Here is a 113,615-nt window from a genome sequence, read left to right as displayed (position 1 = left end):
GGTTGTGTCATGCATCACTTTTAGAAATGCGATAGACTATATGTGTAGGAAGAGAGTATTAACAGTGTTCCACTTGGAAGAGAAGATAACCCTATGAGAATAGAGGCATTATTTCCTTGGCCGCAGCAACGCGCGGGTCACATACTAGTAGATATGATAGAGACAAGATCAAGGACTCCATTCCAAGACATAACATAAGAGAGGAGAAAGGAAAAAAGGCACATAGAATCTACACACATTGGCCTCAATCTAGCTCCCCAAGATGCCGACACACTTTGCCTCTTGGACTGATTACTCGTTTATTCGAGAAATAAGTTGTGCCAATTTCAAGCCTTCCTTTTGACAACCACCATTGCATGCTCTTTCATAGACACTATATTTAGTCTAATTTCCCAGGATAAGGGATTTACAAGTGCATCCTATCTTCTTGTATCGATTTTCAAATATTAAACAAAGTAAGTAAGTAAGTAAGTAAGCAAGCAAGCCACTAACTTATAATTTCTTTTTACAACAATCAAGTATGTCATAATAATCAATATCTAATTCTCCTAAATGATTTTCTCATATTAAACTGATCATTTAATGTGGGGAAGTGCCAAGGGAGAAAAAGCTAGAATATTGGTTAAGTTAGCAGACCGGCCACAGTAGGGATCCAAAGGAGGGAAAATAGGGATCCAAAGGGGGGGCCATCTGCAAAAGAGCCATGTGAAACAATGGGCCAAAAAGACCCTAAGGTTCAGCCCATTAAGACTTCCAAAATGCTAAGGTTCCAAAATTCAAAGGTTGTGTCCAAAGGTCAACCCTAGGGAAAATTGGATGCTTAGTGTGTGCCCTAAAAGTCTTGGCATATCCCTACATGGGAGGGGGCGAGCCCCAAAGCTAGGGGATGAGAGAGAAAGCCACACACACACACACACACACAGGCTCCCTTTACACAAAGGGAATGAGGGACACATGTCAGCTCCCTAGGCCAGATGCCCACAAGGTGTGCCCAATTCCTATTGGAAGACCCTTGAAGTGGACCAATGAGAATTAAGCTAGAGTAAATCTAGTTTAATTAATTTAAAAACATTTAATAAAAGAAACCAATAAGAATTAAGTGTCCTAGAAGACTATTGGGCAGTCTCCCAAGGGGTCCAATGAGCATTCAGGAGCCCCATGGCTTGCCTGATTCCTATTGGCCAGGAGGCAAAGGGGTCCAATGAGAGTTTAGTTTAATTATTTAATTACCTAAAGCTCTCACAAAAGGGGAAAGGGGGACACATGTCAGAAGGCTATCACTTATGCTGCTTAATCCCTATTGGCTTGACCTGGGGAGGTCCAATGAGGCAAAAGCCAGACTTATTTAGCAGCTAGGGCTCGCCCAAGAGAGGGGGGGGGCTGATTTTTGCTTGGCATTGACACACACACTCTCACACTTGACCATGTGTGAAGGGAAAATACTCTATCTCCTCCCAAGCTTTAATGGAGAGCTCATCACCTACTCCAAGCTTGTGAGATAGAAGCCTACATCAACACTCTCTTGGCATGTGGATGCAAATCCAACCAAGAGCCAAGCTTCAATGCATGCTCATCTCCTCTACCAAGCTAATTACTAAGCTAAGCTATGCTAATATGAGTGATTATGTGAGGAGATGTACTTCTTTCTCGTAAGATACTTCTTTTTCCTCTCAATCTACTCTCATACCCTGCTAGCTCTCACCATCTTCGAAGGTGTGTGAGGTCTTGGGTCTGAGAACGGGGATAATTCAAGTTGTGTTTGATTAAGTGTTTTGCTTGGTGTATGAAGCTTCCATCTTCATTGCACTAGCTAGTCTTGAAGGAACACAAAGAATTGTATTGTACAATGTCTCTCTTGATGGGAGAAACCATAATACAAAGCCTTTTGGAGGGGGGACCGGCTCCATGCAAATCCGGTCCTCAACTGTTGTCAATAGCTTAATTGCTCTCTCTTTTGAAAGTATTGTCGATGCTATCTAACTAGGTGTTATGCTTTTTGTTTCTCTCTCCACCCAAGCACTCTTGTAAATCTCATTAGGAATCAACTCTAATGAAATGCCCACTATGTTCATGCTAAATTCCGCTACACAAAAGATTATAGGCCATTAAAAGTTACATTGGTATCAGAGCTCAAGGTTTCTCTTTTCTTGCTCAAGAAGGGAGGTCCTCAAGCTAGCTACAAATGGTTGGTATTATTAATTGCCTGTGAGTAAGTAGAATAGGGATTTTTCAGCCTTGCAGTGCGCCTGCCTTTGTGCAGTTAACGGGGCATCACCGTCGAGAGCTATGGTCTTAATAGTGGAGTCCTACGGGGCTTGCCTACGGCTTAACCACTATTGAGCTATTAGAAGCTTGACAGGAGCCAGTGCTGTTTTGGTGTCGAAAGACCCTCTCTTCTATTCCTTGCAATTAATGGTATTCGAGCCGCGGGTACAGTAGCTTGAGTGCTTTTTCTAAAGGGGTAAAGAGGAGTAGCAACTAGGGCTTGAAGTGCCAAAGTACACCTAAAAAGTTTACACCTAAAAGTTGTTAGAATGGCTGACAATATTAAAGAGAGTGAAATTAATGTTGATAACTTTGATTTTGCTCATGAGCAAGCTACTAATGATGCTTCAATGCTTGTTAATTATCTTGTTTCTAGGCTTCAACAAGCCATGGGCAATCCATCTCTCCAAAGTGAAGTGCAACGGCAGCTCCGTGCTCACGGGATTCTCCAAGCTGATCACCATGACGAGAGAACACCTAGGAAGTCTCCTTGTGAGACTACCAAAAGAGGTCTCTCTCCGATTCGGGAAGAAGAAGAGAATCCATATGAAGGGCTCAAGAACTTACTTCTTGATGATGCATCTCCTTCCCAAAGGAGAACTCAAGAGCCTCCACCGAAGGAACGAGAAAGAAGCGAGTCTCCCGCCACCTCGGCGGAGATGGCTCCACGAAGACGGCGGGCTAAACGCTCTCCATCACCACCAAAGCGGAGAAGACCATCACACTCTTCTCCACGCCATAATTCAAAGAGGGATGATAAAAAGCAAGAGAAGAAAAAGGCGAGAAAGAGGACACCCTCTTCTCCATCTTCTTCATCCTCTTCCTCTTATGAAAGCTATGGTGAAGACGACAAAGATCAAGACAAGAAAAAGGCGAGAAAGAGGTCACCCTCTTCTCCACCTTCTTCAAATTCTTCATCTTCTGAAGAAAGTGATGGTGCAACTTTTGAACCATCAAAAAGAAGAGTCCATAGAAAATCCTATGCCGCATGGAAGAGGTCGTCCAAGCTGAAGAAATTCAAAGAGGGAGGGAAGAGCATCTCTTTCCTTACCTATGATGGCACCTTCGGTGCTACAGACAAAGTTTTGGCCTTTATCCAGCAATTCGATGCGGCGTTTGGAGATGAGGGCTTCACGGAGTCCTCTAAGCTACGCCATGTAGCTATGCACTTTGAAAAGTCCGCCAGACAATGGTGGTCTAGCCTACGAGCCAACGGTGAAGCTCCACGAACATGGAAGGCTTTAAGAGCTTCCATTATGAAGCAGTTTTTGGCCACCGATGCCAAAGACAAAGTACTCACCGAATGGCGAAGCTTAAAGCTCTCTCCCAATGAATCCATCCACAAATATGTAGACAAGTTTTGGGACCTACAACTCAAAGCCACTGTCTTCAAAAAGTTGGATTTTGGAGAGCAAAAGCAACAATTTTGTGCGGGCTTAACCGAAGAAATGGCGGAGTATGTCAACTCCCAAAGGCCACGTACCATATCGGCTGTAATACACCATACTATGGTGGCCTCGCGAATCAATTTCCAAACGGGGGGTAAAAGAAATAATAAGCCCCCGGAAAACAAGGGTTCCAATGAGCCTAAGGGGAAGGACAATGTCCAAAAGTCTCCTAAGGGCAATTCCAACAAAGCTAAAGAGAAGGGAGTTTACAAAGGAAAGAATAAACTCTCTCCTGAAGAGCTTGAGCGTTATCGTAAAGATAACCGGTGTTTCAAGTGCGGCGAACAAGGGCATGCGTACCGCGCTTGTCCCCAAAAGAACAACCGCCAAGATCCTCCTAGAGCTTCTTTGGTTGAAATCCAAGAGGAGGAGATTCACCAAACTCATCTCAAAGGATCTCCTCTATGCCATGCTTGGGGAAAGGTAAGAGAACATGATGCTTTTATTCTCTTTGACCCTGGTTCTACTCACAATTTTATATCTATGGAGTTAGCCACCAAGCTAGGCATACAATCCTACGAGATGGGAGATATCCTACCCGCAGACAGTGCCTTCAAGGGGCAAGAAGCTTCAGTCACTCCCTTAATCGGGAAATTGAGGCTTCATGTCCAAGGCTATGTGGACAAAGAGGACTTCTTTATCTCTCCTCTCAAGCATGAGCATGTAATCCTAGGGGCACCATGGTTTGACCGTCTGGCTGCCCATGTTAAATTTCCTGAAAGGAGAATCTCCTTTAAGTTCAGGGAAAAGGACATGTATATAGATGCTAGGGAGATGGGTAACACCATCCCCATTGTACATACACCAGCTTTCAACAAGTCAATAAAGAGCTCTATTTCCGTGTACATGATTTTTGTTAAAGATTCTCAAAATGAACCTAATGCTTTAGCAAAAGAAAATAAAAGCAACCAAAAGGAATTAGAGTTATCCAATTTTCTCAAGGGGTTTCAAGATGTCTTTATTGACGACATCCCTTGTGAGCTACCTCCTAAACGAGGTAATGACGACCATGCAATTGAACTTCTTCCAGGAAGTTCACCGCCTAACAAACCTCCTTATAGAGTTTCTCAAGCTCAACAAGAGGAGATTATGCGGCAAGTGCATGACTTAATTGAGAAGGGCATGGTTAGGCCTAGCTCATCTCCATTTTGCTCACCTGTGCTATTAGTGCAAAAGAAAGACGGCACATATCGTATGTGTGTCGACTATAGAGCACTAAATAGGATCACTATCAAGAATAGGTTTCCCGTTCCACGGGTAGAAGACCTATTTGATAAGCTACAAGGATCGACCTACTTCAGTAGGATTGACCTAAAAAGTGGCTATCATCAAATAAGGATAGTTGATCAAGACATTGTAAAGACCGCATTTCGTACTACATTTGGTCTTTACGAATACATTGTCATGCCTTTTGGCTTGACTAATGCACCAGCCACATTTAACCGCTTGATGGAGAAGCTGTTCAGACCTCATCGAACCTTCACTGGAGTGTTCTTTGATGATATTATCATCTACTCTAATTCATTAGAGGAACACAAGCAACACCTCCAGGTAATATTTCAAGTTTTAAGAGAGAATAAACTTTATGTTAATCGAAAGAAAAGTGAATTTTTCTTGCAAGAGATTCAATATTTAGGTCACATTATCTCTCAAGATGGAATCCAAATGGATCCATCCAAGTTAGAGGTAATAAAAGGATGGCCTAAACCAAGGAATCTTCATGAACTAAGAAGCTTTATAGGTATGTGTGCATACTATAGACGCTTCATAGAAAAGTTCTCACAAATTGCGGGACCATTACATGACCTAACAAAGAAAAATGTTAGGTATACGTGGTCTGCTAAGGAGAACAATGCTTTCGAAAAGCTTAAAGAAAAGCTTATCTCTCAACCTGTGCTTACACTACCGGATCTCTCAAAACCATTTGAGGTCCAATGTGATGCTTGTGGTGATTGCCTTGGGGCTGTTCTGCTCCAAGAAGGGCACGCCATAGGCTATGAGAGTCGAAGGCTCGACCCTGTTGAGCAAGCTCTAGGCATATACGAAAAAGAACTCCTTGCAGTTCTACATGCCTTAGACTCATGGAAGCACTATTTATTGGGGACTCCTTTCATTCTGCGAACGGATCACCAAAGTCTTAAGTACTTCATGACGCAGACCAAGCTCTCCGACAAACAAATGAGGTGGGCAAATTTCCTTTCGCAATTTCATTTTCATATTGCTCACATTGCTGGCAAGCATAATCAAGTAGCTGATGCACTCTCAAGACGACCGAGAGTGAATGCGGTTTCCATAGCAACTCACAATGATCTATCTTTAATGATAGATGAGTATGCTATTGATCCCGATTTTAGAGATGTGATTTCAGCCCTTGCATTAGGGAAGAAAGAAGAACCATTTACTTTACAAGATGGTTATCTTCTCTATGGCAATAGACTATGCGTTACTAACTCACTACGTGAGAAAGTAATGTATGAATCTCATGCTCCCCCATATGCGGGGCATAGAGGGATTCAGTCTACCCTAAAGGGAATTGAAACATATTTCTATTGGCCTACCATGAAAGTGAACATACATGAGTATGTTTCCAAATGTGTGGTATGTCAAAAGACAAAATTTGATAGAGGGAAGCAACTTGGATTGCTTCAACCCTTGCCAATCCCTAATTCACCGTGGGAGAGCATATCCATGGATTTTATCTTTGGATTGCCTAAGTCTATCCATGGGAATACGGGAATATGGACGATAGTAGACAGGTTCAGTAAACAAGCTCATTTTATACCTGTCAAAAAGACTATCAAAGCCCATCAAATGGCAACCCTCTTCATTTCACAAATTTTCAAGTACCATGGCTTGCCAATGTCCATAGTGTCGGATAGAGATCCTAGAATGACCAGTAATTTCTGGAAGGGTCTCTTTGAGAATTTAGGAACAAGGCTAAACTTCTCTTCGGCCTATCATCCACAAACTGATGGCCAAAGTGAAATAGCTAACCTAACTATTCTCGATCTACTAAAAGCCTATGTAACGGAAGTAGATCAAAGATCCCAATGGGAGAAGTACTTACCCTTAGTAGAGTATGCTTACAATAACACTGTACATACTTCTACAGGAAAAGCACCTTTCGAGGTAATTGAGGGAAGATCAAAAAGTCCCTTGCTACTTAAGGTACATGGGAAGATCTTCGCTGCAGATGAGTATAGCCGAGACCTACAAGAATCTTTCCAAAAGATTAAGGATGCTATCTCTATCTCACAGCAAAGGCAAAAGGCTGCTGCTGACAAGCACAGAAGAGCCCAAGCCTTTAAAGAAAACGATTGGGTCTTGTTAAAGTTTCCCAAGGCTCGATTAAGGCACACTACGGGCAAGAATCCTACGGGCCACCAAAAGTACTATGCTAAACTAGCAAAAAGGTACTATGGTCCCTTCCAGATTCTTAGGCCAATCAATGAGATGGCCTATCAACTTAAGTTGCCCAATCATTGGCTCATACACAATGCTTTTCATGTGAGCCTCTTAAAGCCTTACAAAGGAGAGCCACCTCAAGAACCAACTATTGAAGACCCACCGGAGATCGAGGACCACGAGGAGGTGCTGCAGCCCGAGTCCATTCTCCGACATGAAGACAAGGTATTAAGAGGCGGTAAGACTATCAGACGATATCTTATTAAGTTTAAGAATTATCCTTTTGAAGATGCTAGATGGATGCAAGGCATACAATTAAAGGATAACCTAAACCTTGTCAATGCTTACAATGCTTCCCAAGAGTAAGCAAATGTACAAAATATTAAAAATGAACAAAAATTTTTGTCTTATAAGACTCCCTCTTTTTCTTTATTTGTGCACAAAAATGAAGTAGTATGCATGCTTAGATCAAGTTTGCGGAGACGACGTCTCCCAAACACCAAGTAGAGCTTGTCACTCTACTATGGAAGACTGATAGGACTAATGTGCAGACATGCTTGCGGCAGCCTCAGGCTCTCAAGCGCCAAATGGACTAGTCATCCATTATGGAATGATGTCGTAGGGTAACATAGGGATCCTCTACCCGCTAAGAAAAGGACTCATGCATATGCTTTATCTTCTCTACACCATAGTCGAGGACGACTATGATTTCAAGAGAGAGGTAATGTCATAATAATCAATATCTAATTCTCCTAAATGATTTTCTCATATTAAACTGATCATTTAATGTGGGGAAGTGCCAAGGGAGAAAAAGCTAGAATATTGGTTAAGTTAGCAGACCGGCCACAGTAGGGATCCAAAGGAGGGAAAATAGGGATCCAAAGGGGGGGCCATCTGCAAAAGAGCCATGTGAAACAATGGGCCAAAAAGACCCTAAGGTTCAGCCCATTAAGACTTCCAAAATGCTAAGGTTCCAAAATTCAAAGGTTGTGTCCAAAGGTCAACCCTAGGGAAAATTGGATGCTTAGTGTGTGCCCTAAAAGTCTTGGCATATCCCTACATGGGAGGGGGCGAGCCCCAAAGCTAGGGGATGAGAGAGAAAGCCACACACACACACACAGGCTCCCTTTACACAAAGGGAATGAGGGACACATGTCAGCTCCCTAGGCCAGATGCCCACAAGGTGTGCCCAATTCCTATTGGAAGACCCTTGAAGTGGACCAATGAGAATTAAGCTAGAGTAAATCTAGTTTAATTAATTTAAAAACATTTAATAAAAGAAACCAATAAGAATTAAGTGTCCTAGAAGACTATTGGGCAGTCTCCCAAGGGGTCCAATGAGCATTCAGGAGCCCCATGGCTTGCCTGATTCCTATTGGCCAGGAGGCAAAGGGGTCCAATGAGAGTTTAGTTTAATTATTTAATTACCTAAAGCTCTCACAAAAGGGGAAAGGGGGACACATGTCAGAAGGCTATCACTTATGATGCTAAATCCCTATTGGCTTGACCTGGGGAGGTCCAATGAGGCAAAAGCCAGACTTATTTAGCAGCTAGGGCTCGCCCAAGAGAGGGGGGGGGCTGATTTTTGCTTGGCATTGACACACACACTCTCACACTTGACCATGTGTGAAGGGAAAATACTCTATCTCCTCCCAAGCTTTAATGGAGAGCTCATCACCTACTCCAAGCTTGTGAGATAGAAGCCTACATCAACACTCTCTTGGCATGTGGATGCAAATCCAACCAAGAGCCAATCTTCAATGCATGCTCATCTCCTCTACCAAGCTAATTACTAAGCTAAGCTATGCTAATATGAGTGATTATGTGAGGAGATGTACTTCTTTCTCGTAAGATACTTCTTTTTCCTCTCAATCTACTCTCATACCCTGCTAGCTCTCACCATCTTCGAAGGTGTGTGAGGTCTTGGGTCTGAGAACGGGGATAATTCAAGTTGTGTTTGATTAAGTGTTTTGCTTGGTGTATGAAGCTTCCATCTTCATTGCACTAGCTAGTCTTGAAGGAACACAAAGAATTGTATTGTACAATGTCTCTCTTGATGGGAGAAACCATAATACAAAGCCTTTTGGAGGGGGGACCGGCTCCATGCAAATCCGGTCCTCAACTGTTGTCAATAGCTTAATTGCTCTCTCTTTTGAAAGTATTGTCGATGCTATCTAACTAGGTGTTATGCTTTTTGTTGCTCTCTCCACCCAAGCACTCTTGTAAATCTCATTAGGAATCAACTCTAATGAAATGCCCAATATGTTCATGCTAAATTCCGCTACACAAAAGATTATAGGCCATTAAAAGTTACAAAGTATCACTATACAAGTCCAACTATTCCCTAATTGAATATAAGCGATCTAAGGTGTTGACCATTACCCATGGATCATACATGGTGGCTATCCAAGCATTGCCAAGATCACGAAGGGTGTACGAATATAGGAAGTCTTGCCTTCCTCGTCAGCACTCAAATCGTCAGATACTTCTTCTTACACAATGTATGGCAGACAAGGAACCGCCATGTGTTTGAAGGAGGTTTGGAGGTGGCAAGCTTCGCAAAAATTACTCAAGAAAGCAAAGTGCTAATATGGACGCTCGGGCGCAAGCAACACTCGGAGGATTGGTCTAGGACTACTTGTGCCTTGCTGTCAGCAGATGGAATGCCTAGGACGGGGGAAAATCTTGGCCATCGGTAAATAAAAGATTTCATAAGGACAAGTTTTTGGACCTTGTGTATCAAAGAGGAGGCGTCGGATTGGTGGGGGTGGTTGCCCTGATAGCCGATATAACTATAGTCCCTGGATGATGTCATGGCTCAACAAGAACATGACAAGACTTTGTAATTTTTTGGGCTGTTCAATATAATTCACTCACAATTGTGAGTTTTGCTATTTTTTAAAAAAAAAGAGATCACGAAGGGTGTATGAAAAATTTATTAACATGAGACTTTGACTCATTGAGCCTTCCTTTGCAATAATTCTAACTACAATTGTGGTATCCTTCTCCAAACTAATGATAATATTATTCATTACATCATTTTACGTTGGATGCTAACCACGCACCTTGCCTATTCAATGACAATAAAATCCATCCAATTAACTTCAAAGTGTTCTTTTGTGCCTCCAATTTTTGTGCTTGAGCCATCTGTAATCGCAAGACCACCGCTATCTACTTGAAACCCCCCCCCCCCCCCCCCAACACACACACACACCAAAAAAAAAAACAAAACTTTTGCTCAGTTATAACAATATGCATACAATAGCAAAGGTACTACCCATTAGAAAAATTCATTTCCATAGCACTTATACATCAAGACAACAAAGCATCCAAGCCATGTCGCTCACTTTTCACACATTCAAGAGTTCTAACACGTTAAGCTTGTATACATATCGTAAAAATTTGATGCGAATTTCCTCTGGTACATCGTGCATGACTTGTCAATGTAGTAGCTTAATTTTCTTGGATCAATGCATAAGATAATGCCTACAAATTCATAAATTGTGGGTGCCAACCAACATCTAAGGCCCCTCATAGACATATATGTACCTGCCTGACACACCCACCTCTACACATGCATTCCTCTACAAAACCCTGGCCGCTTAGATGCCCTCCAGGCTTCACATGGAGACCTTGTTGCATCCATGTGCTTTCCTCCTCCACGCCTTGCTCCTAGTGGGCCATTTACTCAAATAATTAAATTGAGGACAATAAACTCACAGTGCATCACTAGTCCAATGTGGTGGCACTCTCTATAGCTTGTGGCTCATGAGCTACTTTGTTATTGAGTCCTTGTGCTTGAGCCCTGTGATTAATCAATGGATTTAAGTTAGAACACACACACACACACACACACACACACACACACATGTTTACCTATACAGTACTTTGATTATATATAAAGAAACAAAAAAAACATGTATTTTTGTACACAAATCCCTTGTGGTAATACTTTTTGGAAAAGGAAGTAGTTAAAAAATGGGGGGTTAACCTTCTTCCTTCCAAACACAACATGGAAACCCACCCCTTGGAGGATGTTTTGAGGTAGCGGCTCTCATTACCTTAAACCTCACACCGTTGGCTCTATTTGTTTCACTTAACTACACTGCAACGCATATGATACCCCCTACACGAGGTCTCTCTCCCTCTCAACTCCCCGTATGTAAGCAGGACTGGCCACAAAGGCAGCTTCAAAAGCAATAGCTACTGAATACTTGATCATGGGCGTCTTCACCTTGAACTCGCCCGGAGGCTCTATATAAGGTGAGGGTGCTCTGGCCCCGCACTTAGTCTATAGGTTTATTTTCCTCTACGTGTGTTTTTCAAGAAGAGGTGTGAGGGCTTTTTTGATATAAGCAGATATGGAAGTTGTTGAGCTTCCATCTCAGTTGGTACTCACCTTGATACCTTGATGAGATATGTTAATTTCTTTTTTGCTAAAAACGAGCAGTCACCAACTAACAATACCTGGTTTTTTCCCTTGATTTTTTTTGCGACTGCATAACTAGGCAATTAAAGATGGCTTGAAATACGTTCATGATCATACTGATTACTGTTTGGTTTCTTGGCCATTATAGGGGAATTAGTTTCTGCCTTTTTTAGCTTGCACAACGCTTGTAAATCATTTTTTGATGAAGATGTTTGTTTAAACCATATAAATGGTGCTTGCTGTGGCAATATTTGGAAAAGGAAATGGGGGATCTTATACGAGATACTGTCGTATGACTAGCCTAGTGTCAGGGCTATTCGTCACTTTATCAGATATATGTAAATTTATGCATACTAATGTGCAGTGGGAAAGGGCTTGGTTTCTTTTGAGCAAAAGGTTGGGTTTTTTCTGCTTGAACAACACCTGTAACTCTTTTAAGATGGTATGATAACCAATGCACAACCAATATAGTGGTGCTTTATGTGGCACTACTCGGGCAGTAAAAAATGGGGGACCTTATACTTGATACTGTCATTTTTTTTGGCCTAGAGTCGGGGTTGTTAAGACTCTGTATCAGATACATGGTAATTTCTGCATACTATTGGATAGTGCGAAGGGGCTTGGTTTATTTTGAGCAAAAGGTTGGGGTTGTGTTTCTTCAGCTTGAACAACACATGTAACTCATTTTAGATGATATGGTAACCAATGCACAACCACTATAGTGGTGCTTTAAATGTGGCAATACTCGGACAATAAAAAATGGGGGATCTTCTACTTGATACTGTTGTTTTTCTGGCCTAGAGTCTGGGTTGTTTGAGACTCTGTATCAGATACATGGAAATTTTTGCATACTACTACGTAGTGTAAAGGGGTTTTTCTCCCTCGGGCCATGTTTGGGTTTGCTACACTTACAAAGGATCCCACGTAGTAAGTTATATCACATAAAGTTGACAGTACTGATAACATATTTGGATTTTTTCTCCTTACGAATCTTCTTAACTTGGGCTACACTTACAAAGGATAACTGGTAATATAAATGGGTTTTTTCTTCTTACTAATCTTTTTAACTTGGGCTCTTTTAGTGGGGTTTTTTTTCATAAAAACTATGGTAGGGTGACAATTGTAAATGAATATGAGATTGTTAAGTCGGCTTGACAAAAGCTGAAAGGTCTTTTTAAGGTATCTAGAGTTGGTATTGAGAAACACTTTATGGCTTCATGGTAATTAGTTATGCTAGTGAAATGGAGCCTGACAAAATTGGCAAAGATGTTCTGTTATTGGTACATGTCTCAAACTGATAATTAAGTTACTTTATGCTTTATGATACTTGGGAATTTGAGCCTCAAACAAATTGGCATAACAGTTTTCTAAAACAAACTAACCTATGGGTTAAAATAAGACACTTGGATCAAAAGGGGTAATGGCCTTTTGATCAAAATGATATATATGTTAGAAATCTATTTAAAGGTCTTTAAAAACATTGGGATATAAAGAAAACATACAATTACTGACGTTTGTTAATAAAAGAACTAAAAGACATGAACATTTTTTGACAGTAGTTTTAAGTTGTCCCACTCTTATATGTAGAAACTTGGCCTGGAATGCATCACATTCCAAGATTTCTAGGAAGGAATTCACACCACTTAAAGCTTCCCCATATAAAGTTACTTGTGATATTTCAACACATCTTGAAAGTATAGGATATTTTGATCAAAATACCAAACTTCATGTACTATTTCCAGGTACACAAACATAAGTTTAGGTGGATATCAGATGCCTTGAATAATATTTTTTTAATATTAGTAAAGATATTACCATTTGCCTTGATCTGAGTTTGAATTTGAAATTATATGTGCCTCTAAACAGAAAATCTGCTCTAACTTTCTTCAAATTCACTACAACCTTTTTTGGTTAATTAAAAAGATCACTAAGGTTAGTCTTAACCTACCAAAACAAATCTTTCATCTCTTTAAAGCTGGTATTACTAAATGCTATGAGAATATACCGGGATTTAGGATTGAAAGATGTTCTATCTCAAATGATTAAACTAGCCTTCAAAAATGCTAGGGAGAATGGCTACTCTTACATTTCACTTTCCAGACAACTTAGATGGATTAAAAAGACACAATCTTCTCATCCCCGTCACTTTGATTATATTAGACTATTCAATAACATATCTTGGGTACTTGATAACTGTACCATTCTCTTCGGAGGACAGTGTTTTAATCAAAGCCAGAGAATTCCTATGGGATTTTCATGCTCACCTGTAAAGTGTAATCTATACTTAGCCTTCTTTGAATACAAATGGTTTCTAAAAACCATGAGTGACAAAAGTAAATATCATATACTTGCACTTTTTAATCATACTTACAGATATATGGATGACTTATTAAGCCTCAACAATAGATTTTTCTCGAATGAGATTAATCTTGTTTATCCCAACTGCTTAAAGATCGAACCAACCTTTAAACATGGGTTTACTTCACTATCTGGTTTTTTTGCCACTACTGTCCAATTCCTTAACTTTTCTATTAAACTACATAGCCCTTGTGTAGTAGTCTACAACCAAAGGTTCTCTCGTAAAAGAGACCTGTTAGATATCCCACCTATTGAATTCTTAAAAAAGAACGATAACCGTCCACACAAAGCTGCTCTTGGTACGTGTATAAGCCTCATATACCTTAGAGTCTACTCCTTTTCCAAATCCTTCTTTGCTTGGGAAGATATTAAAATTCTTATTCATAAATTTTGCCTACTTCCATGAGCTAAGGTTCCAAAAATTAACTCATTTATCCAATGGCCAAAGCAAGAGGAAAATTAAATGGTCATGGGAAGACTTACATCCCTAGGAAGGAGGAGGCGAGCCCTTTTAGTAGGGGATGAGAGAGAAACACACACACTCCAAGGCTCCCCCTTTACACAAAGGGAATACTAGACACATGTCAAGCTCCTAGGTCAGTTGCCCCCAATCTCCCCTCAAATCCTATTGGATGGCCATAGAGGTGGACCAATGAGAATTAGGCTAGAGTAAAGTTAGTCTAATCAATTTAGAAATGTTTGATAAAAGAATCAATAGAAATTAAGCTCCCTAGAAGACTGGATAGTCTACCAAGGGGTCCAATGAGCATTCAACAGCTCAATGGCTTGCGTGATTCCTATTGGCTAGAAGATTAAGAGGTCCAATGAGAGTTTAATTGAATTATTTCATTACCTAAAGCTCTCACAAAAGGGAAAAGGGGGACACTTGTCAAAAGGCTATCAACTATGCTTCTAATTTGTGATTGGCTAAGCTTTATAGGAGCCAATGGGAGGCCAGCATGAGCAAATAGCAAGAGGGGTCGACCAAGATGAGAGAGAAGGCTGCATTTTACTCTAACTCATTGCCACACACACACAACTCATGTGTGCAAGGAGAACTCCATCTCCTTCTCCAAGCATTGAGAAGTAGAGGCCTACACCAACAACTCTTGGCTATGGAATGCAAATCCAACCAAGAGCCAAGCTTCAATGGCATGTTCATCTCCTCTACCATGCTAATTACTAAGCTAAGCTATGCTAATAGAGATTATGTGAGGAGAATACTTCTTTCTCGTAAGATACACCTTCCTCTCAATCTATCCTCATTCCCTGCTAGCTCTCACCATTTTTGAAGGTGTGTGAGGTCTTGGGTTTGAGGCTAGGGACACTAGGTGTGTTTTCCAACCATAAATCAAGACCCAATCATTTTATTGAAAGGCTAGGGCTCTTCTGTGCTTATCACAGCAGCAGCCTTTTGCCTTTGTTGAGAGATGGATATAGCATCCTTAATCTTTTGGAAAGATTCTTGTAGGTCTCGGCTATATTTATCTGCAGCGTAGATCTTCCCATGTACCTTGAGTAGCAGGGGACTTTTAAGTGTGTTTGTGTGTGTGTGTAATTAGAACTAACAATCATGGTCAGATTTTGTGACCAAGTGTGTGTGTGTGTGTGTGTGTGTGTGTGTGTGTGTGTGAGAGAGAGAGAGAGAGAGAGAGAGAGAGAGAGAGAGAGAGAGAGAGAGAGAGAGAGAGAGAGAGAGAGAGAGAGATCCTGAGCTCTAATACCAACCTGAGCTAGAGGGGAACGCACATGCCACTAACCACCCATCCTTGCATCTTTATATATGCCCCCTTGCATGCATGCCATACACATGGCAAGGCCACCTTACCCTAGGGTCCAAGCCCACATGACCTACTTACAGTTCAACCCTTGTCCTAAGACTACTCTCCCCCTTGAAGACTGGAATGTGAGATAGCGGGGAGACCGAGAAATTTGACATGTCTAGCCCACATATTGCCACTTCTCTCCATGATTTGGTAGTCCTTGCACATACACGAGACTTGTTCCTATGTGCATCCCATTTGCATCAATAATGACGGCATCCTCTGCAAGGCATTCTCACTTCCCCTCCTCCCCAACCCTCTATTAGATAGGTAAAGTCATGCTTTCAAACCATCCCCACAAAATTGAACACACACTATGAGAAAAAGGTACTTATTCGTTTGAGTTTTCTTCTCTTAAGCTTGGAATCGTTGTCTTTGTTGGATATGTGTGTGCATGTGTGAGTGTGTGTGTGTGTGTGTGTGTGTGTGTGTGTGTGTGTGTGTGTGTGTGTGTGAGAGAGAGAGAGAGAGAGAGAGAGAGAGAGAGAGAGAGAGAGAGAGAGATCATGCGCTCCCATACCAATGTGAGATAGAGGGGAGATTGGAATGTCATTAACTACCCATTCTTGCATCTTTATAGATGGCCCCCTAGATGGCCCTAGCATGCATGCCATCCATATGGCAAGGCCTTACCCTAGGGTCCGTACCCACATGCCATTTACAATATAACCCTTGTCCTAACAATAATCTCCCCTTGGAAACCAACAAATGGGAGACTAATATGACACTAACCACCCATCCTTGCATCCTTATAGATGCCCCCATAGCGTGCATGCCATCCACTTTTCATGCGTTCTAATCTCCTACAACTTTTCCAAAAGCAAAAAAATGTGTGTGTGTGTGTGTGTGTGTGTGTGTGTGTGTGTGTGTGTGTGTGTGTGTGTGTGTGTGTGTGTGTGTGTGAGAGAGAGAGAGAGAGAGAGAGAGAGAGAGAGAGAGAGAGAGACATCATGAGCTCTGATACCAATGTGAGATAGAGGGGAGACTTACATGCCACTAACCACCCAGCCTTGCATTTTAACATATGCCCTTGCATACATGCCATCCACATGGCAAGGCCTTACCCTAGGGTCCATACCCACATGGTCTACTTACGGTCTAACCCTTGTCCTCACACTACTCTCCCCTTGAATGTGAGACACAAGGGATACTGACATGCCACTAATTTCCCATCCGTGCATCTTTATAGATGCCCCTTAGCATGCATGGCATCCACTTTTCATGAGCTCCAATCTTCTACAAGTCCTTTTCCAAAAGCGAAAAAATGTGTGTGTTTCAATAATATTAATACATAGACACCAAAGAATTTGATCAAATTCAAAAGACACTAGAAACTATGTCAGGAAAGAGGGCTGTATAATTCCATTATCATGTCAAAAAATGGTCTTATACACAAGTGGGGAAATTTAAAAAGCTTCCCTAGTAAGGATGAAGAGATACAAGTCCTGCAAATCTCCAGACCAGCAAAAATTTGATAGCTTAGAGTTGAGAAGGTAACCCTCACCTGCATCCATAGAGACAATATAACATATAGTTAGTATTGGCACTGACTGCAGGTGATGCATAGGTATCCCACTTGTTATCGATGTCACTCAACTTTAAAATTGCTATCAATTAAAGTAAAGAGATGAAAACTTTTAACCAGTGCGATGGGAAAAAATGTTTTAGACTTATGTGTTTCACGATATCAAAGACCATACAACTCTATCAGTTTAACAATCATAAAAAACCAAGCTGTATGGGGACAAAATGTAGTTTTTTTTAATTAGCAGAATTCCTGATATCAAAACAGATTTGTCCAACCAAAACAAACTTAGATTTAGGAATTCTAAGTGGAGCTCTTTTTAATTTTACAAGCTCTAAAAAGGAAAGGTCGGAGGCGAGCTTTGGAGGCTATCTTTGCCCCGAAGTGGACTACGTATGCCCGACTCTCCACTTGGCAGAGTTTGGCATTTATTGCCGCAATTTTTTAGGTTTTGAAATTGTGCTCATGCGTGCTGTTAATGTATATTTTGGTGTTTCCTATAAATATACAAGTATTAGCTCCCAAGGTAAATAATAATAACTTGAATTAGTTACTACCTTTTATTCCTTGTGATCAAAAAAACATTTATCATTGGGATGAGAGGAAAAGGTATTAGTAACAAGTGTTTACATCATCCCATCTACAGGTCATCTTAGTCATATCCCAAAAAAAGTTGCTGCTATTAAAGTTTTAGCAGAAAGAAACTCTCAACAACCCAATAGCTAGGTTCATTCCGGTCTTCAGAGAGCAAAAGAGATGACACAAAGGTAAATATCAATACTCTTACTAGGTGACGGCCCTGCCAGAATTATCAATTACAAGAAACATATCACAAAGTTTCAAAAAAGAGCCATAAGAAGTATAAGCCCTCTTTTAGCATGTAAAAAGAGATGACACAGTCAGCTGGTACATGTAATAAGCTTTTAGAAAAACAAGCAAAGTGCAAAAACCAGTTACAGCCAAGTGGAGTTGGCCTAAAAAACATCTGTCTGAGATTTATAAGACTTAAAATACCAAGAAGACTCAGCTCAGTCCTGGTAGCATACTCCCGAGGAGATCCTACCAAGTTCCAAAGATCCCCAAAAAAAGGTCAGTAAACAGCAAATAAAAAGAGGGACCAGTCTGTCAAGAAACTGCAAATCAATCAAATATATAAAAAATGTGTTACAGAGCAGAGCTATTGTTAGAAAAAAAGATATTTAAAGTAATCAACCAAAGGAAAACCACTCCCAAGCTTTATTTAGGCTTTTAAACAGCAACCACCAAAGTGATGACAACTGCTAGATTTTTTTCAAAAACCAGGATCGTGTTTTTTAAGCATTGATCCAGTAGATCCCAGCTCAAAAAAGAAACAAAGGTATCCTCTTCCCCATCTTGGAGGTTCAAGGAAACCATAACATAAACACATAAGACCTAGTGTAACAGGTGTCAGCACTCATTATTTACAAGGGCAGCTCAGTACTGAGTAGAAACTAGTTATTACGGCAGTATATGGATGTTATCATCATCTACTAAGCCAAAGGTATTTACATAACCTGATGTACGGAAGAAAAGTAAGTTCTAACCGATAACCGTTAGCCAGCAGCCAGCTTATGAGCGCCATATTTGGTTATGGCTAAACATCCAAAATAAGCAAGACCCAGCCCAAAATCTAGTATAGAAAATCAATCAGCACCCAGTGAAAAAGGGCCATGAGATACCCTTTAATACAAAAAACCTGGATAACTTTTTAAGAAATTATTCTCAGAATTTTTCCAGATCAGCATGATCAAAGTTTTCCACTATAGCAACATTCCCAAAATCTCTGGCCAGTAAAAAACAAAACAACCCAATGAGATGCTTCTACCTATTTAACCATGGATAGAAAACTATAGCCAAGATACGAAACCATCATAGGCCACATGCTGTTGAAACATCCAGGCCTAAAGGACACAAACCAACTATATTGTGTGAAGTAAAAGAGCGACACAAAACCATTTAGACCGCTTCCAGATCCGCAAGCTATCTTGACAAAAAACCAAGAATCCGGTATCCGAATGTTGCCAAAGTTGTGTTCTTGGACACCATAGCAGCCAAAAAAAACACAAAAAGCTGTACAAGAATGATGCTCAATTCAAATGCAGGTATAAGCATTCAATCAACAAAGAGACAGCCAATACCACAAAATAGCATAGTTGCATTAAGTCACAAGCCAACTATATAGTTGCATAAGAAAAAAGTTCAGGTTAGTAACAAAACAAAAGAGACTGCAGCCATGATTAGCCACTCCATTATCCAACACATTGACCATATTTTCATAGAGTTATACTAATGCACCTCAGCCTCAAACAGAGAGGCGGCCTAGCTCCCAACCAGAGCTCCAAAACTCAAATATTCCCAAACCCATAGTCAACCTTAGTGGAGTTCCAGCATGCCAAGTTCTATCAAAACCATCGGCTATATCAAACAAGCCATAATGCTGTCATGAGATGTAGGAAAAAAGACCATAAGAACCAGTCCATAAGCCATATAAGTCCTATTAAAATAAAGAAGAGCAGCAACAACACATGAAGCTTAAAAAGGAAGGTATCCACCTCATAGTTGTATAGGTAAATTGATTGCAGAATATAATCGATACGGCTTTCCAAACAAATAAAGTTCATGCCAATAGTGCAAAAGTGAATTCAGTCACAATCAGTTGCCCCCTTAAGCAAAGCGGTGAAATGGCCAGACTTTCATGGAGCCATATAGATGTAGCTCAACCCCAAACAGAACAGTAACACATCTCCCAAACAGAGAACCATTCATATACCATAGGCAGACCTAGAGAAGCTCCACTAGGCCAAGTTCCACCAAAATCACCAGTCATAATATGTATGTTATATTGTTGTAATGCCACACATGGGCTATCAGAATGGAGAAGAGCAGCTACAAAACCACATGAAGCTGAACCTAAATAAAGCTCAATATAAATGCAGGCATAAGCATTCAATCAACCGAGTTCTACGAGTATCCTTAAGTCAGGCATGGTATTCACGCCAAAAGACCAAAATCCCACTACTTAGTTATAACCATAGAACATAAGTTGCTTGGCTAAGCACAAGAGCCCTTAAAAAACAGTCCGGTCTCCAAAGCAAGCAAGCCTAGACAGAAGTTCATAGAATAATCGACAAAATCTGGATATCCTTTACTAGTACAAAATAGAGACAGAACCTGGGTGATATTTTAACCTCATAATTTTCCAGATCAGAGTTTTCTCATTACAGCACCATCCCCAAAATCTTCGGCCAACAGAAAACAACCAATCCAATGAGATTTTCCTACTCATTTAGTCATGGGTAGATAACCAAAACAACGATATGAAAACATCGTAGGCAACTTACAGTCGGATTATAACGGAAACAACCAACTACATTGAGTTAAGTAAAGGAGAGAAAAAAACTATTTAGACTGCTTCCAAACCGCAAGCCAGCTTTTTACCACAAAAATTAAACAAGAGAACAAGTATTTGAAAGCCCATGTCCAACAGTAATACCTGTGTTTGAGTTGGAGCAGCCAGCTCCACAACTGCCAATTTATCTTTCCCTTTAACCATCACTCAAAGCTTTTCCCCAACAAGAGATAGTGCGACTACTAAGTGGTATTTGCAAACACACAACGAAATGAACAAGTGCACAACACTAAGTGAGCTCCAAGAGAGCTCACCTTTATATACAACTCGCGCAGCAGCTGGAGGAGTGGGAGAGATCCATACGGACGATCCCCGAGGTTAATGCCTTCGGTGGCGTTCTGAGTGAGCAGAGCAGAGCGTATAGGAACCCGTGCGACAGAGTGCAGGAGTGAGGGAATGAGTGCGCCGTGTAGAGTGGGGAGACAGAACAGAGATCGCAGGCAGGCTCGATTTGGGGGAGGGCATTAAGTGTAATGGCCATATGCCCCCCAATATTAGGAGATAATAAGTTTTATCATGTAAGGGTAGTGCCCCATGCAAGAGAGTTTAATAATCCAGTTTAAAGGTAGGTAGTATTAGAGTAAGTGTACGAGTGTGTAGGAATAAATGTCAAGAGTAATGTAGGTTTTTGAATAGCTAGCGGCCTTCATAGGTATTGTGTGTGTGTGTGTGTGTGTGTGTGTGTGTGTGTGTGTGCCCCATGCTAGGGGGTTTAGGAATCTAGTTTTAAGGTAGGTAGTGTAAGAGTAGGTGTAAAGGTCCCGGTAGCGGCCATAGCTAGAGAAAGTTAAGATAGATAGTGTGTGTGTGTGTGTGTGTGTGTGTGTGTGTGTGTGTGTGTGTGTGTGTGAGAGAGAGAGAGAGAGAGAGAGAGAGAGAGAGAGATCATGAGCTCTAATACCAATGTGAGATAGAGGGGAACTCACATGCCACTAACCACCCATCCTTGCATCTTTATAGATGCCCCCTTGCATGCATGTCATCCACATGGCAAGGCCACCTTACCCTAGGGTCCAAGCCCACATGGCCTACTTACGGTTCAACCCTTGTCCTAGCACTACTCTCCCCCTTGAAGACCGGAATGTGAGACAGAGGGGAGACCGGGAAATTAGACCCCCACATGTTGCCACTTCTTTCCATGAGTTTGGTAGTCCTTGCACATATACGAGACTTGTTCCTACGTGCATCCCATTTGCATCAATAATAACGGCATCCTCTGCAAGGCATTCTCACTTCCCCTCCTCCCCAACCCTCTACTAGGTAAGGTCATGCTTTCAAACCATCCCCACAAAATTGAAAACACACTATGAGAAAAGGGTACTCATTTGTTTGAGTTTTCTTCTCTTAAGCTTGGAATCGTTGTCTTTGTTGGATATGTGTGTGTGTGTGTGTGTGTGTGTGTGTGTGTGTGTGTGTGTGTGTGTGTGTGTGTGTGTGTGTGTGTGTGTGTGTGTGTGTGTGTGTGTGTGAGAGAGAGAGAGAGAGAGAGAGAGAGAGAGAGAGAGAGAGAGAGAGAGATCATGAGCTCCCATACCAATGTGAGATAGAGGGGAGATTGGCATGTCACTAACTACCCATTCTTGCATCTTTATAGATGGCCCCTAACATGCATGCCATCCACATGGCAAGGCATTACCCCTAGGGTCCGTACCCACATGCCATTTACAATATAACCCTTATCCTAACACTACTCTCCCCTTGGAAACTGACAAATGGGAGACTAACATGACACTAACCACCCATCCTTGAATCCTTATAGATGCCCCCATAGCGTGCACGCCATCCACTTTTCATGCGTTCCAATCTCCTACAACTTTTCCAAAAGCGAAAAAATAAGGGGGGGGGGGGGGGGGGGGGGGAGAGAGAGAGAGAGAGAGAGAGAGAGAGAGAGAGAGAGAGAGAGAGAGAGAGAGACGTCCTGAGCTTTGATATCAATGTGAGATAGAGGGGAGACTTACATGACACTAACCACCCAGCCTTGCATTTTTATATATGCCCCTTGCATATATGCCACCCACATGGCAAGGCCTTTTTCAAGTTCACTATCAAATCATAATCTTTTCCATGAATCACCCTAGGGTCCATAGCCACATGGTCTACTTACGGTCTAACCCTTGTCCTCACACAACTCTCCCCTTGAATGTGAGACACAAGGGAGACTCACATGCCACTAATTGCCCATCCTTGCATCTTTATAGATGCCCCTTAGCATGCATGCCATCCACTTTTCATGAGCTCCAATCCTCTACAAGTCCTTTTCCAAAAGCGAAATGTGTGTGTGTGTGTGTGTGTGTGTGTGTGTGTGTGTGTGTGTGTGTGTGTGTGTGTGTGTGAGAGAGAGAGAGAGAGAGAGAGAGAGAGAGAGAGAGAGAGAGAGAGAGAGAGAGAGAGAGAGAGAGAGCTCCAATCTTCTACAAGTCCTTTTCCAAAAGCGAAATGTATGTGTGTGTGTGTGTGTGTGTGTGTGTGTGTGTGTGTGTGTAAGAGAGAGAGAGAGAGAGAGAGAGAGAGAGAGATCCTGAACTCTAGTACCAATGTGAGATAGAGGGAAATTCACATGCCATTAACCACCCATCCTTGCATCTTTATAGATGCCCCCTTGGATGCATGCCATCCACATGGCAAGGCCACCTTACCCTAGGGTCCAAGCCCACATGGCCTACTTATGGTTCAACCCTTGTCCTAACACTACTCTCCCCCTTGAAGACCGGAATGTAAGACAAAGAGGAGACCGAGAAATTTGACATGTCTAGCCCACTTGTTGCCACTTCTTTCCATGATTTGGTAGTCCTTGCACATACACGAGACTTGTTCCTATGTGCATCCCATTTGCATCAATACTGGTGGCATCCTCTACAAGGCATTCTCACTTCCCGTGCTCCCCAACCCTCTACTAGGTAAGGTCATGCTTTCAAACCATCCCCACAGAATTGAACACACACTATGAGAAAAAGGTACTCATTTGTTTGAGTTTTCTTCTCCTAAGCTTGGAATTGTTGTCTTTGTTGGATGTGTGTGTGTGTGTGTGTGTGTGTGTGTGTGTGTGTGTGTGTGTGTGTGTGTGTGTGTGTGTGTGTGTGTGTGTGTGTGTGTGTGTGTGTGTGTAGCAGTTCTAATTATATATACATAAATATATACGCAAACGAACAATACAGTTCACAGAACAATAATTCTAGGAAAATACAATGGATTTGTAAAATAATTTATTTGTAGTTGAAAATAAATTTTGTACAAGGTAGTGAAGATAATAAACTAAAACATGGGAAGCAGTCATTCCAGATTCTGGAGTGATGTTGCTTCAAGGTAAGCGAACAACCACTAGTCATCTACAACATAGAACTGGATGCTTTTATCAAAGAAGGTAGCCCTCACCTACAGCCATAGCCACAAGAAAACAATTCGTTAGCACGTGACTGTACACAGGTGATGCTGAGCATCCCAGTTGTTATCGATGTCACAATGAAAAAACCCACAGTTCTTCTATATGTAATTTGTTGTTTGTTTTTTTTAAAATTTAAAAACAAAATCATAATAAGAATCCCCCTGTTTTTTTGGCAAATCAATCGAGGAGAGTGAGCTTCCCCTTAAAGCTAATATATGTTGAAGTAGTTCCAGAAATTTTTTAAAAACCTATCCATAGTTTCAAAAAAAACACAAAACTATATAGGGTTTTTTAAAAAAAGAAAACCGGCATTCAACTTATCCATTTCATATGTTGGGAAGTGTATAACCCATAGGTGCAAATCTGAGTAAGCATGAGTCAACTATTTTTATACTCGCCATTAGTTTGAAACGGAAAAAACCTTCTTGCAGAGATAAAGTAGCATCCGGTTTATGTTTGTGAAAAGTTCGGGCTTGAAATTTATCCCACTTATACCTCCTAAAAAGGACCTCTGTAGTATCTTAGCGAATGCAAAACAAATACACTTTAGATCAGCATAGTAATGAATAAGATTAGTAGAACAACCAGAGGAACAATTTTTGGATTTAACATATTATATTAATATCAGAATTAAAAATCCTTTTAGCCCTATTATCATATGAATCTCTACCAATGTCAAAGTCGACATATTCTTCCAAAAGCTAGTACAACACATAGTCGCAAATTTACTCATATTAGCCGATTACCACCAACAAATACCCAACCATAGCAGGTTTGTTCATTTTATGATGAAAAAACCAGAAAACGGACAGATAAACAATTTCTTTTTTTTGTTGCAGTATAGCCTTGCCATTCTACGAAGTCATGCTCACTAGGGAAGGTCTTTTCAAAGGCTACAACTAGCCCAGCCAGTACAACTAGAACAACCAGAGACCAGCCCCACTCTTTCCCGGAGTGTCCCACAACCAATGCTTTAATCACCAAGTATGGTCCAATCTCAGTCAGACTAGTCGGAAGGTCTACAAGCATAGGATAAAAAGGACCAACACATATTAGCGAGTACGAAATATATCGTCGGTAAGTCATTGAAGTCTACACATTATGCTGGAGACATAATTTCTATACTCTTCCACACATCATCATGCAAGTATGGAGTCACTCCCCTATGCACTGATAAAGTAAGTGAAGGTAAGTTTTTTTTAAAAAAAACCATGTTTAGGATTTTTTAAGGATGGTGACCCAACTCACTTAAAGGCAAGATGCATCCGAATTGAAATGTTACACACTTTGAGAGGTGATCCATCTGGCCATAAATATCAGCAAGCAAAACACCATTCTATTCGACACCCCAATATTCAGATGCTCATAAAAATTTCATCTAATTTTTCCTTATCTAGCTGTTACACATCGACCAAATGGTGAAATAGTTTCGAGATTTGGCATCTCTCAACATCGAGATTTTTTCAGATAGAACCACTTTATACGGATAAGAACAGCTTCAACAACCTCAGCAAATTTTATCCAACTTGGCTGTACCGTAATAATCAACCAGAGACACCACAATTTAGTCTCGAGCTCTGGCAGCAATTAGCCCCAGTCACGGTACCCCAATTTCATCAAGTATACTAGTCAACCCCACTTCTCATGCCATAGATTTAATTGAAGAAACAGTCAAGTTAACCAGTGTTTAAAAATACTGCCAATCGTCTTTTTGAAGCACCTTCTACAATTTAGCAAAGGCAGTCCAGATCACATCTTTTTAAAAAAATTCTAAGAGAACAACAGATCTAGATAACCTATAGACTTGATGAAGATGATCATAGCTTTCTCAATTTTTTTCGGCATGATGAAGTCACCACAGCAAAGCAGAATTGAACGCACAACAAAAGTCACAGAACACAATGCTAAGTGAGCATAGGTACTCACCTTATGAGGTATTTATAGGTGATGATGCTGCCATTCCTTAGCAGAAGGGCCCCGAAATCTACAAGGTACCCCCGCCATCGAGGGCAGCCTTCAAGACCCCCTTACCCAGGATTATACTCAGCACGAGATCCGGAAGCTAGAAGCCAACGCAAAGATCAAAACGCCCCAGCACTAGCATGCTAAAGCTCTTCTACTATGCAGAAGAAAGCGTGCGACAGGCACTAACAGAGAGAGCAATGCAAAGGAGTAATCAGACGCAACCTAATAGAAGTATTAGGGTGAACAAAAAGATCTTTTTTAGCTTATGTAAAAAGAAGATATTAAAAAATATCAAAGAAATATCAAAAAAACATATTATGAGCCACATGTGCTTAATTAAAAGTGGCAGTAGACAGCCAGGTTATTTTGCCTGCTTTCGAAAGGTCGATACTCGGTCCACATACAAACAATTGCTCCCAACAATGGGTGGATATAAACAGTCAGTAAAGCATAAAACTGATATATCACATGAGCCTATGGTCAAAAAAACAATCCACTTAGAAAAATTTCGAGAGTAGACATATGCCAATCCCTACTAGGTGAGGTAAAAGAAGTCACTTAGTTTGGGCTTTTTGACCACATAACCATTGGGTTCAGTTATCAATATAGGTCTATAAAAGACGGGCATATTTTTATCAAACCAATGCACAGTATCTATCTTGAGTAGCTATCGGAGAGTTTACAGCCAACATCTAACTTTGTCATCAAGTGTGTCCTATATATTTATTTGCAATGACTCATAATGGAGATCAGGTTTTAGCTATATCTATTGCACATCTTCGGTAGTAAATTGAGTCTACTAAGCGAGCCACACTACTCCGTTACGAACATCATTTATTTCCGCAATTAGGAACATCTGTTACTCAGACGAAGTGGTGGACATATCAGGACAGAGTGACGCGCTACCTTTGGGGTCGGGAGCATTTTAGGGAAAATATTCGTCTAGCGATGGTAATTGAAGCTATGGGCATAGGGCCACAATACTATTATGTAGAACAGTCAATGAAGCGAGGTTTTTCATAACGGTTATATCTGCTAGCGCAGTTTCTTCCACCACAAAAGATTTTTTTGTATCGCAGCTATGGGCAGCCACTCAGAGGATATTTTAACAGCACGCCACGCACCATCGAGTATGCTTAGCTACCCGTATCTTACCTTTGACCGAGCGTCCAAACACTTGTCATTACTGTGACAGCTGTTTGTGCGATCATGTAATGGATGGTTTACAAGAGATGTAAAGGTGAAGACTGGGAGGGTTTTTTTTTTAATTTAAAAAATCATTTTTTTCAGTCTAATTAAAGTGGTGAAGCATGAGTAAGGACTCATGTAATTTTGTGTGTGTGTGTGTGTGTGTGTGTGTGTGTGTGTGTGTGTGTGTGTGTGTGTGTGTGTGTGTGTGTGTGTGTGAGAGAGAGAGAGAGAGAGAGAGCTTCAACATGCGTGTTTAAACTTCACTAGAATGTGGGCTTCATCATGTTGCATTTGTGTTTGTTGAGGCATGTGTTTTGCGCCATGTGTGTCACACGTTCTTATAGATGGCTTTGATCACACGTTTTTTCCGAACATGTTATGTATGTATGTGCTAGATTAATGTCTATTTAGTCTTTTTGTTCAAGATAGGTATCATTTTTTCCTATAAAAAATGCATCAGTATGTTGGATTCTCAACTAGCAATAAGTAATTTTTAAATTGTCAATTTAGTGCTTTGAATATTTCTAAAAAACATGCTAACATGAATAATGATGTGCAATTAGGTGCCTCAATGAAGGGGCGATTCTACTATGGGTTGGATTGTTTGTATGCATTTTCCGTTTCAATCCCCTCTTCCATTGCCTTTTGTTAAAAGTTTTCCCTAAGTGAGACATCAACTGTGCATATCATTTCAATCTTGTGCATTTTTGTCATGTGAAAAACAAGGCAAATTATAAATCGATTTGGTAGGATTTCTTTTTATTTGGAAAAAAGATTGAGTAGATCATAAAGGGGAGTTAAGTTCAAAATTCAAGATAAGAGATGACAAGATATTTATTATTTCATTGACTGGAAACTTCGGTTAACACCTTGGGAGTTATTGCCTTAATAGTGGACCCTTTTGGGAGTTAAATGTGGCTTACCTACTATTTAGCAAGTAGCCTAGAAGGATTTCTTAAGCTAGAACAAGCGATGTTTATAACCCTAATAGTGGTTATTGCCTTGATAGTGGACTCTTTTGGGAGTTAGATGTGGCTTAACCACTATTTAGCAAGTAGCCTAGAAGGATTTGTTAAGCTTGAACATAACCCTAATCTCTACTCTCTTTGTATAGACAAAGTTGCAAGTGCCGATTCTTCTTGGCTCTTTGCTCATCTCAAAGGAATCAATGCCATGACTAGAAACCAAGAAAACAAAGGAATTAACACAACATAAATTTGCAAAATGATGATGATGGATGCATGCACATACATAATTGAATGCTAAGTATAAATTTCATTGGACATTTGTAGGAAGCAAAAATTCATCCAAATCTCTTTATTCTTTGAAAGACCAAGCTATGTTTGCCGCTTAAGCTTGACATGGACATAGGATATCATTTTTTGTCCAAAAAGAGACTTCACATAGGATAGAAATTTAAGCTCTTTTGAATCACCCGAAATGGTGAAATCAAGGGCCTCATCTTGGTTTTTGTATGGTTGATGTAAACCACTCTTCATACATGCAAGAGAATGAGGCAAGTACTGTCATTGTATACATCTTTGTGGATGATTTGATTGTTGAAAGGTGATTTGACATAGGACCGACGTTTAATATATAAAGAGTCTCTTGAAGCAAGAATTTGACTTTGGGGGAGCTGAAATTCTTTTTGAGCAATGAGGTTATATTAAAAAATGGGGGCTATCAAAGAGGCAACCTACATTGGATTTGCTATCAAAATATGTTACGGCTAATGATAAGGCTATTGTTATACTCGACAATGACAACATCCCCAAGAAGATAACGGATATCTTGACCTACTTCGCAATTGGATATCGAGACCTACTTGATAATCTACTTATTTAATTTGAGTTGCACAGATGGATTGGAGTGCCAGTGTTTGTAGCTTCCTAGGAAGCCACATGTGGAAGTATTACTGTACACATTGCTCCATGTGTACCATTCTTTGTATTATGCACTTTTACGAGATTTGAACATTATTGTAACTATATGGCTACACAGATGTAATGGGTCCATAGACTATCTTATCGACGATCAACCAATGAGTTCATGTTTTCACATGGGAGTGGTGCTATCACATGATGCTGTAAGTAGCCCATTGTTGCAAACGTTGACCTTTCTAGCCGTTTGGGCATCATCTAGGGTTGGACTCAACTATATCTCACACAGGCATGGGACGGGATGGGATCTACATTGGGATGGTCTGAGCTTTGTGGAACTTGGGCAAAGTTAACTTGGAAAAAATGTAAGCTTGGGTGCCCAAGTTACTTAGCTAAACCCCCCCCCCCCCCCCCCCCCCCCCCCCCCCCGCCCCGCCCCTTGGAGGATTGAGCCCACAACCTAGGGATGAGAGCGATGTGCCCAAACCACATCACCCACGCACGCATCTTTTTGGAATGTAGACATCTTCCTCAGGTTTTGATGTGTTTGATCTTAGAGCTGGGTCACACTCAGGGATAGCAGGGAGAAGCCGACCAAGGAATCTCCCTTTTTTGGCAAATTTCCTAGCCTCTCGCAGCACTGCAATCACCCTGCTAGTCCTCTTGAAAATGAAGGGGGTAAAGCTATAACTTAGGCAATGCAAAACTGAGCGCATTTGTATCCAGATTTGAGCCAATCAGATAGTTGAAGCCTGCACAGCTTTTCGGCAGAATTATCTCGGTCCAGCTCTCCTCCTAGCAATGCAACCATATGTATTTCTTCTCCCCACTACCCAGCGTGACCCGGCTCTTAGACAATGCCCGATAAATGACGAGGCCCTAAATTGATGGGGCCTCTGCACGGCTGAATGTCTGCGTACCACGTAAGCACCATCCCTGATCGAAAAGACAAAAGTGCATTGCCGGGGCGGAGTTTACTTCTACTTCTAGAATCTGTAGACGTGGTCATGTGGCGTGTCGGCGGGTGCGCGGTAGGGACACAGAAAAGAGAGAGAGAGAGAGAGAGAGAGAGAGATGCTTCATTCGAAGAAGCCCAGTTCAATTGCGGCCGAATTTTTACGAGAGAGAGAGAGAGAGAGAGAGAGAGAGAGAGAGAGAAAGAGATGGTTCATTCGAAGAAGCCCAGTTCAATTGCGGCCGAATTTTGTACAAATTCCGTCTCCTATGGTGAAAATCAAGTGAGAGTTTATCAGTCCCGAGTACAGTAATGGCTGTGATATGCAAGGGCGGGGGGAGCGACAATTAAACCTCCCACAAAGAATGACTGTTTTCTGCTCCTACCAAGGTATTCACAAAATCGCTGTCCATTTTCCTTCTTTACAAAGGCTCAAAAGAATCTGTTCAGTGTATGGGTTTCCTTTATGTTACTCATAGAAACATCTTCTCCTCCATGCATCTCCAAACGCTGGGACATTGCCGGGACGTGAGAACACGATCTGCAAAATCGAATACATCACCAGGTCAGCGTCATATGAGCGTTCAACTCACTTTGTTTTACAAGTTTAATGGTTTTTGGTTGATGCTGACGAGTCGCGACAAACATTCTAGACATGCATGCTTGTTGAGTCAAGACGGGCAGGAAATCAGATCTCAAGTAAAATGACTCACAGGTCGAAAATCAGATTCTTTATTGTGGCTTCTCCACAAAACAAATACGAGCGACGTCAGCTAACGCGTCAGTGGCCTTTTCTGGTTTATAAAATTTGAGATAAGATGTGTGTGGCCTGAACCATAGTTTTTGCATGCGTTTTTGAAGGCAAGCACAATCGGGTATGGAAGCATTGTTGAAGTATGTTACGTGACCCCTATTTTTATTTGGAAAAACACAAATGATTATACATGGTGAGCACACCATAGAAATATAGAACTTCTCATCTTACTTTAGTCTTGAAACTACTATCATCGTTAATGCCCACATCGACCTCATTAGTTTTAATTTCTGTTGGCAATTTTGACCACACTATGATATCATTTTCAGTATGGGTATCAAAACAGTTTTTGATAAGGGTATGGTTCCAGTGAATCATACGAGTATGGTTGCCCGTTTAAATGCATGCGAGGGAAATTTTGCTGCGACATTATTGCAGTTAATTTTGTGGAATTAATCCAATTCACTTTGTTTGGCTTGCCTCATGTCATAAAATCTATGTTGCTGGTGACCGGTCAAGTAATGCATAGCTGTTTGTGGAAGTATGTCTAAAGAAGGGCTTCATCATGGATACATGAGCACCTAGATGCTTGTATTTTTGAATCCGAATAGAGTGGTTAGGCACCAAAGCTAGGTTCAAGCTATATTCATAAACAGTGCCCTCAAGTCTCAAGTAAAGAATGTACCCTTAGAGTATTCCCGATCCCTCCCATGCATGCCACCTCTTTGGAAGCTTTACCACACTTGACATAGTTTGATTTCACAAACAAAAAAAACAGTGCATGTCTTTGCAGCAGCAAATTGCCAAGAAACTTGGTAGAGAAGTTTTACCTGTGCCACTCCTAATGTACAGCTCTGGAAGCCAGCTGCACAGTAGACGAAGTAGTATTCCCACATGCGAAGAAATTTTTCACTGAATCCAAGCTGCAGAATTGCACTGTTTACAATTCAACTGCAGTTGGTTAAACTTCTCATCAGAAAAAATATACTTTGTTTTGAAGGCAACATCAAAGCAATACCTCTGGTTGGCATTGAATCTTTGTCGCCATTCCAACAGCGTATGGAAATAATGGATTCCTATGTTTTCCATGTGCTCAACACTGCACATGGCAAAACAAAGTTGTCTTGTAGGACCACGATCCTCACGAAAGTGGACACCACTTTACATTTAAGGTAAGGTCGCTTACCATAACGAAGATGCAGCTGTCATAGCTGCTGTCAATGTGCTGAAAGACGGTAAACAACCGCCGGGGAAGATGTACTCTTTGATAAAGTCAGAGCTTAAGCGGTAAGCATCATATCGCTCTTCAGGGATGGTGATAACCTTTAGAGGTGTCAAATCACGTAGTGAAGACAAAAGACTTGCCATTAGTAAACAGAGTGATGTTAAAGTCTAAACTTTGTCTACAAGGAAACATCACCTTACCTGTACAACAACGATGCCATCTTTGGCTAAAAGGTGGTCACATCGTCTAAAGAATACTTGGAAATGTTCATGTCCCACTGCCTCGAGCATTTCACTGGAATGGTTTAATTTTGTTAGAAACGTCTCGACATTTTGAGTTAAGTGCAGAGGGTAAGTCATGGGATAAATGACCTCACCATGAGACTATTCTATTGAATTTTTTGTGACCCAGCAATGTTCGGTAATCGCAGAGCAAGAATGTAATCTTATCCTGAAAAAGGGAAAAATTTAAATTGGAAACGTAACAAGCTGGAGGTGGTACCCCCATTGCGGTATTTGCGGTATGAAGACGGAATTTACCTCAAGGCCAGCTTCTTTAACTCGCTCTTGGGCAAATTTGAGCTGCTCCTCTGACAGAGTGATGCCAGTGTATTTACATCCTGTCCGCCTTACGATCTCTAAAGCCATGCTACCCCACCCAAACCCAATTTCAAGAACTTCATGGGATTGCTCGATTTGAGCCTGACATAAGCCAATAGTTTTTTACATTCTTAGAACAATGGAGTTCATAGAAACTCAAGTTATCAAGCAACAGATGGGAATGACCAAAGAAAATGTCTTGTGTATAGGCCCTAGCATTTTGTTACAAGTAGTGCAAGAGATCTCAGAGTGGTTTTTGGTGTGAAAACTGTTAAGTTCAATCTTGGGCATGTACCTTGTCAATCATACGTCTGATTTTGTTTAACTGAGCATCCTCTAATGATTCTGTGGGACTCTGCATGATAGAATAGATTATTGAGAATATGCTTGCAGGAGAAAGAGAGACAGATTAAGTACTTAGGGAGAATTACCTGGAAAAAAGCACATGAATATGTCATGGTCTCATCCAGGAAAAGGGCAAAGAGAGCATTACTCTGCAGCAATAAACGTTTCAAACCTCATGTATAAAGGACATGAATGGCCACCAAAAACTTCTACAACTTTCCCAAAGGTTGAGCTAGAGCTTGTCAGTTGACACAAACCTAGGATTATATAAAGCTAGCATGTCCTCCACCCTATGTGTCCATCACAAGACTCTTTACTTACAAGGTCATAATGTGCAGCTATATTCCGTCGAGCATTTGTCAACGTGTTGCGATTTGAGAGATGTCTCAGATATGAACTTGCAGATCCAATGACAGCTGTGAGAAGGACTGGATTCCACCAACTCCTGGATCACCATTATAGAGGATTAAACACTTGCAACATGTTTGAAGGGCGTGATAAATCAGTTTTTGATTTTGCTATCGTTTCCAGATGTTAGCATAAATCTGATAAGTCTCACTGTGGCATGCCGCAATATTCAAAAGTTGTCTATTGATGAACTCTAAGACCATATACAAATTCAGTGGATACCTTTTAGCAGAGTGTTGCGTAGTCTGGTTGCTTTCATCTCGATTATTTATCAATATCTGCAAGAAGCATTCCAATAGTTAGCAACAAGACTTGCCTCTGATAAAAGGCTATGCTATCCACTCAAATTTATGCCAGCATTATTAAGCATGACATTTGACATATCTGACTTGAAAAAAAAAGTTGCAGTTTGTTGCTTAGGTTATTACTTGTAAGTAATTGGCAATTGTTGAGTTGGCCTTAAAATGAATAAGTTGCTATTGATTGCTCAGGTCAAAATTACTAATTGGACGTACCAAAAGCAAACTGAGCAACCCTCTTTCTGCATCCACACATGTGAAGTCTCCATCAATGTAAGCATCAGCTAAACCGAGGTCTGCCCTTGTAGCTATCTGCTCTTTAGAAAATAATCAGGTTACGGCAAGATAAATGGTGGTTTTACTTTCTTTGACTTTGTTGTAATTACTATTAAAGCTCAACGGGAAAGGCTTCACTTTCAATATGCTTTCAAAGTAACAAATAGATACCTTCCAGTAGAAGGAGCTATGATGGATGCGAAGAACGCTTTTTACAGAACTTGGATTGCTCTGCTCTCCAAATCTCAATATAGAACCCCCAGCTTCTTCAAGCCTTTAAAACAGTTTTTATCAGCAGCTACTAGTTACTACTGACAAAGACATTAGGTGATCTGCTGCTCTGCCTTATACTCCATACACAGATAAAGATGTGAATATGCCTTGCATGCAGTCTGGCAATTGCAATTGAGCAGCGATATACTGGCAAGATGTATACTCCACAAGCAAGTAAGGATGGAGATTATGTGTCACATGCAGGTGTGTGGCAGTTGCAATGGAGCAGCAAGATGTATACTCCACAAGCAAGTAAGGATGGAGATTATGTGTCACATGCAGGTGTGTGGCAGTTGCAATGGAGCAGCAATATACTGGCAAGAAAGTTTTTTTGAGGACACTTACTGTAGGCTTCCTATCTTGATGTATTGCCGAAGGAAGGATGTCACAATCAATTGAGCAGAATATTCAGGCCAAGTTGAGCTCCGATGTCTTACATTTTTGATAGGCTTGAATGTGCAGCCAAGCAAGTCGTTTGCTGCACTCAGCCCAGACTGCAGATGCATATTAAGGTCTCTCTCTCTCTCTCTCTCTCTCTCTCTCTCTCTCTCTCTAGGAGCTAGCTATATTGATGCATTTGCATGGTTGTACTACCTTCAGCATATAGACATGCACATATCCCTAGTACTAGTGCTCCACCCATTGCCATAGATTTCATCACCCACCAGACATCCTTCTCTCTTTTATTTTGTATCAGTCTGAACTATTTTGTCTTTTGCGATAGCCAGAAGACATACACACATGTATACTTTATTTGTCTCATAGGCCGACTTCGGCCTCACATAGACGTTAAAAATGTCTCTCTCTTTGCAAGGTGCAGCGGAATGAATGTTGAACTTTGCTCAGGATGAGTGCTCCAAACTATGCTCAAAGGTTCCTTTTTGTTCTTATGGAAGGGAGAGCCTTCCGTTCTTAATGAGAGAGTGCAATGGACACAAACAAAGTGAATGGACACTGTGCGTGAAGGTGCATGAGACTGAGAGATAGAGAAGAGAATACGACACCAGAGACGTTGTAAAACCCTCCTCCAAGGGTCCCACTATCAATGGCGAGAATGGTCTACTATTGATTGCACAATCTGATACAATGATGCTGATGCAAATTTAATGGCTATGTCGATGTCGACGGTGACTCGTGAAGACGACCACGATGAGACTAGGCTGAAATCTGAAAATGAATGGCTGTCGTAATCGTTGAAAACTAATCGCTGTAAATCCGGCTACGGCAAGCTCTCACGGCGAGGATCTGTTGCGGGTTCGGGTCGGTTTGTAGAGGCTAATTGCTGAATTCAGAAAACGCTGGCAGATTTGCAGGCGAATGCAAAAACGCTAGGGTGGTCTGGGGGTTCTTCGCGATGGTACCGTTGCGGCAGGAATCTGCATTAAAGGGGCAATCGCTGGCTGATATTGGGGCTGATCTGCAAGGCGATATGGCTGAACCAAAAACGCTGGCAGCAGAAGGTCCAAATCTGAAAACGCTATTCTGTTGGTTATGCTACAGCTGAAATTCAGTCCCTAAAACGCTGAAGTGGCTGGTATGAAAAACGCTAGGAAGCTGGTGCTAGAATCGCCTATGCAAGGGGCTGAAAAAACGTTGAGGAAGGGCTGAAAAACAATGACCTTCTGGGCTCCAAAAACGCCAGGTTGGTGGGGGGGGGGGGGATTGTCTTGCTGAGAAGGGTCTCCAGAGGCCTGTTGCACTTGAATGCCTGATGCTCTCCTTCTTCTTCTGCCAAATAGTGCTAGCCCTAGGTTGCTTATATATTATCTTAGCGAAATTGCCCTACCTAGTTCCCAACAAAAGTCATTTAATAAATAAGTGAAAAATGTCAAAAATAGGGAAAACAAGTTTTAATGCACTGGAAAATTCCCCTGATGGATTCTGATGGGAATGCATGTCACAAGACGGGCACCACGTGCCAATAGAAAAGAACAAACTGAACAAACTTTTAACACTTCAATAACAATTGAACTGAGAGAGAGAGAGACGACACGGAGTGGCGGAATTCCACCCCAAAGAGCACAAACCTTGGCGTCCCTTTCGGTATTTCTTTATATTGCATCAACACAGTACAAGTCGGTACTCCAGACTCTGCACCTACTCCAGGAAGCATGTCAGAGAATGAGCCCTAACCTCATATTTAAAGTCCATTGGCTTGAAAAGCAGTTACAATAAAAAGCCTTTAAAACTCAAAAGTTTCTGGTCCAAAAAGCAACGACAAAAGCTGCCAACGTAATTTACGGAAATCCGTACAGCTTGCCACGTCATCAACCAGCGCAAAACGCAGAAATCCGTACAGCCTGCTACATCATCATGCTAACACAATTTTCGAAAATCTGCCACGTCATCATTTTTGGCGTGTGTCCGGATCTTGCTTTATTTTCTTCCTTTATGTCACTTGGGACCCCGTTCCTTTATGTCACTTGGGGCCCCATCGAACGGGGTCCCCATAAGTTGGTAAGACTTCTTCTGTTACTTGTTCTTCTTAGGGTTTAGTCCCCTTGGCCACATCTGTAAGTTGGCTCCATTCTTTAGGCTTTGACACGTGAGCAGTTTATTACATCTCCCCTTCTTGAAAGAGAGTAATCGTCCGCGATTACAGCATATCTGCAAAACAACGCAAGTTAGGTCAAAGATTTTCGAGGGTCATTCGCAGGGACATTCTGAGGGACAATCAATTTGCTCTTTTTATTATGAGTTAGCTTCTCCTTTCTCCTCTTTTGATCAAGGAGTTAGCTTCTCCTTTCGGCTGTTTTGATCAAGGAGTTAGCTTATCTTTTTGTCCAGATCAGAACTCTTGATATTCCGGCGTAGTAAAATTAGCCATCACACTCAAACCATACTGTGTCTTGATGCACTAAAATTACATACCCAGGCAATCTCATCCAATTAGGAGTATTCAGTAATTGGCACATCACAATGCAACACAAATGCTTACATATGTATGTTACAAGACACAACAAACAGCGTCGCTGGGCACTCCCCCGAGACAAACGATCTTGGTATGAAGCTACTCAACGACTACCTCGTCACTTCCCCTGCAAATAACCTAAAAAGGTCCAGGCCATGAGCTCAGAGGACTTTACAACCAAACGCTCCCCAAGCCGAAGTCTGCGTCGGTTGGAGGTTCAAGCATACAACGGAACGCTCCCCAGGCATCGGCTTACATCGTTCACAGGTTTTCTAGTATACAACGGAACGCTCCCCAGGTATCGGCCTGGGTCATTCTAAGGTTTTCAAACATACAACAAAACGCTCCTCAGGCATCGGCCTGCGTCGTTCCGAGGTTCAAACAATACCAAAACAATATTTCTCACTTCTTCACCCGGGAGTAAAATCACCAATCATTGAAACCAGTATCAAACCAGAGTCAAACAATTCAAATCCGCACCAAACAGGTTCAAAACAGATACCATCCATTTCAAACAAATTTCAAACAGGATCACCAAACAAAATCAAACAGAACTAGAACTTAAAAAGCAATCTCGACATCAGCCGAGCTCGAAAAGTCAATTGACTTTCCATCCTGAAGCCTGCACCAAAAATTAGGGTTAGGTTCCTTCTATGAGGTCGTAGCCGTGCACAGCATGGTCCATCAGATCTTGGATAGACAATGTTTCTTTGGCGGCGATGGTAGTCTCAAGAGATAGCAATCACATCGAACCTCCAAGGTCATCTGCTCGTGAAGAGACATCTACTGAGAGATGTCGAGAAATTTCAAGTTATAATCTGCTAGGGTTTCCATGGCAAGCATTTCAGGATACCCCACTTAGCCAGAAGTTGCACTCCGAAGGAAGATGTTAGAAACGATATAACTTCGGACAAATTTTTTTCTTAAAAGCTTGCCAAGTACTTGGAGTGTGCGGCTTGGTAGAGCTATATACATCAACATCTACATGGACCTTCTTTTGAACAAAACAGTGACTACAAATAAATATCAGATCCTTCTTTGCAAGTGATCTTAATGGCTTCTGCCTTGTAAGACATGAGCGGTGAAGACGGGAGCGCGTCCGATGCGCGATGAAGTAAGGGTAGTAGTGGCTAATAAGTCCGGGTTAGAGGCCGAAGATAACTCTCGAATAAAGCTTCAATAGCTTTGTCTCCTCTTTTGTAAACCTGGTATGCTTTCAGAAAAGCACACGTCTGATGCTCTCATACCACTATCACAAGACAGGCACACCACGTGCCAATAGAAAAGAACAGAATGAACAAACTTTTAGCACTTCAATAACAATTGAACTGTGAGAGAGAGAGAGAGAGAGACGACACGGAGTGGCGGAATTCCACCTCAGAGAGGATTGGCCCCAAACCTTGGCGCCCCTTTCGGCATTTCTCAACACATACAAGCCGGTACTCCAAACTCTGCACCTTCTCCATGAAGCATGTCAGAGAATGAGCCCTAACCTCATATTTAAAGGCCCTTGGCCTGAAAAGCAATTACAGTAAACAACCTTTAAAACTCAAAAGCTTCTAATCCAAAAAGCAATGCGAAAAGCTGTCAGCGTAATTTACGAAAATCCGTACAGTCTGCCATACCATCAGCTAGCACAAAACGCGAAAATCCGTACAGCCTACCACGTCATCATGCTAGCGCAATTTTCAAAAATCTGCCACGTGATCAATTTTGGCGTGTGTCCGGATCTTGCTTTATTCTCTTCCTTTATGTTACTTGGGGCCCCATCGAACGGGGCTCCCATAAGTTGGTAGGACTTCTTCTGTTACTTGTTCTTCTTAGGGTTTAGATCCCTTGGCTAAACCCTCGGCCACATCTGTAAGTTGGCTCCATTCTTTAGGCTGACAAGTCAACAGTTTGTTACATTGCAACCGGAGGATATGCATCTAATCTAAGTGACTGTTCATGCACGGTCTACGAACAAACTCACAAGAGTGCCAGATCACTTCCTATCTAAACTGACTTGACTGAACTGAACCCTGGTCATGCTGTAGCTTGTCAATGGCCACATAGGGTTGGATTCAACAGACACATAAGGTTGGATGTGTCACGTGATATTCCCTTCCTTTCAAAGTCAGGTACTGGTATCGAATTGTATGGCGTCGAGGGAGATTGCCAATAGCATCCGAAATCCTGGATAGGACTCTTCGCCGGCCCACTCTGATGTGTGGGTCGTGCAGTACTTGAACTTCATAAAGGTCTGCAACGCTTGCTTCTTTGGGCCGCGCCGAAAGCGACACAAAGTCTTCTGAGTCTCCTTCGATGATTCGACTTCGTCTAGAGTCATGCTTCTTTCTTCTTCAAGAATCTCCATGGCTGAAAATTCATGAAACCACTTCTAACACAAAAACATAAACATACCTATTGCATGTAAAGTGACTGGAAAAAATCTTGTCTTTTCTAAAGACTGTGCATGCAATGTAGATGAACAAAGAGACGGAGTGCCAAACCGTTCACCATACACACGCAAACCATGAGATCGAATCTCTCTTCTGAATCAATCAACTGTGGCAATACACAACGGAAATACCCATGCTTGGTGATACTTCTTTGTACTCTTTCTACAATTGTGTCGTGCCAAGGAAGAGACATGGGATGTCCCATCCTTAAATGCATACTTTTCAGCTTTTCATGAATAATCCGCATACATCCGTGCTCATCCATGAGTGAAACGTGCTCAACGTACAATATGTCATGCCTAGGAAAAAGGACCACATAGAGACGCTGACTAAATACAGGAAACGATCACGAATGAAACACTTGTATAATGCGTGCTGACTAATCATGCGAACACATAATACTTCATGTGAGGGTTCTTTGGACCTAGGCTCGAGAGCCAAGATCGGTTCTTCGTGGTTGATCGAATCTTCCTGTGGGGGTTCTGTGAACCTCGACTCGAGAGCCAAGATCGATTCTTCGTGATTAATCGAATCTGCAACGAGGTTAGCTTCGCTAGAAAAAGCATCAACTAAACCATCATCCTTGTGAATAATCACGTCTTGATCATACAAATCATCATGCTTATGAGAAAGCACATCTTGATCATCATGCAAATCATCATGCTGGTCAGTGTCATCTAAATCATCATGCTCATCGTTAGCATTCAAATCATCATGCTTATCATCATGCAAATCCTGTGTATCATGCTTTGGAGAAGACGAGACTGAGAGAGTCTCCTTCTCCTGAATCCGTTCAATCTTTGCCTGCACATTAGAAATGAGAGATGGAGAATCAACAACTTGCTCTCCACGAATGACAACGGGAGAGTCACTTTTGGCATGGAAAGCGAACGTATTTTCCGCCCAATCAACGAGAGGGTTATGCTCACGAAACGATCGAATGCCCAAAATCATATCGCATTCTGAAAGAGGGGAAAGCAGCTTGTTGAACTGTACAAGAGGAGAACTAATCAAATCATGTATATTGCCTGGGTCAAACAGTATGACAAAAGTCTGCCTCGTCATATGACCATAACATTTAATGAGAGACTCATCAATGGGAGGGTCATGAGAAACTTGGAGCACACTCGTGTTGTCATTTATTGCATTGACAAAGGAAGTGGGTTCTGTGGATTCTTTAGATTTATTCCATTCAAGCTTAGGACATGTTCTTTATATGTGACCCTTAATGTGACAATGAAAACAACGACCTTCCTTAGAATAAGTGCTTTGCTCTTCCGTCGTGATGTATCCTCCTAGAATTCCTTAATGTGACAATGAAAACAACGACCTTCCCTAGAATAAGTGCTTTGCTCTTCCGACGTGATGTATCCTCCTAGAATTCCTTGTGCTACCTTTTCATCTGGAGTGAGCTTAGGTTTAGCAATTGTGTTAGCATTACCCTTAGGTTCACTTTGAGAGTTCTTTATTGAGAGACTATTGGAAGATTGGTTAGAAGAGTTACCGTTCTTACCATTCTTATCATTCTGAGGGTTCTGAGAAGTCTGAGAGGTACTTGTCGAAGTCTTGTTTTCCTTAGGCTTTCCCCTGTAGTGCTTCATCTCCTGTGCAAGAGCAATCGCTACCGCCTTGTTGAGATCGATTGGATCGAGCACCTCGACATCATACTTGATATACTCATTCAATCCATAAAGGAATGCCTCCTTGCGCTCCGCATCCGATTTGCGTAATTGAGTGCCGAGCTGCAAAACACGATTAGAGAAAGACATTACTGGCATACCATTTTGCTTAAGACCACGCCAATCGTCCTTCTGTTGCTAAATTGGCTTTATCTAACAGAAAAATAATTATAAATGAATTATTGGATTTATAAGTGAGAGGGTTTTCTCGCTTGGAATAAAAGGAAAAATAATTCTAAATAAATTATTGGAATTTTAAGTGAGAGGGTTTTTCTCACTGAAGACATCCGAGTAGAGAGTATTCCTGGTGCATCATTCAAAGTAATGACGGGAGCACTGTGAACGGGAATATCTGAAAGGCCACCAAGAACGGGTACTTCCGATGCGTCACATCGGATGGGTGAAAGGGAGCATCGGAAAGAAGTATCCGACCATCCGGGACTGGACATCTCTGATGCGTCATAGGATGGGTGACATAGAGCATTGTGAAGGAGATTGTACCGTAAGTTTGGTAGGAAAGGACTAGGTGATGGGTATTCCTGATGCGTCACAAGGTGGGTGATGAGTGCATCGGAAAGGGAATATCCATAGTCGGGAGGAAATTCCGAACTGTGTTAGAATTGTGCACAAGGAAAAAGCAAGCACTTGAATGAAGATGGGTTCAAAGGAAACTTTGAGGAAAAACAGATGCTTTCTGAGAAAGCGGGATTGCTTTTCGGGAAAGTAGATGCTTTCCCGCGAGGAAGTCTATGTCTGCATTTCAATTGTGCATGTGATTGCATCCAGGGACGTTTGGGAAGTGTTGTGAAAGCATTGTTTTTAACTTATAAGGTTTTATTGAGTTTTTGGACAGATTCATACCATTTTTAAAGGTGACCGACCGCCCACTTAATAAGTGGGCAGCATCTGATAAATAAGGCAACAGATCAGCCAGCGTTTGCTCTCTCTTTTTCTGGCAGAACGGAAAAAAAAAAAAAAAAAACGGCCGCGATCTCTACGCGAGCGGCTATTTGTGCCCGTGAGTAGGAGCTATAAAAGCATCACATGCCCTCACTCAGAGGGGAGGACCAATCTTTGCAAGGAGGAGATGCTGCTGCAGATTTCAGCCGTAAAGAAGACGTTGCCGGTGATGCCCATGGCTGCCCCAAGTGTACCAGATGTCGCCAAGTCCCAATGCGCGAGTTCCCTCACGAAGAAGTGCCTACGAAGCGTCTTTCCATCGCGACAAGTTGCTCTTTTCTCTGTTATCAGCCCATAAACGTCGTAGACGGGGCTAATTTACGAGAAGGAACCCGAGAATACACCTCTCTTGTGTGTAGGATTGGAAGAGAGGATTTTCTATGGACAGATCTCTTCCGAGGAATTGCTTTTCGAGAATCGAGTTGCGTTTCGAGCGTCAAGACTTTGAAGGTAACGATTTTCATGTTCTGATCTTTGAGTATTTGATTGCAGGTGTACTTCCTCTTCGTGAGGGAGTAGGAGCAGAGGAAGGCATGAGCCTCTGCAGGAGAAAAGTGCTCTGAGGAACTAGAGCCAGATCAGCCCAAGGGTTTCGTACTCGAGTTTGGGAAGTAGATCCACGGATCGGAGAGAGGTAGTCTCTCAAGTTGTGATCCGGAAGTTGGGATTCCCAAGTAAGGACTTCGTGTCCGGGAAAGCAGAGTTGTTCTGCGGGAAGAGGACTCTGGAAAGAGAGTTGGAAAAGACTTGCAGGGATGCCATGCCCTGAGTCTGGAAGGTGAGATCTAGAGGCGAGAACCTTGATTCTCGAGGAATTGGAATAAGGAACGCAAGTTCCTTGGAATAGGGTTTTGCCCTAGGAATCGGAAGCTGAGGCTTCCAGGAACCATCAAGTCTTATTCTAGAACGAACGTGGTAATACGTTCGGTTCAAGTGCTTGTATAGACTTCTCCTCAGTAATAAAGATACTATTTAGGGGGGGGACCAGCCTATCTTCTGGTCCCCAGTACTGTGTGGATCTTCTCACTCTCTATCTCTCTCTCTATTTATTTCTCTCTATATCCTCTGGCTTCAGTAATAAGTGATAAATCCTATGTATCCGAATGTATTTTATAGTGTTATGCGCTACCGTTTGTGACACCTTCAATCGTGCGAGATATTGAGGCGGCATAAACCGCGCCTTGAGCTTGTCTTGGAAATCAACCAAACTGAAGGAAAGGGGCGTAAATTCATCGGCTTCCTCTAGGTGCCTCTTGCCATGCATTGTACCAATTGATGACATCACCGGCAAGGTACATAGCTGCCAATAAAACCTTGCTATTTCCTGTCTTCTTAGTTGTCGCAAAATAAGCATTAAATTGAAGCAACCAAGAATGAATAACCGTGGCATCCATCTTACCATCATACTTACTGAGAGTCAACTGCACTGTGGCTGGGTCGTTGGAGTCCGAAGCTGGGTTGTTGGAGTCTGAATCTCAGCTTGAGCCGCTTGAGGAACTACCAACATCTTTGGCTGGCTCGGACTTCGAGGCGAGAACCTGTCGAACCAATGCTTGCGTGCGTATGTCTCTCTAAACCTCACGATCGGCCTCCAAGGCCACTCGTCTTTCTTCGGTTGTCTCCTTTCTTTGTGCTTTTCTTTCTTTTCGTGCATCGCGCTCGCGTTCCAAAGTAATGCGAATCGCTTCTTGTTGTGCCAGCGCAACGCAATTCGCTTCTTGTTGTTGTGCCATCATGTCCATCATCGACTTTACCAAAGCCTCTATAAGATTTGGTACAATCCGTGGCGTAGATGGCGAAGGGGGAGGGCCGGGTAAACCTCCTGGTGGGGAAAACTCTTCTTCGCCACTCCTATGCTCACCACCTCCATGCGAAGTATCCATTCCGCTTTGGGTGATGACCATACACTGCGTGCGATCTTGGTTCTTAAGTTCACGAGGAACTTGGGTTCTTGTGGGTCTTGGGGGTCTTGAGTTCTTGAGGGTCTTTGAGGTTCTTGGGGGTCTTGAGGTTCTTCTTTCGCTTGCAATCTCTGTTAGAGAAGGATCTTCTCTTCACCCGAGTTCAGCTCTTTTCTGCAGGCGCACCCCTTGGCGACCTTGCGCTCACACCAAGGTTGCTTTTTCCCACTTACGTCGATTGGCCGGCCGCTAAGTGCACGGTCCGCTCTCAATGAGTGAAAAGAGGCACAAGGGGAGGCTGGACAAGCCCTTCTTTCTTGGGTTTCCTGTCACTCTTCAAAACCACAATTAGGAATCAACACGCCCAAGAGAACTTGGGTTCGTGCGACCGCAACAAGCAAAAAAAAAATTAAAAAAATGTTGTGGTTCTTTCCTTGAGTGATACAGAACACTGCCAAAGCTCTGATACAAATGTAAGGTGGAGTGGAAGTGAATGTTGAACTTTGCTCAAGATGAGTGCTCCGAACTGTGCTCAAGGGTTCCTTTTTGTTCTTATAAAAGTGGAGAGCCTTCCGTTCTTAATGAGAGAGTGCGATGGACACAAACAAAGTGAATGGACACTGTGCGTGAAGGTGCATGAGACTGAGAGAGAGAGAGAAGAGAATACGACACCAGAGACGTTGTAAACCCTCCTCCAAGGGCCTTGGCGAGAGTGGTCTACTATTGATTGCGCAATCTCATACGCTATTCTGTTGGTTATGGTACTGCTGAAATTCAGTCCCTAAAACGCTGAAGTGGCTGGTATGAAAAACGCCAGGAAGCTGGTGCTAGAATCACGCAAGGGGCTGAAGAAACGCTGAGGAAGGGCTGAAAAATGCTGGCCTTCTGGGCTCCAAAAACGCTAGGTTGGTGGGGGGATCGTCTTGCTGAGAAGGGCCTCTCGAGGCTTGCTGCACTTGAGTGCCAGATAGTGCTAGCCCTAGGTTGCTTATATATTATCTTAGCAAAATTGCCCTACCTAGTTCCAACACAAGTGACTTAATAAATAAGTGAAAAATGTCAAAAATAGGAAAAATAGGTTTTAATGCACTGGAAAATTCCCCTGATGGATTCTGATGGGAATGTTGATGATCATGCTGTGTGCAACCGGAGGATATGCATCTAATCTAAGTGACTGATCATGCACGGTCTGCAAACACACTCACAAAAGTGCCAGATCACTTCCTATTCTAGACTGACTTGACTGAGTTGAACCCTAGTCATGTTGTAGCTTGTCCACGGACACATTGGGTTGGATGCGTCACATGACTCTCTCTCTCTCTCTCTCTCTCTCTCTCTCTCTCTCTCTCTCTCTCTCTCTCTCTGAATGACTACAAGATCCTAAGCATTCTATTTATAGAATCTTAGGTTGAGGTAGGGGAAAATGTGTAACTGGTGCAAAAAACATAAAAGCCCAAAAATGGCTAAAATTGTGTGTACCCAGCCAGGCTCAGAAAATGACCGTCTGGACACATGCTAAAGTGTCCGCTCATGCAATCTACATGATGTGTGATGGGTGGCCAACCCAGGACGATCATTAGCCGTACAAAATGGCGAAGCAGCAATGGTGTAACTCCTTTTCTTGCTTGATTTTATCCAGTTCGCATAATATGTCCTCATCACCCCTATTATTTGAATACTCAAAGCGAAAAGCCTTAATCAGCTTATTGTAGGATCTGAGCTAACAGGTTGGATAATGGTAGTACCAATTCCTAGTTGCCTTCCTTAGTGCCTGGGGAAACTATTTCCCCTCATTCATCCTCATCGATATCCTTTTCGCTTAGTCATCGTCTGTCTCAGGCACTATGTCCTCTTCAGGTTACTTTGGTGATTTATGCCTTGCTTATCAATGACATCACTTATTGTCCTCACTTTCGTCAGTGGGTTTCCAGATTCGCTGAGATCCATGAGATTGGGTCTGTCTTTTTACTCTCTCTGCACGTCTGCACTTGGAATGGGTTGAATGCTAAGAATTCCTTAATTCATCAACTGTTCTTGGTCCTGGAGGAACATTTGTCTCATTTCTTAGGTTCTCTTTTAGTGTTAAGAGCCTCGCTCTGACACTTTGTGAATGGTGCTGACGCGATCTGGATCATCCATGAATTTGGTAGTTGGTCTTTTGCCATGTGAAACTCGTGTGGACGGCATGGTTGATTTCTGATAGCTCTAACGCCACCTGGGAGATAGGTCGTCTATCAAGAGCAATTGAGCTCAAGCCACCGTGATCGCCAAATTGGAATGAGTTGAATAGTTATGACGGTTATTGCAGGTTGGTCGGTTAGCGTTAGTTCAGATCAGCTCACAATCCCAAACATCAGACTAGAATGAAATGCAACATTGGAACTGAAACGTAAACTGAACTGGAAAATGAGACTGAACACCAAAATTGGTTGGTCGGTCAGAGTTAGTTCAGATCAGCTCACAATCCCAAACATCAGACTAGAATGAAATGCAACATTGGAACTGAAACATAAACTGAACTGGAAAATGAGTCTGAACACTGAAATTCAAGACTAGAACTGAAGTATATTCAGATTGGTATAGACAATGCGAGCCAAGTCTGCTGTAATACTTTAGCTATGGCTACAGATAATATGAAAATGATTTTTGTGCACACAAAATGAATTTATAAACTTTTAAAATTTTTTGGTACCAATTAATTATTTGAGACAAAACGGGAAAATTTTTTTAGTGTAATCTGGGAATTTATCCATGTCCGGATATATGATAAGTAGAGCAGTAGCTTGACGCAATGGAGAACAGAGCAAAAGAAGCGCATGAATAAGATGGTGTCCCTAGTGGACTGAGAAAAGTCATAATTAAATATTTTCACTGAGGCAGCCCATGCAAGTGGCCGGCCGGACATAGTGTCAATACATCGGACGGAAGCAGACAGGCTTAGTCGGTAGAGGCATGAAAGCGGCCGAGCTAATTATGCTCCAGTTCGGTTAGAAAGCTGGGTTTTTATGCCTGTTTTTAAGTGAAATTTTAAAACCTTTCAAAATCAGTAGCCAGGCACTTTGAACGCCCGCCAAAATCATTGAAGTATTAAATAAAAGAAATCCTAGCGTGAGATTTAGAAAACTCAAGCATTGATAGTTCTACGGGAAAATTCTCTCTCTAGCGCCATTTGGTAGACAAAAACTCGGCTATAGGCATAAAAGGAGATAGCGCTACACATTGGACACTCTGCAGCAGTTTTCACCCGCTCAGAGGCTCTCCTCTTTTCGTTCTCAGCTCAGCCCGTTTCTCTCTCTCTCCAACGATTTCTTGTTGCTGGTACAAGAAGAGCGCGCAGGAGTGGTGCCGGGCAGCCCACAAAGCTTGTGTGCGTCTCTGCAGGGAATAGACGCAGACAAACAAAAACGGCTGTCCACACAAATTTAAGCACTCTGATTGTGTCCAGAAGCAGAATGCAGCCAAGAAGAACTCGTGTGAGTAGATAACAGCAAAGGCATTTCCCGCTTAGGAAATCTCAGTACCAAGCAGAATTAGCCATTCACTACTACAAGTAAGAAAATTTTAGCCAATAGGCTTGTGAATTTATGCATACTTATGCACGAGAATAGTATTTGGGATACGAAGAGTGTATGCTGTTTTGGGTTTATGTGCTTGTAATTGTTTTGAATAATAAGAAATCTTCTTCAAGGGGGAAGGGGGGGGGGGGGGGGGGGGGGGGGGGGGGGGGGTCAGCCCATCTTATGGTCCCTAGTGCTGTGTTTGTCTTTTGCATCATATCCTCTTTATCTTTATATGTGTAATCTCATATGGATAAGGTTGATTAATTTGAGAGTATTAAGTGCACGCTTCCGTTTTTGTGACATTGGTATCAAAGCAAGGTCCTCTCCATTCCTTTCTTAAGGAGAGACGGTCCTTAGCACAATAATACCCGTCATGGCAGGACAAGCAGAAGAGCTTGAGCAGCTCAAGCAACAGTTGGCAGAATTGCAGCCCGCTCTCGCTCAGCCAAAAGTGCAGGAAGTGCTTAAGACCCTTGAAAAAGGGAAAGCCAAGATGGTGGATGAGCCACCTCAGAATTCCCCAAAGCCAAGTCAGGGAATATCTCAGACTAGAGCCCCAACACAGTCTCAAAGGGCCCTACAGTAGGAACCTCCCAACAACATGAAGAAGAAGAGGCCTTTACCCCGGTTTACTCGCCACATTACTCTTTCATGAAGAACCTGGACAATATCATTCCTGATGAAGAACTTGAGTTGCCCCCAGACGAGGCTGTAGAGATCAACCACCAAAAGCCAAAAAGCAAGACAAGGGACATAAGAAGAGTTGGCACAGAATTCCAGTGGACAAGGATTCCAAAGTCATCACCATAGGAAGAAGAAAAAGACATTTAAACTAGGGATAAAGATGTTAAGTTTGAATGTTATAATGGAAAGAGGATCAATACGAAGGCTCTTGCTTTTATTCGACACTTCGAGCTGGCCTTTGCAAAAGGTAATTTCTCAGAGCGCTCAACACACGCCATGTTAGCATGTAAATGAAAGACAGCTAGCAACTCGTGGCTTACCACAATTCTGGAAAAATGCAAACCCAAAGACTAAGGGAAGTTCAAAAGGGAGTTATATGCTCAGTTCCTTCCTCCCAACTTTGCCAATGAGGTGAAGAAAGAATGGGATTGGCTTTCCCAAAGAGAGCATGAAGCTGTGTCCAACTACATCGACAAATTTTGGGCGGTCCTCAAGTTACACCATTCATGAAAGTTCCGATGAAGAGAAGATGCGCAAATTTGAAGCTACACTCCAGCGAGTACTTCAAAAAAGTATGAAACTTTATCACCAAAACACTGTTCAAATTATGATGCGGTCTGCCCTGATAGCTGGTAACTTCCATTCGAAAGGAACTCCTCGCATACAGGAGTTTAGTACCTTTCATGCAAAGCAAATGTAAGGTGCAGTGGATGTGAATGTTCAACTTTGCTCAAGATGAGTTGTAAGGTGCAGCGGAAGTGAATCTTGAACTTTGCTTAAGATGAGTGCTCCGAACTGTGCTCAAGGTTCCTTTTACTTACGGAAGGGAGAGCTTTCCGTTCCTTCAGTGAGAGAGTGCAAGTGATCACAGACAAAGGGGGAAACACTGTGAATGAAGGTGCTGAGACTGAGAGATAGAGAGAGAAGAATACGACACCAGAATGTTGTCAAACCCTCCTAAGAAAGCCCCACTCTCTATAACGAGAGCGGTCTACTATTGATTGCACAAATCTCTACAATGCTTTGGACTTGCCGACGACGAGACGAGCTGAAATCTGAAAACGCTAATGGCAGAAATTTGCAAATCTTTATCTGCTGAATTCTGACTCTATGTCGATGACGACGGCGATGATGACGATGCAACGACGATGCGCTGAAAATGCAAATGCGCTGACAATTCTGGAAAAATGCAAACCCAAAGACTAAGGGAAGTTCAAAAGGGAGTTATATGCTCAGTTCCTTCCTCCCAACTTTGCCAATGAGGTGAAGAAAGAATGGGATTGGCTTTCCCAAAGAGAGCATGAAGCTGTGTCCAACTACATCGACAAATTTTGGGCGGTCCTCAAGTTACACCATTCATGAAAGTTCGGATGAAGAGAAGATGCGCAAATTTGAAGCTACACTCCAACGAGTACTTCAAAAAAGTATGAAACTTTATCACCAAAACACTGTTCAAATTATGATGCGGTCTGCCCTGATAGCTGGTAACTTCCATTCGAAAGGAACTCCTCGCATACAGGAGTTTAGTACCTTTCATGCAAAGCAAATGTAAGGTGCAGTGGATGTGAATGTTCAACTTTGCTCAAGATGAGTTGTAAGGTGCAGCGGAAGTGAATCTTGAACTTTGCTCAAGATGAGTGCTCCGAACTGTGCTCAAGGTTCCTTTTACTTACGGAAGGGAGAGCTTTCCGTTCCTTCAGTGAGAGAGTGCAAGTGATCACAGACAAAGTGGGAAACACTGTGAATGAAGGTGCTGAGACTGAGAGATAGAGAGAGAAGAATACGACACCAGAATGTTGTCAAACCCTCCTAAGAAGGCCCCACTCTCTATAACGAGAGCGGTCTACTATTGATTGCACAAATCTCTACAATGCTTTGGACTTGCCGACGATGAGGACGACGACGAGACGAGCTGAAATCTGAAATCGCTAATGGCAGAAATTTGCAAATCTTTATCTGCTGAATTCTGACTCTATGTCGATGACGACGGCGATGATGACGATGCAACGACGATGCGCTGAAAATGCAGATGCTGAAATCTGCGTTTTCCGGGGGCTGAAATCTGCGAACGCTCGTTGATCTGACCGTGCAGCGAGGATCTGCTGCGGGAAGGTGAGATCTGTGAGGTTTGGGACTTCTAATGCGGTGTCTATGTGCTGAAAACTGAAAAGGTCTTGTCGCGGAAGATCTGCAAAACGCTGTGTGGCTCTGCTGATCCAAAAACGCTAGGGCTGATCTGGTACTTGATGCAAAAACGCTATGGATTTGCTGTGTCTGCTAATGCCGGGGCTGATCTACAATGCAAAAACGCCAGGGCTGAATCTTGATGAAAAAACACTAGGCTTCTTCTTTGGGCTGCTGGCTGAAAACGCTATGCCTCCTGCCGGGGGGTCTTGTTGAGAAGGTGCACTGTTGAACACGCGGTTCCTGCTACCTCTTCTGCCAGAAAGTGCTAGCGCTAGGGTTTCTTATATACTTGCTTGGTCGGTTTGCCCTACCCAGTTTCCCAACAAAAGTCACTTGAAAATAATAAGTGAAAATTGGCTAAAATAGGGAAAATAGGTCTATGTACTGGAAAATACTCCTGATGGGTTCTGACTGAAATCTGATGGTCATCATGTGTCCAACCAGAGGATATGCAATCTACTCTTAAGTGTCTAGACATGCACGGTCTGCGGACATACTCATATATAAGGGGTATGAGCCTCCCGAAGACCGGCCACGGGAGGGGACCCCCCACCTAGACACGGTAGCCTCACTCCACGCACTCGCGCACCGTGGGGACTCCACGCAAGGTTCCCCGGGGCACGCTATGACCCGTCGGCGGTGCGGCGGAGCCTGAGGCTACGTGGGGCTAGGGACCCGAAACGCAAGACCCGCGAAGACCCGCGAAACGCAAACGGCCGTCGACCCATGGAACGCAACTTGACCCGAGCCGGTCCCGTCCGAGCCGGGCCCTCCTGAGCCGGTGCCGTCCGCGCCAGGACCCCTTGAAGCAACAACTTGTCCCTCGGCCGCGCGCGGGTATAAATCCCCGCCGGGCCCTTGAAGGTAGAAGTCCCCTCGGCCGCGCGCGGGTATAAATCCCCGCCGGGCCCCTTGAAGACAGAAGTCCCCTCCGCCGCGCGCGGGTATAAATCCCCGCCGGGCCCCCTCCCCGACGCGCCCAGAAACTGGGGCGTCGCACTCACAAAAGTGCCAGATCACTTTCTAAGCTAGGCTAACTGAACTGAACTGAACCCATGTCATGTAGCTTGTCCACGTACACATAGGGTTGATTGTGCACGTGACATCCCCTCCTTTTCAATGTGAGGTACTGGTACCAAACTGTATGGCGTCAAGGGAGATCGCCAACACTGTCTGGAATCTTGGAAAGGACTCTTCGCCGGCCCACTCTGATACGTGGGTCATGCGATACTTGAACTTCATAAAGGTCTGCAACGCTTGCTTCTTTGGGCCGCATCGAAAGCGACACAGTCATATGTGGCTGCGTCAATGCTTCAACTTCGTCTATAGTCATGCGTCTACCTTCTTCAAGAGTCTTCGAGGAGGAAAATTCCTGAAACCTGAACATTCCCATTCCATATAGAGTGACAGGAAAAAGACTATTCTTTCGAAAAAACTGTGTATGCAATGCAGATGAACAAAGTGACTGAGTGTCCAACCGTTTATCAAACACACGCAAACCGTGAGATCGAATCTTGACTTTTTTATCTGAATCTATCAACTGTGACAAATCATAATGGAAATGCCAATGCTTGATGTTCAATCCTTCTTGTGCTCTGTCGGATACTGTGTCATGCCAAGAAAGAGACAAGGAATGTGAATTCCTTGAGTGCAAACATTTCATCTTTTCATGAGTAATCCGCATACATCCATGCTCATTCATGAGTGAATTGTGTTCATCGTACCATATGGCAAGCCTGTGGAAAAGAATCACATAAGGACGGTGACTAAAATACAAGAAACCATCATGAATGAAACAATCGAACAATGCGTGCTGACTAATCATGCGCAGACATAATACCTCATGTGGGGGTTCTTTGGACCTCGACTCGAGAGCCAAGATCGGTTCTTCGTGATCTATCGAATCTGCAATAAGGTTAGCTTCACTAGACAAAGTATCAACTAAATCATCATCCTTGTGAACAATCAAATCATTATCATGCAAATCATCATGCTCGTGAATAATCATATCTTGATCATGCAAATCATCATGCTTATCATTATCATGCAACTCATGTGTGTCGTGCTTTGGAAAAGAAGAGACTAAGAGAGTCTCCTTCTCTTGATTCTTTTCAATCTTTGCATACACATTAGAAATGAGAGATGAAGATTGAACAACTTGCTCCCCACAAATAACAATGGGAGAGTCACTTTTAGCATTGAAAGTGAACGTATAGGCTGGCCAATCAATGAGAGGGTTATGCTCATGAAACCATCGAATGCCTAAAAGCATATCACATCCTGAGAGAAGAGAGACTATAAATTTTCTGCGGAAGGACGCTTGTTGAACAGTGAATAAAACATCAAGGCACTCTTGCGAGATGAGAGAGTCCATACGGGAGCAAAGCCCGACACCTCGAAAGAAGATGTCGTTCTAACCTCCAAGCGGGCTCTTTCGACAAGAGAGTCACTGATCACATCATGCATACTGCCTGGATCAAACAATATGATAAAATGCTGACCCTTCACATGCCCATAACACTTAATGAGAGACTCATCAATGGAGGATCATGGGAAACTTGGTTCACACGTGTTCTCACTTATTGCATTGACAAAGGAAGTGGGTTCTGTGGATTCTTTAAATTCATTCGATTCAAGCTTAGGACGTGTTCGTTTTATGTGACCCTTAATGTGACAATGATAACAACGACCTTCCTTAGAATAAATGCTTTGCTCTTTCGACGTGATGTATCCTCCTGAAATTCCTTGTTCTGGCTTTTCATATGGACTGAGCTTAGGTTTAGCAATTGTGTTTGCTATACCCTTAGGTTCATTGTGAGTGTTCTTTTCTGAGAGACTAGAGGAAGATTGGATAGAAGAGTTACCAGTCTTACCGTTCTTAAATTCTAAGAAGTCTGAGTGGTACTTGGAGAGAAGTCTTGTTTTCCTTGGGCTTTCTCTTGTTGTGCTTCATCTCTTGGGAGAGAGCAATTGCTACCGCCTTGTTGAGATCCACAGGGTCAAAGACTTCTACATCAAACTTGATATATTCGTCCAACCCAAAAAGAAAAGCCTCTTTGCGCTCATCATCCGATTTGCGTAATTGGGTGCTGAGCTGCAAAACACGGTTAGAAAAGTATATGATTGGCATACCATTCTGCTTCAGGTTGCGCCAATCCTCTTTCAACCGCGTTAGGTACTGTAGTGGCATAAACCGCGCCTTGAGCTAGTATTGGAAGTCCACCCAATTGAAAGAAAGAGGCGTGCCTTCCTCGGCTTCCTCTAGGTGCCCGGTCAACTGTGCCTCTTGCCATGCGTGGTACCAATTAATGGCATCACCGGCAAGGTACATGGTTGTTGTCAAAACCTTGCTATTCCCTATCTTCTTAGTTGTCGCAAAATAAGCATTACATTGATGCAACCAAGAATGAATAACACTAGCATCCATCTTATCGTCATACTTTCTAAACGTGATCTTCTTGGTGACGGGGTTGTTGGAGTCTGAATCTCGGCTTGCGCCACTAGATGAACCACCAACATCTTTGGCCGGCTCGGGTTTCGAGGGATAACCTTTCAGACCAACTCTTGCATGCGTTGGTCTCTCTGCGCCTCACGCTCTACCTCCAAAGCCGCTCGTCTCTCTTCGGTCGCCTCCTTTCTTGCTTCGGCTGCCAAGCGCGCTTGCTCACGCTCAATAGCTGTCTGTCTTTCTTCGACCGCCTGTTTTCTTGCTTCGGCTGCCAAGTGCGCTTGCTCACGCTCACGCTCAATAACTGCCTTTCTTTCTGCTTTTCTTTCTTTTCGTTCCTCGGCCGCCAAGCGCGCTTGCTCACGCTCGCGATTCAAGGATGCCTGTCTTTCTTGGCGGTCCCGTTCCATAGAGTCCTATCTTTCTTGGCACTCACGCTCCAACAAGGTGGTACCAAACGTACTGTACGTGGCGTATATGTATGTATTGTACGTTGTTCCGTACAGGAAAAAAATTTATGTACGTAAAAATACGTGCTCTTGTAAAAAAACCGCAAAATACTAAATTTTCTAGGACTTTTCCGGTATAAATCAAGAGAGAAGCCAACAACTTATAGAGACATTCAAAGACATGTTTTACAAGACACATACTGTGTAACTACTGCAAGAGACTTAAAAGTTAAGACGACATTGATAATTGAACGAGAACATCAAGGCTCAAGAGTCAAATGAGATCTGAAATAACAATGAACACACCAATGCTGAAAACATCAAATGACAAAGTACCATAGGTGATAGCCTACAAGGCCCACGCCATAACAAAAGGCTCATCAGCCATCATAAATAAAACCATCCTACTCAAAAAGTCTGCCTATATAGTAGTAGAAAGCACTAAATAGCTAGCTCAAAGCTAGCCCATCATCCATGTGATGGTCCCATCCTCAAAAATCAACATCAGATGTAGATGAAGACTCTGTTGAAGAGACCAAAGTCCCCATCCGTCAAGACGTTGCCCTCTCCATCGTACTCTGGCTCTGCCATCACAGACACCTGTGCCACGTGTAGATCATCCTCTACTGCCTCTATCGAAGCCTCAATGAGACGAACAGCCTCGTTTGCCTGTTTCCGAGAAGAACGAACAGGTAGCTTCCCTTTACGAATGCTCTCTTCGAGCACTTTCTAGGTCTGGAGCATGGTCACATAGAGGAATAGCCAAAGCTCGTGCACGTAACCTCCTCACACGCCGATCAACACTCTCCAACTCCCTGTGAAGCAGCCAAATAATCTCCTCCTGCTCGTTTCTGATCTGCGCCTCCACCTCCTCTATAGCAGAAGGATCTGCACGCGTGTTGGGTCCGCCTGTTGAAAAATGAAAATAGAGGAAATATTATTTAGTATGTATTAAGTACTCAATGGTCGAGTGTATCATGATTCATGACTCAATCATTCATGTGAAAATTAGTAGTAGACCTGCTTGGGTGTTCCCAAAGCGTGGTAGGCTCGCACAAGCCTCATATTTGCTTGGCAATAGACTAACTTCTCTAGTTAAGAAGTGCTGAGACGATTACGGATCTTCGTATGTATCAAGGAATAAGCGCTCCAGTTGCGCTCGCATGCACCAGCCGAGCAATCCTACAACAATGAGCATTGAGATTTAATATATGGCAATAGTAAGTACTAAGTACATTGTACAAAAACTATAAGTCTCAAGATTCTCAATTACCTATGAAAGTACTCGTAAAGCCAAATGTGGTCTCCCATAATTGTGCCACCATGTAAGAGGAAACTTGGTAGCCTCTGGCCTCAACACCACAGCTCTAGCAAAGGATGGTCCTAGATTGTTCATGAAGCTGATCATCTCTGCATCAATCTCCAGCTGATCGTCAATGTCGTACATCATATTGATGTAATCATCCTTGAGCTTTAAGAGACTCCTCTCATGGAAAAGCTCTGGCGTCTTGTAGAAAGGATGAAGCAATGCAACCATCCTATGAATGGGACGACTCATGAAAGTCCATCTCCTTTCTACAATGACCATGATGTCATCTCGACTGAAATTTTCAGCAATAAAACAAAGTCGAATTGGCAAATTCAAATGACAGCAAGTCTACTAGAAGATTTGCAACAAAAGCAATAATCGATTTCAAAAGACAAGTACTTACCAGCTTTGTGTCAGAGACACGCACTCTGTAATGTGTCTCTTCATCTCCATGAAGAGATGATAGACTAGGCCCAATGTAGAGCCCTCCATGTCCGTGACTCGAACAAGCACATACATTGGCTGCAAAGCCACTGTCAAACTCTGAACCTGTGTCCAAAAGGACTCGTCGAGCACCCGTCGCTGTATGTATTCAGTGGGCTCCATCTACGAGATGCATCAATCTCCACTTCGGGCCCATGATTGTCTGGAGAAGTGGATCCCTCAATTTGAAGAGTCTCTGTAGCACTAAATACATATAAGCAAATCTGTTCTTTGAGGGTCGCACCATATCAAGTGTACTGTGGCTCCTGAAGATAGCTAAAGCTTGATGTTTCTTGCGGAAAAAGGTGGTCAATCTTAGTGGCATTTGTAACAATAGGCAATACCCAAGGCAACTTGCCTATATCCTCCATAAGTAAGTCAAGACAATGCGCAGCACGTGGAGTCCAAGAAATCCGAGGGTAAGCTGGCTCGACCATTTCACCCATAAGTTTACAATTTGAGGCATTGTCTGTCACAACCTGTACCACATTCTCCTTCCCAATCTCATCAATAGCTTTCTTGATGTGCCCAAAGATAAACTCACCATTGATGAGCTCTCCGGCCTTCCCTACATCCATAGCGCGCAAGAAGTATGTGCCAAGACAAGACGACACAAGAATATTAATGATGTGCCACCTACAAACATCACTCCAACCATCTGATATGATGGTGCACCCAAACTGCTGTCAATCGGCCTTGACCCGAACCAAAGCCTTATCTATCAAAGCCTTCTGCTCATCAAGCATTGTAGTGCGCATCTTCTTATACTCCACCCCTGACCATGAATCTGTGTGACCAACATCAGCTATAGCCCGGGCCATCCTCTTCCATTGCTCAGTCCTCAAAACATTGAAGGAGATGTTGCACTCAATGAGAGTGTGAGCAATCTCCATCTCAATCACCTTTTGATGCTTCTTCACCCAAGAAAGAGCGTTCACACACGTTCTACTAGAACCAGCAGTGGGATGATCCTCTTAAACCTCGGAAGATGAACCACCAAAATCCTCAATAAGAGCATCACGAAGAGCATACTGTGTGTGTTGGCTACCTGTATTTTTTTTTCAGTGTTGGTACTTTCGAAAAATTCTTCGCAATCAGCTTGTCCCTAATATCCTGTGGAACCTTTTTGCACCCTCCACAATTGTTGGTCGTGCCAATGCCTGTCAGGTGCTTGACGACACGAGAAATTGTACTCGTGAGCTGAAAATTACAGTACTTGCATTGCCATCGTCGAGTGTCGGAACCCGCTTGGCCTGGAGTGTTGATAATGCGCATGACATTGGTATGCTCCTTCCAGTAGGGGTTGCATGGCTTAGGCATGATGAATCTCTTGCAAACAATAAGAGACACGTGACACGAGTGAGAGAAAGAGACAGAGAGAGGGAGAGGGAGCCCTGGAGCCTGCAGGAGGAACTTGGAGAAGAGAGAGAGAGAGAGAGAGAGAGAGAGAGACTTTACCTGCACATTGTTTCTCTGCAATTTCTATGCAGTGGCTGGTTACTGGTTCTCTGCAATTTCTTACTGCTCAATGCTCAAGCTCCTTAAAAGTATGCCCCAAAAAATAATCGCCTAGGCCTTGCGAAACCCTCACGCTGGATAACAGCCGAATTTATAATATTAAAAAAACACCACCGTACGGTACGGATCAGTACAGATCAACCATACGGTACGGAATGGTTCCGAACGTACGTGTTGAACCTACCTTGCGCTCCAAGGTATCACGTCGCGCTTCTTGGTGTAACATCATGTCCATCATCGATTTGACCAAAGCCTCCATTGCAATCCTTGGCGTAGCTGGGGAAAGGGGGAGGGTCAGAAAAACCGCCTAGTGGGGAAAATTCTTCTTTGCCACTTCTATGCTCATCACCTCCATGCGAAGTATCCATTCCGCTTCGGGTAACATTGAAGTCTTGGGTTTTGAGGAACTTGGGTTCTTGTGGATCTTGAGTTCTTGAGTCTTGAGGTTCTTGAGGTTCTTCTTTCGCTTGCAATCTGTGTTAGAGAAGGATCTTCTCTTACCCGAGCTCTACTCTTTTCCACGGGCGCACCCCTTGGCGGCCTAGCGCTCACACCAAGGTTGCTTTTTCCCACCTAACGTCGATTGGTCGGCTGCTAAGTGCACGATCCACTCTCAATGAGTGAAAAGAGGCACAAGGGGAGGCTGAACAAGCCGTTCTTTCTTGGGTTTCTTGTCACTCTTCAAAAACACGATTAGGAATCGACACGCCCAAGGGGACTTGGGTTGCGTGCGACCGCAACAAGCAAAAAAAAAATATGTGGTTCTTTCCTTTAGTGATACAGAACACTGTCACAGCTCTGATACCAATGTAAGGTGCAACGGAAGTGAATGTTGACCTTTGCTCAAGATGAGTGCTCTGATCTGTGCTCAAGGTTCCTTTTACTTACGAAAGGGAGAGCCTTCCGTTCCTTCAGTGAGAGAGTGCAAGTGATCACAAACAAAGTGGAAACACTGTGAATGAAGGTGCTGAGACTAAGAGATAGAGAGAGAAGAATACGACACCAAAATGTTGTCAAACCCTCTTAAGAAGGCCCCACTCTCTATGGCAAGAGTGGTCTACTATTGATTGCACAAATCTCTACAATGCTTTAGACTTCCCGACGATGTCGACGACAATGAGTTTACGACGACGAGACGGGCTGAAATCTGAAAACGCTAATGACTAAAATTTGCAAATCTTTATCTGTAGAATTGTGACTCTATGTCGATGACGACGACGACGATGCGCTGAAAACGTAGATGCTGAAATCTGCGTTTTTCGGGCTGACTCTACAAACGCTCATTGATCTGACCGTGCAGCAAGGATCTGTTGCGGGAAGGTGAGATCTACGAGGTTTGGGACTTCTATTGCAGCGTCTATGTGCTAAAAACTGAAAACACTGGTCTAGCTGCTGGTCTTGTCGCGGAGAATCTGCAAAACGCTATGTGGCTTTGCTGATTCGAAAATGTTAGGGCTGATCTGGTACTTGATGCAAAAACGCTATGTTGTGTCTGCTAATGCCGGGGCTGATCTGCAATGCAAAAACGCCAGGGTTGAATCTTGATGAAAAACGCGAGGCTTCTTCTTTGGGCTGCTGGATGAAAACGCTATGTCTCCTTCCAGGGGGTCTTGCTGAGAAGGTGCACTGTCGAACACGCGGTTTTTGCTGCCTCTTCTGCCAGAAAGTGCTAGTGCTAGGGTTTCTTATATACTTACTTGGTCAGTTTTCCCTACCGAGTTTCCCAACAAAAGTCACTTAAAAATAATAAGTGAAAATTGACTAAAATACGAAAAATAGGTCTAGCACTAGAAAATGCTCCTGATGGGTTCTAACTGAAATCTGAGGGTCATGCTGTGTGCAACCAGAGGATATGGTGGACATGCACGGTCTGCGAACAGACACAAAAGTGCCAGATCACTTCCTAAGCTAGGCTAATTGAACTGAACCCATGTCATGTAGCTTGTCCACATACACATAGGGTTAGATGTGCACGTGACATGAGTGCTCCGAATTGTGCTCAAGGATTCCTTTTACTTACAGAAGAGAGAGCCTTCCGTTCCTTTAGTGAGAGAGTGCAAGTGGTCACAAACAAAGTGGATAAACACTGTGAATGAAGGTGCTGAGACGGAGAGATAGAGAGAGAAGAATATGACACCAGAATGTTGTCAAACCCTCCTCCGAAGGCCCCACTCTCTATGGCGAGAACGGTCTACTATTGATTGCACAAATCTCTACAATGCTTTGGACTTGCCGATGATGTCGACGACGATGAGGACGACGCCGAGACGAGCTGAAATCTGAAAACATCAAGGGCTGAAATCTACAGATCTTTATCTGCTAAATTCTGACTTTATGTCAATGACGACGGCAATGACGATGATGCGACGACGACACGCTGAAAACACATCTAGGCTGAATCTGCAAACTTTGGTGGATCTGACCGTGCGACGAGGATCTGCTGCGGGAAGGGTAGATCTGCGAGGTTTGGGACTTGCAGTGCGGAGTCTAAACGCTGAAAACTGAAAACACTGATGATGTAGAAAATGTCCTCACGCCGGAAATCTGCAAAAACGCTAAGGGTGTTGCTGCTCTAAAAAACGCTAGGGTTGTTTCTACTGTTCTGCTAGCGTTAGGGCTGATCTGTAATCTGTTGTCGCCACGCTGCTGCAAAATGCAAAACGCTAGGCTCATTTGCAAAGCTGAAAACGTTGGGCTAGGTCTTGATGAAAACGCTAGGGAAGTCTTGTTGGGGAGTCTTGCTAAGAAGGTGCATGTTGAACACTTGGTTCCTGCTGCCCTCTTCTGCCAGAAAGTGCTAGCGCTAGGGTCTCTTATATATCTGCTTGTCAAATTGCCCTACCCAGTTTACCAACAAAAGTCGCTTAATAATAATAAGTGAAAAATGGCTAAAATAGGGAAAATAGGTCTACGCACTGTAAAAATGCTCCTGATGGGTTCTGAATCTAATGGTCATGCTGTGTGCAACCAGAGGATATGCATCTACTCTAAGTGCTTGGACATGCACGGTTTGCGAACAGACTCACAAAAGTGTGCCAAAACACTTCCTAAGTCAACTGAACTAAACTGAATTGAACCCTAGTCATGAAGTAGCTTGTCCACGTACACATAGGGTTAGATGTGCACGTCACAGCAAAAGGCTCTCACTACTGAGACAGTAACCTCCACTCGAAAGCGGCCTTCAGATCAACCCAAAGACCCAGAAAAGAAGCCAAAGAAAAGTAAATTTCTCACTCCCTCTCAGTTGAAGGCGTACATGGAAGAAGGCAAATGTTTCTATTGTGGTGAGAAAGGCCACAGGAAACTAGATTGCCCACAGCTTAAGAAAGATTCTCTTCCTCTTGCATCAAATTCAGTACTTGACGTACAAGTCAACATTGAACACCAGGAAGGATAAAGGAAAAAGGTAGCTACTCAAAGAGTGGGACAGCTTGAATGGGGAAAGAGTTTTGCTACCTCAGATTCTCTTGGTCTCACTCCCGAGAAATTGGTCACTCCGATCAATTCAGGACCAGCCTTTGAAGGCTTGACTACGAATTCCACTCCTATCCAAGGACAATTGAATCTCAAGATCGGAAAGTACTCTCATCGAGAGTCTTTCCTAGTTGCCCCTATACAAGGATGTGATGTCATCTTTGGTATGCCCTAGCATTACAAAATCCATCCCATCCTTGAATATGTAAGCAAGAAACTGTCCTTTTCCTTTAAAGGCAGTAGTATGATGTAAATGCAAGTGCTAGTGATTGGCCTATTCCTATGGTCAATCACATCACTCTTAAAAGAAAAATAAAGAAGTGTCTTTTTGCCTACTTGATTTTTGTTAAAGATAGAGAGATGAGTGCTTAAAATGTCTTCTCAAATTTAGATAAAGATTGGCTATTTTCTTAATCAGCATAAAGATTGTTTTACTGAAACCCTTCCAGATAAATTATCTCCCGAGAGACCGGAAGATCATTGTATTGATCTAATTCCGAGCAGCTCACCTCCAAATCAGCCACCTTATCGGGTTAGTCTATTGCAACAAGAAGAAATCCTTAAACAAGTAAATGAATTTCTCGGGAAGGGTCTTGTTCGACCTAGCACTTCTCCCTACTGTTCACCAGTTTTGCGTGTGCAGAAGAAAGACGGCACATTTCGCATGTGCATCAATTATCATTCCCTATATAAATTACGATTAAGAATAGATTTCCAATTCCCCGAATCTATGATATTTAGACAAGCTACAAGGGGCATGAATTTTCTCCGAATAGATCTCAAGAGTGGCTACCACCAGATTTGTATCGCTCCTACAGACATACATTAGAGTGCATTACGAACAACTTTCAGCTTGTACGAGTTTCTAGTAATGCCTTTCGGCCTTACTAACGCTCCAGCAACTTTCAATCGAATGATAGACCGAATTTTTCATCCCCCTCGACAGTCCATAGGAATCTTCTATCATGACATTCTAGTCTTCTCTCTCGCAAAGAAGGAACACAAACGACATCTACAATCTGTGTTCGAAAAATTGCATTGCAATAGCATAAAATCCAAGTTAATGCTAAGAAGAGTGATTTTTTCTTGACAGAGATTCACTATCCGAGACACATTGTCTCCCATAATCAAGTACGCATGGCCCCAGCAAAGGTACAAGCTATTTCAAATTGACCACAGCCTGCTTCGATTCATGATGTCTAAAGTTTCCTTGGCCTTTGTTCCTACCATAGATGCTTTATATGCCATTTTGCTCATGTAGTTGCACCTCTCCATGATCTCACAAAGTAAAAGATATCTTTTGTATGGGGGGTAAAACAGAAGTAAGCTTTTGAAAAGCGTAAGTACCTTCTCACTCATGGACCCATCGTCATTGTACTTGATCTCCGAAAACCATTTGAAGCACATTGTGATGCTTTAGGCGATTGCATTGACTCAGTTCTCAATCAAGAAGATCCATCCTCATTGTACCTGATCTCCGGAAACCATTTGAAGTACATTGTGATGCTTCAAGCGAATGCTTTGGCTCAGTTCTCAATCAAGAAGGCCACGCAATAGCTTATGAAAGTAAACGACTTTGTGATGCCGAGCTTCATGCTTCCATCTACGAGAAGGAACTCATGGCAGCCATCCATGCTCTCTCAGTTTGGAATCGCTACCTTTTGGGAGCAGATTTTACGATCAAGACAGATCATCAAACTCTTCGATACTTTCTCTCAACGGAAGTTGTCTAAGAAATAGATATGGTGGGCCAATTTTCTTACAATGTTTCGCTTCCAAATTCTGCACACTTCTAGAGGTAAGAATGTGGTTGAAGATGCTCTTTCTTGACGGCCCCAAGTCAATGCCATAACAAGTATACATCATCAAGAATTAGATCTCTACCCGAGATAAACCCTGAAAGTCATAATTAAATATTTTCACTATGGCCGTCCACGCAAGTGGCCGGCCGGACACAATGTAAATACGTCCCGACGGAGCAGACACGTTGAGTTGGTAGAGGCATGAAAACAGCCGAGCTAATTATGCTCCAATTCAATTAGAAAACCGGGTTTTTATGCCTATTTTTAAGTGAAAGGTTTAAAACCTTCAAAAATTAGTGGCCAGGCAATTTGAACACGGCCGAAGTTATTAAAGTATTAAAAGAAAATTCCCAGCGTGAGATTTAGATAACTCCAGCACTGATAGTTCTACGGGAAAATTCTCTCTCTCTCTCTCTCTCTCTCTCTCTCTCTCTCTCTCTCTCTAATTATGCTCCAATTCAATTAGAAAACCGGGTTTTTATGCCTATTTTTAAGTGAAAGGTTTAAAACCTTCAAAAATTAGTGGCCAGGCAATTTGAACACGGCCGAAGTTATTAAAGTATTAAAAGAAAATTCCCAGCGTGAGATTTAGATAACTCCAGCACTGATAGTTCTACGGGAAAATTTCTCTCTCTCTCTCTCTCTCTCTCTCTCTCTCTCTCTCTCTCTCTCTTTGGCAGACAAAAACCCAACGCTAAGCATAATAGGAGGTAGCCTTACACATTGGACACTCTCTGCAGCAGTTTTCACCCATGTAGAGACTCCTCTTTCCGCTCTCAGTTCAGCCCTCTCTCTCTCTCTCTCTCTATTTGTTGTTGCGGGTCCAAGAAGAGCACGTAGAGGCCACAAAGCACGCAGGAGCAGTGTAGGCCAGTCCACAAAGCTTGTGTGCATCCCTGAGTGGCCAAGCAATTTGAACACGGCCGAAGTTATTAAAGTATTAAAAGAAAATTCCCAGCGTGAGATTTAGATAACTCCAGCACTGATAGTTCTACGGGAAAATTCTCTCTCTCTCTCTCTCTCTCTCTCTCTCTCTCTCTCTCTCTCTCTCTCTCTCTCTCGCTAATTATGCTCCAATTCAATTAGAAAACCGGGTTTTTATGCCTATTTTTAAGTGAAAGGTTTAAAACCTTCAAAAATTAGTGGCCAGGCAATTTGAACACGGCCGAAGTTATTAAAGTATAAAAAGAAAATTCCCAACGTGAGATTTAGATAACTCCAGCACTGATAGTTCTACGGGAAAATTCTCTCTCTCTCTCTCTCTCTCTCTCTCTCTCTCTCTCTCTCTCTCTTTGGCAGACAAAAACCCAACGCTAAGCATAATAGGAGGTAGCCTTACACATTGGACACTCTCTGCAACAGTTTTCACCCATGTAGAGACTCCTCTTTCCGCTCTCAGTTCAGCCCTCTCTCTCTCTCTCTCTCTCTCTCTCTCTCTCTCTCTCTCTCTCTCTATTTGTTGTTGCGGGTCCAAGAAGAGCACGTAGAGGCCACAAAGCACGCAGGAGCAGTGTAGGCCAGTCCACAAAGCTTGTGTGCATCCCTGAGTGGCCAGGCAATTTGAACACGACCGAAGTTATTAAAGTATTAAAAGAAAATTCCCAGCGTGAGATTTAGATAACTCCAGCACTGATAGTTCTACGGGAAAATTCTCTCTCTCTCTCTCTCTCTCTCTCTCTCTCTCTCTCTCTCTCTCTCTCTCTCTCGCTAATTATGCTCCAATTCAATTAGAAAACCGGGTTTTTATGCCTATTTTGAAGTGAAAGGTTTAAAACCTTCAAAAATTAGTGGCCAGGCAATTTGAACACGGCCGAAGTTATTAAAGTATTAAAAGAAAATTCCCAGCGTGAGATTTAGATAACTCCAGCACTAATAGTTCTACGGGAAAATTCTCTCTCTCTCTCTCTCTCTCTCTCTCTCTCTCTCTCTCTCTCTCTCTCTCTCTCTTTGGCAGACAAAAACCCAACGCTAAGCATAATAGGAGGTAGCCTTACACATTGGACACTCTCTGCAGCAGTTTTCACCCATGTAGAGACTCCTCTTTCCGCTCTCAGTTCAGCCCTCTCTCTCTCTCTCTCTCTCTCTCTCTCTCTCTCTCTCTCTCTCTATTTGTTGTTGCGGGTCCAAGAAGAGCACGTAGAGGCCACAAAGCACGCAGGAGCAGTGTAGGCCAGTCCACAAAGCTTGTGTGCATCCCTGCGAAGAATAGACGCACTCAAACAAGTGTAGAACAGGCTGTCTACACAAATTTCAGCACTCCGGATATGTCCAGAAGCAAAATTCAGCCAAAAAGAACTCGTGTGGGTACTCCCTACGCGAGCAAATAACAACAGAAGCATTTCCCGGTTACAAATTTCAGCACTCCGGCTACGTCGATTCAGCCAAGAAGAACTCATGTGGGTACTTCCTACACAAGCAAATAACAACAAAAGCATTTCCCGCTTAGGAAATCTTAGTACAAAGCAAAACTAGCCATTCATGGCTACAAGTATGAAAATTTCAGCCAATAGGCTTCTGAATTTATGCATAGTTATGCATCAGTATAGTATCTCGGATACGAGCAGCATATGATGTCTCTGATTTATGTGCTTGTAATTGTTCAGAATGATAAAAAATCTCCATCAAGGGGGGGAACCACACCATCTTCTGGTCCCTAGTGCTGTGTCCGTCTTCTGTGTCATATCCTCTTTATCTTTAAGTGTGTAATCTCATATGGAGAAGGTTGATTAATTGAAAGTATTAGGTACACGCTTCCGTTTTTGTGACATCTGTTATGAGCTTGATTAGAGCTACAAGAGCATAAAGAACTCCGAGATACAAAGCAGTGATAGTGAAGTGTGTCTAGTGTAGTGTGTGGAGAGATTGTCCCGAAAGTGAGTAGTAGGCCCTATTTATAGCCCTCGGACTAGGACTCTGACCGACTGTACAATGTACCAATTACCGCAAACTGGCCTTGTAGTTACAATCCCAGCCTCGGGCTCAGACTCTGATCGATTGTATAATGTACCAGTTATCGCAGTAATTGGCCCTTGTATTTACCAATCCAGCCGACTCAGCCACATATTGGAATCTTCGTTTGGAAGCTATTTCCACCATTTGCAAGCTCAAAGAAGCAAGCATTGCAATCCTTTTTGAAGTTGAAGTATCGCAAAACCCATGAGTCTGCATCCGTCAAGATTTCTTCGCAGATCCCCCCAGGTTGTTTGCGAACTGTATAGCTCAGAACTAGTACCTCACCTTGAAAAGGGGGATGTCACATGCACATCTAACCCTACGTGCATGTGGACAAGCTAACCCCTACCTCTAGGGTTTAAGATAGCCTAGGAAGTGTTTCGGCACCCTTGTGAGCTAAGGACATGCATATCCAGGCACCCTTTGATTGCACATGAGCACAGCCAGTGTTTGCTAGGTGTAGGCATTGATAGTCTAACATCAGTATCTAAGCCTAGTAGAAGTCAAGCGGCATTTAATAGCCTTGCCTGACCGAGTAGAAGTCACCCTTGGAGCATCACAAGTCAGCACCCGATGGCAGCATCCCAAACCCTTTGGCATTTTCCATCAATCTCTTTAGCACCTTGGCGGTTTTCGCCAGCATTAGCCTTCAGCAATCATTGCCATCATCATTAGCAGATTCAACCCACCATTTGATCCTCATCATCACCAGCATCTACTGCAGATAGAGATCATCTCCTAGCGATAGCAGTTTACAGCCTTCAGACAGTAGAGCAGCCAGTGTTTCCTACATTTGCAGATTCAGACCGGATCAGCCAGCGTTCTCAGATTTCAGCCCATTCTCATCGTCATCATCGGTACACTCGACATGGGCCATCATTTCCTATAATTGCAGATTCAGACCGGATCAGCCAGCGTTTTCAGATTTCAGCCCATTCTCAACGTCATCATCAGCACACTCAACATGGGCCATAGCAGATTAGCCCATAACCTTGTCGCAATTGCGGATCCAAGTCAGATTCACTAGCGTTTTGCATTCTCAGCCCTTAGCCTCTCAGATCCAAGGCTCAAGCATCAATAGCAAGATCCCATCAGCATCTCAGCACCTTGAACCATTGTATCTGCATTTGTGCAATCTAAAGCAAATACCTACCTAGCAATAGAGAGGGGGGCCCTTGGAGGTGGGCAATGTTAAGTCTTCTCTCTCTTATCACTCATAGAACCTTTACGCACAGTCCCTGTTCGCTCTCTAGTATTGCACAACTCGCTCATGAACTAAAAGGAACCTTGAGTACTATCATCTCGAGTTCTTCTCTCTCTCTCTCTCTCTCTCTCTCTCTCTACATTCACAAGGGAGACGCACTCTGTATACATGGACGGAATCTACAGACGCCTATGCACTGAGGACCCGGGGCGACCTCTGGAGGAGCTAACTACTATACTGACACAGACATTACATGAGGCAGCAGCTGAAGCATACCCACACACACAGCCTGAGCAGAGCCGCCGATTTGGGAGCATGCCTCAGAACAGCTGGTACGATGAGGAGTGCCGCCAGACTAGAGCCAGACTTAAGAGGGAGGTGCTGTTGGGGGACGTCACTCACTAACAGTCACAGATGGACTTCCGACGCATGGTGCGGTGGAAGAAGAGGGCTTTTTTGGCTAAACTCGAGCAGGATCTATATCAGCTATTCTTGAGTCAAGACTCGCATGAGGCGTGGCGGCTCTTTCATGAGCAGTCCCCCCCCCCCCCTGCTATTTCCTCCACAGAGACCTAGGGTCAGTACGCATCATCTTTGTACACAGTACCCGGACAGCCGCCCCTCCCCAACCCCCCCGACCCATGCCCACATACATGTGTCTTTTTCACTGCTAAGATGGTGAAGAAAGCCATTGACAGGATGAAGACTGGGAGAGAATATGATCATGAGGGCCTAGTAGCTGAGCATTTCATGCATGCCAAAGACCTACTAGCAGAGCTTCTAGCAGTTATGTTTAACCGTGCCATGTGTGAGGGCCTACCGGACACTTGGAGCCTATCTACAATCGTACCTATCTTCAAATCAGGAGACCCCATGGAGCCTGGGAATTATCGCACTATTATGATTGGGTGTAACAGACTTGGACACTCCAAGTCAAGAATCAACCGCGACAGCACCAAATAACCACTTCAAAACAAATCACAGATCACAATAGATTTGCACTGGCCCGGCGGAGTTTCGTGCCTAGAGATATTGGCCCCAAAGACTGGCGCCCCTTTCGGTATTTCTTTTTATATTAATCAATCATCAAAGTACAAGAGAGCGGTTAGGGTTTCACTCTCAGACTCTGCGTCCAGATGCTCTGAGAAGTGAGGCCCTCACCACTAATTTAAAGGTTACAAGGGATGCCCAAAAGCAGAGCCCCAAAAGCTTTTAAAATCAAAAGCATCAGTTCTCTCTCTCTCTTAGAGAGTCTTTTCTCTTTTTTCATTAGAAAAAAAACAAAAGCAAAATTCGCGTCGCTCATCATTTTCCAAAAAAATAATAATAATAATAATAATAATCCGCCTCCGCGATTTCCAAAAATTAGGGTTTTTGGCAGAAATTAGGGTTTGCAGGAATTTTAGGGTTTCTGCTGTCCGCCACGTCGTCACTTTGTGACATTGGGCACACACTAGCACGGTTGTATGCATCCATTCTTGAGCAACAGCTGAGTAGATGGGCAGAGAGGGAAGGAATACGTGCAACTGGGCAGGCAGGATTCAGGAGAGGCTTCTCTACTCTTGACCATATCCTAACACTCGGGGCCATCATCGAGGAAGGCAGATCTCATGGGAGACGGATCTATTGTAGCTTTGTGGACTTCCGCAAAGCTTTCGACACGGTCCAGAGCTAGACTGATGCGCAGATTACAGGAAATGGGAGTACCCACAGAATTCATTTGGGGGATCATGGCATTGTACAGATCAGTAGTAGGGCATGTACGCACCCCGGAGGGACTTTCTACACTGGTTCACTCCACTATTGGGGTGAAGCAGGGCTGCCCGCTCTCTCCCACTCTTTTCGGTATGTATGTGGATGAGATTTCTGACTACATTGACAGCGATGGGGATAAAGGTGCTCAGTTGGCAGGGACATGGATTCCACTTTTGTTATATACTGATGACATAGTGTTGATATCCGAATCCCCAGAGGGAATGCAACGTCAATTGGATGCTCTGCATACGTTTGCCCTCGAAAGTGGTTTGTCTGTCAACCTGGGTAAAACCAAGGTTATGGTGTTTAATACCACCCCACAGTGGATCAAGAGGTCAGCACCTACACCCACATACGGCCAGGAGACTGTGGAGTACACAGACGCTTACACTTACCTTGGAGTGGTTTTTAGCGGACCTACATTCTCACTCAGAAGAGCAGCAGAAACCAGACTTACTAGAGCCCACGCAGCATTGGGTAGATTGGAGAGGATGTGTTCGCAGGTTCAGTTTCAAGAGCCCCGGACGAAGCTCTGGCTCTTTGACACCTTGGTGGCTTCAGCATTGCTCTATAGAACCGAGATATGGGGACCTTCACTGGATCACCACGGGAGGACGGGTTGCTCAGACGGATGGGGGAAGAGCAGCAGAAACCAGACTTACTAGAGCCCACGCAACATTGGGTAGATTGGAGAGGATGTGTTCGCAGGTTCAGTTTCAGGAGCCCCGGACGAAGCTCTGGCTCTTTGACACCTTGGTGGCTTCAGCATTGCTCTATAGAACCGAGATATGGGGACCTTCACTGGATCACCACGGGAGGACGAGTTGCTCAGACGGATGGGGAAACATGGAGAAACCTCTCGTCTCTATTATCTCGCGGCTCATTAGAGCCAAGGCATCAATACCACGGGCCATTATCCGAGCAGAGCCAACGGCCCCCCCACTTGTGGTGGAGGTGCTCACCAGATCAGTCTCCTTCATAAACCACACATGGGCACTTCCTAGAGACACATATGCTCGCATAGCACTTGAATCCTCTCGACAGTTAGCCATACAAGGAGATACAACATGTTGGTATGGGGAGATGACATCATGGTTTCAGGCACATGGGTTCAACATAGACCGGCTGCCACCATTCCATAACTCATTGGATGCACCATCTCTCACCCTTACACAGTCAGAGATCACCAAGCTCATACGCCAAGACCTGACCCAGCTAGACACCAGAAGGACATGGATACAACCACCACAGGAATTGGGCACGAAGATGGCTTTTTACAAAGACCACCTTCTCCAACTTACGGAAGATGGTTTTGTGGCGAGACCCAGATACATGGATACCCACTTGTCTCATGGGATACGATGTGCTATTGGCCAGTTACGCACATCTTCTCACCAGTTGCGGATTGAGACAGGGAGATACAGCAGAGTACCAGCAGAGGACAGGACATGCCCCTTGTGTAACATGGAACCTGAGACAGAGCTACACTATACATGTCGCTACCAAGTCTACTACGAGATACGAGGCCGCTTCCATTGCTTGTTCAAAGAAGGTTTTGGACCACTCTCAAGAGTCATGGGATACGAAGATCAGAGATGTCTGGGTTTGTTCTTGCTCGAGCTGCGCAGACACAGAGATAGCCTGATGAATGGCGAGGCTAGCTAGTCTCAAAGACGGATCACAGACTTCTTCAGAGCAGACACGGGACAGCCGCAAGAGCCACTCCCACAGCAAAGCTCCCCTTCGTCTCATACCAGAGGCACACTAATTGACCGAGCGATTGAACTGGGGAAATCCACGCGCCCGCGACTACGAAGAACTACACAGCATCGACGGAGGCTACGACAGAAAATTCGGAGCATGCTGGCCAGGCATGCACGACGCCCCTAACCATGGAGGAAATTGATAACGACCGATGCTAGATCTCTTGTGATTCAGCCATCCCAACAAGCTGCCCATTTTTCGCTTAGTCTTTTGCTTGGTTCACATCGATCAACTTAGGACCCCATAGTATATATCTTTGTTTTGTACTGTTGTTAGGTTATTTTGTTACTCTGACTTTGTATCAAATCCACCACTTTGTAACTTTCGGGTCTCATAGGTCATTATGGCCTTTTGAAGACGTTAATATAACATTTCATTTCGTTTCATCTCTCTCTCTCTCTCTCTCTCTCTCTCTCTCTCTCTCTCTCTCTCTCTCTCTCTCATAGAACCTTTACTCGCAGTCTCTCTTCTCCTTCTAGTCTATTGCACAGCTCTCTCATGAACTAGAAGGAACCTTGAGTATGCACTAAGCACTCATCCCGAGTAATCACCTTAAACAACTGCCGGTCCGGTGCCAGCATGCCACATCATCACTTTGTGAGACCTTCTAGAGGTGAAGGTGATTGTCACATGTACATGAAAAGAACGCCCATCACCACCTCTCAAAGTAGACAAATTGCGCGCTCTCAAAAAGTGACCACATCATAGTCCAGCTGGCAAGGGTGGAAGAAGGCATGTAATGAGATTTTGTATTACAACTTAGACCCAGTAAAGATCATTGCAATCACAAAGAACCTATGGGTTAAAAGAAAATCGTTTGATGCTGGGACCATGTCAAGGGAGTAACTATCCAATATCACTAGACTTGCTTCTTCACCCTCAGAATAAGGATATGAACCTGGCATCTCTTGCAACCAACTTTCTGTTGCCCCATGTGACAAAACCAGAATAAAGCTCTTCTTAGGATATGAAGAAACAAATGGCTCCCAAATAATGTGTGCCCAAGAAAAGTCCACAAACAGACGGACAAGGCTCACACATGGGATCATGGCCAGTGGACATAGGCCATTTACCAATACTGTGAGCAGCAGTAAACTCCTACAAAAAGTAGACAAAGTCCTAAGTAGGCTCAGCATGCAACCTTACACACATTGTACTGCTGACAGAGCAAGATTCATCTACAAGTGCCCGCTGAATAAGTTCAAAAATGACACCAGAAAAGTGGAGTGGAAGATTATTCCATAGGATCTCTCCTACATCCATAATCTTACGGTGAAATTTGGTCAGCTAGCACATAGATCTATGTTCACATTTTGGTCTTGACAAACCACTTTAGAGAGAGACCCAGGAAGTGATGTAAAAGAGCTGCTGGGGTGGTCAAGATAATTGAAAATCGAGTGGCACAAAGAAAATTACGCCACCAAAGGGTCTCAAATGAGCACTGCTAGAACGATCAAAATCTCATAGTTCTTCATCATCATCACGGGACCTAGGCAGATTAAAACGCTCCTGGACATGTCGAATAGCAGTACTGACGTATCAGCATCCAGATATCTTGACCAGATACACCGTGCTATGGAAAGGGCTGGGCTGGCACCCCTTCAAGCCTAATCATTTTGTCCACTCTCCTAATTGGTAGCATTTATCATCTCTTAAAAGTGTACCCGGAAGGACCATATAAAGTGCTGTCTACTATGGTTCTACAATGAGAGCCGGTGGCCGGCGAAAAAGACCCCTGACAACGGAAACTTGACAGCTATATATTTATGAAAGAAAGGTAACATTAACAGTGCATCAGTAAAGTTCCATAGGTACGAAGAGGCACTGGAGTAGTATTAGGGTCTTATTTATAACCACCATAACCCAAGCATCTGGTTCACATTGGCCAGACGCTGCTCAGGCACCCATTCAGATGTCTAGGGGCAGATACAAACCAACCTCCATAAACAAGATCGTGCAATCCTTTTAAAGGCGTAACTTTCTTAAAACAAGGCAGTATGTGCAGCTGTCCATTGCTGCAGGAGTTATCCATTCATTTCAGTCATAAGAATCAGCATTTATTCTATTCTAACAATGCCCTGGTATATTACCATAAATATCTTGAGCATGTCACCATGAACACCTAAGCTGAATTTTCTTGTGAAGCTCAGGCATGATGTGGATTGGAAGGGGGAGTTCAAGCCTAACCTTCAACCCATCTTCGTGGAAGCCATAGCCTTGATATGCTCCACAGAACCAGATGCCCCGCCTCCCTTGGATGCTGTCCAAATGTCTGGACGCCACAGCTGCAGCAGGTGATGGGATGGGATGACTAGTCGTCCACTTTAGAGTTGAATCCTGTGGGGGTGTACTAGGATTGAGCGTGACCAAGAATGGGAGACCAGTATCGCCAAGATTCTGTCAAGAGATACTTACATTAGCCTTTTTCTTAAAATTCTGTCAGATGGATCTTAGCATAATCTTTTGTCGCTACCTGAAGTTTGTTAAGCCAGTATGTAAGGCAAACTCCACTGGTTTCGCAGCCAAGAAAATTCCATGCACTCCAGGCTGCCGTGTTCTTGGGCATGTATTTACGATCTCTATGGAGGTAAATATCACTACACAAAGCAATTCCCAATCAATGATTGATGCTTGCTCTAAGTACCAAATGAACTGATTCCAACGGTCAAGTCGCTTGCCTACCTGCAGCTAATCGAAATTTTTACCTGTAGCTGTACTGAAAAGCACCCAGTATGGTGTGCTCTTCGGTTGTTGCATCAGATCCCAAAAGCGTTAAAGCATCAGGTGCGTGTGCACCAATTATGCACCGATCATACACATCAGTGTGACCTTCTGCATCTTCTACTTGAATACCTGAGCATCAGAAAAATTTATTCACAAACCGAATGCAGTTGCAGGCACATTGGCGCTTGCTTAATTAAGCAATGTACACAAAATTGGGTATTCTATGGTAACCGGTGGTTGGCTTCATGTGGACAATTATTGTATATATGCATATTTCTCTATCGCACCCCTTCTCCAAGCAAAATATAGTGTTTGATGCACACCTTGATGTAAAGAAGAGACTTTGGTTGCTGTGCAGTTTAGTCGTAGATCACAACCATGTGCTCTAAGCTCTTCAATAACCTGAAAAGTAGAAAATCAACCAACCAGTCAGTTATCTGATAAGAACGCATAACAAGAACCGACTTGAGTGAAAAGAGGAATTTTATTCACCTTTGTCACGTAGCTTTGTGAGCGACCTTTCACGGTCAACCACTGAGGGCGACCAAAGACCTGCACGTACACAAGGATACCAATCATGATTATTATTGAGGTGTTTTAAGTGTTTCTCTTTATCCATCACATGAAAAGTTCCAAGCATATGGAAGGGAGAACGGTTGCTACTAATTCCCTACTACCTCCAGAAGGTGGTGATTTCGGCAGAACGTCAGAATTGAGACTGCAGAGGATTGCAATACATGTTGAGAGGAGCATGACCAAATCGAAGCGCACATTGGCACCTATGCAAACCATGAAAATGTTACACCTAGCCTGCTTTTTTTTCTTATGAACATTCTCAGAGAAGAAATACACATTATTACCAAGTAGAACTGAAGAAACTCATTTGAGTACCCTCGCGTTTTCACAAAATTCTCAAGAGTGTCTTTCACATAAGCATCATCATCATCGGTCTCTATACTATCAAGGTATCTGCCACAATTTTCATAAGTGCTTCAAAATCGGACACATAATATGGCCCTGAAGAATGAGCAACATTGCACTCTTCCAGTTTGTAGTGTCGTATAAACTTGACATCCCACTTCAGCCAACTCTTACCGTACTACGTCATGTTGGAATTTCATAATTTCTTTAATCATTCGCAAGAAGTAAGGATTGAGCAAGTTCTTTTTTTGTGCAAAAAGACCCAGGAGTCCATTGCTACTCCATTCCCATCCCTTGCCCTCATCAAGGCTAATGGAGAAAGACATGTCTGATTCTTCAATTTCAACTCCCAAGTCGTCAAAAAGCTTGAGCATGTTTGGGTATGTGACCTGCAAAGGAAAAGCGTAAGTCATGCCGCAAATTTTCAGTGAGTGTAACCAAACTGAGGACTGCAAGGAGAACGAAAGTGTCTTACACTCCAAAGAGTCCTTGCCACTAAACACAAGTTGCAGTCACACTTGTGACATCATTTACATGAACGGCCTGAATAGCAAGCATAATAAGCTAATACTCGGTTTGAGGAATGGAAGAGCTAGTGAAAGCTATTGAGCACTGACGACGTTAGTTTGGATGTCTTAGTATTTAGTCAATCGATACTATGCATGATGGAGATGATGGATATATGGTCTATGGGTGACTCACATGAGTCTATACATTGCTCTTCCCTTCAAAAGTGAATTTTGGCTTATCCTCGGACCTTGATTCATCTAGGCATATATATAAAGCTTTGTGTGTTTTCTTAGAGCATCTGTTGCACAGCAATCATAGTGAGAACTCTTATGGATTCTTGCACTAGCACAAAGTAATTTGGCATATTGATGTACATGGGGTGACCTTGAAGAGCCTGTGCAGAGCTCAATCCTGCACATTCTGCCCATATCTCTGTATGTTCAAGACATGAATTGAAGTTATGGTCCTCCTAACTTTGTAGATCCCAGGTCCAGCAGACAATAACATGCGTCATGACCTCTCTCTCTCTCTCTCTCTCTCTCTCTCTCTCTCTCTCTCTCTCTCTCTCTGGTTTCCCCTTGCAATTCCATCCTCAGCTTCAGTACCAGTTTTTCCAATTGTCCTTGTGCTAGCATTAATGTTCCCTTTTTCTGTTTTACCACAGTTGTACATTAATTTGTCTCAAAGGCCGAGTTCAACCCTCCAAAAGAGGTTAACAATCTTGATTTCAAGAATCGTCCAATAGATTTTTGAGGTTTCCCAGGATTCTTTCTACGCCGTTGAGCGTTATCTTCTCGTGCGTGCACGCGTGCATGCGTGTGTGTGTGTGTGTATGGGGGGGGGGGGGGGGGGGGGGGGGGGGGGGGGGGGGGGGGGATTGGTTTGTGGATAAAGAAGAGGAAACTGGAAAACCTTTCGATCAGCCATGTGTGGAAGATTGGTTATCCAAGTTCCCTCTTGAGTAACAGTTTTCGAGTTCAAGACTTGTGGACAGTCGGATATATCTTTGAGGTCCCTTGGGATTGTTCCTTCATCGTTAAAAGCTAGCTCTCTCTCTCTCTCTCTCTCTCTCTCTCTCTCTCTCTCTCTCTCTCTCTGTGTGTGTGTGTGTGGGATTGGTAAACAGATCCATAATCGGTATGGGAGAGCAGCAAATTATGTCCCTCTGCTCGACAAAAGAGTGGATAATGCAGGTAAGACGTTTCAACGGAGCAGACGTTCCATTATGGAGGACTTTCTTGTTTTGCGAGTGTAGAGCCACTGCCTCCTTGTTCTGAATGTGGTTTGCTTTCTCTCTTCGACCTTGATCATTTGGGGGGTATACACTCCAGCTAAAGCAAAATGTGTGCGTTTTCTCATGCAAGAACAAGAAGATGCTTATTGCAGAGTAACTGCATTGTGAGTTCGAGCTATGTGTGTGTGTGTGTGAGAGAGAGACACAGAGAGAGAGAGAGAGAGAGAGAGAGGGGCGAGTACTCTATTGAAGACCATGAAGCCAAGGTCGAGGGAGACTCCATCTGCTTGTACAGTTCTCGCATGGCCTCCCACATTGTCCTCTTTCTCATACACAACCACCTCCAAACCTGCCAATGCGAGCGTACGGGCCGCCACGAGGCCGGCGATCCCTGCCCCAATGACTGCAACTCTGGTCATCCTGAGGCACAAATCTACAAGAAGGCTTGCACCTGGAAGGGGAGTGGAGGGGAGGGGGATTGTGAGCTTCACTGCAATCAGTAGATTGATGCCTGAAAGGCAGGAAATGGTATCCGCATTTGGCCTGCACCTCATCAACTATACTTGGACCATTTTGTGTGTGTGTGTGTGAGAGAGAGAGAGAGTGTGAGAGAGTCTCTTCTCTCTCTAAAAAGTTGATTATGGAGGTGCCGAACTCCGCAAGACAATTAAAGAGAGAGAAGCTAATCCTCTGTGCGCGAGTTATTTTTACCAGTAGGCCCTTTCGTCTCTCTCATTGATCTGACGAAGGGGCTACTCGTAAAAAACGTCGCTCTCTCTCTCTCTCTCTCTCTCTCTCTCTCTGCTCGCCTCAAAATGCAGGCAAAATACAACTTGGAAGCTTTCGCTGCCATCTCTCTCACTCTCACTCTCACTCTCACTCTCTACGACGTTAATAAAAACTTTTATCCTCCCCCTTTCCTCTCTCTCTCTCTCTCTCTTTTTGCGCGGACACACACGTACCACGTCTCTTTGCGCGGACATTTCCTGGCGGGTGTTTAGGATGTGGTCACACGAGCAATAGTATGCCAAAATCAGTATCATTGCAAAAAGCCTTGAATGGTTGCGCATGTGTTATCATGGGCATGTCTTGTAAATAAAGTAATCGACAATCAGGATTTGTGTAGAACGATGCCACATATTGTCCATTTTTTTCTCTCAGGTGGTGGTCACGCAAAGCTTACTTATCAGTTATTTGAACCGATAACTAGCCTCAGCCTCATTCTTGGTCACACGCAATAGGAAATGAACAATTATGCCTACCTCTTGTAATTATGCACATGTTGGCATAGTTCTAAAGTTCAAGGCATAGTTGGGAGGTTGAATAAATAACTAAGGCAGTGGTTACGCGAGGCTCAGTTATCAATTATTTGGGTGGATAAATGAGTCTCATGCATGGTCACGCGAAATAAAGGAGACCGCTTGGTAGAAACTATGATTTTGCAATTATGTCGATTTTGGCATAGTTGCACAATGTAACCCGTAGGAGCTTTTATTATTTGTTGCAAAAAAGTTGTCCACTTTATAAATTTAATACTTTGTGCTTGTTGCTTGCAACATAGCCCAGTGAGATTGGCAGCTTCAATTTATCTTCGCGCTAACCTCATGCCCCACCATCCGTTTGCACACATGGTTTCTCTCTTCTTCACCGACATTGTGATGAAGGCATTGCTTTCCACCTCCACTTGCCAATAAACACTCTAATTGTGTTGTGCGTGACCACAAGGGAGTGGGTATCAGCCTGCAGTTAATTGGCAAGAGGCATAGTTTGCCTCAGTTGTAATGGATAACAGTGAATCGTGTGACCACGCTCTAAGCCTTGCGTGACCATGCAACGGCCTTAGTTATTCATTTAATGCTCTGTTTGGGCATAGTTAGCATAGTTGTTTATAAGTGATAACTAAGTCTCATGTGACCATAGCCTTAAAGCATTGGACCTCTCAAGCAAATATCTTTAATGCAGTATATGCCAAATCACCCTTGTCGTGGCCTCTCGGGTGTTTGGGATGTGGTCACACGATCAAAAAACTTCAAATAGTTACGCATGTGTTATCATACATGAGGCATACCTTGTAAAAAAAAAAATCAACAATCATGATTCGTGTGACCATTCTATCACTGTTATAGAGCGATGCCACACATTGTTCGATTTATATGGTGGTTTGACTTGTACAGCCTCTATTTAAAGGCAAAATTCGCATATACCTACTAATAGCTCAAACTTTATTGTAGAATCTCCATCTTTAAATGGTGTGGGACATGGCAATATGGGTGGAGAATAACAGGGAAAATAATTTTACTGCATACCCACCAAGTGGATTGGGACATGGCAACATAGGCCTCGCATGGGAGGATAAAAGGGTACAGATTGTGATGGTACTGTTGGTAACGAAGAAATCGTAGAAGAAGAAGAAGAAGAAGAGAATTTTAATGTCATAGGAAACTATCCCGACTTTAAAGATCTATGCAACGAGGAGAGTTGAACTCAAGATCTGTAATTTAAAGTAGAGAAACATGGATTTACAAAGTAGGTCCTTGTTGGCCACGGTACAAAAAAAACCTCCCATGAAATAAGTGTGGAAAACGAGCAAGAGGTATAAAAACTAGGAAAAGAAATTCTTTCGCATCAGAACTATGTAATAGCGCATTTGAGGAGGCAAAAGTCTCGTAAACATTGATTCAACAGAGAGAATAGGTGGGAGAGATGAGAGGATCAAGGTTGAGAAGAAGGTACTGGCAAAGAAATTACATAGCAAAATCTCATAAGGATTTTGAAAATCTTTCGCTTCCACATAATGTATATATAGCTTTGCTCGAAATGGACATCTACAATTGTTGCACTCAATTTGAGTTACAATGGCACTATCACCTTCAATTTATAGGAACTTTAGTCGAAAAACAACTTTGGTCACATGACCAACCATACGGTCTCCCTGTTTTGAGCCATGATTTGCGGCAAATTCTACGCCGTGTTTTATGGGACAATGGACTGTTGGATGGATCCTTGTTCGACACTCTTCCCTACTCTATTGATTGCTTTATCTTTTGTAGCGCATTCTGATGCCGCATCAATTGGCTTGTCACAATCATAGTTAGTGTACTTCCACCTAAATTATACATCATTGAAGAGTAAGGATTTATCAATGTCATAAAAACTAATATCTAATACTCCCAAATGATTTTCTCATGTTAAACTGATCATTTCATATGGGAAGTACCAGGGGAGTAAAAGCTAGAATATTGGTAAGGCTATCAGACCGGTCTCTGTCAGGGATCCAAAGGAGGAAAAATAGGGATCCAAAGGGGGACAGTCTGCAAAAGAGCAATGTGCTTCAATGGGGCTTAAAAGATCTAAGGTTCATCACCATTAAGACTTCCATAGGCTAAGGTTCCAAAAATTAACTCATTTATCCAATGGCAAAAGCAAGGGAAAATTGTATGGTCATGGGAAGACTAAAAAGTCTTCCCAAATCCCTAGGAAGTAGGGGGCTAGCCCTTTTAGTAGGGGATGAGAGAGAAACACACACACACACACACTCCAAGGCCCCCCCTTTACACAAAGGGAATACTAGACACATGTTAGGCTCCTAGGCCAATTGCCCCCAATCTCCCCTTAAATCCTATTGGATGGCCATAGAGGTGGACCAATGAGAATTAAACTAGAGTAAAGTTAGTCTAATCAATTTAAAAATTCTTGATAAAAGAACCAATAGAAATTAAGCTCCGTAGAAGACTATTGAACAGTCTACCAAGGGGTCCAATTAGCATTCAGCAGCCAAATGGCTTTCATGATTCCTATTGGCTAGAAGACTAAGAGCTCCAATGAGAGTTTAATTGAATTGTTTAATTACTTAGAGTTCTCACAAAAGGGGAAAGGGGGATGCTTGTCAAAAGGCTATCAACTATGCTTCTAATTTGTGATTGGTTAAGCTTTACAGGAGCCGATGGGAGAGGCCAGCATGAGAAAATAGCAAGGGGGGTCGACCGAGATGAGAGAGAAGGATGCATTTTACTCTAATTCATTGCCACACACACACAACTCGTGTGCAAGAAGAACTCCATCTCCTTCTCCAAGCATTGAGAAGTAGAGGCCTACACCAACTCCTCTTAGCTATGGAATGCAAATCCAACCAAGAGCCAAGCTTCAATGGAATTCTCATCTCCTCTACCATGCTAATCACTAAGCTAAGCTATGCTAATAGAGTGATTATGTCAGGAGAATACTTCTTCCTCGTAAGATACACCTTGTTTCTCTCAATCTATCCTCATTCCCTGCTAGCTCTCACCATTTTTTAAGGTGTGTGAGGTCTTGGGACTGAGGCTAGGGACAGTAGGTGTGCTTTTCAAGCATAATTTGGTGCATGAAGCTTCCATCTTCATTGCACCAACGAGTTTTGTCAAGGAACAAAAAAATTGTATTGTATAAAAGTCTCCTTTGATGGGAGAAGCTATAATACAAAGCCTTTATGGAGGGGGGACTGGCTCCATGTAAATCCGGTCCTCAATTGTTGTCAATTGTTCTATTTATCTCTCTTTTCAAGTATTGTTGATGCCAAATGATCTAGGTGTGTTGCTTTCTCAAATTAAGTACTCTCTCTATGCTCATTAGGAACTTATTCTTAATGAAATGCTCACTATGTTATCAATTTCCGCTACACACAAGTTACTAGTGCATTAAGTGTTACATTGGTATCAGAGCTATTGGTTTCTCTTTTCTTGCTCAAGAAGAGAAATCCTCAAGCTTGCTACAAATGGTTGGTGTTATTAATTGCAAAAGAGTAAGTAGAATATGGAATTTTCATCCTTGAAGCACGCCTCCTTTATGCAATTAACGGGGACACCATCGAGAGTTATGGTCTTAATAATGGAGTCCTACAGGGCTTGCTTATGGCTTAACCATTATTGAGCTATTAGAAGCTTGACAGAAACCGGTGCTATCTTGGCTCTCTTGAACCCTCTCTTCTATTCCTTGCAATTAATAATATTCGAGCCACGGGTATACATGCTTGAGTGCTTATATTTGAAGGTAAACAGGAGTAGCAACTAGGGCTTTAAAGTGCCAAAGTACAAGTAAAATTTTACACCTAAAATTTGCTAGTATGACTGACAAGGGAAAAGAGACTGAAATGATGTTGATAGCTTTGATTTTGCTAATGAAAGAGCAACTAATGATGCCCCTATGCTTGTGAACTATCTTGTTCCTAGGCTTCAACAAGCCCTGGGCAACCCATCCCTCCAAGGTGAAGTGCTACAGCAATTGCACACCCATGGTATTCTCCAAACTCCCCACCAAGAAGAGAGAGTACCTAAGAAAGGTCCTTGTGAGACTTCCAAAAGAGGACTCTTTCTGATAAGGGAAGAAGAGGAGGATCCGTACTAAGGACTCAAAAATTTACTACTTGATGATGCATCTCCCTCTCAAAGGAGAACCCAAGTTTCAATGGTAGATCCCCCATCGAAAGAACGAGAAAGAGGTGAGTCTCCTGCCACCTCGGTGGAGATGGCTCCACGAAGACGACAGGCAAAACGCTCTCCAACGCCCCCTAACAGAGAAGACCATCGCATACTTCTCTACACCATAATTCAAAGAGGGATGAGAGAAAACAAGAGAAGAAAAAGGCGAGAAAGAGGTCACCCTCTTCTCCATCTTCTTCATCCTCTTCCTCTTCTGAAGAAAGTGATGGTGCAGACAAGGAGGAACAAAGGGAAGAAAAAGGCGAGAAAGAGGTCACCCTCTTCTCCATCCTCCTCACTCTTCCTCTTCTGAACAAAGTGATGGTGCAGCTCTTGAACCACCTAAAAGAAGAGGCCATAGGAAATCCTATGCCGCTTGGCAGAGGTCGTCCAAGCTCAAAAAGTTCAAAGAGGGAGGAAAGAACATATCTTTCCTTACCTACGATGGAACTTTTGGTGCTACGGATAAAGTCTTGGCCTTTATCCAACAATTCAATGCAGCGTTTGGAGATGAAGGCTTCACGGAGTCTTCTAAGCTATGTCATGTAGCTATGCATTTTCAAAAGTCTGTCAGGCAATGGTGGTTTAGCCTACGAGAAAACGGTGAAGCTCCACGAACATGGAAAGCTTTAAGAGCTTCCATCATGAATCAGTTTTTGGATACCGATGCCAAAGACAAAGTACTCACCGAATGGTGAAGCTTGAAGCTCTCTCCCTACGAATCTATTCACAAATATGTAGACAAGTTTTGGGATTTACACCTCAAAGACACTGTCTTCAAAAAGATGTATTTTGGAGAGCAAAAACAGTAATTTTATGCGGGCTTAACCGAGGATATGGCGGGGTATGTTAACTCCCAAAGACCACGCATTATATCTGCGGTCATACACCATACTATGATGGCTTAAATAATCAACTTCCAACAAGGGGCTAAGAGAAATCTTAAGCCCACGAAAAACAAGGACTGTAATGAGCCTAAGGGGAAGGACAACGTCCAAAAGTCTCCCAAAGGCAACGCCAACAACAACAACTTCAACGAGAAGGGAGTTTATAAAGGCAAAAATAAACTCTCTCCTGAAGAGCTAGAGCGCTATCGAAAAGCTAACCATTGTTTCAAGTGCGGGGAGCAAGAGCATGCCTATCATGGTGCTTGCCCCCACAAGAATACACGTAACGAGCCTTGGTCGATATTCAAGAAGAGGATGCTCATCACAAAGGATCTCCTCTATGCCATGCTTGGGGAAAGGTAAGAGAACATGATGCTTTTATTCTCTTTAACCCTGGTTTTACTCACAATTTCATATCCATAGAGTTGGCCACCAAGCTAGGCATTCAAGCCTAAGAGATGGGAGATGTCCTACTTGCTGTCAATGGTGCTTTCAAGGGGCAAGAAGCCTCAGTCACTCCCTCAATTGGGAAATTGAGGCTCCATGTCCAAAGTTATGTGGACAAGGAGGATTTCTTTATCTCTCCTCTCAAGCATGAGGATGTAATCCTAGGGGCACCATGGTTTGATCGCATGGCTGCCAATGTTAAATTCCCTGAAAGGAAAATCTACTTTAGGTTCAGGGAAAAAGATATGTACATAGATGCTAAGGAGTGAAGGAGTACGAGCGGAAGTGCGATGCGAGAGAGAGTGCGAGAAGAAGAGCACGACGATATGGTGAACTCGCTCTACTGTAATGTGTAGAGCATAGTGAGTTCTTATTAGGTTTTTACAAAAGAATATGTGTACATACCTGGCGGCCCGCCCACTTACCTGGGCGACCACATTGGGCTTTATACCCCAACAACCTCCCACTTAAAGTCCAATGTGGTACTTTAAGTGTGAGAGAAGCTAATATACAAGAGATGTAGAGAAGTGATGTACTACCCTACACCTAACTGCTTGTGAAAATGCGCAAAGCTCTCTAAGGGAAGTCCTTTTGTAAGTAGATCAGCAGGATTTTCTGTAGTGTGAACTTTGACAAGCTGAAGTTGCTTATCCTCGAGCATTTCCCTGATGAAATGATACTTCACATCCACATGCTTTGTCTTTGAGTGATAAACTGGATTGCGAGCCAATTGTATAGCACTTTGACTATCACAATATAACACAGGCATTTCTTCTTTGATTCCCAAATCTGTTACTAGTCGATTAAGCCAAATTGATTCTTTGCATGCCTCTAATGCTGCAACATATTCAGCCTCTATAGTAGGCTGAGTAACACAATCTTGTAATCTAGAACGCCATGACACTGCTCCACCAGCCAATGTAAAGACATACCCTGACGTAGACCTTCGGTTGTCTAAGTCACCTGCATAATCTGAGTCTGTAAAACCCTTTACACTTAGCTCCTGACTCCCATAGCATATACGCATACTCTTTGTAGCTTTCAGGTATCTCAATATTCCTTTCACTGCCTCCCAATGTTTCTTGCCTGGGTTTGACATGTATCGACTTACTACTCCCACTGCAAATGCAATGTCTGGGCGAGTAGCAATCATTGCATACATCAAACTACCCACTTCAGATGCATATGGAATCTCATCCATTTCAGCCTGTTCTTCCTCGGACACGGGACAATCTTGTTTGCTAAGTTTCACATATGGTGGCAGTGGAACACTCAATGCCTTTCCCTTCTCCATATTGAAACGTTGCAAAACCTTGTCAATATACTCTGTTTGAGATAACCAAATCAACTTCTTTGATCTGTCTCTCTCAATGCGCATACCAAGTATATGACTTGCCTCACCCATGTCTTTCATGTCAAACGATTTTTCCATCTTTGACTTCAAAGCTGAAATTTATTCCAAGTGCTTGCCAACAATCAACATGTCATCCACATACAAAATAAGGATCAACCAACTGGCATCCTTAGCCTTCTTTGTATATAGACAGTGATCGAACTCACTACGTTTGTAGCCTTGAGAAAGCATAAAATTGTGGAACTTATGGTACCATGCCCTCGGTGATTGTTTTAAGCCATAAAGACTCTTTAACAACTGGCATACCAAATCTTCCTTGCCTTTCTCAACAAACCCTTCTGGCTGCTGCATGTAAATTTCCACATCTAAATCACCATGCAAGAACGCCGTCTTGACATCCATTTGGTGCAACACCAAATCTAATATGGCAACCAATGCAAGAAAGCATCTCAATGTAGTCATCTTGACCACCGGAGAGAAGACTTCATCAAAGTCAATGCCTTGTTCTTGCTTAAAGCCCTTGGCAACAAGCCTTGCTTTGTACTTTGGCTGACTATCATGAGTGGTGATCTTATACCTGTAAACCCATTTACAAGGTAGAGCCTTTTTGCCCTGTGGTAATTTAACTAGCTTCCATGTCTGGTTTTTATGCAGAGTTGTCATCTCTGACTGCATGGCCAATTGACAATTCCCGGAGTCCTTCATTTGCACTGCTTCCTTGTAACATGAAGGCTCATTGCAATCAGTCAACATGACATAGTTCATAGATGGAACAAACCTATCAGGAGGTCGTGTGATACGTCCAGATCTATGCACAATAGGTGGCTCAGGCTCAGCCACAAGCTGTGGTTCCACTCTATCCTGTCCTTGCTCCTCTTGAGCCCTGACATTTTGTCTTGCACGTGCAGGTCCATCTTCTTGGAAGACAACTCTTCTAATCTCCTCAACCCTCTCTGGTTTAGAATGATATTTGGCTTCATTAAAGTGAACATCATTGCTGCGGATAACCTTTCTAGATTCGGGATCCCAAAGTCTGTACCCCATCTCGCCAGAATTACCATAGCCTAGAAAGATGCACTTTCTACTCTTTGGCTCAAGTTTGTTCCTAAATTCCTTTGGAACATGAGTATATGCCTCATAGCCAAAGACTCTGAGATGCTTGTATGAGGGCATTTTGGCTGACCATACCATCTCTGCCATCGAATCCTTCTGCAAAACCTTGCTAGGAGATCTATTTATAAGATGAACAGCTGTTGATACAGCTTCAACCCAAAACCCATTTGGCAGTTGTGCATTAGACAACATACTTCTGACCTTCTCTTGTATGGTCCTTTTCATCCTCTCAGCAACACCATTTTGAGGAGGATTGTAAGGAGAAGTAAGTTCACGTTTTATACCTTCTGACTCACAAAAGTCCTGAAAGGCCTTTGAAACATACTCTGCACCATTGTCAGTGCGTAAGCATTTAAGCTTCTTACCACTCTGATTCTCCACAAGTGTCACAAACGTTTTGAAAACACTAAACGCTTGAGAAAGTAAACCCATACTTTCCTCGAGTAATCATCTATAAATGTCATAAAGTAAGAAGCTCCCCCTAGAGATAGGTTAGGCATAGGTCCACACAAATCACTATGAACAAGTGCCAACTGTGTATCTCTTCTACTGCTTCTATGCTTATGTGGCTGCTGTGTTTGCTTACCATACAGACAATGTTCACAGAATTCAAAATCATTAAATGACAAGCCAGGCAAATAACCAGAGCGAGACGAGATTTCCATTCCCTTCTTGGACATATGTCCTTACCCGCTATGCCACAAAGAAACGTTCGGCTGCTCGGTTACATTGATTACATTTTTAGAGACATTTGATACATAAATCATGTAAAGTCCTCCAGACTTTACTCCATGTGCTATTGTCATAGAACCCTTGGATATCTTCCACATGGTCTGTCCAAAAGTGGTGACGTAGCCAGCATCATCAAGTAAACCTGTGTTGATCAAGCTCTTTGTAATTGCGGGAACATGTCTCACATTCTTCAGCGTGAAAGAAAAGCCATTTTGAAACTTCAATTGAACATCTCCAACACCTAAGATCTCACATGTCTGCCCATTGCCTAGCCAAACATGATCTTTAGTGGTCACATAAGAGGTAAACCACTCCTTGTTTGGAGACACATGAAGTGATGCCCCTAAGTCTATAATCCAGTCACTCAGTGCATTTCCATCAGATGCTGTAAGAAGAGCTGAGTCCATTGTATTTTTCAAGAAGTAGATATCTCCTGACACTAGACTGTCATCCTCTGCAACAGTGTTTGTCACATTTATTTCTGAATCTTCATTGAGGACTTGTTCTTCTCGCCATGGTCTTCTGCTTTCTCTTTGTCTTTTTCTGCTTTCCATTCTCTGCAGTCTCTTTTCATGTGACCCTTCTTGCCACAATGGTAGCATTCTATGTCACTCTTGCCTTTAGCACTGCGGGAGTTGCTACGAGATTGATCCCTCTTTCCACCTTTGTTTATTTCTTTGGTCCTTCCCCTGACAACTAAGGCTATTCCTTTGCCTTTGTCCATTGTCTTTCTATTGGTTTCTTCAGTAAGCAGACTGCCTTCTACACCTGTTATGGTCAAACCATCTGGAGGTGCAGAATTACTCAAAGATGTGCGAAAAGTGTCCCAACTTTCCGGCAATGTGATCAACAGGAACATAGCTCTAGCAGGTTCATCAAACTTGACACCTTGAGCTGACAACTGACTGTAGATGGTGTTGAATTCATTCAGATGATTGGACATAGGTGTCCCTTCTTTCATCTTCTAGTCAACAAGCTTCTTGAGCCAGTATACCTGTGAAGATGCACTCTGCTTCTCATAAAGATCACTAAGCTTTGTCCATGCTTGATAAGCCGACATCTCGTCTGCTACATCGAAGTAAACGCTTTCTGCCAAAGTCAGCATAATGGTAGAAAGTGCCAATTCATCCATTTCGCTCCATTCATCTTTGTCCATATCTTGTGGTTTTATCCCCTTGAGCTTTATAGGTTTTATCTGCTTCTTTTGTACCAACACATGCCAAATCTGCTTCTTCCACCATGGAAAATTGGTTCCATCCAGCTTCTTGATATCGTAAAGAGCAGTGTCTTGTGATCCAGCCATAGCTACGCTTCACAGTAGTTTACTTTCCTGGGAAAAATTCGGCAGAGTTTCTCCTGTAAACTGACCTCTGAACCAATATCAACCTGTCAAATGAACCAATAAAGATTTAGATTCTGTAGAAATTTCGGCAGAGTCTTCTTTGTTAAATGGCTCTGGTGTACTAAAAAACAGACCAAAAACAGCTCAAAAAACCACTGTCTCTCTAACACTGTAAGCTATGGGTAAACCTGTCCTGCACCTGTACTGTCTCTCATTGTCCTGTCACTGTCCTGTAAGCATAGACTGCGACAATGCCTCAATGGCAGTAAAGCAAAGATGCAATCCCAACTGTCTAACTCACAGTCAATACATCCTAGCTGCCTATCTAAGGGTGCTCGAGGGATCGCTCCAAGACCTGTATCACCGAAAGGATCTCAACATTTGAGAATCCCCCAGCTCAATAAAACCTCACTCGACCCTCAACAAAGGCTGCAGTAAATCTGACAGTACATAGACTTCCCACAAAGTCATACATCTACAAATTTCCCACTGTAAGCTGTAACCGCTGCGGCGGTTGTTGGCTGCGTGACTCACAGCCAACAAACCCTCAACAGACATACATCATCTCTGACAATACATCCCATGTGGAAGTACCTGCAATGTCAGGATGAAATCTGGAATATCAAGCAACAAACACAAGCTACCTGATGAACGGGTGGATGTCGCCTACAGTCTGTGTGTAGGTGCGCCCATGTCGTATGTGACACGCCTCCAAGAACTGTAAGCCGTTCTTTGTTGTGTAGATAGCCACAAATTAGCACTCTGGAAGTGCATATATCCTCAGCACTTGCAGTCGTAGGCCGAAACCCCAAAATTGCAGAGTCGGATCTGCACCCGCCGAGACCACGTACTCGAAAATGGTCTGCGCAGATCTTTGTCGAAGCCGAACGGTGGCCGAGATGACCTCAGAATGAAATTATGAGAACACCAAGCCCTTTGGGCTTACCCACAGGATTTGGGGCCGTGTCTTCACCTGTCGAATCTCACTCTAATCTGAGCGGGTGACTTTGGCTACCTGCAAATGCTGCCCCGAGCCTCGATCTGAGCTCTTATACCAGTTGAAGGAGTATGAGCGGAAGTGCGACGCGAGAGAGAGTGCGAGAAGAAGAGCACGATGATATGGTGAACTCGCTCTACTGTAATGTGTAGAGCATAGTGAGTTCTTATTAGGTTTTTACAAAAGAATATGTGTACATACCTGGCGGCCCGCCCACTTACCTAGGCGACCACATTGGGCTTTATACCCCAACAAGGAGTTCGGTAATACCATACCCCATGTACATAAGCAAGCTTTCAATAAGTCAATAAAGAGCCCTATTTCAGTGTACATGATCTTTGTTAAAGGTTCTCAAAATGAACCCAATGTTTTAGCAAAAGAAAATATAAACAATTAAAAGAAATTAGAGTTATCCAATTTCCTCAAGAGGTTCCAAGAGGTTTTTATTGACGATATCCCTTGTGAACTACCTCCCAAACAAGGCCATGACGACCATGAAATTGAAATTCTTCCAGGAAGCTCACCGCTTTATAAACCTCCTTATCCAGTTTCTCAAGCTCAACGAGAGGAGATTGTGCAGCAACTGCATGAGTTAGTTGAGAAAGGCATGGTTAGGCCTAGCTCATCTTCATTTTGTTCACCAATGTTATTAGTGCAAAAGAAAGATGGCACATATCGTATGTGTGTTGACTATAGAGCACTAAATAGGATCACTATCAAGAATAGGTTTCCCGTTCCACGGGTAGAAGACCTATTTGATAAGCTACAGGACTCGACCTACTTCAGTAGGATTGACCTAAAAAGTGGCTACCATCAAATAAGGATAGTTGATCAAGACATTAAGATCGCATTTCGCACTACGTTTGGTCTTTGTGATTACATTGTCATGCCTTTTGGCTTGACCAATGAACCGGCCATATTTAACCGCTTGATGGAGAAGCTATTCAGGCCTCACCAAACCTTTATTGGAGTGTTGTTTGATGATATAATCATCTACCCTAATTCATTAGACAAACACAAACAACACCTCCATGTAATATTTAAGGTTTTATGAGAGAATAAGCTTTATATAAACCGAAAGAAAAAAGTGAATTTTTCTTACAAGAGATTTAGTATTTAGGTCACATTATATCTCTCAAGATGGCATCCAAATGGATCCATCAAAGTTAGAGGTAATAAAAGGATGGCCTAATCCAAGGAATCTGCATGAACTAAGAAGCTTTATAGGTATGTGTGCATACTATAGACGCTTCATAGAAAAGTTCTCACAAATCGCAGGACCATTACATGACCTAACCAAGAAAAACTTTAGGTATATATGGTCCACCAAGGAGAACAATGCTTTCGAAAAGCTTCTCTCTCAACATGTGCTTACACTGCCGTATCTCTCAAAGCCATTTGAGGTCCAATGTGACGCTTGTGGTGATTGCCTCGGAGCTGTTTCCTCCAAGAAGGGCACGCCATAGCCTATGAAAGTCGAAGGCTCGACCCTGTTGAGCAAGCTCTAGGCATATATGAAAAGGAACTCTTAGAAATTCTACATGCTCTAGATTCGTGGAAGCACTATTTATTTGGGACTCCTTTTATTCTGTGAACGGATCACCGAAGCCTTAAGTACTTCATGACACATACCAAGCTCTTTGACAAACAAATGAGGTGGAAAAATTTCCTTTCGCAATTTCATTTTCATATTGCTCACATTGCTGGCACTCTCAAGACGAGAGAGTGAATACGATATCCATAGCAACTCACAATTATCTATCTCCTATGATAGATGAGTACGCTATCGATCTCGAGTTTAGAGATGTGATTTCAGCTCTTGCACTAGGGAAGAAGAAAGAACCATTTACCCTACAAGATGGTTATCTTCTCTGTGGCAATATACTATGCGTTACTAACTCACTACGTGAGAAAGTAATGTATGAATCTCATGCTCTACCTTATGCTGGGCATAGATGGACTTAGTCTACCCTAAAAGGGATAGAAACTTATTTCTATTGGCCTGCCATGAAAACAAACAAACAAGAGTATGTTTCAAATTGTGTGGTATGCCAAAAGACGAAGTTTGATAGGGGAAAGCAACCTGGATTGCTTCAACCTTTGCCAATCCCTAATTCACCATGGGAGAGCATATCCATGGATTTTATCTTTGGATTGCCCAAGTCTATCCATGGGAATACAGGAATATGGACCATAGTAGACAGGTTTAGCAAACAAGCACATTTTATACCTGTCAAAAGACTATCAAGGCCCATCAAATGGCAACCCTCTTTATATCACAAATCTTCAAGTACCACGGCTTACCAATGTCCATAGTGTCGGATATTGATCTTAGAATGACCAGTTATTTCTAAAAGGGTCTCTTTGAGAATTTAGGTACAAGGCTAAACTTCTCTTTGACCTATCATCCCCAAACGGATGGCCAAAGTGAAATAGCCAACCTAACCATTCTTGATCTACTAAAAACTTATGTCACAAAAGTAAATCAAAAGTCCCAATGGGAGAATTAATTACCCTTAGTGGAATATGCCTACAATAATAATGTACATACTTCCACGGAAAAAGCACCTTTTGAGGTCATAGAGGGAAGATCAAAAAGTCCCTAGCTACTCAACGTACATGGGAAGGCCTTCGCTGCATATTAATATAGCCAAGACCTACAAGAATTCTTCCAAAAGATTAAGGACGCTATATCCATCTCTCAACAAAGGCAAAAGGATGCTGCTGATAAGCACAAAAGAGCCCTAGCCTTTCAACAAAATGATTGGGTCTTGCTTTATGCTTGAAAAACACACCTGGTGTCCCTAGCCTCAGTCCCAAGACCTCACACACCTGGTGTCCCTAGCCTCAGTCCCAAGACCTCACACACCTTCAAAAATGGTGAGAGCTAGCAAGGAATGAGGGTAGATCGAGAGGAAGAAGGTGTATTTTATGAGAGAAGTATTCTCCTCACATAATCACTCTAATAGCATTGCTTAGCTTAGTCATTAGCATGGTAGAGGAGATGAGCATGCCATTGAAGCTTGGCTCTTGGTTGGATTTGCATTCGATAGCCAAGAATTGTTGGTGTAGGCCTCTACTTCTCAATGCTTGGAGAAGGAGATGGAGTTCTTCTTGCACACATGAGTTGTGTGTGTATGTGTAGCATTGTGAGTAAAATGCAGCCCTCTCTCTCATCTTGGTCGACCCCTCTTGCTATTTGCTCATGCTGGCCTCCCATTAGCTCTTGTAAAGCTTAGCCAATCACAAATTAGAAGCATAGTTGATTGCCTTTTGACAAGTGTCCTCCTTTCCCCTTTTGTGAGAGCTTTAGGTAATTAAATAATTCAATTAAAGTCTCATTGGACGTCTTATTCTTCTTGCCAATAGGAATCAGACAAGCCATTGCTCTGTTGAATGCTCATTGGATCCCTTGGTAGATTATCCAATAGTCTTCTAGGGAGCTTAATTTCTATTGGTTCTTTTATCAAGCATTTTTAAATTGATTAGACTAACTTTATTCTAGCCTAATTCTCATTCGTCCACCTCTCTGGCCATCCAATAGGATTTGAGGGGAGATTGGGTGCAACTGGCCTTGGAGAGAGTGTGTGTGTTTATCTCTCATCCCCTACTAAAAGGGCTCGCCCCCTCGTTCCTAGGGATGTGGGAAGACTTTTTAGTCTTCCCATGACCATTCAATTTTCCCTTTGTTCTGGCCTTTGGATAAATGAGTTAATTTTTGGAACCTTAGCCTATGGAAGTCTTAATGGAGTTGAACCTTAGGTCTTTTAAGCACATTGCTCTTTTGCACACTGTCCCCATTCGGATCCCTATTTTTCCTCCTTTGGATCTCTGACAGAGACCAGTCTGCTGGCCGCTTTACCAATATTCTAGCTTTTACTCCCTTGGTAGTGTTTTTGGCTATTTGGCATATGCTTTGGTGCCACAAATACAGCGTAGAAAATTGGATGATAAGGCTGTCAAATGTTTTTTTTTTTTTGTTATAGTGCTGGAAGCAAAGGTTACAGGTTGTATCATCCACAAACAAAGCGTATTTTGGTTTCACAAGATGTAGTGTTTGTGGAAGATTCTGTTCAGCCCTTGCTGTCATGTACTAGAGACAGTAATGTAAGCTCACAGGACATTTATGACACTTTGTTGCCTCTTTTCAATGGTGGAAATACGAATGTAAATTCCAATGAGGCAAATGTATAGCCTATGGGGGTTTCTGAAAATGTTACAGATCAGTCTATTACTGATGTAGATGACATGATGTACTTGATGAGGAAAGGGTTGAAAATGAGCAGGCTAGAGGTATGCTAAAATGGCTGGTTCATACATTGCGTGACAGTAAATTGGATGCACCTTTGTCTAGTCGTGCTCGTTCAGGCTCTTGCCATGCATCTTATGCATCAGATTGTTATGCTTTGGATGTGTCTAGCTTACATGATGTTGAGCAACCTCTATCTTTTGATGAAGCACATAATTCAAGAAATTGCATGGCTGCCATGCAATCAGAATATGATGCACTTATAGAAAATGACACATGGACTTTATGTATTTTGCCTTCTGGCAAAAAGGCCATTGGTACGAAGTGGGTTTACAAGTTGAAAAGCAAGCCTTATGGTGAGATCGATCGCCATAAGGCTCGACTTGTGCAAGGGTTATGCACAGCAAAAAGGCATAGATTATGAAGAGACTTTTGCTCCCACTTGTCGTATGACTACTATGCGTTTTCTGTTTTCATTGGCAGCTCATTTTGGTTGGGATGTACATCAATCAAACATTGTTATTGCTTTCTTGAATGGTGACATATTTGAGGAAATTGTCTCCCCAATCTTGGATAAGTTGTACCTGTTGCATGAAAGGTCTTCCCGATATGATTTCATAGTTGAGTTATTTCCCAAGTCTACTGTGGCAAAAGTGTGTTGATATTTAATTCCACAAGAATTGACTATCACTTTTTCAAGCAGCCCTAATGGTCTCTCAACGTGTCTGTCAACCAACTGCAATTTCATTCGAGTTTGTCTAATGGCTGGCTGTCCCCAGGATTCCCATACTGCTTTAGTGGCTATGGCTATGCCAGCTCCACTATCCAGTATTGCCATGGTTTCAATATCATTATATTTCACTGGGAGGGTGGTGTTTCCTTCTTCCCCTTCATAATATTCTCCGACTTTGTTCATGGGAACTGATCGAATCTCTTTGTTGTCCATTTCATTTTTCAAATTTCCCAAATTTTTTGAGATTAACCCCATATGTAACGCAGCCTCGCGGTTTTGTCAAGAAAGGACAAGAGGACAAAGTGTGCAGATGTAAGAAAGCTTTGTATGGGTTGACACAATATCCTCATGCTTGGTATGAGAAAGCTGACACTCATTTGGTCAAACGTTTGCAACAGTCCAACAGAAAGCACATTGTATGTAAAGCATGAGGGTGATGTACTTCTCATTGTGGTTCTTTATGTAGATGATTTGCTTATCATTAGAACAAATGAGAGACATAGTGCTGAATTTAAGGCTGATTTGAATGCTACTTTCAAGATGAAAGATTTGGGGTTGTTGCATCATTACTTCGGGATACAGTTTAAGTAGTGTGATGGTGGTATTGCCTTGTGTCAGAAAAGTTACATAGAGACATTAGTATGCAAGTTTGGACTTGAGGATTGCAAACCTATTGCCACTCCCATGGAAACACGTTTGAAGTTGAGTCTATATGATGCTAGTGATCCTGCTGATGTCACTCTTTACCAAACTGCTATTGGTTGCCTCATTTATGTATGCAACACGAGGCCGGATATTCAGTTTGCAGTTTCACAGGTCAGCAGGTTTATGCATAGCCCAGGGTCTAAGCATTGGCAGGCTGTCAAGAGGATTTTTCGCTACCTTAGTGGCACTTTACATCTTGGCTTGTTTTATCCCAAGGGGGGATCATTGCTGCCAGACTTACATGCTTTTTTCATACTCAGACTAGGCAGGTTGTTTTGACACGAGAGTGTCCACTAGTGGTTTTTGTTCATGCTTGGTAGTTCATGTATATCATGGTTGAGCAAGAAGCAACCTACTGTGGCCACTTCTAGTTGTGAGGCTGAGTACAGGGTAGTCTTCACAGCTACGGTTGAGTGTGTATGGCTCAGACACCTTATGGCTTATTTGGGTGTTGGACAGGACACTGCCAACACTATCTACACTAACAGTCAGAGCGCATTGGCAGTTGCAAGGAACCCAGTTTTTCATGCTCGCACAAAGCACATTGAGGTGCATTACCACTATGTCTGGGAGAGGCTCTCAGCAGGAGAGATTAGCTTGGCTTATGTGCCAGCACATGACAACCTTGTAGATCTTTTCACAAAGGCATTGTCTTGTGAGAAGCTCAAAGCTTTCCGCAAAGCTTTAGGCCTACTCCCTTTGTGGACTGATCATGTCCTTAGGGCATGGCACTTCCCTTTACTCATGTGTCAGCTCTCGTTCACCGCATCACTCCAGGGGGGGATTTGTTACCATAAACATGTGGTAGTGATGTGTGTGAACACATTAGGACCGCCGGGACTTTTTTTTCCTTTTTAGGAGGTTTTCCCCCCCGTGCATTGTATATACGTCCATCACTCTAGGGCTATCTATCTTTCCATTGCACACTAAGTAACACACTCTCTATTGCGTTCTTGAGCTTCCTTCGTCTTCTCCAAGCTGTGTGCGTTTCTTTGCAACCCTAATTCCAACAAAAAAGAGATTGAAGCATATAAAACTCTTTGAGACTTGAGCATATAAAACACTTTAAGCATATAAAACTCTTTGAGACTTGAGCATATAAAACACCTTAAGCATATAAAACAAAGGGTTTACAAGCTCCAATAGAGGGTGTTTTCCAAATTTATACAGACTATCACTAAGCCAATGCTCTTGCAAAATCTTAGCTAGATTTTGAGCTTGCCTTGAAAAAGAATCGACAAAGATTTAGCGTAATTTTCAACAAAAGAAATACATCTTTGATGACCAACATCTAGTCCAAAAGAAAGTTACACTTTTAATGGCTAACAACTTGCTACAAGGCAAAAGAGTTTAACTCAATAAAAGGCTGGCATCATTTCTACCAATGGCCGCAGACATTTATTCCCATCCAAGTGCATGTGGGTTAAGTCTTCATACAATCCTTCAAACAATTTTCTATTCTTTTCTTGTAGAAGATACCCAGCTTTTACAATCTCTCGAATATGGTATGCTTCACTGCTGAACGAGATGCTAGCCAATTGGTATTGTATTCCATAGACAACTCCCTACAAAACTTGACCATTTGATCAATAAACCATGCTAATGCATAGACATCAACCTCTTTGGTATACACATGGTCATTATGCGTGTCCTTCAATAGCTATGGAGCAATACAACGTTTAGGCTTATGGGCTTTGCTTTGACAACAATTGGGTGATTGTCGCCTCTGTGATGCAAGCCTCATGGCTAATCCCCAATCAATGATGCCAACTCAAGGATCTAAATCCCTAGTAAAATCCAACATAACATTGAAAGGATACAAGTCACAATGAACAATGCCCAATTGATGGGTATAGGCCATTGTGTATGCTAAGGCAGGTATGATATTTGGTAGATCGTTTGCAAAGGCCACGACTCGAGTTAATTCTCCTTGATTCAACTTAGTTACCTTACCTTTACTTAAACCTGTGCCATCTTTCTCTTCCTTCTTCACAATTTGACTAAAGGTACCTTTCTCAAAAGGTAGACTATGCATCATTTTCCCAATGCTTCCTCCATTGAAGTAAGGAAAAATGGCTATCAAAGGCTCCTTGCATGTATGTGAAATACTGCACACAATCTCCCTGTGTCGAAGATCAAAGCTGACCTCATCCTTGAAGGGCTTCAATTTTTTTCCAGGCATTCCTTGATACTGCTTTGCTGCATACGTATTTTCACTTGGAAGATACGAAATACCATCAATTCTTACTTGGAAGCATGTACCAAAGGAGATGACACCCAAGTTCTGTAAATAGGTGATAGTATCATGTGGTATGCCAAGTGTCAAAGTACACTCCGAATTTATCGTAGACCTCTGCAGAGAGTTCGCAATTGGATGTCCATGGCATTCTATCTCTGACATCGTCTTCTCTTGGGCATGGTTGACTTGCTCCGTTTGTAGTTGTATAGTTTACTTATATTGTGTATCTATATCTTTGGCACGCTTACTCTTCTCTCTTTCTGCATGCCAAGCCAAATCCAAGCCTTGAGCTTTATCAACTGAACACCTTCGGGAAGAGCTTCATATAAATCATGGGTGCACTTTTCCATGTTACCAATGATACTATAAGCAGCCTGGCGAGCTTAGTCTTTGCTTATAACAAAGGTTTCCTTGGAGACCGCACTTACAATTGCTTTTTCAAGGTCTATGAGCGTCTCATTTTGCATGATACTTTGCACCTGCTTCTCTGGTAATTCACTAATCAGCTTGCAGAGAGTTGACCTTAGAGACTGAAGAAATGCCTTCTTCTTACCCTCTGCCAGAATGACTATATAGATATTCTATTAAAAAAAAGAAGCATTCAAGTCAACCTACATATATATATATATTTTTTATTCTATTTAAAACTATCATATCAAGGCTCCTGCATTAACCTAATGTGACACATTGATATACCATGTTTCACTTTGAAAGCTAGAAGAACCAAAGGTGAAAATCGATAGCTCAAGAATGCACACCCGATCAAGCCATATGACCATGTGACAAATTGAGACTAAGTACATGGAAAAAAACTAATAGTCTTAAAAACTTTAACGCTTTTAATCATAAAAAGAGACACAACTACACATTTGATAAGAATGGATAGATCAAGAGACCTGATCAAGCCATATGGATAGCTAGAAGAACTAAAGGTAAAAATTGATATCTCAAGATGGCACACCCGGTCAAGCCATATGACCATGTAAAAAAGTGAGACTATATTTGTAATTATATACAAAATAAAGACATTGTGTATGTGTGACACATAGACCCAAGGTATTCTAAACGTGTCTTGGCAAGAAACTATAGCTCAAGATAACACACCCGGTCAAGCCATGTGACCATGTGGGAAATTGAGACTATAAAATTTGTAACTACATAGAAAAGAAAGCTTTATGGATAGCTAGAAGAAGTGAATTGTCCTACATTAACCTAATGTGACCCATATATCACTTTGAAAGGTAAAAGAACTGAAGGTAAAAATTGATAGCTCAAGGTGGCACACCTTGAGCTAGTCTCAGTTTGTCACATGGTCATATGGCTTGATCGGGTGTGCCATATATCACTTTGAAAGGTAAAAGAACCGAAGGTAAAAATTGATAGCTCAAGGTGGCACACTCGATCAAGCCATATGACCTTGTGACAAACTGAGACTATATTTGTAATTATATACAAATAAAGACACTATGTATGTGTGGCACACAGACCCAAGGTATGCTAGAAGTGTCTTGCCAAGAAACTCTAGCTTAAAATAACACACCCGGTCAAGCCATATGACCATGTGGAAAATTGAGATTAAAAAAATTGTAATTACATAGAAAAGAAAGCTTTATGGATAGCTAGAAGAACTGAAGGTAAAAATCGATAGTCAATACTCACATATTCGAGTTTAAAGCGAATATTCCCTGTTTGACATGTGGAGAATATGAGTCTCTGGACTGACACTGGCGCCATTATTTTAATTATGTGTCACGACAAAGTCCCTAGGTGCTGGTCACATCTGTTTTCTAGACCATTTTTAGCACGACGTATCAGGAGCAATTTCGTGGCTAGAAATTGTCGGATACTTAGAATGACTTGTTAAGGTACAAGTACTGCTAAACAACATTACAGATGGTTGTTTATACATATAGCAAGGCTATAAGTTGTTAATGAAAAAGTTTCATTGTCTGTACGTAGAAGTGATCAATGTTTCACCTTCTATTGTGATTCAGACATTTCAGCAAGGCTGGCAAAAGATTGCAACTAAAAGTATTTACTTTCTTTCCAGAACTATTTACATTCCTTTTAATGCATGCTAGGCGCATCACAGTTGGCATAAGTATTGGCAAAGATCATTATGGATATACACGTTCAGGTTAGTTTTTGCCAAATGCATGCACACTAGGTGTTATGGGCCCTAGTGTTTAGCAAAGGTTGATTTGGAACAGCATGCATATTCCTCAGGTTGCTGCTTATGAAGCATTTTGCACTCTATGTGCACTATCTCTATGAGATTACTTTTGGGTTTACTAATCACCAATAGAGGTCATGGCTCGGTTTGGGCGTTTGTGGATTTTTCCAAGTTAACCACGATGGTTATTTCGGACATTGTTGATTCCTCACCAATGTTACACACTACTGTGATTCCCCGTTTACCAGTCATCTGGGACGACTGTCTGTAAACCGTGAGGAAACCACACCTCAGTACTGTCAGTTATCCAAGGGGATAGGCAGATTACAAAGAGTAATCTTGTGCTAAAGGATCTGCTAAGAGCATACGTTAGCACAACACATTTCTGAATAGATGATTTTCTCCCTGTTCTAGAATTTGATAAGTACGATTTTCTTCTTTGAACACCTCTTGTGGTGGGGTTGGAGATTGTGTCAATACTTTCATACGTCAAGGACTTACCATGTGTGCTGACAAAGTATGTTGGCAAGTAACCTTCATTAGGGATGAACATGTAGTTCTTTGTGTTCCAAACTATTCAGAATTCTAACACGAGGACATTCCCTATTCACGGACTTTTCAAGATACTCAGGCGAGTAGGAAATCTGGCTCACAAGTGCATGGAAAGTTACGCCAAGGTTTCCTTGCATTATTCCAGTACCTTCAAAAGATCTGAAAACTGGTTATGCCTTTGGACAACTCTTAGTTGTGGTTACTCCTTTACAGTACTCAAGTGTGTTATAAATGGAGTTACCATTTAAAACCAAGTGACTCTTAGTTGTGGTTACTCCTTTACAGCACTCAAGTGAGTTATAAATGGAGTTACCATTTTGACCCAAGTGGTTGCAAACCGACAACAATGTTGAAAATCAAGATATTGCTCTTAGTTTCATTGAACTTCCTCACTGCACCAACTATCGGTCATACAGACAACTGGCTCATTTATGGGCCGTCAATAAAGAGAACATCAGTATTCTTAAGAAGATATTACTACTTGTGTTTTCGAGGACGAAAACTCTTCCTTAAGGGGGGAGTAATATCAGGACAAGGGTCCTACGGGGAAAGGCCCAACCTAGGGGGTCAGGGACCTAGGCCAAGGGACGGCTGGACCAGTGCGGATTGGGGATCCGCTTAGGGTAAGTGCTAGGAGCTAGCCTATATAAAGGGAGGTAGGGAGGAGGATTCCAGGTTCAGTTACCCTAGGTCTTATAGTGTGTGTGTAAGAGAGAGAGAGAGAGAGAGAGAGAGAGAGAGAGAGAGAGAGAGAGATTCCTCCTTTAGGTCTACCTTGATCTAGCAATGCTACCAAGCTTGATTATAGAGATTAGATAAGTTCGCATGGTGTGAAGAGATGAAAGCTAAGAGAAGTCAATGTAATAATAAAACTTTTTTTATATAAATGGAGTGGGTTCTAGAATTTGTTTCAATGATAAGAACGTAATTGGATTGGATGTCTCTGCTCCACTCTCTTACTTTCATCTATCCTTGTACGTATGTATGGATGTATGCATACATATATATCTATATGTACACATAGTACACACACCCACACACACACATCTATACATATATGTATATATACATGTGTGTGTGTGTGTGTGTGTGTGTGTATATATATATATATGTTTGAAGTGAAGATTTGTCAAATAGGTCTTGAGACATCTTGATATGTTCCAATTATATCTATATGTGTACACATAGTGCACGCACGCGCACGCGCGCGCACACACACACACATATACATGCTCAAAGAAAAGATTTGTCACATAGGTTTTGAGGCATCTTGCTATTGTTACAATACAGTAACTATGACATTTAAAGTTTCTATGCTTCCCTCTTTCCCCGCCCCCCCAAAACCCTCTAGTTGAAGTGATGATCCCGGGTGGACATTTAAAAAGAAGAAGCAAACTCCTTTTTCTCATTTTTTTCAAAAAGAAAAGTATAGATGGCTATGATTGGTCTCTCTCTCTCTCTCTCTCTTCTCCTCCTCCTCCTCCTCCCCATAGATATTCACTTTTGTGAAAGACTTGTCTTGTAACTTTGAAAGTCACTTTAGATTGTTCCTATATCCAAACATTTTGTTTCGTCTTCCTCTCTCCTCCTGCGTCATTTGTGGGACTTTGCATTTCAACACAGTAAATACGGCACTAAAAAATTGTCCTCTCTCCGTCCCCCCCTTCTCTCTCTCTCTCTCTCTCTCTCTCTCTCTCTCTCTCTCTCTAGATTGGCACCCTTGCTTGCCAAAATTTAAGAAATTTATAGATTTTTATGCATGGCCCACATGTTAACTCTTAAAAATAAAAAGAACAAAATATCCAAGAATTGGTAAAAGATCCATCAACTGGGAAATCTCTCTACCTATTTGGGGTGTTCTCTCTCGTTGATTTTAGATTGGCACCCTTGGCTGCCAAACTTTAAGAAATTTATAGATTTTTAAGCATGGCTTAAAAATAAAAAGAACAAAATATCCAAGAATTGGTAAGAGGTCCATTAACTCGGAAATCTCTCTACCCATTTGGGGTGTTCTCTCTCGTTGATTTTAGATTGGCACCCTTGCCTACCAAAATTTAAGGAATTTATAGATTTTTAAGCATGGCCCACATCTTAACTCTTAAAAATAAAAAGAACAAAATATCCAAGAATTGGTAAAACGTCCATCAATTTGGAAATTTCTCTACCGACTTGGGATGTTAATGTGAGGGTTGGTCTTTGTCGGGCATTTAATCCATTTCTATGGGTGAAAAACTTTAGCTATCCTTTTAGAAATACACTAATGTCAACAAATAATATCTTGAAAATTTGAAAAGTGCATGAGCTCAACGGTAAAATCTTTCTTTCTCTCTCTCCCCGTCATAAATGTACATGTGTATGCACACAACCAATGCTCTTTCTTTTTCTCAAGCTCTTTAAAGAAATACATACTTCCAAAATTTTCTAAAACATATCAATTGGTCTTGAAAAAATTCCCTTGAAAAGATAAAGCCAAATATATATTCAAAAATTACATTTTCATAAAAGAAATCACTAAAATTCTTCTTTTTTTGTTATATCTTCAAAAAGTAAATTTGCATTAAGTAACAAAATCTCCACTAAAGTTAACCCTTTTTGTTATGTGCAATCAAACTTCAACATTTATTTTATTTGGAATAGAAAGTCCTTTAACTTTACATTTGAAAACGCAAAAGACTTTACATTTGAAATTCTTACATTCAAAGGCTATCATTCTTACAATCTTACCCTTTACTTTTGCATTTTAGATTAGAGTAGTATGTGACCCGTGCGTTGCTGCGGTCAAGGAAACATTGCATGTATTCCCATAGGGCTATCTTACATTCCAATTAGAACAATATCAATACTCTCTTTCGACATGTATAGTCTATTGTATTTCTAAAAATGATGCATGACACAACCTCTTGATAGATTTTAACAAATATAAATATATGTAAGATGCTACAAAGCATTCTTTAAAACCAATCTTGGGAGCTTCTCATAAACATGATCTTTCATGAGGTGCTAGCCTTTGTTCAACAAACTTAGGAGTGCTTGCCTTCTATTGGGGTGGGTAGAGAGAGAGAGAGAGAGAGAGAGAGAGAGAGTCCTCCTTTTGGTCTATATGTAAGATGATGCAAAGCATACTTTAAAAACCAAGCTTGGGAGCTTCTAATAAACATTATCTTTCATGAAGTGCTAGCCTTTGTTCAACAAACTTAGGAGTGCTCTCCTTCTATTGGGGTGGATATATATATATATATATATATATTTATATATTTATATATAATATATATATATAGAGAGAGAGAGTCCTCCTTTTGGTATATCTTGATCTAGCAATGCTACCAAACTTGATGATAGAGATTAGATAAGTTAGCATGGTGTGAAGAGATGAATGCTAAGAGAAGTCAATGTGAATAACTTTTTTTGAAAATGGAGTGGGTTCTAAGATTGGTTTTAATGAGAGGAACACAATTGGATTCAATGTCTCTACTCCACTCTCTTACTTGCTTCTATCCTTGCGTCTTTCTTATGAGCAAGGTATGGTAGTAGTGCACATCATAATTGCCTATATAATAAGAAGGATGTCTTTTCCTTGGTCTAAAGTGCTACCGAGTCAAGAAGTACAAACTGGGTAAGCTAGCAAGTTGTTAAAGATGAGGACCAATGACTCCTACATGTGTAAGAAAAGATTAGGGCTCATAGTTTCCAATGTACCAGAAAGTTTCAAGTTTCAAAGAGATGAGTTGGCTTTCTATTAATATTAACACTAGGTTGGTAACCTAACAAGACATAAAAGTGTCCTTTCAGGGTTTTGAAAAAAACCTCCAAAACCATACTAGATCCACTCATTTTGTAAAATCCTTTCATGAGGTTATAGTTCAAGGCCTACTACACATGGAAAAAATAAGAGACTTGTAAAATTTCTCATCTTTTGGTCACACCAAGCCTCCAAAGTTGATGGACCAGTGCATTTTCATCAAAACAGTCATTTCTTACGTTTTGTTGCATAAAAATAAGATTAGGGATTTTTGTAAGACTTGAGATAAATTCCCTAGTTAACTTCAATGGGTTGGTGATCAGAACATATGATTGCTTCTCACTCACTATTTTTTGTTTTGCCAAAATAAATAGGTACAAAAAGGTTGAATTTTTACCATTCTGCAAACATATCATCAAAGTTTCTATAGCCACGCTCAATACAAATAATATATGCATGTTTTCTTAGTTCCCTATTGTCCTTTAGGTTCATAAGGAGCCATGGAGCATGTCAAAAGAATAATACATCTCTTACCAAGGGGAATCTTGGGGACAAAGATGAAGTGCTAAATACAGCAAACATGAAAAAAATGGGTTCAACATTATGAGTTGTAGAATCCCATAGAAACTATTGAATATCTAGCCAAATTTGATCCTTATGACTAGATATGGTTACTACCTACAAAATGCATATAGTTGTCACAAGAAACTAGCAATATTGAAAAAGCTATACTTGATATACTAGAATGTTTTGTTTTCTTCTATAATAGAAAAAAGCAACCATCGTTGTGTACTATGCAAAATAGGGTATTAGGTGTTCAAAAACTCAAGGAATATTAGCTTTATGTTACAATATGGGACATAGAAAATCAAAACTACATTTGGATATCATGAAAGCCACCAAAAAAATCATAGAAGAGTTAAAATTGGCTAAAAAACAGGATTTGACAATTTTTGTAATTTGGTCATAACTTACAACTTTAACATTTATTTCTCCCTAGAAGCATCAGTACATGATGAGGACTACTAAAGATAGTCCTCTAGCATTATAGACCTCACAAACATGAATTCTAGAGTGGTATAGTTGCAAAAAGTTGAAAAAAGCCAAAAACAGGACCCGTTTTTTCACACAATTTAGGTTGTGAAATGTTGTGCAAGGACAAGGTTAAAGATGGAATTGATATTCCAAAAAAATGTCAAGTTTTTTTCAGCTCATGAGACAACTTTCTAGATAGATAGCACCTCAAAATCCATTTTGAAACTCTTGACATAATTCAAGGAAAATGGTCACTTAACAGAACATAAAAGTGTCCAAGGACATAAAAGTGTCCCATTACCAACCTAGTGTTAAGAATGTGATTGACCCTTCCATCTATTTTTCTCTCTAGATGACTCGCGTATATCTATCTAAGTTTTTTGCACAAGCATAGTAATGGTTTAAATCATCACCTAATCACAATAATGCATAAGCAGCTTAATACAATAAGGTTCCCACTATTTTTTTATTTACACTTTCATGTCATTTGCATCTTTAAATGTGATAGAAATGAAAGTAAAATAAGGTTGCTTAGTTGTTTATTTTTGTAAGAGTTTTGGCCATTGTGTTAAACTGAAGGATGTGCTGCAAATGAAGTCGATGACCTGAAATCATGCATGCCATTGATCTTTCTGTCCCTCTCTCCCCGAATTACAAAAGCATGTTCCTCTTTGTGAAAGCATATTGTACTCAACCATTTACATGCTTGAGACTATTTCCTTATGCACAATCTATATCATGCCAACTATTTGGCTTAGCTCCTTAGCTCCTACTCCCTTGCATGTGAGACCAAACATTGAGGCAATGTAGGAGAGAGTCTTTTTGTATGCACATTATATCCTTTGAAAATTTGGAGAGTACAAATATCATACCTACTATATTGTTGAGCTTTTGATCACGTCAAATTTTCTTACATTTTAGCTTGGATCTCGGCCTACATTTCTTTCTCTCCTAGAAACTTCATGGACTCAATTTGTTAGTTGCCACCATTATATCCATAGTAGGGGAGCATCTTCTTTATGGAAACTTTAAAGATTTTACTAATAAAGAAGATGTCACCATTGACATCAATGAAGAAGTTATAGAATATTCTAACATCATTGAAAAAACCTCAAATTATTTCAAAGATTTGAAGCATCTAATAAAATTGGAATGATATAGAAATGATACACATAACTCTCTCTCTCTCTCTCTCTCTCTCTCTCTCTCACACACACACACACACACACACACACAATGTGTGCTTGAGAAGACTCTATGAATAGATATTTCATTGAGATTATGGTTGTTTTTAAGACATAAAGCTCTCTCTTTGTATGTGTGTGTGTGTGTGTGTGTGTATGTGTGTGTGTTGTACATACATACATACGTATGAGTACATGTATATATACATACAGATACATATTATGTCTAAAAAGAATGAAGCAATTCATACATAACCAACTCAAATTCTAGTTCTAGCTTCTTGTATTCAAAGATAATCAGTCTTCTTTCGAAAAGCTTTAAAAAATTTTATCGTTGGAGAAATTTAATCTCACAACCAAGGGTATTTTGGGAATTTTGAACATTTTTATGGGAATTTTGGGAACTTATGATAAAATATTTGGGGTATTTTTGTGCTTTTGAAATCAAGGGATATTTTGGAAATTTTCACAAATTAGAGGGGTATTTTGGTAGTATATATATATATATATATATATATATATATATATATATATATATATATATATATATAGACACACACACACACACACATATACATGTGTCTATGTGTGTGTGTATATAAATAACTAATTAAGTATATACACACACATAGAGACACATACATATGTATATATGTATATGTGTATGTGTATATGTATGAATGTATGTATCTGTGTGTGTATATATATATATATATGTGTATGTATATATATATATATATATATATATATATATATATATAAAATGCTTGAATCAAAGATTTTCCACATACGTCTTGAGGCCTCCTGCTATTTTTTAAGTACAATAATTATGACATTCAAAATTTATATGTCCTTCCGCGGGCAGCAAAACCTCTCTCTCTCTCTCTCTCTCTCTCTCTCACACACACACACACACACACACACACACACACACGTTGGTTGGATAGCAGTTTGCATGGACTATGATTGGTCAATCGCTCTCTCTCTCTCTCTCTCTCTCTCTCTCTCTCTCTCCCCCATAGATATTCACTTTTATTGAAGACTCGTGCAACTTTTGGTGTCTTTTTAATTTGTTTCTACATCCTTGAACATTTTTCTATGTCTTTCTCTCTCCCTACTTCTCCTTGTCGCATCATTTGTTGGGCGTTCAAAAATTATCCTCTCTCTCTCTCTCTCTCTCTCTCTCTGTGTGTGTGTGTGTGTGTGTGTGTGTGTGTGTGTGTGTGTGTGTGTGTTTTTATAGGGACCCTTGCGTGTCAAAATTTAGAAATTTATAGGTTTCTAAGCATGGCCCACATTTAACTCTTAAAAATAAAAAAGACAAAATATTTGAGGACTGGTAAAAGGTCAGTCAACTGGGCAATCTCTCTCCTCATTTGGGGTGCCAATGTGAGGGTTGGTTTTTATCAGGCATTTCATCCATTTTCTACCGGTGAAAAACGTTAGCTATCCTTTTAAAATTACACTATAATGTGAAGAAACCCATAATATCTTGGAAATTGGAAGGGCTTGAAAGATGCCCTTGGCGAGATATAGTGCCTCTAATAAAATTGAAATGATATAGAAATGATACACATAAATCTCTCTCTCTCTCTCTCTCTCTCTCTCTCTCTCACACACACACACACACACACACACACACACACACATACTCACGCACACACACAATGTGTGCTTGAGAAGACTCGATGAATAAATATTTCATTGAAATTATGATTGTTTTTAAGATGTAAAGCTCTCTCTGTGTATGTGTGTGTGTGTGTGTGCATACATACATGCGTATGTATACATGTATATATACATATTATGTCTAAAAATAATGAAGCAATTCATCTGCAAAGCCTACATAACCAACTCAAAATTCTAGTTTTAGCTTCTTGTATTCAAAGATAATCAGCCTTCTTATGAAAAGCTACAAGGTTTTTTATTGTTGGAGAAATTTAATCTCACAACAAAGGGTATTTCGAGAATTTGAAAAATTTGAAGGGAATTTTGGGAACTTATTTGGAGTATTTTTTAGCTTTCTAAAAATTAGGGAATATTTTGGAAATTTCCACAAATTAGAGGGGTATTTTGGTAGTTTTTCCTATATATATATAAACACACACACATACATATATATATGCACGTGTCTATGTATGTGTGTATATAAATAAATATATAAGTACACACACACACAGACACATACATATGTATATGTATATGTGTGTATACGTATGAATGTATGTACCTGTGTGTATAAATAAATAAATAAATAATATATATGTATATATGTATGTGTGTGTGTGTGTGTGTATAATGCTTGAATCAAAGATTTGCCACATACGTTTTGAGGCTTCCTGCTATTATTCTAGTACCGTAATTATGACATTCAAAATTTTATACTCAATAAATAAATAAAATATATATATGTATATATGTATGTGTGTGTGTGTGTGTGTGTGTATAATGCTTGAATCAAAGATTTGCCACATACGTTTTGAGGCTTCTTGCTATTATTCTAGTACTGTAATTATGACATTCAAAATTTTATACTCCCCCCCTCCCCCCACAGTAAAACCTCTCTCTCTCTCTCTCTCTCTCTCTCCCCCTCAACAGATATTTACTTTTGTTGAAGACTTGTGCAACTTTTAGTGTCTTTTTAAATTGTTCCTACACCCTTGAACATTTTGTTATGTTTTTTTCTCTTCTTACTTCTCCTTGTCACATCATTTGTTGGGCACTCAAAAATTATGCTCTCTCTCTCTCTCTCTCTCTCTCTCTCTCTCTCTCTCTGGTTGATTTATAATAGGCACCCTTGCATGTCAATATTTAGAGAATTTATAGGTTTCAAAGCATGGCCCACATTTTAACTCTCTCTCTCTCTCTCTCTCTCTCTCTCTCTCTCTCTCTCTCTCTCTCTCTCTCGTTGATTTTTAATAGGCACCCTTGCATGTCAAAATAAAAAAGACAAAATATTCGGGAACTGGTTAAAGGCCCGTTGGGCAATCTCTCTCCTCATTTGGGGTGCTAATGTGAGGGTTGGTTTTTATCAGGCATTTCATTCATTTTCTACCGGCGAAAAACGTTAGCTATCCTTTTAAAATTACACTATAATGCGAAGAAAACCATCATATCTTGGAAATTGAAAAGGCTTGAAAGATGCCCTTGATGAGATATAGTGCCTATGAACTCAACGATAAAATATTTTCTCTCTCTCTCTCTCTCTCATGCATGTGTATACACATACAGACGTCTCTCTCTCTCTCTCTCAACCAATAACGTGAATCGACCTCTTTATTTACATACATATCCTCAAAGCAAGACATGAGGCGAGCTTTTTTTTTTCTCGATCTCTTAGAAAAAGACAACTTTTAGAAATCTCAAAAGAATATTAATATTGGTCTTGAAAAAAACCCCTTGAAAAGATAAAATCGAATATATATATAAAAATTAAATTCTTATTAAATAATAAAATCTTCACTAAAATTATCTTTTTTTGTTATGTACATTTAAACTAAAGCATTTATTCTATGCAAAGTAGAAAGTTTATTGACTTTACATTTTAAAAAGATTGTCACTTCTTACAATGTTACCCTTTACTTTTGCATTTTAAATCTAACCCTTCACTTTTGTTTTGCAAGGTTTTCTTTTAAACGAAGCAAAATGTGACACATGGAGGGTCTCTCCTTCCTTAAAAATTTTAAGCTGCTTCATATATAGTATAGATATAGATATTTTGTAAGGCATTTTTGCAAAGGCAGTCATTCTTACAATCTTACCCTTTACTTTGCATTTTAGATTATATGTTTTGTAAGGTGTTTTTTGAAATGAACCAGAGAGTGACACATGGATGCCCTCTCCTTCCTTGAAAATTTTAAGCTGCATTATAAAGAGTATAGAGTACCCGGCTGTGGAAAATGCTAAAATATCCCCAGACAAGAGAATGGAATATGTAATTTGGACGTTGTGTTAGAAGGGTAGGGAGACGTTGGACGTGTGGCGTCTGCCAGTTTTGAAAGTTGCCATCGCATGGTGTGGTCGTGGCAGTACAATATAGTCAGGTGTGTGGTTTAGTTGGTGATAACGCGCTACTGCTATGCAGCTGCCATCGCACCAATGCAACGAGGTATGGGGTAGTACGTGACGGCACAACAACCTGTCCTATTCTGTTTGCAGAGGGCAGAGGATGGCCCAACAGCCTGTGCTCAGGCGTGGCTTTGGTTTGCATTCGCCTTCGCAACCGCAGCGAGCAGAGGGCGACCAACAGCCTGTCATGAGGCGTCACGTTTGTGGTTGCACCCGCCATCTCAAGTGTAGCGAGCAGAGGATGGCCAACAGCCTGTCCTGAGGCGTTACGTTTTTGGTTGTACCCGACATCCCAAGTGTAGGGAGTAGACGATGGCAGCAGCCTCTACTGACCTGTCACGTTTTTTGCTGCAGCTGTGGTCGACGATAGCAGCAAAGTCTGCTCTGCTGTAGTGTTTGAGGAGAGCAGTAGATATCCATCGACAACGACAACACGCTGTTGAATGTGTATTGTTGCGATGCTGAGGACGACACAAACCTGTTTGTTGCAACAATGCATCACAAGACGCAGGTAAACCGATCTGCTCGTTGTTTGCTTTCGTTGTCGTTGTGTGCACGTAAGTTTACATGTCATAGTTCAGTGCATTGTAGCTTTAGGATTGTTGTGAAATGGGTAAGATGAAGAACCTTGCGAGTTCAGGAGATGTACAACCCTCTAGTTCAAAGAGACCTCGAGGGAGGGAGGCCGGCCTAGGCTCTCGGAAGAAGAGAGAATGACGCGTACCAAAGGCAACAAACCTACGAAGATGCTCGAGCTGAGCATAACGGTGTCTACAGGCGGTAGTGATGTGGATGTTGCTCTTTTTCCAAGGCTGAAAGCCTTTGTGGAGGAGGAGGCGGATGCTGGCATGTGCTCGATCAAGCGAGGGGGCACCATCTTCCACCTCCACTTTCAGATGGTTGTTCGGATCATGGCAACTTCGATTATTGCAGTGAGCAAGAAATTAAAGCAGTACCTAGGATGGGATATTCATAGTCCTGTCGGAGCAAATATTCTCTGTCGTGCCCTCAAGCAAAAGAACATGCACACCTTTCATGGTATGCTGGGGTATTGCATGAAAGATATGGATCAACCACATTATCAGAACTTCTCGCATAATGTAACAATTGATGACATCAACAAGGGAATTGAACTATACACACAATATGGGGCAAACGAGCTAAAAAATAGAGTTTGTCTGACGCATGTGAATATTTTTGATCGTGCACTTATGTATTGGAAATTCCACTTGAAGCACCCAATTGCTAACAACTTTTTGTCAACGTTGCACCATATGCTAAAGTCTGGCAAGTACTACCCGTCTTCCTCGTGGATAACACCTTTTCACGGCCGTGGAATGCCTTTGAAAAAGATCAAAGCATTATGGCAGACCATGATTTTCCCTTCCTCTACAACATATCAGGATGTGATTGATATTTTTGTTCTTGACGAGGCTTACACGAACGCGCAACCTCGCATCGACTGGTTCCTGAGAAGGTGGCAAGAAACCCACAGGTAGATTGATTTCTTCTCGTTAACATTATTTGTGCTTTAATGGTAAATGACACTGCTAACATTGTTAATGATTTGCAACCTGTTGTCAGCGATGAAGGGAAAACTGCAGTTGTCTACCCAACAAATGTGCATGAAGGACCTCGGCAATCCTTCAACTTTTAAAGGGAAAGAGAAAGTTGTTGTGCTGGACAATGAGGAGGAAGAGGATGTATCACTTCGCGCAGATGCTTGCGAGGGAGTCGTCGGCAACTGTTCAACTGTAAAAGGCAAAGAAAAAATTGTTGTGGTCGACAGTGAGGACGAAGAGGATGCAGTTCTCGGCGCAGAGTTCATCCCACTCCTCACTAGACGAGGAGTCACTACTATTGCTAGTTAAAATGATGTATATAATATACTACAATGACTTCCCCGACGGCTACTGTCGTTGCGTTTTCCTCTGAAACATTTCTTGATTTTTTTCAGGGTCGATGGAGCAGTCTAGCCCTCGGGATAGTGCAGATACACAGGCACCGGAGCCGCCTACATTGGACGATGATGCAACGCTCGACAGATTGCATGACGTGCTCCTACAAATGTTGCACCAGCTGCGTGGAGACACTCCCGAACACTAGACTACTCTACGTACTTTCATTCATAACTCTGTGGATAACTTAAAAAATATGATTAGCGAGTACGAAGTGAATGTAACAGACGTGCAAATCTCCCAATTGCAAGAGCAGATACAATGCTTGCGCACTGAGGTCACATCATTGAAAGTGCAGCTTAACAGACTCAATGCAATTGTAACCAGATTAAATAATATCACGAATAAATTTTATCGCTGACACTCTTTGCAACTGTGTTTGTCAGAACTTGTATTCTCCTCTTGCTTCATTAACCACTATACATGTTTCCGACATTTTCCGCAGATGGTCTATGGCATGGGTTATTTCTTACCAATAAATCGATGGATATGTTTTCCGTTCTTTCTGCTTGTGCTTTCTCCTTGCGGGTGTCCGATACGCATGGGAACCGCCTCTTGCGTCGCTTTTATCCTTAAATACGTTTCACCTTATGTAGATGCCAAGGAATCTTCGACGTAATGAATTTCTTTTCTACTCTCCCGGTATGCATACGTATGCATACCGGGAATTGCGGCAAATACGTATGCATACGTATTTGCCGCAATTTTGGCAGCAGGTCAAATTAGTGCGAATGTTTGGAGAGAATTGAGAGAATAAGAGAGGTGTGGTATGACAGTATGGTACGAGAAGTTTGGCACATGGGAAAAAGTTTGGTTTTATATGCCCATTGTAAACTAGCAACGTACGCTCCATCAATGAGCTTGCCATGTGGCAGTATGGTACGAGAATTTGAGCACATGGGCAAAAGTTTGGAAATATGAGAAGGACACAACAAAGTGGCGAGACCGTGAGACCCATTGAAATGTGACGGAAGTGCGGGATATTTAGACGCTGTTTCTCACCACGGTTATACGTGCAGGCTCGAGGCTGGATCACTATAAATTGCGCGCGACTCACCCAATTTGGCACAGCTTGCACTAGTGAAGTACTCCTCCATGGCTGCTGCGCGCATCAAAATGTCGAGATAGCTAGCTTCCTCGTTCTCTCTGATCTCTGGATCCCTCTCTCTCCTGTCTCAGTAGCTGCAGTTTAATCTATATATATAATATATAATAATTTAGTGTGAACAGCACCTGCGCGCATGATCGTGAGTGTACTAATATTTCTGGTTTTGGGCTGATCTGTTTGCAGCATCGCGGCGTTAATCTGCCTGGGTACTGCGATGGTGGCGCTAAACATAGCTGGTGCTATGGGACTTCTGGCGGACGGCGGCCAGCAGGGTACAGCTGGCTTGGGTTTCTCGGTTCGAGAGGAGGGCTGCCCAGTCGAAGAATATGCCTACCCCTTTCAGAGTGTGTGCAACGAGCCAGCGCAGTTCGATGTGGAGTACCACCTTGTGGCTCCTTACAGCAATGCGCTGGATTGATAGTCAGCGGTTGGCCTGGCCAGCCCATCTCATTCACGGCCAATGCCAGCGACGAGGGATATAAGTTCACCTTGACAGCGCTGGCGTCGTCGGCGGGAGAGAACATCACGTTGGGGACTGCTTTCACCATTACCAACTCCGAAACGCAGCTGAAGCTTGGCTGGCAATTCAGCGCTTGGCATCGAAGGGTTATCCTTTCGGTTGTAGAGAACTCTAGTTTGGCCGCCGAGTTCAAACTGATTCCAGCTTGCAATGTGCCCTTGCCCTGCCCTGAGACCACCGGCGCTCGCTGCGAAAGCTACTTCCTCGGTACCGGCCTCAGTAGCCTCACCGTTGTTGGGTCAGCCACCGATAGGCCTCAATGGATTGTACCTACGCATCCATGGATCTCCGGAAACATGCCCCTGCTCCTCCGTAGGGTCTATGCCAGCGTCAATATTCGCCCCGTTGTGTAATATGCCTAGTTTCAACAGCTGGGGCCACGACGGCCTGCCACAGCCGCGGACATGATCAATACAATTAATAAACCAGCTTTCTTCACTGCTTTTTGTTAATTTGTGCATGAGAGAGAGAGAGAGAGAGAGGGAGGGAAATCAGAGAGCCGACGTTTTACATAGGCACTCAGAATGTGCACCTTTTCAGTTCTTTAATCATTATTTCAGTTTTGATTTTGATTTTCATTTTGTAGATATCTTTTTATTCCAATACGTCCCCCATAGCTACAAAATATCAAACATTAGTATACTCCAACCCTGCAAGATCATTGCATATCCTGTGCTTTGATTTTGAGAGTCCTTTGGTGAGACAATCAGCTGCATTTACTGACGTAGGTATATAAGCAATATTTATAGCACCTTCTTGTACTTGTTCCCTTATAAAGTGCTCAACAGTAATGTCCATATCCTTCAGCTGTTCTCATTGTTCGGCTTTCTTTGCTGAGTCGATTGCAACAGAGCTATCACATGAAATTTGATGAGGTTTCGAAATGTTGATGCTGAGTTCTTACAGTAGGTTGGCTGACAAA

General features: G+C 42.1%; 1 protein-coding gene, 1 long non-coding RNA gene and 3 pseudogenes across 3 annotated transcripts; 4 read left to right on the top strand and 1 right to left on the bottom strand.

Moving 5' to 3' along the window:
• The first annotated feature begins 30,307 nt into the window (after window positions 1-30,307).
• Window positions 30,308-34,218, top strand: LOC147465146 (uncharacterized). The gene is made up of 4 exons (XR_015188930.1): window positions 30,308-30,446; window positions 30,536-30,621; window positions 33,879-33,959; window positions 34,081-34,218. It is a non-coding gene; the product is annotated as an uncharacterized LOC147465146 (long non-coding RNA).
• On the bottom strand, window positions 30,462-76,802 carry LOC147465145 (uncharacterized). 2 transcript variants are annotated; one of them, XM_086518428.1, is made up of 23 exons: window positions 76,348-76,802; window positions 74,536-74,750; window positions 74,301-74,409; window positions 74,118-74,219; window positions 73,933-73,992; window positions 73,764-73,842; window positions 73,422-73,569; window positions 73,190-73,313; window positions 72,904-73,113; window positions 34,581-34,729; window positions 34,134-34,236; window positions 33,903-33,998; window positions 33,610-33,665; window positions 33,301-33,424; window positions 33,066-33,128; window positions 32,930-32,989; window positions 32,575-32,736; window positions 32,412-32,485; window positions 32,236-32,329; window positions 31,997-32,133; window positions 31,829-31,909; window positions 31,641-31,746; window positions 30,462-30,597 (listed from the first exon to the last, which is right to left on the bottom strand). In XM_086518428.1, exons 1-23 carry the CDS (start codon window positions 76,657-76,659, stop codon window positions 30,526-30,528), a joined length of 2,736 nt encoding a protein of 911 aa, XP_086374554.1. In that variant the 5' UTR covers window positions 76,660-76,802; the 3' UTR covers window positions 30,462-30,525. The 2 variants fall into 2 exon arrangements, with proteins under 2 accessions (XP_086374554.1, XP_086374562.1); XM_086518436.1 differs by lacking the exons at window positions 74,301-74,409; window positions 74,536-74,750.
• A 32,162-nt stretch (window positions 76,803-108,964) lies between these two features.
• Window positions 108,965-111,544, top strand: LOC147465143 (uncharacterized; annotated as a pseudogene).
• On the top strand, window positions 109,726-110,356 carry LOC147465144 (uncharacterized; annotated as a pseudogene).
• Window positions 111,545-112,345: 801 nt separating the features above from the next.
• On the top strand, window positions 112,346-113,120 carry LOC147465142 (uncharacterized; annotated as a pseudogene).
• The last annotated feature ends 495 nt before the right edge of the window (window positions 113,121-113,615 follow it).

The sequence above is a fragment of the Adiantum capillus-veneris genome, chromosome 1, assembly GCF_014529385.1.
Source record: "Adiantum capillus-veneris isolate H3 chromosome 1, ASM1452938v2, whole genome shotgun sequence".
Classification (NCBI taxonomy): domain Eukaryota; kingdom Viridiplantae; phylum Streptophyta; class Polypodiopsida; order Polypodiales; family Pteridaceae; genus Adiantum; species Adiantum capillus-veneris.
This window is presented reverse-complemented; position numbering and strand designations above follow the sequence as displayed.

What these genes read in the sequence shown, in the direction of transcription:
- LOC147465145 (XM_086518428.1), bottom strand. Translation starts at nt 76,659, where the DNA reads ATGAGGTGCAGGCCAAATGCGGATACCATTTCCTGCCTTTCAGGCATC. An exon ending in ATAGCTCCTTCTACTGGAAG is followed by an intron (nt 33,999 to 34,133) that starts GTATCTATTTGT and finishes TCTAAAGAGCAG; the next exon opens with ATAGCTACAAGGGCAGACCT. An exon ending in ACGCAACACTCTGCTAAAAG is followed by an intron (nt 33,425 to 33,609) that starts GTATCCACTGAA and finishes ATGGTGATCCAG; the next exon opens with GAGTTGGTGGAATCCAGTCC.